The 144179-nt window shown below is 46.8% G+C and overlaps 4 protein-coding genes across 9 annotated transcripts in view; all 4 read right to left on the reverse strand.

Moving 5' to 3' along the window:
* Cpn2 (carboxypeptidase N subunit 2) overlaps positions 1–2878 on the reverse strand; it is a 14062-nt gene extending 11184 nt beyond the window's left edge. The window contains exon 1 of the mRNA XM_003476953.4: positions 1–2878. This exon is cut by the window's left edge and continues 1258 nt beyond it. The gene's annotated coding sequence lies outside the window, so the exon portion shown is untranslated.
* A 117-nt stretch (positions 2879–2995) lies between these two features.
* Lrrc15 (leucine rich repeat containing 15) lies at positions 2996–10924 on the reverse strand. Its single transcript, XM_003477096.4, has 2 exons — positions 10851–10924; positions 2996–5373 (listed from the first exon to the last, which is right to left on the reverse strand). The coding sequence occupies exon 2, from the start codon at positions 5368–5370 to the stop codon at positions 3619–3621; it is 1752 nt and encodes a 583-aa protein (XP_003477144.2). The 5' UTR covers positions 5371–5373; positions 10851–10924; the 3' UTR covers positions 2996–3618.
* A 14641-nt stretch (positions 10925–25565) lies between these two features.
* On the reverse strand, positions 25566–31443 carry Gp5 (glycoprotein V platelet). The gene is made up of 2 exons (XM_063261252.1): positions 31326–31443; positions 25566–30834 (listed from the first exon to the last, which is right to left on the reverse strand). Exon 2 carries the CDS (start codon positions 30734–30736, stop codon positions 29258–29260), a length of 1479 nt encoding a protein of 492 aa, XP_063117322.1. The 5' UTR covers positions 30737–30834; positions 31326–31443; the 3' UTR covers positions 25566–29257.
* A 1683-nt stretch (positions 31444–33126) lies between these two features.
* Atp13a3 (ATPase 13A3) lies at positions 33127–119888 on the reverse strand. 6 transcript variants are annotated; one of them, XM_013160223.3, is made up of 34 exons: positions 119445–119888; positions 118651–118693; positions 94601–94699; positions 92362–92535; positions 91601–91783; positions 91322–91392; positions 89465–89545; positions 87975–88044; positions 86101–86235; positions 85591–85663; positions 79325–79456; positions 78020–78199; positions 77475–77632; positions 75077–75265; positions 73433–73494; positions 69929–70079; positions 66945–67061; positions 66426–66443; positions 66180–66333; positions 65972–66092; positions 63193–63317; positions 61600–61775; positions 60589–60711; positions 60428–60507; positions 59521–59563; positions 59319–59428; positions 58969–59065; positions 58452–58524; positions 56810–56987; positions 55235–55416; positions 49557–49645; positions 44141–44221; positions 42558–42647; positions 33127–36273 (listed from the first exon to the last, which is right to left on the reverse strand). In XM_013160223.3, the coding sequence occupies exons 3-34, from the start codon at positions 94649–94651 to the stop codon at positions 36049–36051; spliced, it is 3792 nt and encodes a 1263-aa protein (XP_013015677.2). In that variant the 5' UTR covers positions 94652–94699; positions 118651–118693; positions 119445–119888; the 3' UTR covers positions 33127–36048. The 6 variants fall into 6 exon arrangements, with proteins under 6 accessions (XP_013015677.2, XP_003477003.2, XP_013015679.2 ...); XM_003476955.5 differs by lacking the exon at positions 118651–118693; XM_013160225.3 differs by lacking the exon at positions 89465–89545.
* Positions 119889–144179: the final 24291 nt, after the last annotated feature.

Here is a 144179-nt window from a genome sequence, read left to right on the forward strand (position 1 = left end):
CAGAGGATGCAGCTGCTGGTTCCCTAGCAGTGAAAATGCGTATCCCACCTTAAGCACCCTCTTCCTCTTTTCTTTTGTTGTTTTCTTTTCTTTGGTTTGGTTTGGTTTGGTTTGGTTTGGTTTTTTGAGACAGGGTCTACATAGTTCAGGCTGGTTTTGAACTCGACTGTGTTAGCCCAGGCTGGTCCCAAACTCATGGAGATCCTCCTGCCTCAGCCTCCTGAGTGCTGGGATCACAGTTGTGTGCCCCTAAGCTGGCTCATGAAAAAGGTTTTTTGTTTTTGTTTTTTAACAGAACTAGGGGCCAAATCCAGGGACAGGTAAGTGCTCTGCCCCAGGGAATACCTCCCATTGTCCCATTCTTAACTCCCTGCCACAGTGTTTCTGCCACACCTCTGTCAGGCTCCACTCACTTTCTGCACCCCACTCAGCCTGGGGCCACTGTCCCCAGGGACCCATCCAGGTCCCAGGCGAGCCACGGATGGGAGCAGAAAACAGGCTCACGGCCCTCAGCACCCACAGGGAGCACAAGCTGCAGTGCAGACCGCGTATTACCAATTCTGGCATCAAGCAGGACATGAGCAGGAGATGAACCCCGTCCTGCCCAGCGGGGCTTCCCCTGGGGAGAAGCGAGTGGGATGGGACAGGACATCACTCAGAAGCAGCAGCACCACCACCACCCCCGCTGTCTGCTTGTTTGTTCCAGACAGGGTCTCACTACCTAGTCCAGGCTGACCGTGAACTCACTAGGTGGCCCAAGGTGGCCTTGTGTCACTGCGATTCTCCTGCCTCAGCCTCCTGAGTGCTGTGGGGAATCACCAGTGTGGCTGTCCAGGAAGTGTTCTAAGAACTCAGTCCTGCTTCTGTGTCCTACGAGGACAAAAGGGACACACACAGCCAGAGATCCCAGGAGAGGGCGCGGTTTCCCCTTCAGTGGACAAGCACGATCCTTCCCTGTGTTTATCAAGCTTGTGGCCCAGTGGACTGAGTGAGACCCCAGTGACTGAGATTGTGGGGGCCCCGGAAGGTAACACCCTCTTTCCAAAGGTCCCCAATGGCCTAGAGTTCTTGTACAGGGGTTGGAGAGAGACATAAACTCAATTCAGATTTCAGAGCGTGCAGAAGAGCAAGCAAGCAGTCTCGGGCTGTATCCAGGGGTAAAGGTGGTTCTCGCATCAGTGCTGTCCGGAGGGTTCAAGTCGGAGCTCATAGAGAGCTCTGAAGGCACTGTGCACAGCGAGTGCTTTTCAAAGCAGAAGTCCTAGGGTGTGATGGTGGACGCCTGGAACCCCAGCATTCAGGAGGCTGAGGTAGGAGGATCATCTGAAGTTCCAGGCCAGCCCTGGCCACACAGCCCTGTCTCAAAAAAGCAAAACAAAACCAAACTCTTGGTGGTCCTAGATGCATTTCACTCCTTTCCTGCAACCTTGATCCCAGCCTCCACACCACACAAGGCCACTGGTGACCAGAAAGAGGGCCTAGAAGCCTTGGGTACAGGAGGAAGGGGCCTGCACACTGTCCACTGCTCTCTCGGGGAGCAGGAAGCACCTCACTCCAGCCCCAAGAGCTGCACACGCTCCCTCCCCGTAGGGAGGGGGATTCCTGGCTTGTGCCCAACCTAACCAGACGACACACCCCACGAGGGCAGACCAGGTGGCACATCTGACACTGACCATTAGGGACCCTGGGCTCAGCTGACATTCTTTCCTGAGTGACACAGAAACCTGAAATTCTCTAACACCACTGTTTTTACTTCTAAACTCCAGTTTTCCCGAGAAAGATATACATTGCATTGTATGTGATGCCGCTTTCCAGAACTAGAGGTTTAATTCAAGGACTCCCATGCGCTCTGAAAGCACACTACCACTGAGCTACATTACCAAACACGGCCTCCTTAAGTGACCCAGGCTGCCCTCAAATTTGGGATCCTCCTGCTCAGCCTCCTGGTCAGCTGAGATTACTAAAGGCATGAGCCACAGCGCCTGGCCAGCATAACACCTTAAACGTGTGTGAACACATGTAGCAGGAAGGCACTATCCATGTGAGCGGAACTCAAGGGAGGAGACGCCCTGGACCGCACAACACATAACCAGACCTTGGGCAGAGGAGCTCCCGTGGGACCTGCCCGTGTGTGCCTCGCTGCTCCCTGGGGCGGCGCTGAGGCATGGCTGCTGGCTGACTCATGCTCATGGGGAACCTCACCGTGGCTCTAGCGGGATTCCTGTTAGATTTGGATGCCTGGTGCAAAGATCTCATCTGCGAGCTATTTCTCTTTCCCCAAATGGAGATGAAAATTACAAACAGATACAGGCACATCATGCCCATAAAAGGCGGGCAGAGGGGCCTCCGAGCAGCTGTGGTTTGCTGGAGGAAGGGGAGGTGGGTGCACAGGCTTCCCAGCCTGCATATGATGTCAGGGCTCTCGGGGTGTCCTGCGATCCCCTGTGCTGGCCAGAGCCTCCGTCCTGTCCATACCCACAGCTTCTCCTCCACGCCTGGCCGCTGGGCTTCCACAAGGACTGGCTGGGGACTTAGGGACAAAACCTAGTCCCTGCTAAGAGCACACTGCGGCCAGAAGGCCAGCACAGTGGTAAAAAGCAAGGGCACAGGGTCGTGTGTGAGTGTGTGTGTGTGTGTGTGTGTGTGTGTGTGTATTGTTTTTGAGACCGTTACACTGTGTAGTTCAGGCTGACCTCAAACACACAAATAGCCTGGGCTGGCCTCCAACTCATGGCAATCCTCCTGCCTCAGCCTCCCGACAGCTGGGATTCCAAGTGTGCACCGCCGTGCCTGGTGACACTCTGTGTCCTGGTCTGCTGGTGTTACACAGTGTCCTCAGCTCGTGGAACCCATAGGCTCTGCCTGACCACAGCCAGCTTTTGGGTGCAAATATTAATTCCAATATGAAATTGAAAGGGTAAACCCTCAGGTGGGTGGGGGATGCGTGGGCCCCTAGGTTCTCCTCACCATCCTCAACCCCTCAGCTGCTTTCACGTTTTTAGATATCAGAAACTCTACATGATTTTATTCCATAAAGGCTAACATTTTCCAAGTTTGAAAATTCTCTACAAGGCAGAACCATCATGCTGGCACCTGCCTCCTCCTCCAGGTGACAGTCACTGGAAAGACGCAGAGACAGTGCTGTCCTGAGGCAGGAGGTTGGGCTTCCTGCTGCGGTGGAGCCGGGGCACTTCCCGGCGGGGAAGAAACCCGCAGCCTGGTTCTCAGCCTCCCCGGGGCAGAGGGCTTGCCCTGGTTTCAGAAGCAGAAATCAAGGGGGAGTTTCTATCAGAGCTGGAGCGAAGCGAGAGCGGGGGCACGGACTTCCAGAGCCCCTGGAGGAGAAGGCTGTCCCCGAAGTGTTCCCGCAGCCAGCGACTGCACCGCATGGGCACAGGCTAAGGCGACAGCGGTTCTTGGAGAGAAGGTGGGGACCAAGCACTCAAGCTGGGGATCCCCCAGATTTCCCAGTGACCCGGCGGATTTCGCTGGGGCACAAGGTCCTGCCTGACCACTTCTCCCCGAAGCCTGGCTGCTGCGTGGCCCAGGGCTGTGGGCTGCAGCATCACACTCCCGGGTCCTGCTGTGTTGCCCCGCCTGAGCCCGCTTCCCCTGCCCCTAACACTCGTTGGGAGCCTTCATCTGCATCATGACCGCCTGGCTCCGCTTCTTGCAGCAACAGCAGAAGATACAGGCGGCAAGCGAGCAGGCCAGGGCCACGATGCCGATGACGATGGCAGCGATGGCCAGCCCGCTCTGGGTCGTGTCATCTGTGTCGCGGGTGTCAGTGCTCCCGATGGTGGTCAGGTCAGTGAAGTTCTCTATGGAACTGGTGGTGATCTCCGTGGTGGTGGAGACGGATGTGACGTCGGGGTAGTTGGGCATATCCGGGTACTGAGGCGTCTCGGGGTAAGTGGGCACCTCGTGGATGGATGGAACCTGGATGCTGGGGACGGCGACATTGACGTTGATTATGATGAGGGACTGGCCTCGGACACTGGCCGGGCTGGAGCACACCGGGAGGGTGTCTGTCCCCAGCCTGGCCCTGTTCAGCAGGAGCCAGTTACGGAGTGGCAGGATGTCCCCGTCGCACCGCCAGGGGTTGTCGTAGAGCCGCAGCTCACACAGGTGGCCCAGGTGGTCAAAGATACCCAGCGGCAGGTTCTCCAGCTGGTTGTTCTGCAGCTGGATGGTCATGAGCCCGTTGACGTGGGCAAAGAGGCTGCCCGGCAGCTGGCGGAGGCGGTTGTTCTGCAGGGAGATGTTCTGCAGATTGGTCAGTGCACGGAACACGCTCCCGTCCAGGTCTCGAAGCGCGTTGGTGTGCAGGGACAGCTCGCGCAGCTCGCCCAGCCCATTGAAGGCGCCGGGGGAGATGAAGGCGATCTGGTTGCGGCTGAGGATCAGCACCTGCAGCTGGTGCAAGTTGCTGAAGACGTTGTCGGGCAGGGAGGCGATGTGGTTGTCATAGAGCCAGAGCTCGCGAAGGTTGTGCATGGGCCCAAAGATGCCCGGGGACAGTTCCTTGAGGGCATTGCCAAAAAGCGTGAGCCGGTTGAGCTGGGGCAGCTGCATGAAGATGCCGGGCGGCAGCTGCGAGATGCGGTTGTTGGACAGGTAGAGACGCTGCAGGTTGCGGTTGTTGTGGAAAAGCCCAGGCGACAGCGCACCGATCTGATTCTGCTGCAGGGCCAGCTCCTGCAGGCTGCCCAGCCCGTCAAAGGTGCCCATGGGGATGTCCGCCAGCCTATTCTCGTACAGCCGCAGCACCTGCAGGTTGCCCAGGTGCTGAAAGATGCGCGGGGAGAGCTGGGTGAGGCTGTTTTTGCCCAGATTGAGCTTGGTGAGCCCGCCCAGATGGTCGAAGACGCCATCGGGGATGTACTCCAGGTGGTTCCCGTGCAGCTGCAGTTCCTTGAGATTGCTAAACTGTGTGAAGTGCGCCGGCTGGATCTGCACCAGCTGGTTGCTGGACAGCAGCAGCGACTCGAGGTTTTCCAGGCCCTGGAAGAGGCCGATGGGCAGGACCTGCAGCTTGTTGTTGGCCAGGCTCAGGTAGCGCAGCGAGCCCAGGTGGCGGAAGGTCCCGGGCAGGATGTTGGACAGCTCGTTCTTCTCAATGCGCAGGGCGACGAGGGCCGAGGTGTTGAGGAACGGGGACTCATTGAGCTCGGTGATGTGCGTGTTCAGGATCTGCAGGCTCATGGCGTTCCAGGGCAGGGGCGTGGGCACCACCACAATGCGCGCGCCCGTGCACTCCACCTGCGAGGCCCGGGAGCACGTGCACTCGCTGGGGCAGCTGTAGTAGGCCGAGGCGGCAGCCCAGGTCTGGCAGCCCAGCAGCAGGAGGAGGCAGTGTTTCAGCGGCATGGCCTGGAAGGACGAGAGCTCAGGTTAGACTCCAGGCTACCAGGGTTTGTTTGGTTTGAGTTGTTCGCTTGTTTGAGACAGAATCTCCAAACAATCGAGGCTGGCCACAGATGCATGGCGACCCTCCTGCCTCAGTCTCCTGAGTGCTGGGATCACAGCAGGTGCCATGCGCCCAGCATCCTGTGGCTACTTTGAAGCTAACATCAACCTTCAGTTTCAACAGGGGCTCAGCTTGGATTCCCGTCACTACACACCCCGCCCAGTGCTCCCTCTGCGCTCTCGCTGCCCTGGCAGCCCGAGGGCTCCTCGCACTCCGAAGCCATGACACCAGCCCTGGGCACAGTCACTGTGCTCCCAGCCCAGCACCTCCTGGAAGCTGGTGGGATCATGTCCACCTCTGCCGTGCCTGCAGCCTTCTGAGGACCCTAGAGCCAAGGTATGCACGCACCTCAGGGAAGCGGCCCTTCACCCTCTGCCTGGCACACACCACTGGGCCCATGGCACCACCCTCCTGTCCCATCCCTTTGTCCACACTTCCGGTGGGCTTCACTGGGTTCAGTCACAAGCACGTGGCTAACGAAAGGCCACTGCACCGTATCCTTCAACTCACTGAGTGAGTGGGCTGGCTTGATCTCTCAGAGATCCTCCTGCCTCAGCCTTACTGAGTGCTGAGATTCTGAGGTGTACAAACTGCCTGGCTAGTGCTATTGTTTAACCTTGAATGAAGCCAAGGCTGCTGCTGAGCTTCCTGGTCGGCTAGGGGAAAACGCTGACCTCTGCCTACACCCGGGCTGTTGTGGGCAGCAAAGGAGAGGAGAGGAGGGAAGGCCAGCAGGTGCCCTGGCAGGCTGGTCCTGGACCCCACCCAGCTTATGCAGGACCAGGATTCCCTGCATAATTCCAGGCCAAGTTCAAAGGGGCCCGGGCCTCCTGCAGGCTAAGGCGTGGCCGTGGTCATCATTTTATGGGGCCACAGGAATCAGGGAAACTGAGGCTCAGATCTCACAGCCAGGTCACCTAGCTCTGGGAAGGCAGAGTCTCTTTGATGAGCAGAACCCTGAGTCAGAAGGTGAAGTCCTGGGCCAATAGGGAGGGCTCGTCCCCCCTCCTCACCCCATTTCATGATCTGGAGCCAGAGCCCGAGCCCTAACTGCAAACAACCCAGGTCTCCCCAGAGAGCCAACCTCAGCCCCAGGCACCACCAGGACCCCAACTTCTCACTCCCTGAAGCTGCGTAGGCCCCACTTGTCATCCTTTCATCCAGGACTTGGCGAAGGATGGGGGGGCATGTAGCACACAGTGTAATCTCAGCACTCAGGAGGCTGAGGCAGGACGACTGCAGGCAGCCTGGGCCAGACAGCACGACTTGTTGAGAGAGAGAGAAAGAACAGGGGCTCAGGGTGCCCCCATCAAGAGGAAGATTTGGGGCCTTGAGTCTGCTTCTGTCTTGTTTCACAGCCACAAAAAAAAGGAGGCTGCCCACAAAAACTCACACGAGCCGACTGAACTGACAGGAGTTATCAGAGCAGAAAAAGGAGCTGGTCGCACGCCTCGCCTGCAGGGCTGCGCTCACTTCCACCTTGAACTTCAAACTGGAGTTTTGTTAAACTGGAGATTGAACCCAGGGCCTTTGCACTGGGCGACTGCCCCAGCTCGTTTTCACTTTAAGACAGGATCTTGCTAGGTGCTTAAGTTGTGCAGGATGAGTTCCAGCCTTCGATCCTCCTGCCTCAGCCTCCCGGGTGCTGGGCTGCAGGCACACATCCAGCTCTAGCTCATTTATCTGTAATGTGTTCTCTTCCGCCCAGCACACTCTCAAGATGAGGTCAGAGCTCAGCACCTGAGAACTCCACTCTATAATGCAAATGAGAGGTCCCCCAAGGGGCCCCCAGCTGGGGAAGACACATGGAGTCAGCCCTGGGAAGGACCCTGCCAAGGGAACCGAGCCATCTCTCCTACAGGGAGCCAGCTGCCCAGGGCGCTGGGATGGACTGCACGGTGACAAGCATCTGAGAATCTGAGGTGCCCTTGGAGCCCTCAAAGTGCCACCAGCAGCGGTAATTCCTGCCTCCTGACACCACCCAGCCAGACACCCTCATGAAGCCTCCTCCATCAGTGCAGGCCCTTGGGGACCAAGAGGACCTGCAGGGCTGTGCCCCCACCCCACAACACACCCATAGAAGCGGCCTAATAACCCACGCCATCGGGGCCGCTTGGCAGCTCAGACCTGGGCAGTTAAAGGACCACGAAGCTGCATAATTACACCCTGCCCCCAGGCCTCGGGCACCTCCTCAGTCATGGCAGGGACTCAGGCCAGCCCTGCCCAGCCCCAGGCAGGGGGAGCACTGGCATCCACTGCTGGCCCGTGAGGTCAGCGAATCGGGCAAACAGACAGAGGACAGACAGCCAGCTCACCTACACAGGACGCGGCCCCACCCCAGGGACAGAAGCCTCTGAAGCAGGGCGAGGTGGCCACCGGTCTCTTAGCAGAGACATCCTGTGACTCATGGGGAACACATAATTAGCCGGAGAGCCCCGGGCAGGCGGGGTGTGAGCCAAGACCTTGCTTGGCTAATGCTCAACATCATCCACATCTGCTGTGAGTTTCCCAGCAGACTGCTTTGGTTTTTGTTTGTTTCTTTGAGATAGAATCTCACTGTGTAATCCAGGCTGGCCTTGAACCCACTATGTAGCACAAGCTGGCCACAAACTCCCAGAGATTCTCCTGCCTCAGCCTCCCATGTGCTGGGATGACAGCTGTACACCACCACATCCAACTATGTACCATCTCTCCAGGTTCACCTTGTTTCAAGTTTCCTGGCAGGCAGCCCCACCAGTACCAGGAATTCATACAGCCAATAGCTATTTCAGAGGACCCGGGACCTCAGACGATCCTGGCCCACCCATGCAGCTGGGGAAACTGAGGCCTGGGAAGCGGAGCTCTCTCCTTGGCCTGTGCCCCCTCTCTGCACAAAGTCTCTGAAGCATAGCCTCATGGGGAGCGAGGCCAGGCTGCAGCCAGGCTGCCCCTCCCAGCCAGGGTCCCCCACGGGCAGCACATTCCCTGATGCTCATGCAAAGGGCCTGAGGTTGCCATCCGAGAAAGCCCATGTGGGGCTCATACTGCAGGGCATCTGGACCTCTCTGCCCTGCTAACCCTTGCCGGTCCACCCACAGCTGCACACAGGAATGGCCAAGAAAGCTTTCTCTCGAGGCCAGACCTCACCGCTTTGCTGCCAGGAGCATTAATGAGTTAGTACATGAGCCTGGCACGGTGGCACTCACTTGTCATCTCAGCACTAGGGAGGCTGAGGCAGGAGGCTGAGGTCAGTCTGGGCTACATACCAAGAAAGACCCTGTCGAAAACAAAACAAAACAAAACCAAAAAAGAAGCCAGAGCCTTTGAGACCTGATCAAACCATCTATCATACTATACACGGGAAAATGGAGGAGGTCACACCCCTGACACCTATCAGGGACCCTGACTGGGGAGCAGTGAACCCCTGAACCTCACCACAAGGCTTCAGGACTTGTCCACTGACTTCTGCCCGTGCCAGAGGGAAATGGGTGGCTTTGTTCCCTCCGTCTTTTTGTTTGTTTGTTGTTTTGGAGACCAGGTCTTGCTCTGTAGCCCAGGCTGACCTTGAACTCATGGCAACGCTCCTGCCTCAGCCTCCCAGGTGCTGGCATTATGGGTACACACCACCACATCCAGTTGTTCCCTCCACTTTAAACTTCCGAGGTCTCATACACAAGCAACCCTCCAGTTGTCCCATGCCTCATGCATCTCCACTTCTGGGGCTATGCAGTTTGGGGTACTTCTCCCCTAAGCTGCTGTGGGGTGTGTGTTGGTCTCACTTCGCCTTAGCAGCCGGAGGAGGTGGGAAGGGACAGTCACTTAAACCAATGGATTCCCCCAGACAAGACTGGCCAGACTCGCACCCTGCCACCTGGCCCCATATCTGACACTCGCAACCCTGCAAGGCCGACATGTTCATTGTTCTAGAAAAGAAAATGAGTGAGGAAAAGCAAATCCTTCCCAGTCCCTCCGTGGGGAACCCTCCCTCCCTGGGTGGGGGAGGCCGAACATGGCTTCCTGTGGGAGCCAGAGAGGGCTGTAATTAGCCTGGCAAGAGTAGCAGCTGGGCAGGGAGGACTCCCCGGGGCTTTCGTGTTAAGGGGAGGGTTGAGACAGGGTCTCCCTGGGCAGCCCAGGCTGGCCTTGAACTCACTGTGTAATCCAGGTTACCTTAAACTCTCAGGGACCCTTCTGCCTCAGCCTCCCCAGTGCTGGGATTACAGCAGGGAACACCTAGCACGCCCCTGAAAGAAGCCAGGATCCGCAAACATGGCCCCTTCTCAGCAGCACCCAGCGGCCAAGCGCCGCTCAGAGCACGCTGGAAGCAGTTTCCCAGGCCTGCACCCCCAGGCTGAGCAAGGCCCTGGTGCCTCCCGGTGGCCAGGACTCAGAGAAGCCAACTGTGCCCCCAGCCTCCCAGCTCCTCCCACCTCTCCTGCTTCTCCACATCGGGATCTACTTCGGCCCACTTCTGACACCCTCATTTCAGGGTCCCCAGCCCCGGGAGAAGCTGCCTGGGCCTCTTCCGGGTCCATACGCAGCCTCCCTGCCCCAGCCCATGGCTCACACAGCCCCATCAGGGTCCCTGCCAAGCCAGCCTGCTGACTCAAGACCACAGGCCATGGAGCCGTCTGGCCCAGCATCTGCCCAGCTGTGCGGACACTGCAGAATGCAGGGGCCGGGTTGTCAAGGGACAGAGGTCTAAGCTATGGGCTGTGGGCACCTGCCATCAGAGGGGTGACCCCAGGTAACCCCAAGTGAGCGTAAGCCAGCACGGGGCAGGTGACATTGGTCCTCGTGAGAAGCAGCTAGTGCCAGCGACTCTCGGACACGGCATCTGGTGGGGAGGCCCTGTCCAGCATTGCGGTCTCCACCCCTCCGAGCGAGTCCACCAGCCCCGGATGCCCAGGCTGGGGGTGTAGCAGGAAGTGTCACCTAAGCCACATGGAGTTAGAACCCCAGCAGTGGGGCCGAAGCCCACAGCACAGCCTGAACCCACCGGGAATCTGAGCTCTGTCCCCGGGTCCCGGGGTCCCAGGGAAGGAAGGACTGGGACAGACCCAGACCAGGGCAGGACCTGAGGCCACCACGGTCCACGCAGGGTAAGCGGACATTGGTTCAAATGGGCTGGGTGTACTGAGAGAGAGCCTGTGTGCAGAGGGGGGTGACACTGGGGCATAGCGGGTGACGCTGGAGGGCTGGGGGGCTGGGGTGACAAGGCAGGCAGCTTCCACCCAGCAGTGCACCCCCAGCTTCCCAGCCCCCGGCCCACATCACCACAGTAAGGCCTTGGGGTGCAGGAAAGGCAGAGTCCTCCAGCGGGCTCCTCCGGCCTGATCCCCAGCCCGTGTCCCCAACCCGGGACCCGGGCTCCCCTCCCCGCCCAGGCGGCGCCACTCACCAGAGCTCGGCGCCCACGCCGCGGTCCGATCACGAGGCAGCCGAGTGGGGCTCACGGCTGCAGCATGAGTGCAGCGGCCCCGGGCACCCCGCTTTTAAGCCGCGGAGTCGGGGCGGGGCCGGGCGGGGCGCGACGCCCCCTGGGGGTGACGGGGAGGGGCGACCCCACCTCCTCTCGGGTGTCCCCGCCCGGCCACGCGGCCCTGGTGGGAGGGGAGGGGAGGGGGCCGCCCCCCAGATCCCGGGACCCCTCGGCCTGCGGGGCCGCAGCGCCCCATCCCTCCCTTGCTCCCTCCCTCACCCCCTCTTCCTTTATTTTAATTTTTTTTTTAAGGACACAGCTTCAGATTTACAGAAACTTTATAAAGATCACACAAGGGTCGCCCAGTCAGCGCGTCACCGCTGGTAAGTTAGGAAGGAAAGCGTTTGTCTCCTCCCGAAGGAGCGCGGCGGCGCCCCAGGGGACCCCGAGCGGACCGCTGAGGGGACTGCATCAGACAGCTGCAACCTCGCCGGGACCCTCCCAGGCGGGGAGCCTGAGCTACAGAAGGACCAAGGAAAAGCGGGTGACGGGAAAGAGGAGGCGGGTCCTCTCAGAAGGGGACGGGGACAGGGATGGGGGGCTGCGGGAGGGGTGTGCCACCTGTGCGCAGCCACCTCCGCGGAGGCCCGGACTAACAGAAATGTTTAAAAATAAATAGTGTGAAGGAAAGGAAGAAAGAGGGGGAGAGAGGGAAAGAGAGAAATCACCCCCCAGAGTCTCTGGGAAATAGCGTTTCCGTTTCTTTTTGGCATCTCATCCCCCGTGGGACTCGTTTTGCCCCCTCTGGGATATGGGCACACACAGGTCTCCATGCTGGGGACAGCAGGTAAAGAGCCTGCCCTAGAGGAAGGGGTTCCCCTGTGTCCTGCTCTACAGCTGCCCCTAACTCTAGAAGGGGACCCAACACAAAACCAGGTGGTTTAAAACCATCATGGGCTACATAGTAAGACCCTGACTCAAAAAACAAACAAAATAAAACAAAAACCCCACTTCTGTTCATGACATCACCAAGAGGGGTCTGGAGAGAGGAGAGGTGCTCAGCTGGAGCTCAGAGCCTCAGCCAGGTGTGGGCTGCGTGGGGCCCGGGCTGCCTCCTGGCCTGGCTCAGTTTCCCCTCGCCACCGAGCGTGGAGAGAGCTGTTGACACACAGCACCTCCCAGAACTCCAGAGCCTTAATTAGTGTTTGCCTGGGCTTTGAGACTGCGATGAAAGGGGACATAAAAGTGTCATTAAGGTCACAGTCACTCGGTGGCTGGGCACGGTCAAGCCCTGCAGCCTGAATCACGCGCATCCCCTGGCAGGTCCCTGAGTCACGGCTGGACACCAGCCTGCAGGTGTGGGACCAGCCCGCCACCCAGCCTTCCCCTCTGCCCTTCCAGTGTCCCTTCCACGAGCTTCCCGCTGCCCGACTGCACCTCCTCCTCCTCCTCCAGACCCAGGCACCCTGCCACCCCGCGCCCTCCCGCTTCCTCCAGGTCCCCACACTCGGAGAGCTGGGGCCCGCACAAGGACACGATGGGCACAGGTGGGGACGGCGTTCAGGCAGTGTCCGTGTGCCAGAAACCCTGGGGTCCCATCTTTATAGCAGCGCCCTCCACCTCACCAGCACAACTGGGGGCAGGTTTTATGTTGCGGTTATTTGTTGTTCTGTTGTTCTGAGAGAAGGTCTCACGGTGTAGCCCGGGCTGGCCTCAAATGCATAGCAATCTTCCTGCCTCAGCCTGTCGAGTGCTTCTTTCATTTGGGTAGCTGGGCTGCATCGCTGTCCTAGACCTCTGGATGCCACTTGCATCTCCCACCCTGAGTCACTGCCTGCTGTCCCCTGTGGAGGTCACAGAGGCACGTGCGCACACATGCGGAGTTGAGAGCTGCTGATCCATTGCAGCACCCAGTGAGTAAACCCTGTTTTACAAACAAGGAAACTGAGGCCCAGGCTGGTTAACTGATTTCCCCGAGGTCCTACACGAAGCAGCAGAGCCAGGAGTCGAGCCCCAGTCTGTAGATGGTGCCCTGTTTGCACGCCCTGCTTGGGTCAGGGCTGCAGAAGGGTAGCCACCTCTGGAGCACGTGGGGCAGGGACTCACGAAGAAGGGATGTGGGCCCCTAACCATCCTGGGTGTGGCTTGGAATGCAATGAGCTTGAAGGGCGGGGTCCAGAGACTCTGGTACAGATGACCCTCAAAGCTGGGCAGCAAGTGAGCGTGCTGAGGCTCCTGGAGGCTGAGGCGGGAGGATCTCCAGCCTAGCTACCTAGTGAGAGCCTGTGTCAAAACAAAGCAAATAAACAAATATACTAGACATAAATGCACACAGAAAAAGGCTAGAAGAACACACACAAAACTGCCATGGTAAAAGAGGGTTCTTTTTTTAATAACTGCTGTGTGTTTTTCATGTGACGTCAAAATAAACTCGCATCCTTTAATTGCGTCTCATAGGTAATTAGGATAATTATTTTAAAATACAAAAATAAAGCACTAAGCCAGGTGTGGTGGCACAAGCTGTCACCCAGCCCCCTGGGAGGCTGAGGCAGGACGATCAAACGTTTGAGCGCAGCCTGAGCAACTTATTTACACCTTGCTTGTCTCAAAAATAAAGGCTCAGAGTGAAGGTCCTGGTCAGCTGTCAGAGGGGAGGAAAGAAAGGACGTTTCATTCTTGAATGCTTGCTGCCTGTTAACTGAAGCCGCCTCCCCGGCGCCTCCCCACAGGGCTTCTGTCCATGAGTACCCAGCATTCACTCAACAAACAGAGCATTTGGTGATGGTAGCCTGGCTGGACACTGGCGCACGGGTGACTTGGTTCCCACTGGACTCGGGCTGGCTCACAGTCCTGACCAACTGCAAGGCCAGCGTGAGACGGTCTAGCCAGGGGCACAGGGGACCCTTGGAACACGAGGCAGGGAAGTGTGAAGTGTGACAGCAGGCACAAGGACCCTGAGTCAGGACTGACCGTCTGGGCATAGGAAAGGGAAGGGGTGGTGGGGAGGAAGGAGCGGGGACCGCAGATAAAACTGATGGCTCAGCAGGCGAGGACGCAGGACCCAAAGAGCCAGGCCTGCGGGTACAGATGACTCAGTCACCAGAAGTGGGGTGCCGGGTGGGCTGTTGGGATGCAGGTTGGGCCCCATCACCAGGTGGGTCAAACATAGCAAGAGCTAAACAACACGGCGGTTCGTTTCCCCGCTGGAGGCGGAATCAGAGCTCGACTGTACTGGGAACAACACTGTCTCTCCCGTCACTCTGGTGTCCCACAGTTGCCCTCTAATGTCCAAAGTGGCTGTGCTGCCTCCTGCCTTCACACCTATATTCCAGCCTAAGAGGGAGCTGGGCTGCCCAGCAGGCCTAAACCTCAGGCCTAAGCAGGAAGGGCCAGCTGCATTGGAGAGCAAAGAAACACAGATGAGGGACACTGGAATGGTGCCAGTGTTGGCCTTCACAGAGCCCGAACCCTGCAGGTCAAGGAGGCAGCAAGGCCTGCAAACTCCCTGGCCCCTGTGCTGAGACACACTGCGGGGCGTGGACATGCGCTTCTGTGCCAGGCAGATTCTCAGGGTGCCTGGTAGGGCGAGGTAAGGGGAAGGTGAGAAGCCGGGTGAGGTGGTGCACAGCAGTGACCCCGGCCCTCAGGAGGCTGAAGCAGGAGGATTGCCACGGGTTCAAGGCCAGCCTGGACTACGAAGTGAGATCCTGCCTCAAAACAAAACAAAACAAAAAGAGGAAGCCCAGATCCCCAGTGTTACTGAGGCTGAGGAAGAGGCTCCAGCAGATGGGTCCGGGTGTCAGCAAGCAGGTGGGCGAGGCCAGGCGGGAGGGCCCGGCTTCCGTCCCACTCTCTCTTCACAGCTCTGCTGTGCCCAGTGGGAGCTGCGGAGGCCCCCAGGCCCGCCTGGTGCAGCCCCCAACTGCAGAGTCCCCTCCCAGCCAGCAACAGTGTCCTCCCTCATCGGGGCCCACTACATCTCCCAAAGGGACCGGCTTTGGCCTTCACACGACAGGGACCCAGCTGAGCACCCAGCTTCTCCTCAGGCCACCCCTTCTCCAGGACCCAGGTCCACATCAGTCGTCGTGTGACCGGTGACAGCGCTGGCCCCTCCTCACTGGGGAGAACGAAGCCAGCAGCACTGGGCAGGGAGAGCGATGACGGGACAAACAAGTGGACAGTCACCAAGTGGACAGTCACCTCCCGAGCATCCGCAGGGACAACTCCCAGCCTCCCGCCCGCACACCCGGTGATTAGTGGTGTTTCTCCGAGGCCGGTTCCCCGAGATCCCGCCTGGTCCCCAGCATGGGCCCTGGTGACAGTGACGCATCACCCCGCGAGCAGTGGGCGGAGGAGAGAGTGCGGCCCTAGACGCTGCCTGCCAGCGAGTGGCCCGGCTGGAAGGGGACAGAGAGCAGGGTGGACAGGCGAGTGGCTGCAGAGCCCGGGCCGCGCCCACATCGCTGTCACCGGGAAACCCCGCTGCAGCCCGCATCCATTCTGCAGCAGAGTTGCTGTCACAAGGAAAGCCCAGCCCAGCCCAGTGGCCCTGTGGCTGCCGCGGGAGCTGAATCAGGAGGACCCAGAGTTTGTGGTGCAGCCTGAACAGCTTAGCAAGACTCGACTCTAAGTGACACTAAACACACAGAAAGCAAGCGTGGGCCCAGGCGGGGGACACGGAGAAGGAAGACAGCTCAGGATGCAGGTGGCCCCAGCACCCACGGGCCGGGGACAGAGGGTGCGGCTACACACGGGGCCTTGTTCTCTTTTTTTTGAGACAGAGTTTCATTATGTAGCTCAGGATGGTCTCACACTCCACGGCATCCTCCTGCCTCAGCCTCCTGGGCCGGGGTTACCATGTCCAGCCCAGTTTTAAAAAGAAAGGAAACGCCTGAAGGCTGAGTGAGATACTCTGACCCTAGAAAGACAGACACTGTGTGATACAATTTCATTTCTTTGAAGTTCTCACAGAAGCACAGTAGGATTGTGGCCACCAGGAGGACTGATCTTCCTGGGTGCGGTTTCTGTTTGTGCCACAAAAACATGAAAATGTTCCTGAAATGGGTGGTGGCGAGATCATTGCACAAAAATATCCTAGGAGGCTGAGGCGGGAGGATTGCGGTGAGTTCAAGACCAGCCTACACAGCAGGGCTCTACCTCAAACAACCAAAACCAGAAGAATGATGGACACAAGGCCACCTGGGAGTGGACAGGAGCCCCCCTTCCTTTGCCACCCGGCCCATCCGGCTCCCCTGCCCCAGGCTGCTGGCCTCAGGTGACAGGAACATGACCAATCTCTCCTGACCCTGTAATTTTGCCTTTTATATTTTTTCACATTTTCCATCGCTGACGGATGGCTTTTATGGTGGAGGAAACATTCCTTGAATTCTCCGTGCTTTAAGGACCCCGTCCTCCACGCGTCCCCCGAAGGGGACCTGGACTCAGCCCCGAGTGACAGTGCTGCGTTGTTCCCCGTGAATCACCACCTGGCTCCGAGGCCAGGCTGCACCCGGGAGAGAAGTCCCGGCCAGCGGGCAGCCCTCAGCCCGGCTCCAGGTAGCCAAGACTGGGATGTGTGCGCACTCGTCCGGCCCCGCCCCAGGGGACTGAGAGGCACACACAGGAACACAAAGCACCCCAAAGCCGAGCCTCCTGGGACCTGATCCAAGGAGGAGGGAGACATTCACCCAGGCCGGTCAGGTCAAAGGAGGCAAGTCAGAGGGAGGCGAGGTGGCATAGAGCTCTGGGTGCTGGGGTTCAGAAAGCCACCGGGTCAGGTAGGAGCTCTAGAAAAGGGGCAAAGGCCCAGGCTGGGCAAGCTGCTCCGACGGGGTGGGCACGTATGCAGGACGGGCTGCACTACTTGACCTTTTCCCGTGGGTGACTAGGAATCAGCCTGCATGGGGAGAGCTCTTCTTGCTTTCATTGGACAGGGGCCTAAGCCCCCCGGGACCCACACCCCTGGGGCTGTCTGAGTGTGACCGGCCCGCGGGCACACGTCCCCTAGGACGTTTCTCAAAGCACCCCTTGGAGCCCATGCAGCTGAGAACGGAAGCCACACAGTTAGCAGGTGGGGGCGGCGGGGGCTGTCGGGGAGGAGGGAAAGTTCTCTTTGGCCTGGAGCAATTTATTCGGGACCATTTAATCGCAGGCTTTAACATGAGGCTGCCAAATTTTACACTGCAGTAAAACGCAGCCGCCTTTGAGCTGGTTACTGAGCGACATCACAGCCCCGCGTCACTGCGCCTAATTAAGGGTCAGGCCCAGCGCTGGCCCTGTGTCCCTTAGTCACTGCGGAAGGGCCTGCTGCCCACCAGAAACTCGGGCGAGGGGCTCTTCCCTGCCCTCGGGTCCCCAGCCGCCTGAAAGGAACAGGAAGGGCTCAGGGGAGAGGGCGGCTGAGCCCCGCTGCCCCCCTGCTCCGGGCCCCTCCTGTCTTCTTCCCCCGGCCTTGAACTCCCTGTGGAGCCCGGGCTGGCCTGGACCCAAGTGATCCTCCTGTCTCAGCCTCCGCACTGCTGGCATGACAGGCCCGTGCCGCTGCCCCCTGCTCCCCCACGCACCCTCCCTGCCCAGCTGTCGCTCCTCGGTTCTGCCTGCCCAGGCGGCATCTAATGCGTGGGAAACGCCAGGCACAGTCCAGCCGCCGAACCGTCACCTGGATCTTAGACCCTCGCACGGATCCTCCAGCACGGCTGCTTCCTTACCAACAGGGATCCAGGGGTCAGGAAGGACGGTCATTTGAGGACAGCCCTCTGCAAAGAGGCACATCCCCAGTGAGCTGAGGCCAAAAACCTAGGGACCCGGGGCTGGGGGTTTAGCTCAGCGGCATAAGCGCCTGCCTTGCAAGCAGGCAGTTGTGAGTTTGATCCCCGGTACCAATAAAAACAAAAAAGACAAAAAAAAAAAAAAAAAACCTAGGGACCCGCCTGGGGACGGCAGTTGTGCAGAGGGGAGCAGGTGCCAGGTGACGGGCCGTGGGGTGCAGACACACTCGGGCCATGCGGACACCAGGAAATGCTGGCCTCTGTCTTCCCAGAGTCACGCCGGCCGGTGTGGCCCACAGGTCCTCACCGAGGGGCCGGGCCAGGTGACACACCACACACAGCCCCAGCGGGGACCCTGCCAGGGGAGCAGACATGGGAGAGCGGGCAGTGGCTGGGACTCCCAGGACGGCACAGGAGAGAAGACAGCCGGACACACACCTGTGAGGCCCCTGTGCAAAGCTGTGGCCCGCAGACAAAGCTAGGAAACAGCCGGCTTTGAAACCTGTAACCAGATGTGGGAGCGCACACCTGTCATCCGGAGCTCGGGAGGCTGAGGCAGGAGGATCCATGAGTTAAGGCTAGCCAGAGCTACCGGCAGGACCCTGTCTCGAACAACGACAAAAGCTGGAACCACTGGTTTACCTGTTGGCTGGAGGACGTGGACAGACATGTTTAGTACCCACACCAGGAAGGAGGAGAGGCCACGTGCCCAGCAGCACACCGCACCCGACCCTGCTCTGCCAGGAGGGGGAAGGCGCCACTGCCAGTCCTGACCTGAGGACTCTCGCTGGGGACGGCAGGGCACAAGGATGGGAGAGGACAGTACCCTGTCACTGCCGAGCAATGACCTGGAGGCCGAAATGGGGCTAAAATCCAGGTCCCTGTACGGCGCACTCCTTCTGGGCTCCAGAGGGGACTCTCCTCGCCTCGGCCTCCTTGGCCACAGCCTCGGCCTCAGACTGTGGCACCACATCCTCAGTTCCTTCAGACTCACACCAGGCACATCTCCTAACACAACTAGCCCAGGCTGACCTGCAGCTGGAAATCCTCCTGCCTCAGCCTCCCGAGTGCCAGGATTACAGTTGTGCACCACTGCGTCCAGCTTGCCTGCCTCCTTCCTGCTGAGGACTCCAGGGAGTGTGCTGGACTTCCCAGACAGTGCGGTTACTCTTCTATCTCAGGGCCTAACGGCTTCTCTGAAGCTTCTCATGCCAGCCAAGGTGACGTCTGCAGTGTGCAGGACCAGCCCGGGGACAGTCAGGAGCCACCATCCTGCAGTCACCATCAGGGCGCAGCTGTCTTCGCTGCAGGGATGAGTCCATTTGCATAGATCCTTCAAGACAGGAGCTCCACAGAATCCTCTGGCGTAGAGAGGACCAGAGCCCTAGAAGGATGGACAAGGGCTTCGCACAAAGTGCGCAGACAGGTGAGCCTGGCTAGTTCTGCCCTTTTGTTCAGTGCTTGCTTTTCTTTTTTGGAAAGGCTTGATTGCTCCTGGTGGTGAGAGGCTCACTACCTTCTAAGAGGCTGCCTTCTCTGTCCATTCCTATTGAAGAATCTTCCTTTGCTAAGCCCTGATGTTCTCATCACTGCTAGAAAACTAACAGCCCTGGAGCCCAGCAGTTAGCACAGAGGGGATGGGCAGGAGGCGGGGTCACAGCGGAGACCTTCTAGGCGCCTCCTAGGAGAGTGTTGTTCCTGGATGTCTCTGGGGGCATCCCCAGGTCAGGACCTGAGGTGAGAAAAGCCGTTCCCAATGCTGGAAGCTGGCAGAACTCCACCGAGACTGACTCTATCCGCATCCTGAAAATAGACAAACGAAGTGAACCAAGAGCAGGACCCATCAGGAGGCTGAGGCAGGAGGGTCACTGCGAGGGCTCTACCAGCGCAGACTACATAGTGACACCATGCTTCAGAGAAGCTCAGCAACAGCAAGACAGAAACACACACCTGTTTGTTTTCCAAGTTCCTGGGTCTTGGAGCCAAGCGGGAGGCTGGGCCTGGGGTTCGGGGAGGTGGGGTCTGGGGAGGGAGGTAGGGACGGGACATCGTGCCTAGGAGGCCCCGAGGGCCTGATTTCCGGAGCTGCTGACACCCTAGGCCCTGAGCCCCCTCGTGCCGGCAGCCCTGGGTTACGCCCTGGGCTGTGGAGGGGGCAGCGCAGACAGGGATGAAATCCAAAATGCCCCTCAGTGTGGGCAGCACTCACCAATAGGTCCATCTACGCGTGGTGTGTGGGTCACTGGGGCACCTCTGGAGGCGGGTCCCTCTCTCTGGCTCCTCCTGCTCTCTCCACCTCCTGATGGCCAGCAGGCAAGCAGCTGTCCCACTTCGCCCTTCTTCGGGGCCATTCCTGCCTTGCAGACAGGCGACCATGGACTGAACGCTCTGAAGCCGCGAGTCCAATAACCGGTTCCTCCTCTAAGCTGCAAGTGTCAGGCGTCTCAGTGATGGGACAGACAGGGACCCTGCCACCACCTCGCCCTCCCTGTGAGCTGGCGACCAGGGCCCCACACCTCAAAGCACCTTTCTACCCCTCACCTTCCCTGGTTCAAAGCACCCTGATGAAGACTGGGGGACTGAATACAGCCGCAGAACTGAGACAACTCTGCCATTCCCACCGCAGGGCCTGCGTGGGGCCTGCCGGGACCCTCAGCCCCCACCTCCTTGCTCTCACTCCCCTCCCTCCTTCCCATCTACCTCTGTTCCCATCCACTTTTCTTTCATACTTCTCTCTTTTGTGTTGTTTTATTTTGTTTCTTGGTGCATATTTGTTTGTTTTGACACAGGATCTTGCTATGTAATGCCGGCTGGTCTTGAACTCCTGACAATTCTCCTGCCTCAGCCTCCCAAGGGCTGTCATCCTCTACCGCACCCAGCTCCCTGTCTCTTACGTCCCTCCTCTTTCTCTTTCTCCATTTCATCAGCAATGGCCCCCACAGACATGCTCAGCTCTGGGGGAGACCCCTCTGTCCTGAATGCCTAGCACCCCAGCTTAGGAGGTTCCGGGGCTTGCATCCCCTGACCAGCAGGTCCTAGCAGGACAGCTGGCCCATGCACCTCGGGACAGCCCAGGAGACCTCGGGCTGTGTGACCACTCTGCCAGCCCCGACCTCAGCCATGCCATCCCAGCATTCTCATCTATAAAGAAGGATAACAATGCTCATCTCCCCGGGGACTTGAAAGGCCAGGGACTCCACTTCCTGAGACACAGGACCCTCCCACCAGGCAGCTTTGGAAATGCCAGTGCCTGTGCTTGACAATAAATCCAGCAGGCGCCAGGAAGCATCGCCCAGTGCCAGGGCCGGGGTGGGTGGGGTGCAGTGGCCCGGGATGGGCCATTCTGTCCGCCGCCCCTGGGCATCCAGCCTCCTGCACACAGACCCAACCACCGGACTCTGCCGTGTCTCTCTTTATGATGTTGACGGAGCATCCTGTGACATTCCAGTGCCTAATGAGGGGGTGCAGGCTGCTGGGCGGGAGCCCTGGCCTCACCCGCTGTGGGCGCACCCAGGAGAGACTGGGGTGTTTGGGGTGACTTCTCCCAAACACTCAGGCGGCTCCAAGGTCGCAGAGCCCGACTGGTGGACGCTTGGAGGGTCAGCCAGTGTCACACACAAGGGAGGTGGTGGGGGGACAGGCTCGTTGGGCCTCGTAGATGTCAGGAAGTGTTTAGAGCTGAGACTTGCAGGAAACAGTGGCTCACCCTACTGCTTCCCAGGGGCCACGTGAGCAGAGGTGGCGGCTGAGTGTCACCTAGGGGCTGGGTCGCCCTGGGCTGGAGGTTTAGTAGCTTCATGGCACAGAAGGGGTGGTGGGTGGGGAGGGGGAAGCCGCCTCCTCATCCCGGGCCCTGGTCCAGGCAGGTGGGAGAGGCGTGGGGACAGCACTGGGAAGCTGCTGGGGAGCAGGTGTCTCTGCCTCCCCTAGGAAAACACACAGACCTGAGAACTGCAGAGAAGTGAGAAGCAGACTTCTGTGAAGCTTAGAGGCGCTCCCCGTCAGCTCGCTACCCCAAACCCCTAAGATGAACCTTCCTGTCCGTAACTCCCAAAGCTCCCAAAGTCAGTTATTTGTGCTGCTTCACATTTAAAATACCCGGGTGCAGTCGTGCACACCTATAATAATCCCAGGATTTGGGAGCTAAGGCAGAATTGCCATGAGCTTGAGGCCAACCTGGGCTACATAGTAAGTTTAAGGTGAGTCTGAACTCCATAGCAAGACCCTGTCTCAAAAAGAAAAAAATTTCAAAAAGAAATAGCATTCATCAAAAAAGAGTCTATTTTTAACTCTAATTAAAATATGGTTTCAGAATATAAAATTTTAACTAAGTGTTGAAGATACAGTTGAAGAGTTTCCCAAAAGGTAAAAAAGAGAGAAGCCGGGCACAGAGGCCCATACCTGTAATTCCAGCACTCAGGAGGCTGAGGCAGGAGGATCGCCACAAGTTCAGGGCCAGCCTGGTCTTACATAGTAACACTGTCTCAAACTCACACACACAGAACCCAATTTTTTTAAAAAGTGAGAAAAGATAAGAAAGAGTAAACAAGAAGACAGAACGTGACCAGAGAATTTCAGAAACTCCAGGACCCTGAGGCTCCAGCGCAGCCTGGATGAGCCTCTGTGTGGATGCAGCAGAGAGCACCAGGATGTTGAGAGCACAACCCAGAGGACAGGGAGAAGGCCCTGCAGACGCCAGGACACCAGATGTCCAGAGGGTGAGGACAGCAGGTTCTCCCAGTGCCTGGCGCACGCAGAGAGGCGACCAGAATCCCACCGCAGCTAAACCCGCAGCTGTGGATCCCGCGGGCGCCTGTGCCGAGCTGGCAGCGAGAAGCTCGTGGCAGTCAGGAGTTGGGAGCACCAGGGAGGCGGCAGCAGCAGCCCAAAGACAGCGCAGGAGGCGCAGGAATTGCTAGAGAAGGAAGGACGTACCCACAAGGACAGGGGTGCTGTGAACCCAGGACGGCGCGGCAAACAGCACTTGCAGAGAAGCACCGGCCCCCGCTCCTTTCAGCCTTTCAACTTTTTCAAAAATCACTGGACTTGCCAAGTGTGTTTGCGCCTATAATCCCCGCACTCGGGAGGCTGAAGCAGGAGGATTATCACAAGTTTGAGGCCAGCCGGGGCTACATACCGAGTTCAAGGTCAATCTGAACTACATAGCGAGACCTTGTCTCAGAAAACCAAAACACAAACAAAAAAGTGGTTAAATCTCAGACGTTTCATATTAGCAGAAATATATAAGATCAGTAAGTTAAATTTAACTAAACTTTTAGCAGTGCTGGGGATAGAATGACCGCAGAAATTTTTAAACCGAGTTTTAAAAGGACGAATCAAAAGTTAAGTAACAAGATGTCGAGGTGATTGGCATGCTCAAAGAGTAAAGAACAACCCACGCCGTGTTTGGAAAGAGACTTCTTGTTTGCCAGCCCACACTGCAAGGGCTGGGGTCCGGCTGTTCCCGTCTGGTGGTGACCTGCGTATGGCACTGGTTCCTGGACTAGGCTTGTTTGCTGGTGTGGGGATGATTTTATAATTGAGTATGCAAGTTTTTAAAAACTCATGACCACTAGAATTTTTGGATATTTTGTTTGTTTGCTTGCTTGTTTGTTTGGTTAGTTTATTTGTGAGTGAGGGGGGTGCTGAGACAGTCATGCAGTGTAACCCAGGCTGGCTTGAACACAAGGCGATCCTCCTGCCTCAGCCTTCTGAGTGCTGGGATTACAGGTGAGTGCCACCATGCCCAGGAGATATGATAAACAAGGGTATAGCAGAGAGAAGCAAAAGCCAATAAAATAAAATAAAAATTACAAAACCGAACAAGAAAAAATAAAGATGACATAAGGATTTCTTGAAGGTACAACTAAAGATCCAGCCAAAGTTTTCAAGCTAAATTTAAAAAAATACTACTAGAAACTTTAACCTAATGAATTTGAAGATGAGACCAAACATGAATTCCTAGACAGTAAATAATATAATGCAAGCAAGGGAACAGAAAACCAAGTAGATCAGTAATCACCGGAAAATGTGGGGTCGATAGGTAAAAACACACGGCCCCCGCACCACCACGGGTGCTGGCTGCAAATGCAGTGAAGCCATGGCTTCCGTGAGCTCGCGTGCAGTGCTAGGTGCTCAGTTCTCCAGGGTGCCTGGTGCTGGGTGCTCAGTACCCGGGGTGTGCATGGTGAGGGGAGGCCTGGGGGCGACGAGGGTTGGTCACAGGGGCACTGCCCTTGGCGGGAGCCCGCCTCCCTCCCGCCCCACCCTTCCTTCCCCCTCAGGACCACTTAGCTGAGCAGCCAGCCTTTGCCGTCCAGCCTTCCGTAGCACAAAGCTTATTATTTCATGATCTCTCTGTCTCTGTCTCTGTCTCTGTCTCTGTCTCTGTCTCTGTCTCTCGCTCTCACTGTATTTTCTTCACATTACTTTTACAGTGAAATCCTCTTATTCCTGTTTTTTTCCCTGAATTTGCATTTTTAAAATTGATATAATTCACACATATAACATCTATCATTTTGAAGTGTACAATTCAAGCTGGTGTGGTGGCACATACTTGTCATCCCAGCACTCCGGAGGCTGAGGCAGGAGGATCGCTGTGAGTTCAAGGACAGCTTTAGGCATCAATGGGAACAATGCACTGAACCCATTAAGATGGAAACTAATATGTTACTTAAAAACTAAAAATAAGCACAAAAATAACAAATACCTTTCTCGAAGAGTGCACCGCTGCTCCTGGGACACCAAGCTGTGGTCGCTGAGGCCACCTCACAGGCCAGGTCCTTTCTGCATGCACCGTCTCTGGTCCCCAGGGGCCATACTACGGGCTGCCTGCACCTCCAGAGCTGTGGGAGAGACTCCCCCTTGATGTGCGGTTACAATGATGCACACAGGCTGGAGACGCAGTCTGGGGCCTCCTGCCCGGAGCCACGGGGCTGCCACTACCACAGACAGGTCACTGCAGCCAGCATTTGACGACATCCTCGTGGAAGACCTGAGCGGGTACCACCCGCAGTACTGACTGTGAAAGACAGGCTGACATTGCTTCTGGCCTTGTTTGAGGGCTCGAAGATCTGGGAAGATTATGCAGCCAGAGGACTGATACACAAGGGAAGGTCAAACAGGCAGTGAGTGAAGGGCTGGGCAGGTAGCTCAGTGGCATAAGCACCTGCCTGGCAAGTGTGAGGTTGTGAGCTCGTCCCCGGTACCAATAAGAAAAAGAAAAAAATGTAGTGACTATTGTACAGTTTTTAAACATTTTATCACAGTGAAAGACACATGGCCTGAGCCCCCTCAGTACCCGCGACTTGACTCTGAAGGCACTCATCCCATCTCCGGGTGCTTTCTGCAGCAGCTCTGGAGTCCTCTTTCGTGGGTGTCTTTACCAGGTGTGATCAAAACCACTGTCAAGGCTGCAGGCGCAGAAACCGTCACAGTGAACCCCCTACCCACGGCCTCCAGACCTGGCACGCCCTGGCTCATTCCCCCAAGTGACCGTGCAAGGTCAATGTTTCAAATCGATGCAGGACATCAAGGCAGCCAGGACAGCACAAGGAACAAAACAAGTCAAGAAAGCTTTCAGAGGCATCCAAGGGAAAGATGGTCCCGCTTTTTATAAACTATTCTAGAAAGGATGCCTCTGCTCAGTTCATGAAGTCATATCACTTGATACCCAGCCAAAGATAGGATTTTTTTTTTATTTTTATTTTTGTCTTTTTCCTTTTTATCGGTACCAGGGATCGAACTCACGACTGCCTGCTTACAAGGCAGGCGCTTATGCCATTGAGCTAAATCCCCAGCCCCCAATGATAGGATTTTAAAAAAAACTTACAAGTACACAAGTAAAGGTTACTAACAAACAGGTCTTTAAAGTTTTAAACAAAACATTTACAAACTGAATCCAGCAGTATATTTGTAGTTTCCTGCAAGAACACAACGATGAATTTACTGTTCAAAACTTGTAATTTTATTTACCTTTTTTTTAACACACTGAAGGAAGAAAAAAATAAGCATTTTAATAGGACCAATCAACACAATTCAACATTTATTCATGATTTTAAAAAACACTTATTCAACTAGGGCTGGAAATCCCACATTTACTGATGAAATATTTGATTTACAGTCAGGACTTTAAGGGTACTCTTTGAGACATTTCTTATCCAAATGAGCATAAAGGACATAGCCAGTGCAGATACAATTTTTTAAAATAGAAAAATAATAAAAATGATAGATGGAAGATTTCAATAAGCAGCAGCCAATTGTTAAAATTATTGCCAGGTATAAGTATGTAAAAATAAATTTCATTCCTGTATACTGGTAAAAACTTTACAAAATATTATCTTTAAAAAATATATCAGGCTGGGGATTCAGCTCGGTGTAAGCGCCTACCTGGCAAATGTGAGGTTGTGAGTTCGATCCCTGGTCCAAAAACAAACATGTAAAAAATATATCATCTGTACTAAAGACGAAAAGTCAAGAAGAGAGAAAATAGGAATAAATCTAACAAAAATCTGTACAAGATTTTTGGGAAAAGCTCTGAAAGATTAGAAAAGACCTGAATATATAAAAAGACCAAAATGTCTACTGGCAAGAACATTAAGTATTGTTTAAAAAAACAAAAGCAAATTCTTCCACAAATCAATTTATAAACTCAGTGCAATTCCTAGCAAAACCCCAGCAGGGTTTCTCCGCAGAGCAGGACTTGTTGACTCTGAAATGTGGGTAAAGGACCGAGGTGGAAGAAGCTGCGGAGAGGGATTTCCACACAAAATGATCACAGCTCCGTAATGGAGCCGGGGGCAACAGGGCACTGAGCAAATGGGCCACGCTCCGGCTGTGGAATCCAGAAACCAGCACGAGCGTCTGAGGAGACCTGGTAAGTCCCCCCACTGGGGGGAAATAAACTGCTTGACAAATGGGGTGATAGGTATGACCTTCAGCTGGTTCCCCACACCACACCCTGTCTGAAAAAATTCCACGTGAACTAAGCAGGTAAATAGTGAAAATAACACGGTGGGAAGAAAACACAGAAGAGTTCCTTTGCGACCTGAAAGGAGAAAGAAATCCCTTTTTTTGTCGGGGGGAGGTGGGTACTGGGGATCAGACTCACAACCTCACGCTTGACAGGCAAGCGCTGTGCTGCTGAGCTATGCCCCCAGCCCCAGGAAGAAGTTTCTTAAACTAGATGTTTTTAAGAGCGCAAACTCTAATGTTATATTGTTTAATATGACTAGATTAAAGGGAAACTCTTTAGTAGTTGCTGCCTCCAGTCTTGAGGTCCTGAGTCTGATATGCAGAACGGGAAAAAAAGAAAGAAAAAAAGAAAATTCCTATTCAGCAAAAGATAATAATAAACAAGGAGCCATAATTAGGATAACCCCAAAGTATATAAACTATAGAAAGTATAAAAATTATAGAAGTGTCTATATATTAAGAACAATCCTATGACTTAATACAGGAAGGTCATTGTAAATTGGTCAGTGTATATGCATAGCTAGTACCTAAAGAAATCTGATTGTTCAAAAAACGCTTTAAAACAATCTCAACCTCACTACTTATCCTTATCAGGGAAATGCGTAAGTGAGGTACCATCCATACCTCTGGACAGACCAAAACCAAAAAGTCAGACACTAACAAGAGCAGAGCAAGGAAATTAAAAGGAAAAACCCCACAGAAATCCATGTCCATCAACAAAGGAACAGGCATCCAGGCATGGTGCTGCATGCTTGTAATCCCAGCACTCACGAGGCTGAGGCAGGAGGACCGTTGCAAATTCAAGACCAGCCTGGGCTCCAAAGAGAGCTGCTCAGGGCCTGCTGGAACTGCATAGAGAGACTCTTTCTCAAAAAAAAAAAAAACTAAGGAACAGGTAAATTGTGATGTGTTCACACAGCTACTAAAATAAACTAGGGCCTAATGCACCATAGAGTTAAATCTGCAAAGTACTTTATTTAGCTCAGAAAAACAGGGAAAGAACACTACGGCAGCAGCACCCTTTATGCCACATTTTAAAATGTGCAGAGCAGGGCTGGGGATTTAGCTCAGCGGCATAAGCGCCTGCATTGCAAGCAGGCAGTCGTGAGTTTGACCTCCCATACCAATAAAAAGGAAAAAGACAAAAAAAAAAAAAAAAAGTGCAGAGCAGAGCCTTGATGAGTTCAGGGTTGTGGGCACACACAGGAAGGGCACAAGAACACCGTCAGGACATGGGACACCATAATTACAAAGCAGGTTGTCTCCAAGGAGAGAAAAAAAGCCTGGAATTGGGGAAGAGCTCTATACAGGAGTCATCTATTTTATCTGTTGTGTTTTATGCTGTTAATAAAAAAAAAAAGCAAGCAGAGCAAAGCAGAGTTTCTACACATCACCTGAGAAAGTCACCCTCATACGTCCCTGAATGTCTGAAGGTGACAGGGATGAGGTCGGAGCTGGAGGGGACAGGGCATCCCCGAGCGCTGTGCACCCGCTTTACCCACGGCTCTGGCAGAGCCCTGCAAGGTGCTGAGATATTGGATTGGGATGGGCGTTTTCCGTCACGGACACAGACTTCATCTGATGCACGTCACCTCGGTTCCCGCACTTCACCCTTGCCACAAGGGGAGGGGCCATTATTATCCCCACTGGGCAGGCCAGGAAACTGAGGCTGAGCAAGCTGGGAGGGTCCACTGAGCGTGAGGGTGGTTGAACTGACTGTGTTCCATCAGAAACATCTGGACTTTAAGCTGCAGGTAGTTTCAAAATTTGGAAACAAGGAAAGGTGAGTCCGCTGGGCATGTGAAGGTTTCAGCAAGGGAAACTTTAGAACCTGGACACACACACACACACACACACACACACACACACCCCAGGACCCAGCTCCTCTGCTCTGGGGTCAATGGATGCTATTGGAGGATCTATTGCTCTGGCCTACCGCCATGGCCACACTGGGCTGACACCACCCACTGGGTGACACTAGACTGATGAGAATGGCACCTCCAGTTTGAGAAAGTTTGCTCTTACTTTTTACACAGAGGGAAACACCAACTCGAAGTTCTTTAGAAATCCTGATGCTTTAATAATAATCACTATAGTAATCACAGCCGTCACCCACTGGGCATTTACTGTATGCAGGGCACTGGGTTAAGCCTTTATGGGCTTGGTGGCCACTGATGCCCACAGCGACTCATGGGGCAGGGACATTTTATCTCTTTTCAGGAATGAGGGAAGCCAGGCATGGAGAATGTGTGTAGGTGCCCTGCCCAGAACCAGCGCAGTTAGTAAGTGGTGGAGCCAGGAGGAACCCGTAGCTGTCATCTCCCCAGCCCGTGACATCCAATTAAAGCAACAAGGGCTTAACTGCTTTCAATTGGAAGAATAAATGAGGACGTGATACAAGCGCCATAAACCAGACACCAAGCTTATCATTACTGTCGTGAACACCGGTCACACGTTCACTGCTCCGAAAACGCTCGTAAAACAAAGTGGCGCTTAGTTCCAGGAAATAAAAACCAAAGGACCAATTTGGCTGCTGTAAATAAGTGGGAACTCACAGGAGGCCACCAGGATAGGCCGGGCAGTCTCCGCGAGCCACACCCAACGTGCTCTGCTCACGGTTCATTGCTGGCGAGGTTCCCCTGGGACTCACACGAGCACCCTCTCCCTGATTAATTTCCGAAAGAGCCCGCCTATCTTGACCATAGCAAACACAATGACCCCGGCTACGATGGCCTGGCCCGCTAGAAGCAGGACGAACAGAGCCCAGTAGAGATCGTGAGCTCCACCCTCCTCGCCAGCGGCCACCGGCTGGACGCGCTCCCAGGGCTCCGAGCTGCCGGGCACCGCGGGGGGGACCCGGGCGCGGTCGAGCGCGCCCCGCGGGCTCGGACACCAGGGGTCGCCCTCGAGCAACTCCCAGAGCTGCAGGCCGGCGCGCGGCTCCGGGCCGGAGCACCGCGGGGGCTCAGCCCGACCCACGACGCCCGGGTGCTGCCGCAGCCACTGGAGGAACGGCCACAGGCCGCAGTCGCACAGCCAGGGATTGTGGCCCAGCAGGACCTCGGTGAGCCGGGGCAGGGCCGCGAACGCGTCGCCGGGCAGCGCCTCCAGCTGGCTGCGGTCCAGCCGCAAGCGCTCCAGGGAGCTGAGGTTGCGCAGCAGCGCGCGGGGCAGGGAGCGCAGCCGGGTGCTATTGAGGCTCAGCGCGCGCAGGCCGGGCATGGGCCCGAAGAGCACCCCGGGGAGCTCGGCCAGCGGGTTCTCGAAGAGCGTGAGCAGCGTCAGCCAGGGCTTGTGCAGGAACAGGCCGGGGGGCAGCAGCTCCAGGCGGTTGCTCGCCAGCGTCAGCGAGCTCAGGTTTCCCAGGCGGTCGAAGGCGCCGGGGGCGATAGAGCGGATGCGATTCCGATCGAGCTCCAGCCGCACCAGGGCGCCCAGGCTGTCCAGCAGCCCCGAGTCCAGCGAGACGAGCTGGTTCGAGTGCAGCAGGAGCTCCTGGAGTTCGGCCTGGGCGCCGAGCAGCCCCTTGGGCAGGTGCGTCAGGTTGTTCCCCGATAGATCCAGCACTTTCAGCCTGCCCAGGTTCGCGAAGAGGTTTGCAGGGAGCGAAGAGAGCCGGTTGTGGCTCAGAACGAGCTCCTGCAGGTTGGCCAGGTTCCGGAACAGGTCAGGCTCGATGGTGCGCAGTGCGTTGCCGTCCAGGAACAGCTGCTCCAAGAGCAGCGTCCTGTCCAGCAGCGCGCGGGGGAGGTGGGGGATGTTGTCGCGGGACAGCCTCAGGGTTTTCAGCTTGATCAGGTCGTCGAAGGTGCCCGGGGCGACGGCAGAGATGGGGCTGTCGGAGAGGATCAGGCGCTGCAGGACGGTCATGCCGCGGAAGCTGGCGTTGGGGAGGGCGCCGGGGCCCATGTGGAAGAGCAGCAGGTGCGTGAGGTTGGCGGGCAGGCCGAGCGCGGGGACGCGCGTCACCGGGCTGCCCCGGCACTGCGCCGCGTCGCGGAACGGGCACCTGCAGGCCTGCGGACAGGACCAGGGCTGCGCGCGCGGGAGCCCCAGCAACGCGCACATCAGCGCGGTCCGCAGCACCGCCGCAGCGCCGCGCGCCGACCCCGGAACCTGGAGCATGCTGCCGGGTCGAGGTCTTTTCCCCGGAGGCTCGCTGCCCGCCTGCGTGCTGTCCACACACAGCTGAGACGCGTCTGTTCCCAGTAGGGCAGGTCTCCCTGAGGGGGCAAAGGCATGGTTCTGCACTACCGCTTCTCATTCTTGGGCTGATTTTTACTCTCAATTTAGAGCACTGAGACAAAAGCGTTTTCAAACTAAGAAAAGCAGACGCCAATCAATACCCGCCGTTTTATGCCAGGAGTGACTCTTGGCACTGACTCTACGTTTTCAGTAGCTTTTCAGTAACTATCATGTGGGCACGATTACCATCCCGAGCTCAAGGACAATGACACAGAAGCACAAAAAAAGCTAGTAACAAAGAGATCCCAGAATCTGAGGCTGGTACTGACAGCCATCAACAAGGTGCCACTATGATGTTTGACCCAAGTAATACTTGGGGTATACAATTATTTGCAAAATACACACGGTAACACTAATCTTCAAAACATCCTCTACCAAGTTAAATTTTAGTGTTTCTAACACCAAATTTGACTTCCTAAGCACGGACACAACCTTTTCAAATCTTTCATTTTAGAGACGTTTGCCTTACCTGAAATGGTCTTCCAAGCCAACAGGACTGAAAGGCTTAGTTAGGGCTGTGCATGTGATCCTGCACTTTCCAGAGGAAGAGGCCTGGCCCTGCATCTTTAGGATAAGGACGTCCCCGGACACAGCCGGCCACCGGCCCTATCTTGGAGGGCCACATGAAGTGTGCAGTGGCCATTATCTGCAAACTGAGAGACCACACACAACTCAGTCTCACTGTGGGAGCTCAGTGGCAGTGGGAGAGCTTTTCCATAAATGACCTGGCCGGGCTTCTGCCACGCTGGAAAAGCACTTCACAGCAGCTGCACCCTGAGTGAGCCATGCTGCCTTTTCAGGCAAGACTGTGCCAGTTCCTCACCCTGTCTTTTGGAGGTAAAGGTAAGAACTGCTTCACATCTCTGCCCGCTGTTTTAAAACAAAATGTTGATCCAGTTGTGGTGGCACACACCTGTAATCCTAGCACTCAGGAGGCTGAGGCAGGAGGATCTGAAGTTTGAAGGCAAACTGGGCTAGAGAGCAAGACCCTGACCTAATGACAACAAGAAAGTCATCATACCTTTCTGTCAAAATGCAATACTGAAATAATCAACATTAGGACATTTAAGCCAGGCATGGTGGTTCACTCGAGGCTGAGGCAGGAGGGTCATTGCAAGTTCGAGACCAGCCTGGGCTACAAAGTGAGCTCAAGACCAGCCTGAACTGCATAGTGAGACCCTGTCTCAAAAAGACAAAAAAACAAACAAACAAACAAACAAACAAACAAAAAAACCCAGTAAGTGTATTCTGGCTGCACTCCACTGCTTTTGGTCCCTGCCTGGTGGAGGTCAGGAGACTGTCCCAGGACCACTCCTTCCCCAGCTGGGCCCAAGCTCGGTCACCGTGACCTACAGCTAGCAAGCCTTCAGCACACACCCGTGATGGGAACACCATGAAGCAATCTAGCCAGCAGCAGCTTTACTTTGTGGCCTTTTCACAGAATAAGCACCACTTGGGCTTCTCCTGGGAAGCGCTCTGGTGTCCTTCGCCCACCCGCTCGCTGCAGGCGCTCTGTTGTGGCCTTACTAACCCTTTGGGTATCCAGGTGTCCAGCTTCTCACCTTGTCTGTGGTGACTTTGGATGCACCCAGGTCCTAATGGAGGTGATGCTGTTTTCCTTCAGCTTGTCCCTTTTATGTCCATGAAGCCCCCACCCCACCCCATCACAAAGGTTTTCCGATATTCCCTCCATTTTCAGTGTTGTTGTTCCTGTCAGCTCTCAGATCCCCCTGGGGCGGACTTGGTGCATGGTGCCAGCTGGACGTCAGAGGGCTGGCCCTCCCTGAGGATAATGCAATGCGCTAACCTCCTGTGCCCTCTGCGTCCTTGGCTCCAGTGAGGCCTTCGCCCAGCCCAGCCAGCTTGCCAGTCTTCCTCCTGGAGAACTCCAGACGCCAGAAACACCTGCCACCCGGGGGCGAAAGCCGGATACAAACTTGGCTTGTCTGCGACACCTACCACCTTAACTTAGTGCCAGTACCACTCCGTCTTTGTGTCTTCCTGCCCTGAACAGACTGTAAAACCTGGGCCCCTCACTACCCCCCCAGGCCCACCCGACACTGTTTCTGCAGTGTGTCTGACAGATGGAAGGAAGGACGGACGGATGGACAGATGCCCTGGGCCAACGGCACACTGTTCTCCTGTCTTCGGAAATCCCAAGTTCACAAAAAGGAAACGATGATGTATTACACAGGAAATAAACCCAGAGGGCAGTATTCAAATAACGTAAGTATCAAAGATATGAAGACACAGGAAAAAAAACATGGAAATACCATTTAGATTTTTATTTAATAGCTTCAATCAAAAAATTTCCTAAGGTTATTTACAATGCTGAATGTACAATTACGCACATAGGCCTTTTGACAACAGGGTACCATTCTTAAGCAGCAATACAATTTTAAAAATATAAAGATGCAGTATCATTTCTGATAAAAAGTTACTAAAAAAATCCAAAGTCTTAGGGATTCACAAATCATAACAGGAAGTAACTATTAATTTCATGTGCACATAATTATCAAATTTTAATACATTAAAAATATGCGTAAATGCCCATGACTGTACAAAAATTAACATCCTACTTTGTTAAAACCGCCCTATCCCCTCCCTCCATAAACATATAAAAACTTGTTTCAGGTATGTCAAAATCACATGCTTAAGTATCAGAACGTCTTGTGGCGTGTGGGCTCTGCCGCCCAGACGTGCTCTGGTCGGGCCTCACACCTTATGAAGAGTTATCCTGCCGGCCTCGGGAGCCCTGCAGCACTGCTGTCGTCTGGGCAAACAGTTCACATTGCAATGGTTCTGTTCAAATGCAAGGCGGTTTGGAGAGCTGCAACTGAAGGGTCATAAACGACTGGGACTGTGAAAGGCTTCACTGTAATGGTGGCTTAGCCCCGGGATGCAGGATCGCCTGCAGCCCAGCCTACAGCAGCCAGTGCTAGGAGCCAGAGAACAGCACTGAGTTTGAAGGAGCGGGAAGAATTTCAACAACCCTGAGGGAGACACACATTAAAAATCCTGCCATTTATTTAAAAAGTTACAAAGTTACATATCATTATTTAACAATTACTTTCCTGGACATTTCTGTCCTTTAGGTGCATAAATAAAATTTAAATTAGCAATATTTAGCAATCTTAATACATCAAACTAATATATGTACAGATAAGATTTTTAAATTTAGTTTTGTTTACACTCAAATAATTTAAGGTAAAATTCAAAACCAAAATGACTATTATGCACAGTGACCCACAGAGGACTCGGTCTATCTATGGCACTGTGAGCACTGACACCTGGCTGCCCAGGTGTCCTTCAAATGACATTCTCAATGGGACGGACCCACCTGCCGAGACTGTGCTTGCATCTACCCCCACTGCATTCCTTTCGGACAGCAGAGACAGAGGAGCCACAAACCCCTGCGACTCTGAGGGGTAAAAGCCTGCACGTGTCAAAAATAGCTCTTTATGATCCTGCTCTTAAAGATGTTAAATACAATCTAATTGTTTGGATTTGTAAGCTGCTCCTTAGCAATCGCTTTAATTATAAGCTTCAATATTTAAACCAAAGAATAAAATTTACAATTCTGAAAATCACTTAAGAACATTTGAGCATATTTAAAATTAATATAGAAACCAGAAAACAGAGACTAACTACAGAAAACAGCGCTAACTCACAGCCTAAGAGGTCTGAGATGCATAGCTTCATAGAATCACTGGTCGAGAAACTTCTGATCATCTACTGTGGATTATTATGTTACGCATTTCGATGGGAAGCCTGGATTGTATCTGGTAGGAATCACCAGTGGCAGCTGCAAGCAGGCAGGCCCTGAGTGCCACGCACGCCGCTGTTAGCCGACGTCCTTCAGGTCTCAGCAGCACAGTGAGATGCGTTTGGAGCCCAAGTCTGGGTAGCGCCTGGGTAAATGGGACATTTGTGTGGGAAAACAATGACCCGCCAGTGTGAAGTGCACATGCACATGAGCAGTTAAGCAAGACCATAGAATAAAAATAAAAAAGTTTTCATACTTCAGGGCCATCTTACAGTAGGAACTGTCCCGTGTTTCTCGTGACTGTGGGCTGTGCCAAACTGCTGGATCCCGTTTATAATGGCATTTTAAAAGTTACCTTAAGTTCCTTTAGAATTTAAAGACTAACCAGGTAAAACAGAGAAGTGAAAACTACTCTCTGTACTTTTTTGCAAATATCTTAACTTTACTTCTTCAGATTTTTTTCCTCCCAGAACTTTGTGCTCCTCTTTAACAAAACAGGCGTGCTTGGAGCTCTGGCACCACCTGGTGGCACAAAACAAACTGCCAAGCGCCAGCTGCTTTGTTCAAATCCAATGCTCTACTGTAAAAATCTCATTATTGATAGGAGACTTACACACCAAAGCTTAAAAAAACATTCAAGGTAAAATTCTGAAACAAAACCCAAAATTCATTCTTAGCCTATGCTTTTAGGTAATCAAAAATGGAAATAATAATAAAAAGACGCTTAAAGTAATACTAAGCCTGGAAAAAAAAAAAAAAAAAAAAAACAGGAGTGAGGAGGTATTAAAAAGGTAGCTCTACACGTCCTGCCCAGAGAAATCTTTCCTTCTGAGTGAAAAGGTCTGACAACACGGAACTGAAGCAAGCCGGGCTCCACGTCCACAAAGAGACCCTCACCTGCTGCCTCATCATGAAGGCTGCAGTGTGACTCTGCTCACAAAACCTGAAGCTGGCAGCTTGGACAGAGAACAGAAGCTGCATGGAAACCCGAGCTCTCTAAGCAATGTGACTCAGCTCACTCCAGACCCCGAAGGGAGCCAGTGCATGTCACAGAGAGAGCTGGGGAGAAGTACTGCATCAAAGGACACGGCCTTTCCAGTTGTTTTCACTGACAGCCAATGGACACCCATTTTTTATCAATCACACAAGCAAGGTCCATAATAGAAATATGAGTTTTTCTAATAAGGGAGTTGTGAAAGTAAGAGAGGGAACCAGTCTCAAAAAGCCCTCGTTTCTCCTGTATCCAATACAAAGAGCATCGCTGAGGGTAACAAGCAGCTCTGGAAACATGTGCAGAACTTAGGCTGGTGACCGAACACAGATAGGCTGAGCGCTACTGTAAGGACGAGGCCCACACTCTCCTGAGCGCTGGCGGGATGGGGTGGCGTGCTCTGGCGCACAGGATTAGAGAGTCCCGGATGCCACCCTAGTACACCGCAGAGACCGGGTCACTCCCTATGGTGATGACCTGACACGCTCCATTCCCTTTGGACGAAGCTTTGGCTTCTGTTGTTGTCTGGGGCTTCGGTGGCCACTCTGGGTCCACCAGCAGCTCCTGGGCCAGGCACATGTACTTCGCCTTTGGAATCTTCTTCCGACAGTGCAGGGCCGCCCAGGAAAAGCAGCATTTCCCCCACCAATCCACGGACTCCTGAGAAAATCAGACAATTAAAAAACAAAACAACAAAAACCCAGCACCCTACCTGACTCAAGGTTGCTTTTAACAGGTTCATCAGTGCATACACTTGCGCAGAAGAACAAGAGGAAATGACTCCTGAGCATGACAAATAAATGAAAAAATCCATGTTAAAAAGCAAGCTTTCAATTCTTTAGGGACAGATCACTTTTTGCTTTGTTCTGTTTTTGTTTGAGACAAGGTCTCACTATGTAGTTCAGGCTGGCTCTGTACTAATACAGTTCAGGTGGTCTTCAACTCACAGCAATCTTTCTGCCTCAGCCTCCCAAGGGCTAGGATTACAGGTGTGCACCAACAGATCATTTTAAGATTAGATTTTTTTGATCATCTGTGTACAGTTACCCTGTAATTTATTTTATTTTATGTATCTATTTTCTGGCATACTGATAAAAATTTGTAAGTTGCATGTCTGGATTCTATAACAACAAATAGAGCAACAAATATCTTGAGAATAACTTTATTTAGAATATTAATGTTTGATGTGGAAATTCTTCTATTCTTGTCCCTCACTACCCTTTGGCACTACTGCTCCTGGGAACTCAGCCACCGTTGGGGAAGAAGGCAATGGGAAAATAAAAGGTACTGCTAATATCCTCTCTCTAAGCACAAAGAAAACACTGTTAGCCCAATTAGGATAATATCATCTTTCGCTCCAAAAGCCTCTTTTAGGGGCTGGGGATTTAGCTCAGTGGCATAGGCACTTGCCTTGAAAGTGTATAGTCGTGAGTTCGATCGATTAAAAAAAAAAAAAAAAAAAGAATCTACCCAAAAGCCTCTTTAAAACCACAGTTTTCACTGCCAGAAAAACAGTACATGCACTTTGCAACGAGGTTCCTGGGGCGCTCACTCTGGAAGGTGGTCCACAGGGAGGGGTGAATCAGCTACTGTTTGTTCTAATTTACAATCTCTGTCACCCGAGATCCTCCTCATCGGTCCTGAGGCTACTAACAAATGTGACCTTCAGAGTCCCTAGTTAACATCTAGAAATACAAACTTAGCAGACGCCAGAGGTGCCTCAGAGCTCCTCTCAGCTGAACCTGGAAATGAATGCGGGAAGCCCAGTGAGCACGCAGAGACCACAGTTGCAGTCACTTCCAAGCTGCTCAGTTCACATCCTGTTGCTGCTTCTCCTGGGTCAAACTCCAAGCCGATTAGCATGACTGGGCCCACCGCTAGCTCCCCTCTCAGCCCCATGGCCTGGAAGACCCCATCCACACCTGGTGCAGGTGCTAACGGGAGTACCCACATGCCATGACCGAGAGGCAAATCTGCATAATGCATACTTAAAACTTGTTGCTAAGGGGCCACGAACAGCTAAAATACCTTTAGAAGGATGGGGGTTGAACCCAAGGTCTCTGCATGGACCTACCTGCCCTCCTCCTTAAATTCTGAGACAGGTCTCACTAAGTTGCCCAGGCTGGGTTCAAACGAGATCATTCTGCCTCACCTTCCAGAGTCCTGGGATTACAAGCCTGTGCCACTGGGACTGACTCAGAAAGTGTTTTAAATGAAGCTCTTAGAATTTTCCCTATATTCACTTGGGAGATTTTTCTCATTTTATGGAGATGGTAACCAGCTACTCTTCTACTGACATCATCCAGAACATGATAGGCAACTGCAAAGATCTCTGGTTGAGCCTGTCACCAAAGCAACCTGTGCCACACGCTACACCAAGGACAGGCTAAGCTGCGGCCACAGGCAGCTGCACTGCGTTCCCAGGGAAGACAAACCAAAGATGATTCCTCTATCATCAGAATGATGACAGTGTTACTGGACTCCATTACGAGCCCCTCAAATCAAGCCCCATGAAGACAGCACCGAGAGAGGCGGACGTACCTGCCCAGGTTTCCTGGGTGACCATGTGGCAGGCAGCCCAGACCCAGGATTTAACCTAGAGGGCAGCTCACTACCCTGTGTTTACTTTTCTCCAAAGTGTTTCAATTCTTGAGTCCAACTACAGACAAGATCACCATTCCTAAATAAATCTGAAAGCAGTCATGTTTTATTTTACAGGAGGCAGCACTGTTTAAAGGATCATGGGAAAAAGGGTTCATGGTGATTGCTGGCTCAAAAACAAAGAGCAGTGGAGCCCAGCCAGCTCCGCCTGTCTGTCCCCCGAGCCTCCAGGTACAAGGGCAGCAACACACACCCTTGTACGTGTTGGAGGTGTGGAGCCGAGGCTGGTGGGATTCAGACACACACAGCCCTGTGTACCGTGAGGCCCAGTGGTAAAATACAACTAATTTAACTGCAAGCAGAATCACAACTGACTAGGGTACTTTTACGTCCAAGAGTGTATTACTTAAAATTCTTCACCTTTTTATTAAAAATAACGTGCACTCATTTTAATTTTTAAAAATTTAAATTATAAGGATTTCCCAACTCCACTTTTAATTAGAAACATTTTTTCCCCTGTATCTTCATCCTCCCAATTGTCATACATGAAATATTACATGCAAGCACAGGTTCATTTACACACACAAGTGTGCTGCACACGTCCTCAGACACACTGAGGTCACGAGCAGAAAACTGCAGGGGTGACGGGAACAGGGGGTGAGACATCTGAGGGCAATGAGGGCAGGCCAGCACTGTGCACTGCAGCCGTGAGCAGAGGGGAGCAGGGTCTGGCACGAGCACAGGGGCTCCCCAGACTCCCGGGACTAGCCCCCAAAGCAGGACAATGCAGCAGGCACAGCTACTGGACCTCAGGGTTTACTTCTGAAAGGAATGGTTAAGACCAAATTTGTCTACTAGAGCCAGGCACAGGGGGACACACCTGTAATCTCAGCACTCCGGAGGCTGAGGCAAGAGGATCGCTGCAAGTGCAAGGGCGGCCTGGCTACACCACGAGTTCAAGGTTACCCTCAACTCCACAGTAATACTGTCTCAAAATAAATATACACATAACAATTTTAATGCTGGGCATGGTGGCACGCACCTGTAATCCTAGCATTTGGGAAGTGTAACCAGGAGGAACTCTCAAGTTTGAGGCCAGCCGGGTCTACGTAGTGAGATTAAGGCCAGCTTGCACTACAAAGTGAGACCTTGTCTCAAAAACAAAACAGAACAACCCCATCACCACCAACTTTTTTTTTGTTTAATTATTCCTTCAGAGATGAGGTTATCATCTCTCAGCAGAGACACCACAAAGAACTTCAAGGATACTGTGGCTCTAATTCTTAATGGTTTACCCCAGGACCAAATGGCCACTTTGGGTTGGCAGATTCTTTTAGGAGCTGTCTTCATGGGTGACATTTACAACATAAAAGTGATGCTTGAATGAAAAAAATTGTCATAATGGTATCACAGTTTTCATAAGTCTTTTCCCAACCAATCCAATCAGAATTAGCATTCCATCTAACTAAGCTCAAGGCATGAAGGCGACAGTTAACACCTAGATTTATCAACAGTAAAAGCAAGCAGCACCAGCAGGATCGAATCACACTGCAGTCCCATGCCGGCACTACACCTGCTACCAAGTGGCTTTCCGTTCCCACATGCCACAGCCACACAACTGCCTCTGAGGAGAGCAGACATCTCCTCACAGGAGCAAGCTAAGGAAACTCCCACCCAGGTCAAGTGTGACTCAAGCATTTCTGATGACTCTCCTGACCTGAAGTCGCTGGTATACTGAGAGTATTTTTTGTTAGAGAATAGCTATTAACATCTAAGGCTGCTAAAGAACATTACCGGACTATATGGCTCCATGATGGCTTAAGCTGTAATTATCTGCCAATGGCTGCCTTAATTCCACTCAACGGCCATTTATCAAGGACCCCGAGCAGTAAGAAGAATCACAATGGGATCAGCTCGCATGCACAAAGCCTGCTGACCTTCAGTACGCATACACACACAAAAGTAAAAACAAAATTCCTGCTATGAACCTGGTGAGCTACCAATGTTCAGGGGATCAGGCAGGATACCACGTCTACAACGCCCAGTAAAAGCATGGGTAGAGGCCTGTGTGACAGAAACATGACCATCTGGATTGAATTCCATGTCTAATTCTATTTCCTCATCTGTGAGAATTGGTAGCAGAGATTAAAGCTACTCTTACCCAGGCCCAACACAAAGCAGCTGGTAATAGCAGCTGCTGCTCCTCCCTGTCCTGTCCTCCTGTCCTGGACCACTGTGTTAGTCTCATCTCTGCATCCCCCAAACGAGGGATGGGAAGCATATGGCACAAAGGAAAGAGTGCCTCTCCCAAAATGTGATATCCTGGCTTCAGTTCAAGCTCCACCATGCGTGAGATGCCTGAAGGTGGGAAGTGGGTCAGTTTGGTTGGTTTCTGCATAAAATGGCATCAGAAATACCCTATGTCTGTGTGGGAGGCCCCTGGAGGTGGGGCACAGTGCCTGGCAAAGATCTCCAAATGAGTGTCTTGGCCTCCCAATGCAACCATCAAGCTGACGCCTAGTTTGGGGTCTCTAGCTTTGCAGCTTCTAACCCTAACCCACAGTCCCCATCAACACTGTAAGAAAGGAAAGGAGGAAAGGGCCCTTCTTCCCTGACACTAACACAGACGCCGGGAGCTGTAGTCTGAAGACTGCGGGACTGTGTCACGGCTAAGGAAGGGTCCGTGAGGGGAGCGTGGGGACAGTCACAGCATCAGTGAAGTCCTGAGCAGCCAGTCACACTCCCTTGCTTTTCTGTCCACCTTAAGGTGAGGCTCGTTGGCCTTGTCGGCCTGGACACCGGGGCTACCCAAGTCCTGGCCAGGAGGTTAGGTTCTGTGCACCGAAGGACCACTCCTTAGCAGCTCTTCCACCTGTCCCGCTCCACCTGCCAACAGCAGCCTCCTTCCTTCACTGCTCCCACAAACCCTGTCCCTTGACACTGTCAAGTGGTCCTCAGGGACACTCACACGTCCCCTTGGAACTCACCTGATTGGCCCTTAAAGGATCACAAACATAGACATGCTGAAGTAGCAGGTGACAGTAGTGTTGCATTCCACGCTAAGTCACTGTAAGAATTGTCATTCTAGAGCCAGTGATCAAAAGGGTTTTCTTAACCACAACCACAGAACTGGAAGGCTAAAATTCTTCTACCACTGGTTCTCAGATTGATGGCTGGATTTCTCTTTGGGGAAGAGGAAAACTCAATTTAAATTTGTTCCTATGCCTATGCCTTGCCACTACAAATTCCTTCACAGGAGGGCTGGAGCTGAGACCTTGACTTAAACCTCTTAAGTAACAGAGTGAAAGGCATCAAAAGGGAAAACACAGAGAAATGTGGTAAAGGCCGTGAGCATCTAGTACAGCTCAGCATGAAAAAGAGCAGCAGCAGACTCCAGACTCAACCCTTCACCTCTGACCCATCCTAACTTTGCACACACCCTCAAAAGCAGAGGGCCTCTGGGAAAGCTTACCCTATGGCAGCAGCCTGGACACCGGGCCTACAACTTAGCCTAAATAAACCTTGGAAGTTGCCACTGAAATTAAAAGGTGGCTACACTGAAGTGAGTGACCCCACTGAGAAAGGTCTGGCATTCCCTTAACTCTGAGCTTCCCTGACTTGGGGTGAAAGACAGGGGTTCACGGCTGAAAGCACCTTGCTCCCTGCAGAGGAGCAGAGGGTCAGGTGGAGGAGGCTTGAGCTCACTGGCAGGCTCTCTCCAGGCAGCAGATGCACGAGGCTCTGACAAAACCAGTCTGTACCCAGCGTCCTGCCAGTAGGCAAGGAGTTTCACTATCACCAGCTGATTTCTCTTTTTACTCAGACAGCTTGTGACACCTTTCAAATAGTGATTAAACTGACCCCAAAAGTCCTAGCCATGCTTGCTTAAAATGAACATACCATTTTCCAAATGTGAGACACAGACACTGGGGGGGGAGCTAAAAATTAAGGCACATCAGAAACACCTCCTTAAAATTTTGACCTTTAGATTCCAATCCAAAGAGAAAACAGTTTGTTTCAAAACTTATTTGTGTGAGTATTGCTTACCTCTAATGAGACCCAAGAAAACCAGAAACAGAACACAGAGCAGATGGTGGAAGAACTCACGCTCACCTTTGTGGCCCACACCCTTCCACACAGAGCGTTAGAGCTGGGATGGAGACTCAGACACGGCAGGAGTCCTGAAAGGCTCTAACAAATACTTGCCACGAGTTTTCTAGGACTCCGCAGAGAAATGAAATAGGGCAGGGAGAGGCTGAGGCAGCGCATGGATAGCCTAGCGTGCAGGGCGCACAACCAGAAGCGATGACGCGTGAGCACGGAGGCAGGCGCTTACTCCCGACCTGTGGCGGTGGTGCGGTGCTGAAGCGACACTCTCCTTGTCTGTCTCGATTGAACACAACTTTCCAAAGGACCATGTCAAGGAAGAAGCTCTGAGAGACAGTCCAGTGAGGTAAGAATTAAACATGACCAAGTCGTTTCGTTCTTTTTTAACATGCACATTTAAACATCACTCCACAGCGGGGGCAGCATTAGTCAAAAACATGGTTTGATTTTCATATACAAACTTCGCTTAATACCGCAAAAGGCTGGGGGACCCAACAGCGGGCCTGCTGTAACAAATGCAACATCGCTGAGTTCTGATAAAAGGGGCTGCTAAGTCTTCTATGAAATACGGCTTTCTAGACAACTTAGTCCTTCCCCAGATTCAACAGTGCTCATTAATCTGAAGCCTTCTTGATGACAAGGAATTATTTTCACTGAATAACATTATGATTCTTTAAAGAGCAAGAACAGTACCATGTGAGAAGATACATTTGTACTGTACAAAAATAACGTTTTTAGAATGATTTCTTAAGCTATGCTTTCTAGCATCTGTCACAGAAAAAAATATATTCCCCCAGTAAACTTCAAAAGGTCTACTCCAAAAAGCCATGCCATCTCTCAAACCTAAATACCAAGTCATCTTTCCATCAAGGCAACTGAAATTATGCAGACTTATTGAGAATTATTTCCAATACTCTGAATTTCCTCCCAAATTGCCTTAAACCCAAAAGCCTAAACTCCTAAGTTAAAAACCAGCATTTATTAATAAGCAGTAAATGAAAGCTTGCTAGCTCCTTTTAGAGAAACTGGTCCAAATAAAGAAAATCCTCACAGGAGAGGAAGTAGGTGACTGGCAATGACAACAAGAGTAGTCGACAACAAGAGTACAGAAGACTCTTGCAGGTCACTCAAAAGGAAACGCCAAGCTCCAGTGACCAATGCTAAAAATCAGACAAGTGCGTAACACCTGGCATTTTACACTTTCAAAAAAGCCCTGCTGTTGATCAGTGGTGGCGAGCCTATGGCACTCCTGCTGGCACACAAAGACCTCTCTGGCCAGCATGCGAGCCAGGCTGCCATAGCAGCTGGGCATCAGATGCTAAGGTTAACTGCAGGGCTGGCAGTCTGTGCTAAGTGGGGCTGGGGTTGCAGTGTGGGCACTGGGCCTCTAAAAGGTTCGCCGTCACTGCTAAGTGTATGCGTGTTGACCGCGGTTTCTGGAGAAAGCCGCTCTTCCTCTGCCTCTGGTGAACAGGCGGTGAACAGGCCAGGCCCTTTTACCCTACATCGCAGACAGGATGGCACAGGCCCAACTCCCCGGCCTCAGGGAATGGAGCGCTACTGGCCTGCTCTGCTTCTGCTGCCCTCGCTCACATGTGCCCAACGCTGCGCACACGAGCACAGCCAAGCCCACACTCTTCTTGTGGTTACCTCGGAGCACAGGAAAGGCCAGAGAAGGCACGGAGATTATGTGCCTTATGTGGGGACACTGAGCCCTGGGGTCTGCCTGGCCCATCACCCATCCTCCTCTCTCACTTTCCATTACACCACCCGGGACCCCAAGCCACGAGGCAGGCGTGTGGCCGCCTGCAGTGCTTACCTCCACCGTGACAGATATAAAGGCATTGAGGAGGACAATGAGGAGCATGGTGATGCGCCACTCATACGGGACACACACGAGCTGCAAGACAAGCAAGGTTCAAGTTGGGTATGCAGAGGTTCCAAATTACTAAACCCTTGTCATTTACCAAATATCTAAATATACCACTACTTACTCCTCTACAACGCCACAAGGCATAGATTATATTCAAGTTTAAACGATGAGAGGTTGGGAAAACAATTAAGCAGCTAACCTTGGTGCCAAACCCCATCCCCAGACTCAATAGATGCAAGGCATGTTTCCATGGTATAAATAAAAACCTGTCTTTCAATCAGAAGGCAGGCACTAACCTAATAATGAAGTACTGATCAAACCTCACATTACTGTAAAGGCAAATTCACAAAACACATACAATTTAAGCAGTACAATTTAAAATTCAAAGAAATATAATTAACCTGAAAGAGGGTTTATGTCTGAAAGTCAAAGATGAGAAAATAATGCTGTATGTGACAGGGAACCAGAAAAAAGTGGGGGCAGCTCGCCCATCAGCTGCAGATTGGATGGAAAGACATAACACTTTTATACAATGGAGAACTACTCAGCTGTAAGGAAGGAAAACCTTGAAGCTCTTGTGGGTAAATGGATACAACTTGAGATCATGCTCAGCGGTAAAAAGATTCAGAATCACTTAGGTGAGTAGGGGGTTGCCTCCCTAACCTAAAAACTAAAGGAGTTAGTGGGATACAAAATGTACAATGCACTGTGAAAGTGAAAGGGGAGGAACTGTTTAAAAAGGGAAGGCAGAGGACACTGGTAATCTTGTATTATGACTTGAAACTCATAGTGTTTTCATCGCTCTTTAGTTTGGTTATATTCTGTACTAGTCTGTCTACTAGATTTAATGGCATGGACAGCTATTCCAAAGATAGCAGGATATACTACGGTAACAATTTTTAATTTCCAATTAACTTAATTTGAAGCCCTGTATTGCTTTCACTGTCTTGTTTTGACTGATTTTATTCTAATTCGAGTATCAAGTCTGAGGGTATAGGCAATAAGATTCACTGTGATACCCTCCCAAAAATAAAGTTCACTGTAAAATCTGATTAACGTCTATGACCTAAAAAATAAAAAAGACCCCATGGGTGTATCACCCAGTAGCCAGGCCACCCTGCTGGATGCCAGGGCCACAGCTGGAAAGCAGGCAGATGCTCTGGCAAAGCGGGAACGGGCCCTGGAGATCCTAAGTGCCCCAGCAATGGCCAGGGGAGCATGATGAGAAGTCTGGCCAGTGAGGGGAGGAGAGGGCCTGGCTGACTGGCTATGGGGAAGGGGACGTGCCAAGCATAGGTGGACAGAGATGGCAGGTAGGGGTGGAGCCGGGACTGCAGGTGAGATCACCTGCCAGTGCAGGGCAGTGCAGCATGGGGGGGGGGGAGAAGAAGGCAGGGAAGGTGGGGAGCGCTGTCATTTAAGAAGCAAGCTGAGCGGATGGAACACAGAGAAGCCCGAGAATGCAGTCCCACAGGAAGGAAAGGCCAGAGGGAGCAAACTACCAGAGAACTGAAGAGAACACACCTCAGCGATGGCGTGGTTCAACGGCCCAGCACTGAGGAAGTCCAGGAACATCAGGGGGAAAGTGTTAAAGGACACGGTGTCATTGGACTTCGGGTCTAACGAAGTGTGTGCCAACATGAAGACTTCATAGACACACTGTTGTGGCTCCCCCACACGCTAAACCCAAGGGCAGGGAGCTAAGCAGCTGCAGAGAGACGGCCCCCAGCACCAGGCTGGGCTGTGAGGAGCCACTCCTCCTTCCCCAGGGGACTCACCCACACGACAAGCCTGCCCTTCCACGTTCCCACCCTCTGTGACAAACTGTTTTCTTCACACGTTACTTCGGTATCCTGGCAATAAACAGCCTAACACGTTTTGACCATGCAATTCCATTTCTCCATTTACTTAACCTGTAATATAAATTTGTACTGAAGTGTGCAAAAATCTGCAAGGTAGTATTTACAATAGCAAATGTCAGAAACAACCTACGTATCTATCAAAATTGGACTGCTCACACAAACTGGGTAAATCCGCACCACAGGATACTTATTCCACGTGTAAGCTCATGGGACTTTCAGTGGGAGTGAGAGGATACAGCTTCAGAAGGCTGTAAGTGCTGACCAAGTAGGATACAGGGGCCTGGCTCCATCCCCACCTCACATAACTTCACTCCCAAACCGTCAGGAACACACAAGGAAGGAAGACTAAGCCTGACCTTACTGTGCAGCAGGGGCAAAGCCCAAAACGAAACCACAGCATCTCAAATCCAAAAGGCTTAAAGAGTGCATCATGATCTAACGAAGTTTAATCCAGGACTCCAACATTAACAACTGAGTATCAGTTGAATATCATTCACTACACTGTGCTGGGAGAAAACTGTGTGGCTATTATGGTTAAACAGAAATGTCTGCCAAAGACTGGAGAGCCTGACCCTCACTCACTCAATAAGCAGTGCTGTGAGACGGAGCCCCAAGCGGGGACTGTCATGAAGACCTAGCATCATTACGGCCGCTGAACCACCGAAGTGCATGTGCTGGAGGGGTAACAGCATAGCTTGTCCCCATTCCTTCCCTCTTCTGGTCCTCTCCCTCTACTTCCTGGCTCCCAGGAGGTGAGTACCTGTCCTCTGCCTGGCCCGTCTACCACACTGCTCCCACCTGGGAACTGGCTGACCATAGACTGCAACCTCCAAAACCACGGCCACAATAAATCTTTCCTCCTCAAAGCTGTTCCATCACAATGAGGGGAAGCTAGCACAGTAGTCACAGCCGCAGTGCATTGTCTTCCCGGCTATGTTGGGTGCAAGCGCGAGAGCTGAGAATTCAAGGCCAGCCTGGACGACAGAGATCTCATGTCTGTGTTTAAAAAAAATTCTCAACTTAACAGTACTGGAGAAGAAAGTCTACTTAACCTGACAGGCTACATACCCTGGGCCCTGAAACACACAGGGCAGGGAAAATTACGGAACAAGACAAGACAGTACTTATTCCAACTAACACACTAAAGTGAAAACTACTGAGAGGTGGAAGGACTGGGAATGTCCAGAATGAGTTTAAAGTCTTTATAAACAGCAAACCCTGGGGAATCTAAAATGTGTCAGGATGAAGTGTGACAATGCTTCTGCATTCAAGTGAACATCAAGAGAAACTGTACACAACACACCAGCAGCGAAGACTCAGACAATGTCCTTTTATGTAGATAGCATTGAGCAGGGGAACAAAACTGTAATTCTCCAGGAGTGAATCTAACCAAGAAAGTGCAAAAATCTTCTGAGAGAAAAATCAACAGATTTACTGAAAGATATGCAAGATCTGAAGAAACAGACACACGTTCATGGAAAGGGAAACTAATCAAACCTCCCACAAACTTACTGATAAACTCAGTGGAATTCCAACTCCCAGCGTGCTCTTCCTGGTATCTGACAAGTTAAACTCACACTTAAGAGGATGGATGGAGAAGAGCCAAAAGGCCTGGCTGAATGGCAGTGTGGGCTGGGGCAAGGGTTCTGCGTGGCCTGTGTTACGAAAGCCATACTGATATGGGCAGTGAGAAACAAAGATACAACACAGAGCCCCAGGAGACTAACGGTCTGCAGAGTCCATGGAAAACTGACACAGAAGAGAGAAACTGCTGAGCAGGTAACAGCAAATGGGTATGGGGGGGGGGGCGCAGATATGATCCCATCTCAAAATACTACAAATTGAATTTAAATGAGTATAATTAGAAAATTAAAACCATCACACTAAAACATTTTATGCCCACTAGACAAGACCAAGTGTTGGCAACAACGCAGAACAAATCTCATACAGCAACAGAAACATGAACTGGGCCAGAGATTTAGCAAACGCAAGGTTGTGAGTTCAGTTCCTGGTACCACAGGGGGGGAAAAAAAAAAAAGAAAGAAAGAAAAGAAACAAATATGAACTGATGCCATCACTGTGAATAACCACCTGCCACATGGCAGAACTGGAAAGTGTGAGCTGAATCGAACCAGGGCTAAACCACCAGAGGCCACCTCTGTCCCAGTGCTACAGTGAAGCAGGGTGGGGAGTAACCAGAAAGGGACTTTAGCACTGTGATTTGAAATAATCAGCACCCAAGGTGGTATTTAAAAGCTGATGGGCTTTTGGTGGGCTTTATTACTTCCTTGTTCTTCTTTTGTGTGCACTGGGGATGGAATGCAGGGCCTTTGCACTGAGCTACAGTCCCAGTACAACAGCAGACTTACCTGCCTGCCTGCTTGCTATTTATTTGGGACAAGGTCTCATAAATCCCCAGGTTGCCCAGGTTGAGCTCAAGCATGTGATTCTCCCGCCTCAGCCTCCCAGTGTACTGGGCTCACAGGTGTGCACTACCATTCCTGGCTGGTTGTTTGTTTCTGGGGTGAACCACTTCCACCTTTACCTGTACATTAAGATGTATCCTCCACACACCAAGAGATATGTAAAACAATGTTCATGGCAGAATTATAGTACAGGAAAAACCACAACAACCCAAGTACAGTATTTGCCAACGAAGAAATGAATTCTACTATACTCCTACATTACTTGGCAGTGAATACGAAATTCGTATATATGTGAACACAGACAATCTTAGAAACAATGTCTATGGCCAAAAGTCAAGGAAAAAACTAGTAAAATGTTATTTTTTATAAAGCTAAATGCAAGTAAAACCGTCTCTTATGATCTCATGCATACACGTTAGTCTCTCAGGAAAAACAGCTCAGAGTGCATGGAGAAAGGTGTGCAGAGGACTGACTGACCATGCTACCTAATCTCAGGACAGCAGGACGGGCTCCTTGTGGTACTTTGCTACTCACTGTGTTGTTCTCACCACGGAAACACATGTGCGCTTCCTTTTGTACAGAGAAGTGTTACATCCTTTGTGAAGATTTTGAGTGACAAAAATGAGGAATTAAATGATAGGCAAAGACAGTGCATTTGTAGAGCACCTTAGAAGCAGGATAAAGTTCTGAGTATACAGACCAAGCCCTTTTTGTCTTAAACCCCAAGGAAGGGGCTTTAGCTCCTCTGCACAGGGAACTGGAAGCAGAGGCGTAAACTACAGAGATGTAAATGTGCTCTTCATCTGTTTTAGAGACTCCTTCAATCACTTCACCATACCTTAGAAAAAGGGGAAAGAGATCCAAGAAAAGAGAAACAGAGACAGCTTGCCTCTCTCCTCAGTGACAGAAGGGCACACTAGAGGCACAGTGTGACGCGTTATCAAAGGCCCAGGGCCTCATGAAGCTGCTTACAATTCACATACCAGTGTCCCCTTCTGTCACTGTCACACTGCTGCCACCCAGTGACTATCACCCTGGAGACAAGAAGTAATAAATGATGTGTATCAGCCTTACCTCAAGAACCTCGTCAACAAAGGCAATTGGATGCAACATGATGAATAATACGAAAAAGGACAAAATAATCACAGATACAACAAAAAAATCTGGAAAAGAAAATAAAACAATTAAATTAGAAGTTCTTGTAAAGAAATGCGGTCCAATAACAAGTGGGCTGCTATCATTTCTGAACTGTGTCTTAAATACTCCTGTTCCCCCCAGGCATGTGCAGCTATTCCCTGCAGTTAGGAACTGGTGCCGGCTCCCAGAGATCTGTGTACAAGATAGGAGGATACAGATACTTAAATTTTATTAACTTCAAAGTATTTCAGAAAATAATTAGCACTTTACAGATAAAATCTAGACCTTTCACAGACATTTACCTCTATGTATAACTAAGCCACTATGTAATTTACAAATGAGAGACTAGACAAGTGTAGCAAAGCGAGATCACCATTTAAAACCCATGTGCAATTAAAATTACTGTCAGAAATGCTGTGCAACACTGATTTTTACTATTAGGTAGGTCAAAATCCTAAGCAAAGGCATTCTAAATTATTAAATTTATGTATATTTCTGATAAGTGAATCCCATTTTTTAATTAACCTATTTCATGAAAATATTTCCACAGAAAATAGCATAGAAGCTGATCTGTTCTTAAATGTAGATTACCCTTGCTACAAAAGGTAAAAGAGAAAACATACCCAGCAGTAACATCATTCAAAAATAAAATTCTATTCATAGGCCATTCTGCTAAGCAAACACATATCCCACACATGATATGCAAACACACACACATATCTTTGCACAATAATCCATTAAAAAGGATGACCAGTTTCCCAAGTATGCTGATGGTCCCCAACACTTCCTCTTTTTTTTTCAGTCTGCTTTTACCAGTTGCTACATGAAGTCAGCCTCAAATAGAAACTTATTAAGATCATAAATAATGAAACCCTTACTATTGTCTTTTAAAAAGGTGAAGAAGTGAGTGGCCTTCATACTAACTATAACTGAAGTCTCCCTGCTCTTATGATGTTGAGTCTCAATGCTTTTTGAGATGCAGTATTTGTCATCCAGAGAGACTCTACTCTCTGTACATATATACCAGTGCTTACACAGCTCTAGCGCTGCAGGCTATACTAAACGAACCTAACACACAACAGTCCTAGCACTGCGGTTTACACTACCACTCATGCCAAAAGTGAGAAAACTATTTTACTGTGAGCTACTGACCAGCAAGAGGAAAAAACGAGGCACCTATGTTGGGCAATATACGGTTTTGTCCTGTTTTGTTTTGAAGATTTTAAAAATTCTACGACTAGAGGCTGGGGATTTAGCTCAGCGGCATAAGCACCTGCCTTGCAAGCAGGCAGTCCTGAGTTTGATCCCCGGTACCGATAAAAAGGAAAAAGACAAAAGAAAAGGAAAAAAAAAATTTCTACAACTACGAACACAGAATGTAATATCCTGTTCCATAAATGTAAAAGTAACACATAAGTTAGTCACCTAAAAGTTATGGTCAACTAAAGAAAAAGTGTTTAGGATGTGCAGCACATAAGGGGGGGAAAAGCAAGGAAGAACTAGAAAAAATGTTAAAAGAAACTCTAGAGACATAGAGAAAGAAAAGTTTCATTTCATTAAAAACAAAAACAAAATCCTACTGAATAGTTTCCAAATCTTACTGCATTTGTACCATTGTAGCAAAAGTAAATTTGTGAAATGGCTCCTGATAAACATACATTACCAGAAGGCAACTCGGCTCTACCTGAAAAGCATCTCTCAAATGTTCCTATCTTGCTTCCTGAGCCAGGAAATAAATAACTGAATCTCTGTTTAGCCTGGAGAGAAAGACACACTATTCACAGAGGCACTTCATGACAGGAGAGGTGGATAGCTAACAGGTTTATACAGCCACATAAAATTTTTTAAAGGCAGTGAGGACTTCAGCCAAGAAAGAAAATCCCACACACTTCCATGTAGAGGCATGTGCATGTCCTGCTCTCAACGCCTCACTTCCGGCACTGCTGCCACTAAAAAGTCTTCTCCTAAACACCGTCATTAAATCAAACTGTGTGTTGGCAGTGACCAAGGGTCAGGGAGGGAGTGTGGCCCTTGCTAAAGACATAGACTGCACTTTAGAACGACATTTACAAAGATAAGTGAACCGAACAAGTTACTCAGAGTCTATTTTGTCTATAAAATGGGGATATGATGAAGACTATATAGCAAAGAGCTTTGTAAGTACCCCCAAATGGAAAGTAATATGCAAATTCCAACTTATTAAGTATCCCTCATCTGATGGCAATGGGAATTTATTGTTACAGAAGCGAGATACTTTCACTGGAATGTGACACCAAAATAAGGCATCATGGGGGCTGGGGACTGCGAGCAGCAGCACAGTGTCTGCCTACCAAGTGCAAGGTCCTAAGTTCGACTCCCAGTGCCAAAAAAAAAAAAAAAAAAAAAAAAAGGCATCATGAACGATTTCCTGCATATTTCCCTTCATGATTCAGATACAACTTTGCATAAAGTAAATACATATATGCTATCTGTCCCTGATCTATGGATTCTTCCTATCCCTTCCTGGGGCTGAGACCACAGATGTCAAGATGGTTCCCTTACTCAGTTCCTGGTCTTTAAAAGGCCACTTCACTCTTCAAGGCATTTAGAGCTCTGAACTGTTCCCACCATAGGCCCAGGAGACACTGCCAGTGCAGTAACGATGCCTCCACAGGCAGAGAAAGAGGTTGGATTTAACAAGTAATAAACAGTAGGAATCAAGCAAGATGCTGTAATAAAAGTTGAAGCTAAAACCTAAGAAATCACAGGTAGTTCAAAGAAAATGTAAGAATTTACTAAGCGTGTATCATCATGATCCTTTACATGAAGCATGACCAAATCTAATAGAAAATGTAACATAGGTAAAGTTGAAAATGAAGAGTGACAGACATTCCTAAAACGGGATTACAGTACCCGACTTCAAACATTCACGCTGTGAACAGACCTTGCCTCATGAAGATTTGTAGATGCAAACAAATCTCAGAAGCAGCTCTCGAGCCTGCCGGACACTGTCACAGCCGTGTGTATGAGCTCACTGTGCAGTGCGACAGCATAAGCAGCACAGCGCTCAGTCAGAGCCCAGATGTCCGGAGCAAGAGGAAAAGCAGGGTGCTGTGCGGGGGACGCTGGGAAGCACAGAGCGCTCGTGCCTGTGTGTCACAGGTGTGTGAGACTCGCTCTGTCAGACTTAAAAACAAATACAACTTAGGAACATTCTCCTGGAACAGAACTCATTTGTAAGCCAGGCTCTTAATGTACTGGGTTTTTTTGTTGTTTGTTTTTTTTTTGTTTTATTTTGTTTTTCTTTTTTGTCTTTTTCCTTTTTATCGGTACTGGGGATCGAACACACAACTGCCTGCTTGCAAGGCAGGCGCTTATGCCGCTAAGCTAAACCTCCAGCCCCCTAATGTACTGTTTTTAAAAATCATAATCACAAAATAAATTTAATCTGCCACACTTGCTTAAGTATAGAAAAAACTGTACTAGGTTCTAGGCAAGAAACTGTTCCAATGAACTCCCGTGAGAATGCACATCCATGACAGACCAAGCGACACCAACGAAACCCACACATGCGCGTGACACTGTGCTGCTGCCTCGTCCCGAGCCTTCAGAGCAGGTTTGGGGACAGGACGTATCTCTGCCCATCCCCTGCAGAAAGGTGCATGCTGCCACAGGAAGGGCGGTCAACTTCTCATCACAGGTCTGCCACGGTATACTTTTTAGTAACTTAAAAATAACTTCAGTAACTTAAAACTCCCCACCACTGGGCTGGGGAGTTAGCTCAGTGGCATAAGTACCTACGTTAGCTCAGTGGCATAAGTACCTACCTGGCAAGTATAAGGTTGTGAGTTCAATCCCCAGTACCAAAACAAATAAATAAAGTCCATCATTTATTCAAGTCAAGTAGAAATTAATGCCAGTATGACATTTCTTAAGCATTTAATATTTTGAAATTTTCCAAATCACATAAAGATGTACTTTAAAAACTAACACTCTCCTTTTAGGACAGATTTGCTTAGAATTCTACAGTTAGCTTTTCTGATGGAGTTACTTTGTTTATAAAGCAGTGTGTGCACCAATTTTCTCATTTTAAAAAAAGCATTTTTCTTTCATTGACATATTTAGCTCTTGGACATTTCTAGTATTTCTCTGAAATTTAAAAATACTGGACTAGAGTGTGGTGACACATGCCTGTCATCCCAGCAGTCAGAAGGCTGAGCCAGAAGGACCACTGCAAGTTTGAGGTCAGCCTGGACTGCATAGAAGTTCAAGGCCAGCCTGAACTACATAACGAGACCCCCCGTCAAGAAAATACAAATTAAAAAATTTTTAAATTAAAAATATTGGACTAAAAGTGTATATCAACTTTAGTTATTAAGATCAATTTTACAAAGTTATCTTCAGTAAAAAACGCTCTTACAGGGCTAGGGATTTAGCTCAGCGGCATAAGCACCTGCCTTGCAAGCTGGCAGTCGTGAGTTCGATCCCTGGTACCGATAAAAATGAAAAAGACAAAACCAAACAAACAAACAAAAACACCGCTCTTACAAGTACAGTGATAGTAGTTCAAGAAAAAGCTTTTTGTCCCACAACACAGTTGAAATAGTGTTCTTGGGAACAGTTATGACTCCAGTCACATATAACTAACACATGTAATAGTTATTTGTTAAGTAAGTATGCACTCCAAAAGAAAAAAAAAAAGAGAGAGAGAAAAACTACCAGTAAGACAAATCTCAATCCTACTTGTCCAAAATACAATAGAATGTGCCCCCTCAACCCACCTGAGGTAAAAGTAGAAAAAAAAAAAAATTCATGTGGTAACGTGCCATCAGTTCCAACACAAGAGGGACTGTAATTTTATTCTGCCTAAGCCATATGAAATACTGTCCTGGGAACTTGCTAGCCAGAACACTGCCCTCTCCTCACAACTACAGAAGAGAAATCTGCTATTCCCTTCCAAGACACTGCAACTCTACAGATGCTCTATATATTCATTAGTACGATTCTCATTTCCTTTTTTTTTTTTTCTTTTTCCTTTTTGATACCAGGATCAAACTCACAACCTCATGCTTGCCAAGCAGGCACCTATGCCACTGAGCTAGATCCCCGGCCATGCTTCGGATTTCTAAAAACTGTCTATTCATATACACTAATGGACAGCTCTGGATTTCGGTCATTTAAAATGCTACAGCCTGTTGTCACGGGCAAACAAGTCCACACTGGCACAAGTCTCCAGGTGGATGCTAGCCCTGCTGGTGTAAGAGAAGAAAATGGGAAGGGAGGAAGAAGAGGGGGAGACGGTAGCTGGCGCTGCACAGACACCCAGAAGAAATGGATGATCCCCACTTCTCCCTCAAGAACCTTGGTTCCTGCTTCCAATCCTAATGCAGTGTGATGCAGAGAGAAGCTGCAGCCAAAGTAACCAGCTGTGAAGACCAGCAATGCTTAACATTAGGGGGCTTTAACCTTAAATTTTGGGACACAAGTCTCATGAGAGCAAAACATGACAATACATCTAAACCACTAGCTCATTCCAGCTGTGAAGACCTGTTTCTTTGAGAAGACAGTTAAAACTCTTCTCCATCACTTTTAAAGGGGAAAGGCAGGGTATAAATCACAATAGATGTCAAACTTACAATTCTTATAGCAAGGTTGCCTGAAGGGTTTTCCTTTTGAAAAGACAACTGCCACTGTGAGGTACTGGAAGCTGGAGATAAAAAACACTGTGGTGTTTTCGTAATTTTTAATTTTATCTGGTTCAGTTTCATTGCATGAGTGTGAAGAATTCCAATGCAGGCTTCCCGTTGTATTACAAGCGCTAGAGCACACAAAAAAATTTTGCATTAGGAAACAATGTCCATTTCCCAAAAGAAATCAAGAGCAAAAGGTCCAACAGTATTAATACTGAATAAACAAAAAAGATGCAAGAATAATAAGGGATTTCTCTTAGCCAGACATTATAATCAGATAAAAAAAATTAGAAACATTTAATAAATCTCTCTCATTTTTAAATACTGGGTTAACAAACCAGAGTCTGACGTTAGCTCTACAACTCTCAGGGCTAACCCGGGAAGGATTATTGCATCTCTTCCATCTTTTTCCTCGCCTGTGAGACCATCCGTTCCTCACAGGCTTCCATGGGGCTCTACATCAGGGACACACCAGCAGGGCACAGCACAGGCTGGCCCTCCATGTTCTAGCCTACCTGGCCCTCCTTTCCAAATCCAGGTGGGCAGCACTGGTGGATTACACAGAAACAAATACGTCAAGTCCACGCCCTTACTCAAACAGCCACTGCAGCAAGCACAGGTAAGTGATGAAAAAATGGTACACTGCTAGCACTGAACTTTAAGAGTCTCAAGAGGATTCTACCTGCCCCATCCCTGCAAGGCCTCCACATGCCAGGCTAGTGCTCTAACCACCAAGCACACCTTCAGCTCTATCTGTTCCTGTCGATGGGTTAGAAAATAGTGACTTTTACAATTTTTAAAAACAATGCCTCAACAGGTAAACTAAAAATACATACAAAAATTTAATTCAACAAAATTATTCACATTTATATAAAATAATGAAAACTGCAGAGTACAGATAAGCAAACAGATGCACTTAATGTCATGTATTTACATTTTCTAAAATGCCATTTCCTGAACTGGTGTAGACAAGTTAGAAGTACAAAGACTTTGGGACTAGATGACTCCAACTTTCTTATTTCACAGAGATGAAATGCAAGTCAGACCCCTCCAAACTTCATGCTGAAACCACACCCCCACTGTGAGACACAAAGAGGAAGGACCGAAGGACAGGGCTCCGCTCTTGCAGATGCATAAATCCACTCAAGCAATTCATCAGCTCACAAGTTATTCCGAGAGGGCTCTATTATGAAAGCTAACCTGGCCAGGTCTCTTGTCCTGCACATCTTCATCCTACCCAGGAACACTGCCAGCAAGGAGATCATTCCCCTATGTAGCCCTGCGATCTTAGACCAGACTGGTGAGTCAAATCTGCCTCTTCATACCTTAGCCTGTGGTTTGTGTTATCAGCAACAGAGAACAAACAAAACCCCTCCTACAGGTAGGAGCTACCAGGACAAAAAGGGAAACATAAGCCAAATTGTGTGCATGCAAGTTTTTACATACATTTGCATACCATTTTATGTGCATATTTACACATATTCTACACAGATGTTTTGCACAGGTTCACCTACTACTTACTCTAGATATGGAGGGCACACTTTATACCAAAGCTGCTGCTTGACCCAGAAAAACCCCAGAGACTGAAATCCAATGGAGATGATCATCTGAGACAGAACGGAGAAGAGCAAGGCCCCAGATATGAGACCTGAAGGTGGCCTCTGTGCCACAAGTTCCTTCCAGGCAGGATTTAAACTCACTGCATCAAAAAGAAAAGGGACACAGAACAAAATTCATTTGGAAACTTGAAAAAATGGTTTTGACTAACAATTCTTTAAACATGGAAAGTTCCCCCAAGTCAAGACAGATTTATACATATTTAACCAATCTGTAAAAATAAACAATTTAGGCTTTTCTTTAAAAAAAGCCTCCAGAGTATTATTTATATTCCTATTGAAATGCAGAGGAAACATCAATACAAATAAAAACATTAAATGTAAGTTAAAAAAAACTATAAAATTACATTTAACAAAGTCCATTATTTTCTGAGTCTTTAATTGCAAAAGTAGGTAAAATACACTTTTCCTTTAAAGACACTAAAAACTGTCTAAAGCAATGTAAGCATATCAGTAACAAAATTTTAAAAAACCTCATCAACCATTAAGGTGATGCCCCCTGGGCTTTGCATCTACTGAACAGTTTCTGTTTCTCTTTTTGTAATAACCTGTGAGGAGCTACACTGACACACTAGTGTCAAGCACTAGTCTTCAGACATCTTGTTCACTAGATTCACTATCTACTCAAGACCGTCTCGCTCACTCTCCACAATCAGGGTGATTCTGCAGCCCAGGGGTACACAGTAATGTTCGGAGATGCTACCAGTTGTTGCCCTTGGAGAACACTGCTACAGTCCAGTGAGGAAGAGCCAGAGACACCGCTGACACCCTACAAGGCCCAGGATGCCGCCCCACAGAGAATTAATCTGCCTAAGATGTGAGTGATCAATGTCCTATCAGTCTCAGCCCAACAATCCTCTTGTTAGCACTTTATCTCACAAATACTTACTTCTATATGGACAGACTGGGACCTTGGATTCAATGGGCCATCCCTACTAGCATCATTATTTTGATTCAGTCTCCCCAACACTATATTCTGGTATGACTCATCTACAGGACACAGTGTCACTTTTGTGCTATCCCTCCAAAATGCCTGAGTCCAAGGAGACTAAATCAGAACAACCACACTCAAACATCAGCATCAGGATGCTCCAAAAGGCTGGGGGTCTGTGCTAAATGAGAGACTGAAGTGATGCCACTGTAACGAGAGCAAGTGTGGGGCTGCACTCCAGGCTGGTTCTAATCCAGCGGATGAGGAAGAAAACAAGCACAAAGGACATTATTGGGGCAAGTGACAAAATGCAATAGAGGGCTTTGGACCAGATAATATTATCTCCATGTGCAGTTTCTTGATTCTAACTGCACTTACTTTTAGGTAATACCACTAAAAAATTCAGTGACAAAGGGGTATGACCAGACTCACTCTCAAATATTTCGCTAAGAGGAAAAAAGAAACAGTGAGGCTGAACATAAATGAGATAAAAGAGCACATTTATAGGGAATCGGGAGACAAAAGCTATGTTACCACTGCTGATCTAATTCACCAAAGCTCAGTACATCACGTCAGAACTTCTCACGTCAAATCAGTAACAAAGCAAAACACTCACTTGTAAATACCAGTACCAAAATGATTGCCATGTCAATGAAGAGAAACTGGAAGTCTCCTAGGTTACTTAAGATCTACAAAAATAATTTTAAAACATAGTTACAAAAATTATTTTTACTGCACTGCTCCCAGGTTATAGTTTATTTTTTCACCAATAATAACAATTCCAAAAATACACAAAGTTCTACAAAAGAACTCGCATAAAAATGGAAGGGTCTGCCTGCACCTTTAAAATTAATCAACTATATATACATAAACATTTGATTTAATGTGTTAGCACAAAAGGCATCCCCTTAAGATTCATCGAATTAAAAACCTCTTAAAAACCAGGTGTGGTGACATACCCATATAATTCCATCTCTCAGGAGGCTGAAGTAGGCAGATCACCAAGCATTTGAGGCTGGATTACACAATGAGTTCAACATTGCAAGACAATACCCCATCCTACCCCCAAATCAAGCATGTACGTGTCTCAGTGTAAGAGCCCCACTCCACCCTGGGCACAAGGCTGCACTCACGGAATACAGCAGAGTAACACTGGCATACTGAATGATACTGTACAATGCCATAAACTTAAACACACAGAAGGAAGTCATCAAAGCAGCACGGCCTTCCCTAGGGAGAGAAAGACTGAGTGTGAAGGAAAGCATTTCAAAGTCTGTTCAGATCACAGTTATATCTGGATAGATGCATGTAAACATTCAATAGCTATCAATCTACAGGTCTACTTAAAGAGCTAAGAAAAACAGAGCAATCTGTTAATAATAATTATAGTTCAAACGGGCTATCAGTCATTAAAATTTATCTTCATACGGAGAAATAACACAAGATACAAAGAAATAATGAACACAATTTCAATTTGCAGTACCTGATGAGGTTTGGCACACAGGAAATACTGGGGGTTTTAGAGGTGAAGGGCGACGCCACTGAAGCCTCAAGTTCTGACAAGGAAATGCCTCCATGTGCCCTTTTCAAAGCCTGAAGGTTGTGAGGAAAAGGCTGGGTAAGTTTGTGAACATCGTTTAGGCTAGAGTAAGAAGTGCAGCAGTAAATGGTAGGACTATACTTACACCGCAATCATTTGCTCCATCTCCGCACATCCCAACAAAATAACTAAGGACCAAAATAATTGGAAAGCATTAATTTCTTGAATGACACAACATCTAAGTTAATAAGACTTCTCCAGTACACATCATGGAGACCTGAGAGATCAAGAGGCTCTGGATGGAACAGTGGGCCCTCCCATTACGATGGTCACAGGCATGGTGTGCTGTTAACAGCACTGGCCAGAGTGAACTGGTTGTGTTACGGCTGCATTTATGTCACAGCAAGGGCAAATCGTCCTGGCATCTCAATTTCCTCACCTGTAAAGGCTTGTGACAAGATGGTCTTTAGTACATTTACTTTTTATTTATTGGTAAATTTCTCCCTTAAAAACATCAAACACAACTGTGACTAAACCTATGAAGTCACTTCCCTCAGGAATAGAGACCTGACTGTACTCTACCCTGAAGAATCCCCTGGAGAAGAAATAGAGGGTGCTTTTCCTTAGCTATTAACAAGCACACAAGCTTATTTTCAAAAGGCACTTCAAGTTCTCACTTACCTTATAAATGACTTTATACACGCACTCTGTGTGTGTGTGTGTGTGTGTGTGTGTGTGTGTGTGTGTGTGTGTGTGTTGAAATGTCAAACATTTGATACAAGAAGTATTTCAGGCTTCAAGTTTTTTAGATTCTGGAATACCTGCATAGACTTCAACAACTAAGCATTCCTCACTCAAAAACTTCCAATGTGAACTCCTCCAAATTCTGTGGCAATACTCCAAGAATTTCTGATTTTGGGGCATTTCAGATTTTGCGTATTAGGATTAAGGATGTTTGGCATATATCTAAGAAATATTAGCTACGATTCAGGTTGAAGATGGAACTGTTAATTCAAACAATACCCCAAAATACAAAGTCCACCAATACCTACTCTACATTTTGCAGTGCTTCTACCAACTGTGTCTTCTGATCAGGTGCCATACGAGCAAACACCGTTCCGTGCAACATCAACTGGAAAAGAACATTAATTTTTTAAAAATACTCTCCACAATACACTCATGTGAACACATCCACAAACTCACTCTCACTTACCTTAGGAACCAAATCTTGAAAATGCTCTAGAATCACGGAAAATGATTTTCCATTCATGGCAAAATGGTAACGGGTGGACTGCAGGTCCTCTAAGCTATCATGAGCCAACTTCACTGGAATCACCTGTGGACAAACATTGGGCACTGCAGTTAGGCTACCACACCACGTCACATGATCTACATTAAATCCACTTGCTCTAAAACTCAACTGTTTCTTTAGCTATTTTAATCAAGATGCTAAAGATTAAACATTTCTTCAAAATGAAAATCTTTTCTTTTCTTTCTTTCTTTTTTTTTTTTTTTTTTTTTTTTGAGACAGGAACTCACTATGTCATTCAAACTCACTGCAGTCCTCCCTCCTCAGTCTCTAAGTGCAAATCTGTTTTTAAAAGTACCTACAATGGGGCCAGACACAGCGCCTGTCTGGCAAGCACAAGATCCCGAGTCAATTCTCAGTACAAAAAAAAAGTACCTATAACATTCATTTTTTAAAAATATGCAAAAAAAGGGGGGGGCAGTAGCATAAGCACCTTGGTAAATGCGAGGCTGTGAATTTGATCCCCGGTACCAAAAAAAAATTTAAATAAACTTGTTTTTAAAAAATGCAAAAATAGAAAGAAAACAGAAAAAGAAAAAACAAGATTAAATGCCATTTTTAATTTGAAGATATAAAGATTAAAGTAAGTACAAGGGTGCCTTCATTCATGAGCTCCTTTCAAAAGATTCTTGTTACAAACCGAAGTGGGTAAGAATCAAATCAAATTCCCCCCTAAGGTCAACACTGAATTTGATTCAGTTCTCATCCAACTTGGCTTGCAACCAGAATCATGGGAGGAATCAAGCTCATGAACTGAGGCACCACATGTGTAGAAGCTTAAGAACCACGTGCATCATTTGTTACTAACTACTTAAAAATAGGGCACTGACTGTGCTTTAACACACCACTTTTAATACTTGCAGAGTAAATTCAAACAAGCAAGCTTTAAAACAGAAAGTTAAATCTTGGCCTCACCTCTGAGCTGATTGCTGATGAATTGCCACCCTGGGGTAGGGAGTCTGCATAGTGCCAATTTATCTTGGCAACTTTTCCATCCTTTGGAGGCAATGCTTCAGCAATAATAATTTTATCCTGAGGTAGAATCATTCCACAGTCTCTGGCCACAGAAACCGCAGTCAACATATTGTCACCTAGTTTTCAAAATAATTGTATTAAAATTTAAACAGAAATGTAATTGTATCAAACAGGCATTTACTGAGTATCTACGGCAGTCCCTGACTGAGCTGGGCAGATTAAGAATGATGTGTGCTCTTGATCCTGGCCAGTTTTAAACCACATCCTCAGGGCGCACTGATTTTAAAAAGCCTCCTATGGAACAAGTACCTATGTGTAAACAAGTACCCAGAACATGCTTGTGGTGCTAGAGATGGAATGCAGGGCCTTGAGCACAGGAGGCAGGCACCACACCCCAGCCGTGGCCCACAACTCATCAATACACATATGGTCTTCATTCATGTACTGTTTGCCCCGCAACAAACGGCATGGCATGGCACACAGAGCAGATGCTAAGTCAACCTTTGTGGAGGTAACCCAGGAGGCAAGGACACTCTGTGTAGAAGTACTAGAGCAGTATGTAACAGAAAAGGACAATTACAGAACATTACACAACACAGGCGGTTAGGAGAGGTGATCAGAATGGATGCAAGGAGAAGTGAGACAGACAACCCCTCCGTCATGAGAAGGACCCGCTGAAGTGACACAGACGGGCAGTCAGCCCGCAGGGAGAGGGACCCTCCCACTACTGTAACTGAAGGGCGATTCCCACACACCGTTCCACGGGTGCCTTCCTTCAGCCCCTGGGACACAGTCACATTCTGTCATAGCAGAGGAGAACAGCAGCGAGGAGACATGGATGGGAAGTGCCTGAAGGAGGCAACAATGCTGGGATGCCGCACGATTTAGTGACCCTCAACTATACGGTAAAAAGTGTATTAGACGAATTTCTCAATCTAACTCCTAATATATACGCAGGCTTTTTTCATGCGAGTCTTACTGAACACACAAAAGCCATAAAGTAAGTAACTTCTGGTATCGAGAAAGAGTTGCCACAATGTCATACAGCTAAGGAAGTTATCTAAAATTACCAACTAAGAATGCAAGAATCATTTGGGGTGGCAGAAAAACAACAAAACAGGCTCCAAATAGGCTATTTTCACCACTACATACATACAAAGATCTAGCTATAACAAGTATCTATTATTTCCCGTATGTGGTGGTGTGTGAAACAGCCCAAAATGTTTAACCCTAATCCTCAAATGACTGTATATTCTAGTATAAAAAATAAAACTTTGAGATTAGACAGATAACACACAAGAACAGAATTTAAATTTTTATCGTGTTCTCTTCACTGTTTTTCCATACTTCTTATGAACAGAATTAGCTACGTCTCAGAAAGACTACTGCATGGTTACCTTGGACCTCGGGAAAGCAGTCAGAGCTGAGAAAGGGCAGTATGAGGTAGAGCCACATGTAAAACCTTTTAAAACTGACACCACCCCTTCAGTCACACACGCTCATTCTTTTCCTGCGTCTTTCACAATATCTAACCTGTGACCATGACAGTGCGAATGTTGGCTTTATGCAAATCTTCAAGTACTGCAGGGGTTTCTTGCTTTAACTTGTTCTGCATTATAATTAATCCCATAAAATCCATGTTGTTTTCAATGGCATCTCTGCAGAAAAAGAAATTTTAACACAATGATTTAGTCAAGAGAACAGTGCTATTCTCCTGATGTGGACAATTTAAAGTATCTACATATTATGAAGCAGAACATTTTATATGCTGAATAAACTATGTGTGTATTTACAACCTGAACACCTCAAAAATTTTTAATTTCAAAAAACAATTTCCAAAAGATACTTCTGATATACTCTTTTTTTTTGTCTTTTTCCTTTTTATCGGTACCGGGGATCAAACTCACGACTCCCTGCTTGCAAGGCAGGCGCTTATGCCACTGAGCTAAATCCCCAGCCCCTACTTTGATATACTGGAATAAATCTTTTTTGTTTGTTTGTACTGGGAACCAAATTCATGACCTCGCACTTTCCAGGCAGGTGTTTACACCACTGAGCTAAATCCCCAGCCCCTTAGAATAAAATTTTATCCTTTGAAACATGAAATACCAGGATCATTTGAAAATGTTTATCTTGTAAAATACTAAATTTGGCCAGAGATTTAGCTCAGTGGCGTAAGCGCCTGTCTGGCAAGCGCAAGGTCGTGAGCTCCATCCCTAGTACCAAAAAAAAAAAAAAAAATACTAAATTCTACTGATCTTATAATTCAACCCCAAAATGTGTAAGTATTATGAAGGACTATATACTGTTCTTCAAAAAAAAAAAAAAAATACCCTAAGAGAAAGGGGAAAAATCTGAGCCACAAGCACAGCTAGTAAAATTATAGCAGACTCATTATTAAGTTCTCACCAACTTGATAAACAATTCTGTTAATTTTTTCAGTGCTTGCTAAATAGCCCAGGTTGGCCTTGAACTCGCTCTGATTCTCCAGCCTCAGCCTCCCAATTGCTGGAATTATAACCATGTGCCACTACACCCATTTATATAAACAATGCTTGATCCCAGATATACGACACAGGGACTAATACTACAGTAGTGTATACAGTTAGAACTACTCAGGCCCTGAGAAGTGTCTAAAATACTGATAATGCAGTTACCCAGGTGGTATTCTTCAAATAGTTGAGTCTACTACGCATTAGCACTGTGCTACTTACTAGAAGGTCAAAAATGAAAAGACAAGTCACTCTCCTTTCAAAGAACTTCTGCAGAGAAGTAGGGTGCAGCCAGAGACACTATATACGCAAAAATAACACATACTTTAACATGTAACGGAGATGAATTCTGATCCACACAGTCACGTTCTTATCAACTTTCCAACTACCAAAATTATACTATAGAAACTTGGAGTTTCTTTGCAATGGAGAAAAAGGAGTTGACATTAGCAACTAGAATTTCTTATTTACAAGAACCAAACGATTACACAAGAATCAGTAATAAAGATGCCTGAAATCTAAATATCTTTGAAATATGTAATTTGTAACAACGGGTAGGTAGGTAGATAGGAAAGATATTAAAGAATAATTAGGGAATTTAAAAATGATTGTTAATGCTGGTGTTAACAAGAAAAAAAAGTACTCAGAACACCGCGCTGTATGCCAAACTAGAGTCAAAAGCACTAGATATTGTCCTGTGAGATAGTAGATTCTAGGTTCAGCTGGTTTTCTGAATCTCTTACAAATAACACAGGTCATGGAAATCTTGCCCTTCAACTTAACAAAGAGAACAATATTTAAGATACAAAGATTTAAGCTCTACTACCAAAGCAGAACAGCAGCATAGAGGTCTCGGTGGATGACGGAGGAAAATGGAATTAGAAAAAGACTGGCAAGAACACGGTGTTTCTAGCAGAACAAAGGGCCTCGCCCAAGAGACAGGAGTCTACCAGGCTCAAGAACCACAGGCAAGCCAGCCCTCTTTAAGGGAAAATGCCAAAAGGCCAAGCTACGAAGAGAGAAGAGTGCACCATGCCCTTTGGAGGAACTGTGATACACTGTAGTCTGCAGCGCCCGCCCTACAAAAGCCACAGATCACAGGGAAACGTTCTGCATGTGGTTTTCTATAACACTCAAGTATAGACTGTGTCCCTGAAATAGTCAAAATTAGCAGAAAACTAACGGATAATCCTCTCTGCTTACAAAATGCACACTTCACAGGTTCACCTCCAAAGGACAGAATGAATCCGTTACAACAAAAGCAACAATCCTTGAGATTGAAATCTACACTAACGGAAGGAAATGTGATGCCAGCAATGCCACGTGAGCAGAGAGCAAGCAAAATGGGGTGGGAGGAAGACCGCTGAGTGGTGACCACAACCTGACCAAATTAGTGTTTAGGTCCAAGCACTGGGCTGAAGCAAGATAATGTGAGGACAATACACTTCTGTAGAACTGTTTACCATTCCTCCAACATGCATGACACGTAAGCAGTTGAGAAATATTTAACAAGTAAGTTGAAAGTAGTTCCAAAAAGTTGGAAGGGAATACAGAATTTTTCAATAAGCAAGCATAAGCAAAAACTCAATACAAAATGAAAAGAAACTGCATAATGGAGGGAAATGCACATAATTTTGGCTCAATCACCTAACATGATATTGCATTATATATATAGATATAGATACAGATATATAGATAGATATGAATAGATTTAATAACTATTTAATAAATAACTAAACCTCAGGCAAATTCTTGTGTATGACTTACACATTCACAAACAGTATGCTACTGGAGAAGCCATAGGAGCGGGACGACCCTACCTGCTGATGTTCTGTACTTTATGCCACGTTAGTTTTGACTCCAATTTTCTGTGTGCAAGAGCAATCACACGGAAACCCTGCTTAGTATAATCTTCTAGAACTCTCTCAAAATCAGCAGGAACTAAAAGGGAAAAAGGCCAGTTCACTGTTAGAACTCAACACCAGCAAACACAAGTATCAGCCTCCTCCCAGCCCAACTCCTCCTCACCTGTCTCAGGTCTACAGAGGCTGGCGATGACTTCAGGGGCCCCTTTCATGTAGGCGTCCATCTTCTTCTCTCCCAGCACCTTGGCGACCACGCTCATGCGTTGCAAAGCTGAAGCAAATGGGAACTGGCGGACAATTCCTATCTCATAAACAGCCTACACAATTTCCAAAGATGTACAAAGAATGTGTTATTCTTCAAGAATACAAATGAAGGTACTCAGGTTACAAGAAAACATTCTTCACTTACTGGAAGTTCAAACAGCTCCTATAAACAAAAGCAAGCACAATTCAGTTCATTAGTACACTCAAGTTGAAAATAACTTAAGCATCCACAAACATTACTTGAAAATAGCAAAGAACTTTATTATTTCATGGTTTTCCTTCTCTACTACGTCTCAAAAAATAAAGTAGCAGGACCTTATTTTCAAAATTCATCTAAAACACAAAGCTTTTCTTTTGAAAAGCTTCTTTTATTTATTATTTTTATGCAACTTTAGGAATATGCAATTTAATTAAAAGATCTGACCATCATATATTTAAGACATCAGGCACGAAAGCTGCTTAGTAAATAGGAAAGCACAAATCTGAACCTTTAACAAAATTCCCTGTCCCACACCAGCGGTACAGCTTCAGATAAACAGAGCTGACAGAGCCCTTTTTGCATAAGGTTAAAATAAAAGACATTTGACGCCTTCCAGCAGCACTTCCACAGGAGAGCTCCTGTAGCTGGCACCAACAGCCCTGACCAGCCTTTCCTAGCACGTACCATGTCTTCACTTCCTGCCGGAGTGGGCTCAGGAAGCAGCTGCTGGGGAGGACGAACCACAGTGGGCATGATCCGATTATGAAGCGCTGTTTCTTCCTCAGTTGCTTCCTCCAAAACCTGGAAGGAAACCATCAATACCCACTTCATAAAATCCAGTTACTGGTTCCAGTGACCGTGAGGTCCATTTTCAGTAGATTTGTTAAAAACTGCTGTTCAGTGCACACGTATGTACTGCTAGATGCCTAAGGTAAACACAGGTTGCTAGGTAATTACCTAAGCAATCTGTGGGAAAGGGGAGACAGTCAAGAAGTAGAATAAAAATGCAGAACATCTGTCCTTCTGCTCTTACAACTTACTGGGTGCACAGACTAATTTTGTGAAAAATAAAAGGTTCTTGGGGCTGGAGATTTAGCTCAGCGGCATAAGCGCCTGCCTTGCAAGCAGGCAGTCGTGAGTTCGATCCCCGGTACCGATAAAAATGAAAAAGACAAAAAAAAAAAAAAGAAAAGAAAAAGAAAAAGAAAAGGTTCTTGCAGCCCCAAGAACTCTGTCTATCGTTCAGGAACACCTCTCTGCCGACAGAGATTCTACCCCGGTACAACCACTAAGTTAAGAGTGGGTTGAGGCCGGGCGTGGTGGCTCATGCCTGTAATCCCAGCGCTCGGGAGGCTGAGGCAGGAGGATCCTTGCAAGTTCGAGACCAGCCTGGGCTACAAAGTGAGCTCAAGGCCAGCCTGAACTGCATAGTGAGATCCTGTCTCAAAAAAGACAAAAAAAAAAAAAAAAAAACAAAGAGTAGGTTGAGGGTCGGGCTTGGCGAAGCACACCTATAATCGCACCCGTGAAGGCTGAGGCAGGAGAACCCCAAGTTCAAGTTCCACATGGAAAACTCAGTAAGATCTTGTCTCAAAAAATAAATGCAAAACAAAATATCTAACTAAAAAGGACTGGAATTACAGCTCGACGTGAAGGCCATGAATTGAATTCCTAATACTGAACCAGACTAAACAGGCTGAAGTACAAGGCTGAGTTTACAACTTCATCCTGAACCCTTCTAATAAAGCTACTACTTACTACATTTTAGTCTCTTGGAATGTACTTTAATAACATTGGGAAGGGTGAAAAAAATTCCAAAAGGCAGGAGTATAAAGCTCAATGGTAAGAGTACATGGCTAGGGGCCAGGGATTTAGCTCAGCAGCATAAGCGTCTGCCTAGCAAGCATGAAGTCATGAGTGTGATCCCTGGTACCAAAAAAAAAAAAAAAGTACATGGCTAGTATGAGATCCTGGGTTCAATCCACAGCACAAAAGTTATTTAAAAAAAATTTTTTTTTCAAATAAAACTCCTATAATAAACACCCACAGATGAGGAATAATGAATTAATCTTACTATAACTGGAGAGTTCAACCAAAGAAAAAAAGAAGAAAACTGAGCCCAATTAGTCAATTTTGTAAATACTGTATGACACAGTTTAACATCTCTGAAGCTGATCACACCACTGATCACATCAAGCAGCCGTGGTGCCTGGCTCTTCGAACCCACTCTACTTAAAAAGACAGACCCAATGCATCACGCCAAAACACCTCATAGCAGTAGAATACAAACTGCCTTACATAACCAATTGTCTTTCTAAAGACCAGACACTGAACACTGTTACCTACAATGTTATCTATGAGAATCTGTTTCACTGAATAACATTTAGGAGCTTCAGAGAAATCAGCCCTATTTTGCTTCTCTTTCTATAAAAGTGGGGCATCCTTTCAGGAATCAAACTTCAGTACCATGAACTATGAACCTTCTGAAGATGGCAGAGTTTAGTTAGTCACCCACTGCTCTCTTTCTAAAAGCCTAACAACAACAACAAAAACAGAAAGCCAAGGAGGGACAGGGTAAGTTTCAAACACAGAAGCACAGGGCGCCCTGGACAGTGCTGACAGCCTGCCCAAGAAGCTATAAGTGGCCTGAACACACACAAGGAGAGTCCAGAAGAGGTGACATCTTATTGGCAGCACCACTGGCTGGGCTGGGCTGGGCTGAGCTGGGCTGAGCTGAGCTGAGCTGAGCTGGGCTGAGCTGGGCTGAGCTGGGCTGAGCTGAGCACAGCAGGAGCTCAGGGAGCTCCTCTAGAAAGGACAACCCAGGAGGAGCAAGGGCTGCCCGAGCAAGAGCTCCTGGTGAGCAAGCCCCTGGAGAACTGCACCACTACCACTCACAACTACCCAGTCACATTTTGTACTCGAGTGAAAAAGTCCTGTCCACATATGCAATGAAAACCAATAGCATAAAGGAGACCAAGAATCAAACAACTGTGTTGCCAGAAAAACTAAAAACAATTATCACATCTATATAAGAAACTAGCCACATATTACCACACCTGCCTCCGCTGTCAGAATTTCAGAGGGTAAGACAGGAGGCTAACAAATTTGAGGCCAGCCTGGACTATACAACGCAACCAAGTCCCAAAAAAAACAAGAGAGCTGGGAATATAGCTCAGTGGCATGAATGCTTGCCTGGCAAGTGCGAGGTCATGAATTCAATCCTCAGTATCAAAAAAAAAAAAAAAAAAAAAAGAAAGAAAGAAAAAACACAACACATGACAACAAAGGAAGGAAAAATGAAGGCCATAGGACAATAACAACCAAAGAACTAAGCACTTACAAATTAAAATTACTAGTAGCAGAAAGAGTGCAAATCAACACGCACACACACCCATATGGAAACAAAAGATAGGACTGAGGAACACTGAGGATGCAATGCTGCTGGATACTTTTATTCTGTGCCAACAGATTCAGTTTGTAGGAAGCACAGTGACACTCACTTCTAGTCTACCACACATTCCTGCACCCCTTCCAGGTCGCATCTGTACAAACTGCATAATCCGTTCTTTCAAAGTCACAGGGCTGACGGTTGGCCTTTCTGTGAGGTCATTTAATTTTCACTGTACTTTCCTGAAGACCACTTGCCCGTGAGATGCTGAGCTTACCCATCCAATGGCTTCAAACATCTTCAAGTCCAGGGGATCGCCAGAAAGCACTCCTTCAATCTTTGTGAGGGAATGACAAGTAGCCATGCATGCGACAAACTGAGATCTCACCAACGTCTCATTGCAAACATTTTCTTCCGGCAACAGAAATCTGAACAGAAACACACTCAGTTAGGTTCATAAATCCCCAAGAGGCCTTTTTTAGACTTTGTAGCTTAAAAGAATAAATGTAAATTCAAAATCAAGCTAAGGGAAATTTCCATGTAGGAAACAAAATAGATGGAAACAAACCCAGAGGTGGTGTGAGCTGAGCCGACACTGTAGCCACGGGGGAGGAGGAAGAGTGGAGACCACCAGAGCACCCCATAGACTGGGGTGCTACCTCACACAGAACAGGAAACAAAGTTCTGGGCACCTGTGAAATGGGGGCTCACGCTGACAGAACCCCTCTCATCCAAGGATGCCAGTGCTCCTAAAGAACTATGCACCATGGGGAAAGAGCCCACAAGTTTACCCAACCAACTCCAAAGCCCCACCAAGATTAGGCTTGTCACTTCCACCACCCGAAGTTCAAGAAAACAGTTAACATGGCACTGTAATACAATCTCAGCACTTTGGGAGGCTGAGGCAGGAGGCTCAAGCCCAGTCTGGGTAACCTGGTGAGACTGTGCCTTAAAGAAGTGGCTGGAGCCAGCCTGAACTGCATAGCAAGACCCTGTCTCCAAAAGATTAAAAAAAAAAAAATGGCTAGAGACATAGCTCTGTACCAAGGCCCTGGGCTCAATTCCGTCCCACACAGCCAGTGGGGCACTAGGATCTCTGCAGCATGTCCCAAGCACCAGGCACTGTTCTAAGACCTTCACATGCAATACTTGTCCCTGTCTCACACCACAGCAAGGATCACCCCCACCACGGACACGGGCATCAAACAGAGCAGCGCAGTCCTTTGTCCAGGGCTGCAATGCCTGTCAGTAGCTGAGCAAAGGCCTAGAACAAAGCCCTCCTCTGACCCACTACCCTCTACAGTGGGGGTGGGAATGCACAGTGCTGCCTGGCCCTAAGATCCCCAAACTATGGGAACAACAGGGACGCTGGTCTGGTCCAACCTACCACAGGGCCCTTGGGCAAGCAAAAAGAAATCTGTTCTGCCAGGGGACCCACCACGCAGCCATGAAAGGGCCAGCTCAGGATCAGCCTACTGTTTAAGGCACGCCAGGAAAATCTGGCCAGAGTCAGAGACACAACAAAGAATCCCAATGCCATAAATCTGAGACCGTAAAATGGCAGTCAAAAAAATGCCAGAAAGTGTTTTTAAGTAAGAAAAAGCTGTGGGCAGACTGACAATGAACCAAGTGAAGCCGTTTATCCATCATAGAGTGAGGATGCTGAGATGGAAAAGAAGACAAAGAATGGAGAAAAGCTGTAAAGGAAAAAGCAGAGGCTGAAAGCTCTCCACAATTTATGAAAAACATGAACTGCTGGAATTTAGAAGCAAAATGTATAAAATAATACAAGAGCATGGCGAAACTGCAGAAATCAATTATAAAGGAACAAGAGAGACAGCAAATTCCTAGAGACCAAGGACTTTGCTAGCAGTAACCAAAGATGTCAGGAGAAATGGGCGGACCCCTCCCAAGTGCAGAGGAAACACAACTAATCAACCTAGAACTGTAGCTACTCTATCCCTAAAGAGTCACAACACAAGTAGGCACAGTGGTGCCCAGCTATATAGTCCCAGCATTCTGGGAGGCAGAGGCAGAAGGGTCCCAAGCTCAAGCCCATACTTGGCAACTTAGTGACTTAGAAAGACCTTGTCTCAAAATAAAATAAAAGTATTAAAGTTAAAACGACATGGGGTAACACTCAGTGCAAACGAACTCCCTGGGTTCAATGCCTCATACCACCAAAAAAAAAAAAAGCAAAGTAAAATAAACCTAATGAATGCAATGGTTACAGAAGATAATTCAATCCACAGGAATGGAACACAAGAAACTATGATTAAGGTGTTTATAAACCTAATAAATCCAAGCACAAAGAATGTATAAAACAGGGGGCTGGGGATTTAGCTCAGCAGCATAAGCGCCTGCCTTGCAAGCAGGCAGTTGTGAGTTTGATCCCCGGTACCGATAAAAAAGACCAAAAAAAAAAGAATGTATAAAACAAAAATCATAATCATAAAACACTATACAACAAATATGCACAATGGAGGGAAATAATCAGGGTAAAATTTACCTAGTCTGGGGATTCAGGAGGCAGTATAGACATCTAAAACTTAAGCCCCTAACTATGAATATTAATTTAAAAACAGGGAGTAAAAAATTAGGGTGCATAATTTCTAAGAAAATGAGAGAAAGAATTCAAATTAAACAGAATTTAGGGCAAGGTGTTGCTGGAATAAGTAAGATCACAACATGAGTAGAAGATAAAACTCCTGAAATTACACAACCAAAAAACAGCCTCTCAACTACCTAAACGAAAATCTGGCAGCTTTTTGAGGGGAAAAAAATAACATAAACACAACAAAAGAAGTAAAATTTCTGGCATCAAAGACAAAAACAAAGTAAGAAGATGAGCCTGAAACTGGCAGCATAAATCTCCAATACACAGTATCAAGAGGTTACAACCCAGCGAACACACGGGACTTCTAGCCAATGAAGATGGCAGATAAAGAGGAACCACGTAAAAGAAAAAAGATACAAACAGCACGGAGAATGCTAAGTGATGCTACTTCAAAAATGTGAAAAGATGCTCAACTTTGTAAGTAATGCAGAGAATACAAATAAAAGATGCACACAGGCATTTCCTACTCATCCAAAAATGCTTGGCAATATTTTAGCTTGTCAAGGACACAGGACAAGAGGCACTCTGCTCAGTCACCAAGCACTAGGCAAGGCTAGAGGCAAAGCACAAGCTGGGCGCCAGTGGGCTTAGTGTGCACTCAGGCCGGCATGCGCACACCCAGCCTCACACTCACGGCTGGCACTATTTGTGAACACATAGGGAAAAAAGAGAAAACATGAAACTGTTCCTTGTAGAAAAGACACTATGGTTTCATTACATAATGAAATATAGAGCACTTAAAATTACTAAGTTAAGATCCTTGAAAGCAATTTAATTTTTTTTGGTACCGGGGATCGAACTCACGACCTCATGCTTGCCAGGCAGACACTAAGTCCCCAGCCCTTTTGAAAGCAATTTAAAAGAGGGAATAATAGCAAAACATGTAACATTATCACCTATGCACATTTATAGATTGAACATGTTTTGAAAATAAAAATACTTATGCAAAAATAAAAATAATTTCAAAATTATAGAAACAAAAAAAGGGACTTTGAGTATTTCAATCCTTTAAAAGAAACCTGAAGTACATACGGCAAAACATCAACTGCTTAGTCTCAGTGGCAGTACATAGCTGCCTGTTAAGAGCATTTGTTATGTGTGAATATTGCACGTGCTAAAATATTAAAATCAACTCATCAAGCATTGAATCTAGCCAATATTTACCGCGTATGGTCCACTCGTTGAATCCCCCACAGATCTAAACCATCTTCAGTAAGAGTTCCAGTCTAAAATAAAAAAGTACGCAAGCACCGAGTAAGCACAGTGTGTCAAAGAAGAAAACTCCAAGCGCACCTATTAGTGAAAACTGCTACATACACACAGTGGAGTACTGCAATCTGAAAAAAAAAGGCAAGGCACGATCTCCACGGAGGGAGGAGGACTTCCAGGAGCATACACAAAGCATGACGGAAAAGCACAATGGAAGCATGGCAGTTCAAATTTTAAAAATTACAGCAAAAGACACTGCCAAGAAAGCTTATTATACTCTTATCTTTTCTCAATGCTTGTGTCTACTTAAATGTTTCAATATAAGAAAATTCTAGGGAGCCAGGTGCTGTGTTGCCTATCTGTAATCCCAGCACTCAAGGAGGCTGAAGCAGGAGAATCTCAAGTTCCAGTACACCCTGGACAACACAGCAAGACCCCGCCCCAAAACAAAATGTACAAAAAGCTGCAGTACTTCAGTTCAATCTCCCATGACTGCAAAATAAGGGGGAAAAAAAGAGAGAGATTTTAGAGGCTGTGGTTCAGTGGCAGAACATGTGACTACCATATATGCAAGGCTCTGGATCAATACCCAGCACTCAAAAAAGAAAAACAACTGCCTGGCAAGCACTAGGTCATGAGTTCGATCCCTAGTACAAAAAAAAACAAGCTCCCAAAAAATATATGCATAAACGTATTTTCTAAGTACATGAAACAGTGATGCATGTATTTTGTTTTTTCAGACTTTGTACTTCTCATATTTTCTTTAATAATCAAATTCTTCCAAGAGTCTACCTTTACTATTTCAAAACATATACATTCAAATATGTAAGTATCTTCAATAAAAGAGTTGACTAAGATTTCTCAAAATCAAACATTCAAAAAACCTAATTTTACCCCAGTAATGTTAAGAGGCAAAAAATGTGTATTTCACATAGGTATACAATTCTTTTCATATAAAATCACTGATATTTATATTTGTAAAACATACTGTTTTAGTCTAAATCATGCAAAAACACTAAAAGCACATATTTTTGAGCAAAAACAAAAAATCACATTAAATACACATACATGGAGCCAATTCTGTTAAACTTGCATTATCTAAAAGTAATGATAAAAATTTTTACCATTACAACATATATTTCTATATAAAAGCAATTAGTCAACTACAGACAAAAGCCAAGTAACCAATATCGAAAAACTTAAAAAACTGAGAAAGCAAGGAATATTTTTTAAGTGATGGATAAACTAAATAAGCTGAGGAAGAAGAAAATTAAAGGGACATTAAAGAACAACGGCAAGGGCCGGGAATATAGCTCAGCGGTACAGAACCTGCCTGGCAAGCACAAGGTCGAGTTCAACTCTCATTACCAAAAAAATAAAAACACCAGGGGCTGGGGATTTAGCCCAGCGGCATAAGCGCCTGCCTTGCAAGCAAGCAGTCGTGAGTTCGATCCCTGGTACCGATAAAAATGAAAAAGACAAAAAAAATAAATACATAAAAACACCAAAGGCAAGTCAGTTATGAAAGAAAATGAAAACCAAAATTTGAAAGCTATACACAGCAGTAACCACTGAAAAAGATTATGAAACCACACCAACCTTGTCAAAACAAACCAGATTCAGCTGTCCACATATATTTATCCTTTGGGGACTGATACAGAAAATACCAACTGTTTTCAGTCTTCGCTGGGCATACACAATACCAGCAGTCATTGCGGCAGGAAGTGCAGGGGGCACAGTAATTGTAATGATGTCAAGAGACTCAACAATTATCGTCCCAACTTCCACCTGCAATTGGCACAAGAAATAAACGTAAAACCCCATTATTATCTACTAATTTAAAGCCAGGTGTGGTAGCGCATGCCTATAATCCTAGCACTTAAAAGGCCAAGATAGGAGGATCATTATGAGTTCAAGGCCGGACTGGGCTACACAGTGAGTTCAAACCTAGCCTCAACTACACAAGACCCTCTCTCATAAAGCCAAAAATAAAGGAACATTTACTAGTTTAGTGTGGGTATTTCTTTAGTGAAAAATTATAAATAGTTTAAATCTCATATATCACCATACACACATATATACACATCTATTAATGGTTTATAATTTTTTCTCCTTCAGAGAGTCTACAAAATAGCTAAGTGAATTATTAAGCGGATCATAGAAAGACAAGAGGACACTTCTGCCAAGAAGGCAACACCTCCCATTCTTCACACATGTCATGCTTTACACCAAGATACTGACTCATCCTATAAATACCATACTGTACTGTCTCCACAGGGAACGGAAGAGAAATTGGCTAGGAAGAGTGGTACATGCTTGTAATCTCAGCTACTCAGGAAGCTGAGGCAGAAAGATCTCAAGTTCAAGGGCAGCATAGACAACTTTACAGACTGTCTCAACTAAAATGAAAAAGTTCAGTGGTAGAGCACTTACTTAGTATGCATGAGACCCTGGGCTCGATCCCCAGTATCGCAAAAAGAAGGAGGAAGGGAAAGAGAAAGGGACCTGACAATATACCTTTTAGTGGCCCTTTGTTCAAAAATAATTGTTGCTGTATATTTTATCCCAAAGAAAAGAAATTTTTGGTGTGCGTGCATTTTTTTTTTTAAGTCTCAAAAAGGTAAATGTAGAAGACCTACATGCATCCAAAACACCATATGCACTAAGAAGCAAGCCTCCCTGCGAGCTAGTGCCACGCATGAACCACCGCCACCATGGGGGGGGGGGGGGCTGGGGGCAGACCCTGACTTTTTCTGGTGAGTCAGTGCCATTCGCAGACTGCAGGGGAAGAGAATAAGAAATCACCAAGAAGCAAGCCCTCCTTGCAAACTAGCACCATGAGTGGACCACCACCATAGGGGTACAGCCAGACCCAGCCCTTTCTAGCATGTGGGCTGAGAAGCAAGAGCCAACCCCCCGCCCACACACACACACACACCCCCCTCTGTAAAAGCAGCTCATCTGGAGAAACACAGGCTACAATGACGGGGATTGATGTGAAATGCAAAGTTCGTCGTGTTTAGTGTTTCACTAGCTTTGCAGGTCTAGGGCCAGTGGTCTGATCATCTATTTAGAAGGTAATCGCAGGGGCTGGGGGTTTAGCTCAGCAGCATAAGCACCTGCCTTGCAAGCAGGCAGTCGGGAGTTTGATCCCCAGTTCCGATAAAAACGAAAAAGACCAAAAGGAAAAAAAAAAAAAAAAAAAGAAGATAGAAGGTAATGGCACACAATGTGGCACCTATGGGGATCTCCTCTGAGGATGGTGGCCATTGTTGATTCCCTATCACCTTGTTTTGAAGTCCTGTATCATTTTCATAGTTTTACTGAGTTGGGTTTTATTGCTTTGTTTTGTTTGATTTTACTATAGTCAACGGCACGGGCAGCTATTTCAAAGATAACAAGATATATTATGGGAGCCATTTTGGATTTACTATTATCTTGTTTTGAAATCCTCTCCTGTGTTGTTTTGTTTTTATTGGTTTGCTCTGTTTTGTTACATTTTTTACTATGTCTGAAAGTATGCACAGCTCTATTGAAGACAACAAGAGGCATTAGGATACCAACTGTTGATTTCATATTGTTTTGAAGTCCTGTGACACACTGTTTTGAATGGCTTTGTTCTATTTTGCTTGGCTTTACTGTCTTCAAAATAAAGTAAAAAATAAAATAAAAAATAAAAGCACCGTATGCAAAGATGGAAATGATCTGTATCTGTGTTTCATGACTCAACAGCTGCCAGTTTCACATGGCATTCTTGGAGCAATCAGAATTAGCCTAAAACCTGGTTTCTGTTTCACTCCTCACACTGCAAGGTCCTCAATAGCCACACATGAGAATTAAGGCTCAACCCATACTGACTTCTCCCGTACATGCCTCATTTATAGGGCTGGGGGTTTAGCTCAGTGGCAAAAACGCCTGACTTGCAAATGCACAGTTGTGAGTTCGATCCCCAGTACCAATAAAAAACCAAAACAAAATAAACTCCGGACGTACATACCTCATTTAAAATGTTATTGATAATTGTATAGATGAACCCAATGGCAGCCACACCCACAAGACACAGCAGAAACAAGTAGGCATCTCTGTAGAGTTTAAAATCAGTTGGTTTGGGATACAATATGGAACGGACAAGCTGTCCTTTGGAAGTACTAAATCCTTTTAAAAAATTAAAGAGAAAAATTACTTATATTTTTATAAGGAAACAAGAATTAGGTCTCAAAACATTGTTTTAAACATTGAGAAGATATCAAATCTATGCTTACAAAATGTGCGATTAACTAACTAACTTGAGACCATAATGCTAAGTGAACTAACTCAGACACAGAAGGCTAAATATGGCATTATTTCTCTTACATAGAAACCCAAAGCACAAATAATTTAAAAAGAAATTAAGGAAGCAGGGAGCCTGACCATGTGGTGACGGGCAGGGGACCAGGGTGGAGAAGACCCGAGGGGAGGAGGGACAGGAACAAGGACTGTGACGGGATGCGTGCGTGTGTGCCAACCTCCCCCAGGAACACACACAACCTCAACATTCTGTACCTGTCCGAACCACAACAGCCTTCACCAGCTCTCCAGTGTAGAAGCGAGTCTGGATCACAGTTGTCCCACAGAACAGAGTGTGCCGCTTGTGTGTTTCCGGACTGTAGAATTCCTCTCCTGTGCCTTTCACATCCATGGAAGGATTCGGCAAATTAGTCTTTGTCACTGGAACACTTTCTCCTATTAAAAAATAAAATAAAATAAAATTATTACCGGAAAATACAGAAATTAGTAAAACAAACAAACAAAAAAAAAGTCTGTGTTAAGGAACACCTAACTTAACTGTTACAGTGCTATTTATCCTCATTATTAAGAGTTCTTCACAGACAGTCAGGCATGGTGGTGCATGCCTAGAATCCCACAGTAAGACTCTGTCTGAAGAAATCCAAAAAAACAGGGAGTGCTCTACATGTACACAAGATAGATTAATCAGCTTTTTATCTACCTTTTGGTTCACTCAAAAATGCCAAATTTTGCCTCCACAATAATTACAGAAAGTGATTTGTAATTTCAAGATAACCCCCGTCAGCAGGCATCACGGTGCACACCTGTAATCCCAGCTACTCAGAAGCCTGGAGGAGGCAGCACACAAGTTCCAGTCATTTAAGACTCCAGCTCGAAATTGAGGGAAGAAAAAAGGAAATGGGAAGAAAGAGAACAGGAGAGGAGGGAGGGGAGAAAGGGGAGGGAGGTGGAAGGGAAAGGGAAAAAGACAAAGGTCTCAGGTATCGCCCTTGGATCCCTGGGTTCGATCAGCAAGCCTCTCCTTGCCTCCTAAAAAACTTGACAGTGAATTTGCAAAGGGAAGTCATTTGGAAGTCTACTTCTCTCCAGTTTAATACAAATATAAAATCCTTATTTACAGCCAGGAATGGTGGCGCACTGCTGTAATCCCAGCACTCACTCGGGGGGCTGAGGCAGGAGGATCAGTGCAAGTTGGAGACCAGCCTGGGCTATAAAGTGAAGTGAAGGAACTGCATAGCGAGACCTTGTCTCAAAGACCAAAAAAAAAAAAATCCTTATTTATTTCCACCACAAATAGGGAAACAAATATTTTGCGTTCTCTGTGACAAAGAACCTTCTCCTTCTTCCCTTACTATGGCACCATCTCCTCACACCAAGAGTAGCTGTGGCAGACAGGGACTGGCAACCAGAACCAAGCCCCCAGGACGGCGCATGGCTCTGATGGAGGGCAAAGCAATTCATCAGTGAAGACATGGAGGCCGACAGATTCTGACAGAATTAATTCTCCAACTACTTAACACCATCAACAGCAGGCACACCGCCTGTTCTTGTTTCCCTCACCTGTCAGCATGCTCTCATTCACAATGCAGGTGCCGCTGATAAGAACTGCATCACACGGCATGACGGTCCCATTCAGAGGAATGACCATGACATCTCCCGGCACAAGGTCAGTAGAAAAGATTTCTTCTATTTCTGAACAGAAATAAAGAAAATATGAGAAAAATATTCACCAGGTTGAGAACAAATCATTTATCCAAAGGACTCCTCATCTCTCTGTAATAGTAACAGAGTCAGGCTGGGGCCAGGGATTTAACTCAGTGGCTTAAGTACCTGCCTAGCAAACATGAGGTCATGAATTCGATCCCTGGTACCAAAAAAAAACAGAGTAGGGCTGGATGGAGAATTCTGACCAGCAGGGTAAGCTGGTGCCAGGGTTCCGGCCACATCCGGGTTTCTAACAAGCAATGCACAGTGCCACAGCCCTCCACACACACTGCTCAGGGCAGCTGCCAACTGAGTTATCATCCAGCTCAGAAAATAAACACTAGATCTGCTCAAACAGGTGAAGCAAAATCAGGTTTCTGTAATGCCAGGAAAACAGAAGGAAACTTAGAAAAACTTTACTGCATTTTTTTCAGCAGTACGTTTACAATATTATTTTCCTAACTGCCACTATCTATAGACCTAACATTTCACTGCTTTGTCAATACTCCTTACAGGTTCTTTTCAGATATTCTTTTCAGGGCTGGGGATTTAACTCAGTGGCATAAGTGCCCGCCTGGCAAGCGTGCTCAGTAATAGAGCACTGTCCTAGCCTGCTGCGGCACCATACAATCCATATATGTATTAAATAAATTAAACTCTATAATAGCTCTCTGGAAACTTAACTAAAACCTTAACCACCATCTCAGAGATAAAAAGTTTTCTTGGCCAGGCATGGCGTGGCACACCTGTAATCCCAACACTCGGGAGGCTAAGGCAGGAGCTTTGCTGTGTGTTGGAGGCCAGCGTGGGACACACAGTGAGACGCTGGCTCACAAAGACCAAAAATAAAGGCTTTTCTGTGGGGTCACCTTCCATTTAGGCATTCTCTCCCTTCCTCAGATTCTTCTTCCCCTCAAGTTTAACTAATGCTGCTCTCCAGTGCTACGTTAGTTTGTAAATACCATGTGTGAGGAAAAAAAACTATTGTTTCACCCTGCTGGTCTGAAGGACAAATACTTTCAATAAAGGAGCCTACTGAATATTGATGAAATCTCTTCTAACAAACAACATTTAATATATAGGTGTACTAATGTTAAATTAAAACCTTTATTTTAAAATACGTGGAATGACTTTTCCTAAAGCTTCGGCAGTGCTTCAAATACCCATGCTTTTCAGGAGACCAGAAAGCGAATCTGCAGGAGACTGAAAACTACACACAGAGGGGAAAGAGGAGGCAGGGAAGAGCACACACCCTGGCCACCCAGGAATCTGGCCATCCAGGCATCGAAGAGCAGAAAGAGGCAGCCTACAACCCTGAGACTGCAGCAGGGGTGCTGACGGCCCCAGCCAGAGGAGGAGGAGGAAGCAGCGGGAAGAGGACGGCATGCACAGGGAAGACTGGCTTCAGTGGAGAAATGACGTAGCTCCTGCCTCCAAGGCTCAGGCTGCTGAGGTGCCTCCCCTGGCATCTCTTGGATGCTCGCCCAACTTAAGTGTCAGAAACGTCACCCTTCCTGGAATCCTGCTTCTCTTCCACCACTCTCTTCGTAACTGGGCAGCACCAACATCCACCCTGGCCCAACCCTCTTCAGGATTCACGCTCATGATTGCCAGGCACTGCTCGTGCCCATGGCTCTCTTCTTTCCCTCGCCCCTCCTTCCTATACCTCCCTCCCCTCCCTCCCTCCCTCTCTCCATCTCATTCTCTTGGTCTCCATAACCCCCATCTCAGCCGAGCTCAGGCCTTCAGCATGGCCCCATGAAACTCATCGAAACACAGAAGCCATGCTTCTCTATGCAAGGCCAAGTTCTGATCATGCAGTCCCGCGCTTCACAAGCTTCAGGGACTTTCCACTGCTTCTTGGACTGAGAGTGAATTCCTTACCAAGCCTCATCCATTACCCATACAGTTGCACCATGTGCCATGCAGAATTTCTTTGTTTTTATAACAAAAGTGAGGAGGAGCTAAAGATGGTGGATAGAGAGGCAGCAGAATACAGAGGCTCCCTGAGACAGACAACTCAAAATACCAGAATAAAACATCGTGCGAAGGTCCAGACAGAGGGAGATGGATCCTATTCACCCAGTAAGAAACTAAAGGGAAAAGAACTGGTCAAACATGCAGTCCCAGGGCTACCATTGGAGCAGCTAAGATAAGCGACCATGTTGCTCTCGTCATAGTGCCCGACCTCGCACGGCCACGACTCGTCAGAGCCACCCAAATTCCTGTTGCTTTGACCAAGCTGATTGCTGTACTCCCACCGCTGTGACCCGCTGGAACTATGTTCATCCTGAAGTCCAAGGTGGTCAAGCCCAATGGAGAACAGAGCTGGCAAGGGACCTGCATAACCAGCGGGTTGAGTACTGGGAATAAGACCCTCCCAGGGGAAAGGGGCAGCCAACTGGACAACATGTTGGAATCGGGCAGGACAGGCAGGAACAAGGAACAGCAGTGACTTCAGTCAGTGGTTCCCTTCCCAGACCAGATTGGTGGGATATGTTTGGCCTGAGTCACGCCCCTGGCCAGGCCCCAATAAGTCACCCCAAACCAAGTGGTTATGCACAATGCACACTAACACAGTGAAGGCCCTCACAGGTTGACTGACCAGGTGGGGAGGGACAGCCCCTGTTTACACCTCAATGACCAATAGCAAACTGGGAAAGCAGAAATTTCTAGTCAGCATGCTTCAGAAGAACCATAACCAACAAGGAAAGGGGCTGAGACCTCCTCTATACACCTGTTTGGAAGAAACCAAAAACACGACAAGAGAAAGAAACAAGAAAAAGTCCCCAGTCCACAGCCCTGAGAACATTGATCCAAGAGAGGTAAATACAAAAGAGACTGAGGGCAGCAAACATGTAATATCAGACACGGCATCAGTGGACATAAAGAGATATCTTCAGGACCTCACAGACAAGCTCAAAAGCAAAATATTTAATCAAGTAAAGCAAGATCTAAGTAGATTAATCAGGAAATAAAAAACTCCATTGAAAGCTGGCCAACCTCTTGAAAGAAACTAAGGATAGACTATCAAAACTTGAAGACAGGTTTGCAATGTGTGATCATGAAAAGAAAAATTTCTTAAAAATAACAAGGAAATAGGCAGTAACAATACAAAGGCTAGAAAACGACAAGAGGGTCTATAACTTAAGAATAAAGAATGTGAATGAAGAAGCAGAAGTAAAAACAAAGGAACTACAAAGGCTATTCACAGAAATAATTAAGGAAAACTTCCCAAGCATAGGAAATGATTCAACTGTATGAGGCATACAGAACTCCAGCCACCTACAACCAAAACAGAGCTACACCCAGACATATAATAATAAAGATTCCAGAAAATTAATATAAGAACAGAATATTAAAAGCTGTCAGAGAAAAGAAACAGATCACCTATAAAGGAAAATCTATCAAAATTACAGCAGACTTCTCAACACAGACCATCAAATCAAGAAGAGCTTGGAGCAGAAGTATTCCATGCCCTGAAAGAAAATAACCACCAGTCCAGATTGATGTACCCTGCAAAACTGTCTCTAGAAGTTAATGGAGAAACAAGATGCTTCCAAGAAAAAGAGGAACTGGGGGAATTTGAGACCACCAATCCAACCCTACAGAAATACTGAAAGACATTCTAGAGAGAAAAAAAGTACCAGGATTTCAGGAACAGTGGCAGAGAGGCCTCAATGAATGGAGCAGAAAGTGGAATGAAAGAGAAATGCAGACAACTAATGAATAAAAACAGCATAACAGAAATGAGGCAGAGGAGGAGGTAGGGTCCCCCGAGATGCTCTATATAGGAAATATAATTTACCTGAAAAGGGGTTTACAGACCGAAAATCAAATATGAGCAAGCAACGCTCTATGTGACAGGGAACCAGAGAGTAATAGGTGCAACTCGACCAGCACCTGCAGATAGGTTTGAAAGACAGATAGGTTGGAAAGGAATACAACTTGAGATCAAGTCCAGAAGTGAGAAGGTTCAGAACCAATTAGGTAAGTAGCAGGTGCCCCCCGCCCAATCTAAAAACTGAGGGAGTTGGACCAAAAAATGCACAGTGCACCTTGTAGGAGCAAAAGGGAGGAATAGTCTAAAAAAAGAAGGTAGAGGATACTGGTAATAGTGTATCAGGATTTAAAACCCACATTACTCACACCACTCTGTTTAGATAGATTATATTCTGTCCCAGTTTGTCTGTTTGTACTAGATCTGAGGGCACAGACAGCTATCCCCAAAATAGCAAGATATAGTACGGTAATCATCCTTAATTTCCTATTAACTTAATCTAAGGCCCTGTATAACTTACACTGTTTTACTATGATTGATTTTAGTTGAACCTGGTTTGTTAGATTGCTGTTTGGTATTGACAGATTTTATTTAAAAATGTTATGATTAAGCTGAGGTGGAAGGATCGTTGCAAGTTCAAGACCAGCCTGGACTACCAAGTGAGCTCAAAGCCAGCCTGAACTGCATAGCGAGACCCTGTCTCAAAAAAACACCAAAAAAAAACCTGTTATGATTGATAGTATCAAGTCTGAGAGTACAGGCAACTACACTGAAGATGACAAGATTCACTATGATACTCATTCTGATTTATTACCTGTTTTTGAAGTTTTACACTACCTACAATGTTTTGTTTTTATTAATATTGTTATGTACAGCTATATTCAATTATACTATGCCTGGTGATACAGACAATTCTATTGAAGAAAACAAGAGACAACACAATAACCATTGTAGAACACCTTGTACTTGGTTTTATATGACTTTTTTGTTTCATGTGTTTATCGGAATGTTTTGTTTTGCCATGCTTTTTGTTTCTCCCTCTAACATAGAAAGGATAGAAATAAATACACGTAGAGACTCATGCATGCGTAGAACCTATAAACAGTTTATGAAAACTGATCTTATAATACATGATAAAGTGAACAACTATTTTGAAGAAAAAGAGACACTACAGTACCCAGTGCTGATCCCGTAGTGTCATGATGTGAAATCCAGCAATACTATTATTCTTTGTTCAGAGTGATTTAGCCTGCTTTGGTTTGTTTAATCTTAACATACATGAAGGTATGGGTAACTGCATGCATGTTTAAGTGTGTAGGATGGATAATCATGTTACTAAGTTTTTGTTAGATATGAACAGAACTGTTTGCAGTCTCGCTGTTTGAATGTCTACTTTGTATGTGTCACTTTTGTAACTTGAACAACTATTTGTGAGAGGACAGTATGTAATTATCAACTAGTGATTTCTTACTGTTTATTTTTTCTTTGAAATTATGTATTATTTCTATTCTTTTTCTGTTTTGTTCATTCTTTAAATTAAAAAAAAAGTGCCACCTCTAATTTCAGGTCTCTGGACACTTAGAACTCTCGTCTTGTACTCTAGCTGTACCAACTGTTCATCTACCTCTCATGTGACTACTTCAATAGTAGCCATGTAAAATCAAATCATTAAAACAGCCATCCCTAGCCTCATTTGAGGCCTGCAGTCAATTTTCTTTGACTGTGTGCTTTCAATTCTGCCTAAATCTCTTTGTGCCTCTTTTTTAAAAAAATCCATCCCTGATAACACAGTAGACAAGCTTTCCTCTATAATGTAAGTTGTCTCAGCTCTCCCTAACATCACATTTACTGCACTTTATTGGTACTGTTTATTGTCTCTCCTAGCAAGATCATTAAAAAAAAAAAAAAAAAAAAGGTGGGTATGGCAGTGCAAACCTATAATCACAGGCTCTGTGATTATAGCCTGACGGGAAGATCCCAAGTTCAAGCCCAGATGAAATGATGAAGTGAGACCCTTTCTCAAAATAAAAACTGGCTAGAGATAGAGCTTGATGCAAATGCCCTTGTTTCACTCTCCAGTAATGCACAAGTTAAATAAAAAGACAGACAGACAGACAAGAAAGAGAGAGAAAGTAATTTTATATAAATGAATGATTCTGATAAAATTTGGGAATCCAAACTTGCACTTTCAGTTCTTACATTAGTAGTACAAGAACATGCAAGCATTTGTGTGTGTCTATGTATACATAAATAAACAAACACACTGGGCTTACTTCACACCACAGCACTCAATGGCTTGGGGCTCTGGATTCACTCTTTGGACACTCACCCAGGTACTTACCTTCATTGACTCTGCACACTGAAACTCTGACGGTACTATGAGTTGCCACCATGTCATGCAACATAACATATTGCTAAAAAAAGGAAGGAAAAACAAAAACGAGCCTCATGAACCACTCCTCAAAACCCTGAGATACAGGGTGCTAGAAAATAAAGCACACTAATTTAACAGGTGCCTACCGCTCTGTCTTTATACAGTATCAAGTCAAAAGAATCAACTCAGAACAGAACGAGAAGCAGCTTGAGAAGGCCTGGAAACTGGAGGCAGCCTCTCAGTGCTACAGCTTGAGACTAGCAAGTCCAGGTCCTTCAGCTTCAAAGTGGGCAGCTAGTGAGTGAGCTGCCCCTAAAAGGGGCATAGTCTGGCCCAACTATAACAGCAGCGTCTATACTCAGGCAGGTAAACAGCAGTGGTCCTGAATGCTTCCTCTATGCCAATCACCGCTCCACACACCTCACTCACTGTTACAGAATGTGAACACTGTGTGAAGCCAGCAATAAATCTACTTACTTTTCTTATGGAATACAGTGAGGCCACAATGGATACCAGGGACATAATCACAATGGCTAAAGCATAGTAGTAGTATTCATCAGTGCTCCACAATATAACACTGAACAGCTGGAAAATGTAAAATGGGTTCAGAACCTAAAAAATATAAGATTTAAGTCAAACTGAGATAATTATAACCATATAGATTCTACATTTTCACTTGAAAAGTAACTACCAGTTATGCACAGAATAAGCTCCATAGTAACCTAGGACCACATGCACCGTAAAGAGCAGGACAGGGTGTTAGGAGTCTTATTTTCCAGTGAGCTACCAGAATTTGGCAAACTCAGATTTAAAATTTCTGTATCCATTTAGATTCATAACAAATCTAACACAGACTCAGCCAGAATAAGCTGACGTGTGTGAACTTAGCTGTCCTGCATCCTGCTTTAGGAATGAAGTGCATGTATTTGCAGTAATTACTATGCTCTAGGTCAATACAAGATACCCAACTTTTAACCAAATAGAACAAATGTTTACTTATGAACTCCAAACAGAAATGTTGACAGTTCTCTGGGTTGCAAAGGAAAGACAAATAAGAAATAATGGGGTGAACTGTTTTGCTTTCTCAATGGAAAGTAGTGATCCTGAGTGAAAGTAAGATAACGGAGCCCTGACAAAAAAACTTCATTCCCCCAAGTTCCATTGTGATTTATCGACTTTATTAATAAACTCTCAATGTCTTTTTTAAATAATGGGCTTATCTGGAGGAGGGAGAGGCAGGAAGTGAGATTAAGCCCAGGGCCTCAACACATTAACCACATCTCCATTGCCCTCCCCCCAAAGTCTTAAAATTGAAGCTTCCACACTTTTCCAAAGCATTTTGATGTAGTACCATTTTACCTCAAAACTAAATGAAATACTTAGGGGGGAAAAAAAGCCTTTTCTAATTATATAAGTAAAAGAGCAAGAGAAAGGTGCTTGGGCAGGGGAGGGGATACTGGTTATGAAACCCAGGGCCTTCACACTGACCTACACCCCCAGCCTTTTATTTTTTTTGAGACAAGGTCTCACTAAGTCAGTTAGTTGTCCAAGTTGGCCTTGAATTTGTGAGCCTCCACCCCTAGAATGCTGGAAATTACTAGCATATGACACCAAACCCAGCCAGAGGAAGGTTTTCCACAGCTCAAAACTGACTACTAGGATGGCAAAGTGTGTGAGAGTTTGGGGCTGAACACTTATGCACTGCATGTTCAAGGTCCTGGGTTCAATCCCCAGCTCTGGGGGTGGAGGGCGGGGACTACAGCGGTTACTGATGGGACCATATTACAAATCAGGCTTTCCCAGGCCTCATCATTACACCAGGCCATGTAATGTATGCATTATACACATGAAAGAAGCCTTATTTCTACTAAAAGTATTTATCCATTGCAGTTACACTTCACCCCAGAATGACAGCTGAAAAACAGCACAAAGACTGGCCAGCTTTTGTCATTAGGCAAAGTCACTTGCTCTCTTCCTTTCCCTGCCTACAATCCTTCGTTACCTCTCTGGCACTTAACAACTGAACTCTCGCTGTGCCATTTCCCCAAGTCACCCCATCAGGCTTCACACTTCCGCACGCTAATGCTCACTGTCCAGTAAGGCACCACAGAATACCATGGGAAGGAAACATGGTCCAAGGGGGCAATTAATAAAAACAAAATTAGACAAAATAAGATTCATACCCAAAATTCCCTTGCAGAGCAAATTTTTTCTCTACTTTTACTCTCCAAGAAAAACAGCAAGCAAAGGGAAATTAGAAAACAGAAAACTAAGACTATCTCATTAACCACGACTCTCCAAATTGACAAATCTATTAATCCCAAACGCTGAGCTCTATACAGCAGTCTTACCTCTTTAATTAGAAGTTTAAAAACTGAAGGCACTTTCACAGTAATTTCATTTATTCCATAAAGCAATTTTCTATAACAGGAAAATACAATAGTAGTATTTCAGTGTATAATGTACATACAGCATAATTTAGGAAAGGCATTGCATTAGATAAGTTCAAACCACAGGATGCTCTTAAATTCATGCGTTGTACTCTTAAAACTCTTCTCTGCCTACAGTATTTAAAAAGAAGAGGTCAACAATGGATAACTGGACTGCTTGCATTTTATTGGATACTGTCTCACACCTTTAGTGAGTGACAGGTACCTCTCCCATTATTAATAAAAACCATGCAAGCAAAAGGCTGTCTGCTCCATCCAAGCTGGTCAAGTATGAATGTCAACTTTGAGGAAGAAATAAAATGTGAGGAACTCCTCCCTGCTTTTCTAAGAACACTATACTGAGGATGTTTAGTTCAGAAGACTGCACATCTGACTTTTAGGAAAACTATGCTTTTAAACCGTGGCTTAGTAGAGCTCAGTGATGCCTGTCAGCCTGACACTGCTGGAGGCTGACTCAGGTGGAGCTCAAGTTCAAGCCCAGTCTGCTCACCAGAAAAAAATAAAACATATGCTGGGGAGTGGTCTCCCTGCAAACACCCTGGGTCCAATCCTCAGTATGCCAAGAAGAAAAAGAAAGGTCATTCCTCATCATTGTGCCTTCTATTGTACCACTGTGACAGAATAATACTACCTTTTACAGGATCTAAGTCTGAAGGGGATCCTTTTGTTGCACCTTTGAAAGAACATGCTATAGAAACCAACAAGAAAATTCTAATTTAATCCAAAACTGGCATCTATCTTTAAAATATCTAATACACTGGCATACTTTTATGCTTTACCAAAAGAAAAAAAAAAAAAAAAGAGAGAGAGAGAGAGAGAGAAATGACTGCCAATTTATAAATTTTCATTGTGGTAAATTCATGTCTACAGTCTTTTTTTTAAAAAATGGACTGGAGAGCGCCCACGGGTCTCAAACCACCAGACCAATCGGCCCGGGCGGTTGGGAAGCCAGACTCGAAGGAACCGCTGGGCTAAAGCCAGCCCTTCATGTCTACAGTCTTAATACATCTGAAAAAATGTAAGATGCTATCAGTTTACAAGACACAGCACTATTGTATGTATGATAAAAAAAATAAAAAACTGTCGAGCACAGTTAATGACACTCCACCAACTATACACCACATCTCAACTTCAGAGATATTAAATTATGAGATTGTGCACCTTTTGAAATGATGAAACTGTGGAATTTCAGAGATGCAAACTTCAATAATTAGCTTTAACATTTTCATGATTAAACTGGAGACAGTTTTATTTGAATAAAATACCAGTTTTCAACTCATCTGTAGCATTTAAAACCTGTTAACAGGTACTATATGGTAAAGGGATGACTACATATAGTCTGAATTTAGGAACTTAGAGAACAGAGCTAACTTTAGTTGGATAAAAGTTACCTGTAAGCATGCATCCCCTTTGTCAGTCCTGCACTATGCTTTTCATAAATTGACGTACAAGAAACACCTTCATCCAGTCCCCTAAATAAATCCAAAGTTTTTACTTTAAACAAAGTTTAAAATATCCAAATATCTTAATGCCTCATTTCTCTATATCCCTGACTTTAGAAATGAAACTTCTTAGAAACATTTAATGAAAATTTAGGAAGAATGAGAATTTTAAAATCTCAAATTCTTAAGATAAACATTATTAAATGGTCTAAGACTCAAACATGACAACTAAGTTACCCAATGCATGGTAAAATGGCTCCACATACTCAAGTTTAGGTAACATCATTATCTGTTAAGGCTACACCAGAGTTGTAAAGAGTCAATAATAATTAAACTAAACAATTTACAGCAACGTGCAATTAACCTGACAACTCGAAACTAAAACAATTTTACTTCTCATCTATATAGTTTCTCCTTTACAATTTTAGTTTCTCACTAAAAAGTCCTATTCAATGGTATCTGTCTCCACAAAACAGCAGTCCTAGTCCTTCCCTGAGCCTTAGCAGACCTGGTGAGCAAATAGAACTTTTTTGAGTCACACCAACCTCTAACCAGCCCAACTGGGACCCAACTAACATCTGCTTTTCTCCAAATGTCTTTAGCATGCTTATTTTAATAACACCAGTCACAGAACTGTAAAACAGAGAAGCTTATACATGCTTCATTTCAATACCTCTCTACTTTTTTTAGATAGGAAAGCTAGGCTACATGCTTCACCGCTATAAATTTCTGTGGCTTATGGAGACCACAGCAAATGTTTGATCTTTCCCCCACTCAAGCAGATGAATTGTTCAGGAGGGGCAAGGACCAGGATCACAGTTTTTAATAAAACGGCAGTCCACTGGCAATTTTTTTTAAAACAATGGCTCCCACTTAATCAGAAAGGTTCTTTAGAACTAAACACCTAAAAATGCTTAGATCCATTACAGAATATTCCCATTCTTCAGTGTATTTGAGGGAAAATAAAGACATTGCTATCTTTAACGATTCACAAACCTTTAATTGCTAGAAGAACTCCTGTGGCACTCTAAAGGTGATATTTAATGAGTGATTATAATCATTTCAGCAGCAGCAATAAAAATAGAATTCTCGGAAAGCTAAGACAGAAAGATCACATGAAGCCCAAGAGTTAAGGGTCAGCCTGGGTAACATAGCAAGACCCCATTTCTTTAAAAAAAGAAAAAGTTTAATCCTAATTTGGTAACACTGCTTGAACTCTGTGAAAAATTGTAACAGATTACTCCAATTTTCCTGTCCAAAGGCTTTCAACCTGCGGTAAGTGTCTCATTCATTATTCACATAGTAAATTAAGTTTGTCTATCACTCGATTGTTTCATACACCGGTACAACTGGATGTGACTGTCAACAAATTAGGAGGCAGTATACTTAAAGTTAAACCGTAAAGTCTGGAGTGCAGTGCAGTAGTAAAGTACCTGCTTAGCATAGTAGGGGCCCTTCAATTGATCCCCAACACCATACACACAAAACCTAAGTTAAACACAGGCTATGTTCTCATGTCAAGGTAAAAAAGAACTCAAAATCAGAAAAACTGTTGCATCACACAGCTTGTAACTTCAGGGAATTTTGCCAGGGTACAACTTATAGGGGGTATTTATTTTTAAACAGTCATATTAGTCTTCAAAGAACGGTGGAGAGTGTTTGATGAACAAATGAATACAAGTTGTACAATAAAAACCTCTTTCATTTTATATAACACTAGAATGCTTTTTGGTTTTTTTTAGAATAGATTTTTTTTCTACCTACAATGTTTTCAAGATACAATCCAAGAAAAAGAAAGATACTTACTTTAAGAAATCAAAATTGTGAATGGTATCATCCCAGAAATACTTTACACTATGGTGGGTGAAATAACGAATCTGTAGAACATAAAAAGATTACACAAAAGCACACAATTGTGGGTTAGCACACAATCTGCTTATTCTACTAACGACCAAATTTGTGTCTGGTAATATACATACAAATTTATTTCAAGCAATAACTGCAGCAAAATTATTAATTTATATCCTAGTACAAAATGTTAACAATTCTTGTTTTTTAAAGACACTTTAACACTTGATCCAATACCTGCTGTGAATGAGTCTGTAAATATTTAGTCGGCTCATGCCTGTTCTCTCCAGCTGGGTTCTCAGTTAAATGAACTCCATGGCCGTTGCAAATCTTATTAAGTATGGATTTGGGATTCGAAAATGAGTCATTCTCCAAAGTAAGCAAGCGAATTTTTGCACAAAACCACATTCTGAATTCATCCTTAAGACAGAAAGAAAAATGGTAGTCGGTTATGTATACTATATAACTGGCTACATTTTTACTTAATTTCTACTCCTTATACATTCATCTCTAATTGAGAAAGCAACATTTCCTACATATTAAGCGTTAAACAAGAACAAACTCAAGAAGTACTTCCCACTTCACAACGTATTTCACCTGTACAAACAACAATATATTCCATAAAAGATCAGGAAGCCGGGGCATAGTAGCACACGCCTGTAATCCCAGCACTGGAGGCTGAGGCAGGCAGACCATCAGAAATTCAAGGCCAGGCTGAGCTGTATAGAAAGTTCAAGGCCAGCCTGAACTACGACATTGTAAGACCCTACTTCAAAAAACAAAATTAAAAAAAAAAAAAATCATGAGTATTCATTCGCTCACAACAGGTATATCAAGCCTCTTATAAAACGCTTGCATTTAGGCTTCAAAACAAAATCTTAAAAGAATAAAGATGTGATGTGCACATATGCCAGTGAGCGTATTTATTATCTATTGCTAGCAAATACGACAGTGTTTTAGTCTGGGACTTATCAGTTCCAAGACCCAAGTGGACGTACAGTTGTCCTCAGCAGCACCACGTCACAGTCCCTGACCGCAGCTCTGACGCAGGTCGCTTTCACACGCCACTCTGGCATCCAGTAGAGGAGGAGGAGGAGAAACCCACCGGTGCAGATCACGCCCAGAGACACGACAGCAAGCTTCCAGCGACACAAGTTATAGCCATAAACCTCCTGCCCGGGCACAGTGACCACAGGGTTAGTTATTGCAGGACACTCAAGAGAATTAAGTGCAGAGGAGTTTCCAAGATGGCCATTACTGTCTTGTCACATAACTGTAAGTGTTTTTCTCAATCTGTAATTTACTTTTATATTTTGTTTCTGACAAGATTGTGGTCAAAATTATACTTTTAAGTACTTAAATTCATGATTTCATAATTGATATCTTTAATATTAAAAGTTCTTTGCTGACACAGTATGCTCATATTTACATTTTTCCCCATATGCTGGGGACCACAAATTCACAATGACTGGTTTTGCGTATTTCCCTGTGGGATAAACCCAAGGACTGGGATTGCTGGTACCACCCATCTGGGATTTCCCATTGACCCTTCCAAGCATGGCATCTCCTAGCCTTGAAGCATCACAGGATTATACTCCAGGTCAAGATACTTCTGCACCTAAGATTGTCTACATGCCTTTGAAGGGCGTCTTCTGATGAACTGTGATCTTTTGCTAGCCTACCTGTCACTGTGTACAGCTAATGAACAGTGGCTGCTTTGGGAGTGAGGTCCAATCCAGAGACACTGACTTTCAGCAACTGAAGAATTACTTGTCTCTGCTTTTTATTTTTCTTGCAGCATTCTAAAGACAATCAGGACTCTTGGCCAGATTCCCAATACTGACTATCAGGCCTCTTGGCCAGGTTCTTGATACCTAAAGACACAGTATTTTCATAGTTTATCAGCTTACAATAGTTCTAGCTTCATTCTTATACACTGTACCTTTTCAGAATTAACAGTTATGAAGCAGATTTTTGTTAAGTAACCTCTTTACTTTATTCAGATTTATAGAAAAAAATTAAGAGTTCCTGTATACCTTTTCTTCTATTTCTTTATCGTGAGCCTCTTGATACATTTGTTAAAATCAAAAAGTCGGGGCTGGAGATTTAGCTCAGCGGCATAAGCGCCTGTCTTGCAAGCAGGCAGTCATGAGTTTGATCCCCAGTACCGACAAAAAGGAAAAAGACCCCCCCCCAAAAAAAAAAATCAAAAGGTCAAGACTGCTGCATTGCTATCAGTTAAACTCAGTTCCAGGATTTCACCAGTTTTTTCACTAATATTGTACTTCTATTGTAAGGTGTAATCCATAATTTAACACTGCACTTAGATAGGATGGTATTAAATTTATTTTTGTGCAAGTAATTTACTAACTGGCCAATACCACTCTAACTGATCACTTCGCCCATAAGAGCCCATGAAATGCTTCCATCACCTCACCCAAACGCTGTAGGTGCACAAGTCAAATGCCCCGTTAAATTCAAATCTGCCCAATGCAACTTCTGGGAGACACTGATAAAAAAATATATTCCTTACTTATCTGAAATTGATGTTTAACGGGACAGCTTGTATTTTCCCTGACATATCTCCCATTCCCCAACAAAAGGTTGCCAAGCTATATTTTAAATTAAAGCTAATTTAAAACATTTCAATCCAAATTCAGAGCCCTTCATTTAGGATTATATTTAAGTATTAGCAAACATCTTAAACCAACAAATGCAAAACAATATTTCTTGTCTGAGTTTTATTGATCTGTTCTCAGTACCAGGGATGGATCTTACCCAGCTCTTTCTATGCTTTGATAGTTTGACTAAATTGCCCAGGCTGATCTTCAATCTGTAATCTTGCCTCAGTCTCCAGAGTAGCTGAGATTACAGGCATGGAGGACTACAACCTCTAATTCTAACAGTTGACAAGCAAAAAAGGAATTCTAGTGAAAAAAGAACTATATATTAAAACATTTATGTAACATATAAACAGAGGTATTACCTAATACCAATGCAAAAACACAGAATAATAAAGCCTGTAATACCAGCACTTGGGAAGCTGAGGCAGGAGGATCGTCATGAGTTCAAAGCCAGTCTAGACTACACAGTGAGTTAAAGATCAGCCTTAACTACATACCAAGGCTCTGTCTCAAAAAATACAAAAGCACCCACAAGATGAAGAAACTCTACTCCCCAAATAAACTGCAGTGACAATTCTTCATGCTCCCTAGCTAAACTCTGCAAGTTGGTTACCATTTCATCTTCTTGACTCTGGTTGATAATCTTCCTTTCCTCCTTGTCCATATCTACAGTGGTTTGGGAGGTCTTGCCTTTCACAACAGCTGAAGATAACTGAAAGAGAAACAGGTATCTGTGAATCATCTTAAGTCTTCGGTCACTCACCTATTACACACAGCGCCCTGAAGTGTTCTCAGTAAATTTGATTTCCTCCAAAGCAATGAACACCTGTTGATGGGACAGCTCTCACGGTTCATATATCAAAGTTCAACTGGTATTTTAAACAGTCATCCAAGTGCTAAGGGCAGTCTCAATGGCACGACAATTCTTGAACTTCTTTACTTCCAGGAAACTCAGAATATGACATCAATTTCTACCAGCAGCAGCCTTGAACAGTTAAAATTATAAGAGCTAGTATATAATCATCCTTTTTCATTCCCAGCTTAATTCAACCACCTTGAGCTACCATGCATCACACAACTCTTCTTGAACTACAGTAAAGAGTAATGCACCAGAAGAGAAACTGGCCCAAAATTCTCAGAGATTATTTATTTATTTATTTATTTATCATTCAACAAACACCCACTGAGCACTGTTCCACAAATGGTAATCTTTAGCCACGTCTTGGTGATTAGGCAGGTATGCTCCTGCTGGAGAGTGCCCCACTGACCCCAATGACCTCCAGGCCCACAAAGCACCTTTCCAACTCTGACTACACAGAAAGGACTTGTCAAAGGAGAAAACTCACTAAGCCCACTGACACAGTTTTTCCTTTATTCTGTGTGTCAACTACGAGGCACTTAACTACATAACAAATAGACCTACAAAATGTAAAATGACACTGTTTACTAATTGTTTTATTTTGAGATAGAGTATCACTACGTAGCCCAGGTTAACCTTGAACTTGTGGCAATCCTCCTGCCTCAGCCTCCTCAGTGCTGGGATTACAAGCATGCACCACCATGCCTGACTACTATTTATTTTTATACAATAGTTATTTCCAGAAAAATGTCCCTTCACATGTAGTAAGTTCAACAGTATGTTTGACTGACTTAATAATCTCTTGTTTTCAGAGAAAAAGGCGAAGCGCTCAGAACTTGCCCTGCAATGATACTGGAAAATTCAGCCTGCAAAGTGCGGGGCTGCTAGGGTAACAGTCTCCAAGGGATCAATCTCCTCTACCATCAGAGGTGGCTAAAAACAAATACTCTGGATGTTAGCAAGTTTCTCACAACAGCAAGAAACCCTCAGCCAATACACATTTCCACGTAGCCCACCAGCAATCCTTATCCTTAGCCAGCTTTGCACAAAATGCTACTATTTTTGTAGTCAATGATTGGTAGGTAAACCATGCTAATCACAGTCTACATTCAGTGTCCACTAGTTCAACCAACTATGAGCCAAAATATAAGGAAAAAAGTAATGAATATGTAGAGACATTTTTCATTATTATTCCTTTAATAACACAGTATAACAACTATCTCCACAGCATTTGTGTTGCACTGGGTGTTAGAGTGATCCAGAAGTCTTTGAAAGCATATGGGAAGAGGAGTACCGTGGGTTAAGTGCAAACAGGACACCATTTTAAACAAGGGACTAAATACCTTTTGATTGTGCTTACCTGACAAGCAGTCTTCCAGATACCAAGGGCCAACCATGCTTAAAACAGCAGCACTAACCAATAACATGGCATCAGTACAGCTAAAACCCGCGCGAGCAAATGCACATCCACAGTAGATCTAAAGAGCATTAAAGGTCTGAATCGGAAAAGTTTTAGAGTCACTGCGTTGGACAATGTATCTGAGTCCCCCCGCCCAAAGCCTCAGTGCACACGGGTGGGGAGTTTGGAGTGAATGGGTCATGGGTGTGTAATACTGGGTTAATCCACTGATTGGTTCAGCATAGTTCTTGATGTTGGTGATGGATTTACTGAAGAGGGAAGAACCTAAGTTTTGGGTGTGGGTGACACCAACCAGGTTTGCACCCTGGATGAAATGAAAAGGGTAAGGAGGGAGGCTCACTGTTTCCTGCCTGCCACACCCTGAACTGTTTCTCCCTTGCCATGCCATCCTTCCTTAGAATCTGGGAGCCAAAATAAACCTTTCCTCCTTTACCTTGTGGAAGTGGGGTATTTTGTGCCAGGACTGTAAAGTAAGACCTCCACAGAACAGCAGAGACTCCCTTTCTCACGTTAGATCCCATACTCCTACTCATCTACCCAGTATACAGCAGTATGACATGAGAGGCACTCAAAAAACCTGCTTAATACATGATCTAATGGTGGTGCATGCCTGTAATCCCAGCACTCGGGAGGCTGAGGCAGGAGGATTGTTTCATGTTCAAGACCAACCTGGTCTATAACGTCAGCTCAATGCCAGCCTGAACTGCATGACGAAGCCCTGTGTCACAATAAAGATTTTTAAAAAATGATCTGCCATACACACTAATGTGGTACTTTTATGGATAAATGCAGAGCTAAAAGCCAAATGCAGGATTTTAAACTAATCTGATACATAACTATTGAAATCCCTTGATGTTTTATCATTAACCACACAACCACTGAAAATAACGGACTCAGTGCCACTGTGGAACAGTAGTCTTAAAGAACTTGGTCCATCTTCTCCAAAACAAGCACATTACCACTGGCAATGCATTAACAATGTTTCTCAATCTAGGGCAGCATTTGGGCCTGAAAGTGTAGGTGTAACAACCCAGCCCTGCCAGTGCCTACCCAAAGGCTGAGGCAGCAGCCTTAAACCTCCAACACCTCCCCAGAAAGAACTCAGCAAGGCCAGTGCCCATGCCCTTTAGTTAGTGAGTCTTCCTTGGGCTCAAATGAACCCCAGGATCATGACTCAAGGTTCACTGGAGTTATCCAAATGTTATCTTCCCTTCCCATCACACTACGCATGTTTCCTAAGAAGAAAATTACTTCACAATTGTGTATGACGAGATTTCTGCTCCCAACCATCATGAAGTATCATGAATCAGATCTGCCTAATTCCTCAAACCACCCCCGAACAGGCAAAATTAATCACAGCTTCCAAAGAACACGATACTGAGCAATGAAGGAAAGCAGTAACAGAGCTACACAAAAGTTCCACAGTTTTTCCAGTTTTGCGCCTAAAAGGCATTTGCCTGCAAGGGATGGGGGCTTGGGGAAGCCCACTGCCCTGGATGCTCCCCCTGAACAAGACATTTTGTCTCCATTTTGGCTAACCCTTGCCCTACTTCTGCTATTGGTAAATGCAGAGCTGACTGGGTATTTGCTCACCCCTTCAACTGGCCTTACGCAATGCCAACGGGGCCAGCGAGGGCGCTGATTCCTTGCCCCACAGGCAATGCCGACAGGTCTGTGATGCCCCACCCACAGCTCCCTACACCTAGTGAGAGTTAGGCAAAAACACAGATACTTCCAAAGTGTGTTATGCAGGGTCCTCCAGACTCAGAGGCTGCCTGGTACCTCTCTCTCTCATACTGCAGAGGTGCTCTGAGCCTACTACCTAGTTCTGCTCACAGCATCCATTCTCAGTCACTCAATCCCTGCCTCGCTCTTCTTCACTGATTAATAAAACTCAGGTTCAGTCCCGGGTCATGGCCTTTGTTCTAGTTAGCCACTGTTCCAACTGGACTTAGGAACCCTAACTTCCCCTCAGCTGCAGATATCTCTGTGTCTCCTACTCCAGTCATGGGGGGTTGCACTGGAAATGGCAGACTGGAATGTACTAAACTAGAATTCCAATAACCTTTCCCACAAATTACAAACATAAACTCCTCCAGATGAGGACGAGGCCAGGATGGCTCTCTATAGGGTCAGGGACTCAGGGGAAGCCAGGGTTTTCCCAAAGTAGAGACGAAGCTGGAAGTGCAGGGAGGCATCAAAGCAACCTGTGTAAGATGAGGTCACCAGGAAATGTACACAAAGACTGACACCCACATCCGGGGGTGGGCTGAGTCTGCAGCTAAGTCCTGACTAGCACCAGGAAAAGACAGGACCACAGGCCAGGAAAACCACTGCCCCAAATGATTAGGAGGAAACACACACAACTCACACAGGGTGGGGCAGTGCCAGTCCCATCAACCGCAGCCCTGTCTGTGGCAAGCAATCAGAGACTATCCCTGGAGTCAGAAGAGGAATAAAACTAGCCCCAAACAAAAACTACTCTAGTCCTCCCAAATAAAGCTAAAAGCAAGACCTGAAGCTGGGATTTAGCTTAGGGGCATCCGCACCTGCCTGGCAAGCACAAGGTCATGACTCCAATCACTAGTACAAAAAAAAAAAAAAATTGAGACCTGAAACCAAATTTTTAAAAAGAAAAACCTGAAAATCATTTTCAACTCACAGAAAAAAGTTTGGGACATGTACTACAATGAAAAGTATCCAATAGCCAATAATTGACAGTGTCTAACATCTAATTAAAAGATGGAAAATACACAGATGAGATTAACAGCAGACCAGGTATCGCAGAATAAAACCGACGACCTTAAAGACACAATAATAAAAATTATCCAAAAAGAGAGTAAGCTAGGGATGTAGCTCAGGGGTAGAGCACTCCAGCTTCAATCCCCAGTACCGTACTCCAAACCAATGGTGCTAAAAACTTGAAAACAGGGCCGGGGTATAGCTCAGTGGCACAAGCGTCTGCTTGACAAGCACAAGGTTCTGAGACTGATTTCCAGTACCAAAAAAAAAAAAAAAAATTTTTTTTAAATACAAAATAAAAACTTGAAAGTAGCTGGGCATGGCAGCACACACCTGTAATCCCACACCCAGTAGGAGGAGGCTGGAGGCTGGCAGTGAATTCAAGTCCTGCATGAACTACAGAGTGAGTTCAAGGCCAGCCTGAACCACAAAGCAAGACCCTGTCTCAAAAAAACAACAAAACAAACAAACAAACAAAAAAACCTCTTGAAAATAAATTTTAAAGAAGTAGAGATGTGCTCGGTACTACAGCACTTGCCTGGACTACATGAGGACCTAGGTTTGATCTCCAGTATAGTAGTAAAGGAGAAGGGAAACAAAACAGTAGCAAGGAATGTCATCAAACTTTTCCTAAAAAGTCATTTTAAAAATCTTAAATTCAGCCAGAGATTTAGCTCAGCAAACTAAACGCCTGCCTGCCAAGCACAAAGTCATGAGTTCAATCCCTGGTACAAAAAAAAAAAACTTAGATTCAACTAGAAACAAAAACAAAAAAAAATCTTAAATTCAACTAGAAACAAAAACAAAAAAAAATCTTAAATTCAACTAGAAACAAAAACAAAACTAATAAAATAGGAAGGTAACAGTGGCAAAGTTCTTGCCAAAGGAATGCAGAAGAAAGGATGCAAGACCAACATTTTCCAAGAGTCAAGAGAAAGAAACTACTCGGTAAACTCCACACCCAGCAAAAATACCTCCTAACATTGAGGATGAGAATAAAGATTTTCTAAACTCAAAAACTGGAAGGGGTGGGGCTCACCAGTACCAGACCTACAGTACACTACAAAACAGAACTTAAAGGAAATCTTTCAGGAAGAAAAAACATTGTGGGCTCCACAAAGCAATGAAGAACCTCAGAAATGACAGCTATGCGGGTACACACCTGCAATTCTAGCGCTCAGGAAGTTGAGGCAGGAGGATCACCACAAATTTGAGGCCATCCTGGACTATATAGCAAGATCCTGTCTCAAAAATTAGGGAGAAACTAGTATTCTGTTGTAAAACCCTTACAGAACAACTGAAGGGGGTTCCTACTACTTGAAACTAGAATGCTAAGTTAAAAGATGCACATTTTACACTTTAAACTGGGCAATAAAATCAGACTCACAGCTACAAAACTAATACAGGAGAATTAAATGGAACCATAAAAAATTCTCAACCTGGTGTAGTGGCACAGGCCTGTAATTCCAACAATCAGGAAGCTGAGGCCAGAGGATCTCCTCAAATTCAAGGTAAGCCTGGGCCTGTCTTAAGAGGAAAAAAAAAAGAAAGAAAAACTCAACTGACTAAAACAAAGGAAAAAAAAGTGACGAGACAAAGAAGAAAAAAGTAACAAGATGACAGCTGAAACCTAATAGTATCAGCTGCCACCTTGGATATAAATGAAATAAGCACACACAGCAAGGAAGCTGGGTATGGTGATATATTCTCATGATATTAGCACCCTGGGGACAGAGAGAGGGGACATTTCAAGGCCAGCCCGAGTGACAGAGAGTGATCAATAATAAAACAAAACAGAAAACCTTCAAGAGCTGAGATTATGATTGTATTTCAAAACAGCATGCTACCTGCGAAAGTCCATTTTACTCAATGTAGGAATAATCCAGGACTTTTACACTGAGCTAGGTCCCCAGCATTTTTTCATTTTTGTTTGTTTAATTTTGAGACAGTGTTCCTAAACCCCTAAACTCGCCAGGCTGAGCTTGAATTTGAGATCCTCCTGCCTCGACCTCCCAGAGTGTTGGGATTTACAGGCATGGATTATAGAGGCTCTAGAAATTCACTTTAAATATTAATACACAAGGTCATAAAATTCAAAAATATATATATCATTCAAACACTTCAAAATAAAGCTGGAGAAAACATCATCTCACAATGACAAGGGGGCCAATTCATGAAGGTAAAATAACAACCCCCAATACGTATGCATTTAAGAACTTCGATATCTACATAAAGCAAATAACACACAACAAAAACATGAAAATAAAGAAGCAATGCTCAACTATCAGAAATTTCTGTTCACTAACCCTCTCAAAAGATAGACAAGAGGACTACAAAAACCTAAAACCTGAACAGAGAACACTCCAATACACCCAGAGGAGATGTTCTTTTAACACTGGCATGTAATACCACCACTCAGAAGGCTGAGGCAGGAAGATCACAGATTCCAAGGCAGCGGAGGCTACACAGTGACTTCAAAACCAGCCTGGGCTACACAGTGAGATGCTATCTCAAAAAAAAAGCAACCAAAATTACCCTATAAAACTGACTAAAGTCATAAAAACAAAGTATTTAACATGATGGAATTAAATTAATATTGTAACAGAAACAGGAGGAGAAAACTGATAAATATTTGGAAACAAAATATACTTCTAAAACCTATGAGTCCAAGGAATTAGAAAATACAAAGTATACAGTGAACTGAACAAGAACAGCCCCACCTGGACAGTGGCAAGTTACACCCACAGTAAACATGGCAAACAGAACTACTAAAGGGAAAGAGGATCTCAAGAAGAAATTGATGGAACAGAAAACAGAAAAAAGCCAATAAATCCAAAACTGAGTTGGGTGTGGTGGCCATGCTTCTAGCACTCAGGAGGATGAAGCAGGAGGATCATTATGAGTTTGAGACCACCTATGGTAGCTTTGGCTGCAAAGTGAGCTCAAGGCCAGCCTGAACTGCAAAGTGAGACCCTCTGTCTCAAAAAGACAAAAAAAAAAAAAAAAGAAAAGAAAGAAACAGCTGGTTCTTTGAGAGCCAATAACCTCTAGCTAGACACATGGCAAATTACTAACAGGAGTGGAGGGGAAACACAGCAGGCATCAGGAGGGTAACAAAGGGAACTTAATGAATACCACCACACATGAACTTTTCTGCAAATCTGAAGTTCCTCCCACATAAAAAGTTTTTAATTTGGGGGCTGGGGATTTAGCTCAGCGGCCTAAGCACCTGCCTTGCAAGCAGGCGGTCGTGAGTTCGATCCCTGGTACCGATAAAAAGGAAAAAGACAAAAAAAAAACCTGCTCAGAGGGCTAGGGATTTAGTGCAGCGGCATAAGGGCCTGCCTTGCAAGTGCGTGGTCATGAGTTCAATCCCCAGTACCAGTTAAAAAAAAAAAAAAAAAGAAATACTCCAGTTATCTCTAAGTGAGCTATCAAAGTCTACTGCCCACCACGTATTTTTGTGCTTTTCAAAGCACAAAAAGCTAAATTGCTGACCATACTATACTAATCTTTTTAAAAATATTCATTCTCAATTTAGTTGCTTTTTAATGTCTTACAAAATTTTAAAGTAAAACTGCTATAAACTTAAATAATTTAAATAAAAAGTTGCTCTAAAAACCACCAATTATTATTCACTTTAAACATACACATCTCATAGGGAATTATCTAGAATTTGCCCTTTATTAACTTACAGAAAACTCCAACAAGCCAGGCATGGTAGCGCACTTCTGTAATCCCAGTAGAAGAAGACTGAGGTTAGAAGATTTGAGTTCAAGACCAGCCTGGACTACAAAGTGAGCTCAAGGCCAGCCTGAATTGAATAGCAAGACCCTGTCTCAAAAAGACCAAAACAAAAAAAAACAAAAGAAAACCCTCCAACAAAATAAATAAAACAGTCTTACATTTAAAATATACATATTGCAAAGGTAATACTTAAATTTTGAAAGCATAAACAGAAAGCCTTTAGCATCATTTCAACAATTCCATAAGAACTATATAAAAATATCTTAAATGCAATGCCTAACAAAGACGCATGTTTAAGTATCATTCCACCATGTATCAAATTAAGACAACCCAAGCATTCACAGCAAACTTCTAAAATATACTTGACAAAGAATACAGTAACTCTGGTGGTCTGCACTTTAAATCAGTTTCTTTTTTTTTTGGTACCAGGAATCCAACTTACAACCTCATGTCTGCCAGGAAGCACTCTGCCACTGAGCTATATCCCCAGCCATTTTAAATCAATTTCTGCATCACAGAAAATAAACAAAATTTCCTACCCACAGCAATTATATTGTTCCTTTCAACTGCTATTAACAAAAGTTTTTGAAAATTGGCTCTTAATTAAAATAAAAATAAGTACAAAAATCCATTCCAAGATGACAATTTTATGTCCAACAGTTCTGGTTTGACTGCATTCAAATGACTAAGACACAAAGTCAGGATTCTAAGATGCACGTACTTTCAGTGTGTGCAGAGGTCCACGCTGCCACTCACGAAGGTCCTCGTGTGTGAATGACTTGCATCCTGCTGGCTCACCAAGTTCCAGCTCCACAGCACAGGCCAAGCCTTGATGTTATCTAGGAGGCGAAGAGCTCACAGGCCATTGTGCCTAGCCAAACCCTTCCTTGAATTACAATGACCCTGTGGTGGCTGTGTGCGGCTGTGCCAATGGAAACGCAGTGCAGGACAATGCGAAGCTACCAGGAACAGGTCCCACTGAACACAGGCAGTGCTTGATTTTGGAAGTTTATAGCTCCTTTCAAGTCACGTAGACTGAGAAAGATTTCAAATGCCGTCTCCAGCCCAGGCTAAGGAGCCCATCAGATCTGTTCCCTAAACGAGGGAGCTGCCACAGGCACCGCCAATCCTCAATGCACAGCCTCTGCCTCCCTTCTCGTGCTCTTAACAGTGCATAGTCCTGGTTTTTTTTTTTTTTTTTTTTTTTTTAATAAAACTCTATATACTGCCTAATTCCTAAGCAGGTAATTTCACAAGGCAATTTTAAAAAATGGTCGTAACTCACATAAAACTTCAAACAAAGCAGTACTGAGTAACACGGTTCTATTCAATGCTTTACCTCAGTCTATTTGCCATCTCTAGCCAGCCTGAAGTAAAGGAACAACTTAATTCACTAAAGAAATTAAAGCAATTGAGCTTTCCAACGGAGCTTTTATTCTTAAAACACTCACATTTTTGCAATTTTAAAGCTTAAAATTGCTGAGGCTTTTGGGACACCTTGTATTGTTCAATGATACAAGTAATCATTCCAGTTTTTTTTATAGTTCTAGATAGCATTTGCTGTGAATTAACCATACCTACTAATGTTAAGTAAAAATCTGATAAACAGGGGCTGGGGGTTTAGCTCAGCGGCATAAGCACCTGCCTTGCAAGCAGGCGGTCGTGAGTTCAATCCCCGGTACCGATAAAAATGAAAAAGACAAAAAAAAAAAAAAAAAAAAAAAAAAATCTGATAAACATTTTTGGAAGCCACACAAAGAAGCAGATTTGGATGGCACATACCCGTAATCCCAGTACTCTGGGAGGCTGAGGGAAGAGGATCACAAATTCAAGTATAGTTTGGGCAGTTAAGAGAGAGGAGACCCTAGCCTCAAAATTAAAAACTTTAAAATAAAGGGGGAAAAAAGGCTAGGGCTACTGCTCAGTGCAAAAGCCCTAGGCTGAATTACCAGTACAAAAAAAGGGACCACCAAAGGTTATTCAAAGATTCTGAATCATCAACAGCAATCTCAACAATTTACTATTTTCAAACTTGTAGCATACAAAATAACTAAGATGACGACTTTGTGTAATGCACATATTCCCTACATATACAATCCTACTCACTTAACAATCTCAACTTCTGTGTGTATTCAAATATTTATACCCAAAAAGTGGAAAGAAAACCTGCATCTTCGAGCTACCTAAACACTGACATGTGACAACTCTACAAAAGCAACTTAAAACTTCAAGTCAGCTCCTAACAATAAGAATGACATAATCTAATTTAATGAATACATGGAAATTTTACAAGGATACCAGTGAAATTTTAACAAAGCTCTACTCAATACTCATTTTATCACTTCCCATCTTGGGCTTTCTCTTATAATACATGCTTTTGTCTTTGTGTTTAGGCTTAAGGAGGACTATTGTATCCAATACACACCAAACCAAGACTATTTATATTGATGAAGTGAAGTCTTTGTATAATTATACTTTTATATGTTCCAAAACAATGTGATAGCTAAGATAATTACATATATTGAGATCTACATGAAGAGTTTGGCCTGCACTATCTTTCTTGCATACCTCTTTATCACTTTCATTTAAAAAAGAAAGTAACCTTTTAACATTCAGACACATTTTCCACCCCACACGGTAAAACTCATCTCCTAAGACAAAACAGTTTTTGATTTAATTATATCATACCATACTTGGCTAAAAGGGAAAAGTTAGCTGCACACTGACACATGATACCCTCATCGTTTCTCTTTTTTGAGGCAAGGTCTACGTAGCTCAGGTTGGCCTTGAACTCGAAGCCATCCTCCTGCCTGCCTGCCTCAGCCTCCGAAGTGCTGGGATTACAGGCTTATAGCACCACTCATTCTACTCTTTAAAAATCACCGACACAGATCCTAGTATCAGTGTAAACTTACACTTTAATGCAAAAGTTTCACTTTTTTTGAAACCATGTCTCACTATGTATTTGAGGCTGGCTTTGAATTCACTATGTAGCCTTAGTCCAGCCTCAAACTCACAGAAAGCCTGTGTTGGCCACCTGAGTGCTGGCTTTACAGGCACCCGCACCACCACACCCAGCATATACTTACATTTTAATTGTCTGAGCTACTTTGGTTCTAAAATGTTCACAGCACCCCTTAAACGTTTATGTATGGGACTTTTGGAAACTGCACCTCCCAGTTTGAATCTCGCCACATGCTGTGAAAAGTGTGGCAGCAGGCAACGAAACAGACTTGTCTGACAGAGGCAGCAGGTAAAACCACCAGAACCAAAGTGGCCCAGAAAGAAAACTGCTGCCTCCTGCTAAGGTCACAGCAAGCTAGATGGATCAGCAAGCTGCTGCCCATGGCCACCTCTGAGTTGGGGTAGGAGGTGGGGAGACTCTTACGTGCTTTGTGGCTGCACCTACTGGAAGGCAGCCTGGGCCCAGGCGACTGACTGCGTGTGTGCCCGAACTTCTATCCACAGTGCAGGGACAGTGCAGCTCCACCAGCCTGTTCTCTGCGCCCGAGGCTCTGCTCAATCAGTGTATGTCAGGGAGAAACTAGAGCTAGAGTCACCCCTTAGCTAGCACAATTCTAAGCTACTGTTGATCAGATTTGTTTAAGTTCTCTACACTTACCCCAGCTGAGGAAGTGTTAGCTCACAACAGAGTAAACAGCAGCAAATCTTTTTTATAGAACTAACTTATCTCTAAGGATTAGGTGAGCACATATACCAGGTACACTACCAGATTAGAAATAAAAGCATATACAATCTCCCCCTCACTCCAAAACAAAAATAGCTCATACATCAGTTTTAATTCGTTCAAAATTACAAGGAAGCCAGCATGAACTATTATGCAAGATCTTTCACTTTTTTTTTTTTTTTTTGGTCTTTTTGAGACAGGGTCTCACTGTGCAGTTCAGGCTGGCCTTGAGCTCACTGTGTAGCCCAGGCTCGTCTGGAACTCACAACGATCCTCCTGCCTCAGCCTCCCGAGTGGGATTACAGGCGTGATTTCAACTTCATACCATGAGGCAGGTGAACAATGCCCTCTGGAGATTTCAACCATGCAAGCTTGGCTCACACAGCCTTGTCTCGGGTCTGTGGTCGGCTGCCGCATTTCCATTCTTTCACAGCTAGGGGGCGAGCCAGCACTGGTAAGGAAAAGACTGACAGCTGTAACATCATCTACTGACCTGGTGCTATGTTCCAAAGTCTGATTCTCTTTCCCTCCCTACTCTCTCCCCCTTTCCCTACTCCAAAAACTCTTACTGTTATCTTCCTGTTTGGTTTACTTATAATTCGGTTTAATACAGCAACTGTGGTTAAAGTGATCAAGAGTGAATAAAGAGGGCTGGGGATTTAGCTCAGCGGCATAAGCACCTGCCTTGCAAGCAGGTGGTCCTGAGTTCGATCCCCGGTACCGATAAAAAGGAAAAAGACAAAAAAAAAAAGAAAGAAAGAAAGAAAACAGAAACGTGAGTCTGCTACCTTTTGAAAAAGCCAAGTATCAGCATATTTAAACTTAAAATCTGGCAAGCACAAGGTCCTGAGTTTGATTCCCAGTACAAAAAAAAAAAAAAAAAAACATACTTTATTTGTTGGTACCAGGAACTGAACTCAAGCCCTCGTGCTTGCCAGGCAGACCCTGTGCCTGAGATACATTCCCGCCCCAGTCATACACGCTTTAATCTAACAACTCTAATTTTAAAACAGGATAGGGGCTGGGGATTTAGCTCAGCTGCATAAACACCTGCCTTGCAAGCAGGCGGTCGTGAGTTTGGTCCCCGTGAATTTGGTCCCCAATAAAAAGTTTAAAAAAAAAACAGGATATTTTCTTCTCACATCATTCCAAATGCACGGAACACATATTTTGCCTTAAGTGTTCATAGCAGTGAGAAAAAAGGTAAAAACTATACCTGTTCTGAAGCAAAGGATTTTTGTTGAGTAACATGTAAACGTTTCTTCCATTTTAATGCAAATTGGTGACTATTTAAAATAGTAATGTTAATTAAAATCCCTAATAGCTTTATATTTCAATGGACATTTCAGTGTTTAGAAACTTAACACTCACAGTTAATTCTCAAACTCAGATTTTCTCAACCTTTGCCTATAAGCTAGAATTGGGGTACAGCTCTAAGACCCTTCCTGTTCCAATCAGATGAGGTGCTGGGATCACTGCACACACTTTGCACACACTTTGCTCTGAGCTGGTCTCACTGATCAGCCACAGAGGTAAGTCAGGACACACTGGAGGAATACAATGCTGAGTCTAAACTGTCAAATACAGGCTGGGGATATAGCTCAGTGGCACAAGCTCCTGACTAGCAAAGTGCGAGCTCATGAGTTTGATTCCCAGTACCAGAAAAACAAATAAACTGTCAAATACGCTGTGAAACATTAGATTCCATCTGTACTTTGGAACAGAAGGGACAGTGCACAGAAGAGTGCCACAGTGAGCAGAGCAAAGAGGACAGCTAGGATGGGACAGGACCTGAGCGCCAAGCACAGGGATGAGAAGGAAACACAGGAGCACTCCTGCCAGGGAGTTAGGATGCGCTCCCAAGTCTCCAGGGCTGAGGAGACACACAAACCTTAAGGTGCTCATTTCTCTTGCTCACAGAAAGTCTAAACTGTTTTCCTTAACTCAGCCAGCACGCCTCACTTCAGGATTATTACCCTGCTTGCAGGTAAGCAGATCTGGCTCTATGTACAATCTGTACTATCTCTGGCTGGCATTTCTTCCAGACTGAATTTGAAGGTGCAGCCACAAGGAAACACAAAACCACCAAAAAATGATTCCGTCAAAAGTACAACCCTCCAAACTGACAAGCGTAATTACAACCTGGGATTCCCTGCTCTGCTCCATTTCCTGCCCTGAAATCTGCTCATATGGGCTGGGTACAGAGGCAGAGCAAAGCTCTCAACGTCACACTCAACAGCACCTCCAAGGCATGGCAGCGTCAGCAGTCCAGAACAGGATCGGCCTGTTAGGCACAAGCAGCATAGAAACAGGAAGTTTCCAACTTCGCATGGTCATCCAGGATTTGAGGGCCAGAAGATGTATTTGGGTCCTACACCCCCACAATAACAGCAACTGTATAGGGATATTTACTTACCTTCACAGGCTCACTAGTTTTCAAACAATACTTTTTATAGAAACAAAAAAATAAATCACTCCATTGAACCAAGATCAGCATTTCTCATTTCTCTAGATCAATGACAGCAAACATTTCAGAGGTTGAGTGCCCAAACTGCAACCAAAACCCACTTATTTATTACAAAGGCCAACACTGCAATTAACCTGAATACCCAGCTCTAGGCTTAGGCCAGGTCGAGCCCATCGAACAGAGGGCTCCGCGTGCTTCCTGCAGCCCGCCCGCATGCCCGCACACCGGCACGCACACCCACCCGCCACAGGTCCCCACCACTGCTCTCCACAGCCAAGGAGGGGCAACTAAGCCAAAAAGTCTTAGCAACAGACTAAGGAACATGTAGGCTGCATCATCTTTCAAAGGGTTATTTTCCAAAAGTTTATTCAAAAGCCACTTGTACCAAATGCAGTGAACATACTTTTCATATGAAAAATAGTAACTAGGCCCCCAAGATGCACCACAAATCTTCGCTGGCAACACCTCCCACACTCTGCCGAACTGCAGGTCATACCAAGCTGCCCTGGACCATGGGACAAGCACTGAGGTTATCACCACTGGCTGCTCTGGTTCCTCTCTGCCACAATATGGTCCTGGGAAAAGGACAGCACTTGGGGCATCTTTGGTGGCTACCATCAACCAGTATCTTGAGCAATGACCTCTCACGAACTCCAGATCCAGATTCAACTAACAACTATCCATGTTTGCAAGAAGTTCAAAACATCCCCTACGTTCAACCAGACTGTGTCCCCTTCACTCTGGCATCTGAGGCAAGAGGACTGTGATTTCAAGTTCAGCCTGGGCATCTTAGTAGAACTTGGGGAGACTTTGTCTCCGTATTAAAAAAGAAACAAAGGGCTGGACTGCAGCTCTGCATGAAGGCCCTGGGTTCCATCCCCAATACAAGAAACTAAGTAAATAAATGAACTGTTTTCATTTAATAGCTTCCCACTGCTGGTAAGAATACCTCCAAAATAAATCTCCAAAGGCTATCCTGTTGTTGCATAAACAGAAAGCATGCGAAGATAACCAAGTTAGTAAGTCTTCCTCCGTCAATACTTTGAAGTCTTTGAAGGGAGGCCATGGCTTCCCTTTCCACCGTGGTGGCCTCCAAAGACAGTAATGGTGCACCATGAAACAACCCTCAGAAGCCGCCCCTGCAACAGGCACCTTCACCCCCCTACAACGCTGGTGTCCCATCCCAAAGGACACAGCTTGCAGGCCTTCAGAGGGCCCCACCACTCCAGTCCCCTCCCCTTCTGTAAGATCACCTCCCTCCTTCACCTCAGTCTGCTGACAAGCTCCAGCTCACCCTTTCAGACCAAGCCACTGAGATGGCTCTCACCGTCCCTTTCAGGTCTGCACATGGCACAGCCCTCATCCGTGACACTGAAAGCACAGACGGACAGCCTCAGGGCTGGAAACCGGCCTGCACCTTGAAGTACAGCTCACCAATGACACGGCATGAGACCAAGGAGGAGAGGAAGGAGATCCTGGCAGCAAGGTAGAGTCTGTCCTGGGCACCCTCCTCGGCTCATCCACCCGCACTCTCCACCCTCTGCTCAGACCCCTCCTGACCTCCTGGACATTTACACAGGTCCCACCTCAGCACTTCCTCCTCAGTGAGGGTCCATTTACTCAGAAGTTAACACACACATGAGGCACAGCTGCTCCAAGCCTTACTTGGTGGCCCTACGCTGAATCCCTACGGGCTCAGGCATGAGAATCACTGCTGAGTTCAAGGCCAGTTAAAGTACACACAGTTAGACTCTGTTTAAACACACAAACAAGCTGGTGGACCTGCGCTGACTCCCCACGACACACAAAGGACAAGGCAAGGGTGGCGAGTGGGCTCTGCAGCCAGCTGGGTCTCTCAGCCCTGCAACTTCTACCTCTGAGCAGCAGCTGGCTCAGTGGCTATGGCGACCCACAGAGCACCTGTTCCTGGGTCACACAGCAGTGTCTTACTTAGAAACCAGAGGGTTCACCTTTCACCTTTCCAGACAGGGGCTCACCAACATGTTCAGTAGCGAGCTTAAAACACTGCCTTTACTACAGCCAAGCAGCTCCTTACCATCTATCCTCAAAATGCTGCTTAGTTAGAAAAAGACACTCAGTGAAAACACAAAGATGCTGTTCAAATGTGCTAGTATTTCAAAATCAATCTACAAATAATGAATCAGCATCCAAGCAAAAGATGACTGATTTATTACTACTGATTTCACAATAATGTATTTGAAAGGATTTTATGGCTTAGCAAGCACCAATTACTAGACTAAAAGTTAGTGATTACAGTTTCTTTTCTTTCTTTTTTTTTGAGACAAGGTCTAGCTATGCAGTTCAGGCTAGACTCGGACTCACTATGTAGCTCAATTTGGCCTTCAACCCATGGTGATCCTCCCGCCTCAGGCTTCTCAGTGCCAGGATTACAGGTAAGTGTTACCACACCTGGCTCAAAAATTTAATTTCTAATCTCAAGGAGCTAAATCTAGTACTAGGGTAGACAAAGAAGTAAACAAACACACACCAAACAAATGGTACTGGGGCGAAAACATGGCCCAAAGAAAACTTACACCCAAGTGGCGGGAATGTAAATTAGTATACCATTACTAACAACCACACAGAGACTGCTTAAAAATAAATAAATAAAACTACCATAAAATCAGCAATGCCACCGCTGGCATGTACCCAGAGGAAACGAAATCAGTATGGCAGACATCTGCATGGTTTGTGGCAAAATTACTCACAATAGCCAAAAATGGAAACAACCTATGTGTCCACCAACTGACAGACAAAAACTGTAACTGAAACATGTAACAGAACACTATTCAGCCATAAAAGAAACCAATCATGTCACCTATGTCAACACAGATGGAACTGCAGGTCATTATGTTAATCAAATAAGCAAGGCACTGAAAGACAAATACCGTATGATCCCACTCACACATGGAATGAATATCAAGTCAATTGCAGCTGTCTATGGTAGTACACACTTGTAATCCCAGCACTCTGGGAGGCTGAGGCAGGAGGATCACAAGTCTGAGCCCAGCCTGAGCAACTTAGCAACTTAGTGAGACCTGATCAAAAAACTTTAAAAAGGGCTGGGAATGTAGCCCTAAGTCCAGTCTCTACTAGGACCAAAACAATAAGATCAGTCTCCAGAGATTGATAATACTGTTTTCCAAGGTCTGTGGGCAGCAGGGGCCAGGACAGCTCAAAGGACTGTTAGAGGAGACATGCGAGCTCTAATGTCCACTGCACAGTAGTCAAAGGCCATGGCAGTACACACCAAAAGAGCTATACAGGAGGACACTGAGATGTGCTCATATAGAAATAAACATGAGAAAATGTTCACTGAAGAAATATGTGCGCAAATATGTATACTATAAATTAATTCCACTTGTCAAATAAAAATACATTTTTAGCTGGGCGTGGTGGCTCACGTCTGTAATCCCAGCACTTGGGAGGCTGAGGCAGGAGGAATGAGACCAGTCTGGGCTACAAAGTGAGTTCAAAGCTAGCCTGAACTGCATAGAGACCCTGTCTCAAAAAGACAAAAAAATTTAAAAATCCAAATAGGAGGCTGGGGATATTATATCTCAGTGGTGCAGCACCTGCCTGGCAAACGTGAGGTCCAAAGTTCAATTCTCAGTACCTACCAAAAAAAATCCAAATAGGGGCTGGGGATGTGGCTCAGTGGTAGAGCCCTGGGCTACACAAGCAAGTTCAAGGCCAGCCTAGAGTACACAGTGAGACTGTCTCAAAAAAACTAGGGGGAAAAAAAAAAAGATGGAAACATTTCCATAATCAGTACATTTGCACCACGTTGGGCACAAAACCCAGAGCCACTCAAGTGTGCCTGGGTTCTACCACAGAGAAATATCCTAAGCCACGAATCACTACTTTAACATAAATATAAGGCATATAAGATTCTTAGCAGCCAGGCAGTGTGGCGCATACCTATAATCCCAGCACTCAGAAGGCTGAAGCAGGAATACTGGCACAAATTCAAGGCCAGCTGGGGCTACGTAGTGAGTTCAAGAACTCCAGACAGATCTTAACTCAAAAAAGTAAAAAAGAAGGAAACGTAGAGCTGCAGGTCTAGCGTGAACACAGGGAACAGCTCCAAGCAGAGCTGTGCTGGGAACTCTGGGAGGACAGTGTGGATTTGCCTGCGCTGGGAACTCTGGGAGGACAGTGTGGCTTTCTTACCAATGAGAATGCACTGTCAGCAAAGCTCCAGCCCTCCACAGGCTCGGTGAAGATCCGCAGCCATAATCACCAGCCAGAATGGGCTCAGAGACAACTGCTCTCCAGTGTCCACACCCTGATGACCACAAAGCCCTTCGAGGAGACACCTACCCTAGGGAGCCCAGAAAAACAAGCCCTGCTAACTACCTCTCACAGCCATAGAGAAGAGATCAGGGAATGAAATGTGGGATACAGGCTCCCCTGTGTTCCGGCTTATCAGTGCAGCCTGGAACAATCATCTCACCTCTGTGAACTCAGAAGTACAAAAAGCAATGCTACTTAAGAGATAAAATATGTCTGTAATCTCAGCTACTGAGGAGGCTGAGGCAGGAGGATGGCAAGTTTGAGGTCACTTGGGCAACTCAGCAAGACCCTGTTTCAAAATAAAATAAAATGAAATGAGGTGCTAGAGATGTTGCTATATAAGTGGCAGAGGACTGTTGCCTGGCATGTCCAGGTGCTCAGGTTCAATCCTCAGCAAAAATGCTGGTTCTCAGTAGAAAAGCACACTGAGTTTTGAGATGCATCACTACTAACATACGAAATAAAGGCAACAGTAAAAGGAGCACCCAGCACCCAGCTCTAACCATAGGCCCTGCACTCACAGGCTGCCATGAAGACTCTACATTTATTACCGTTCAGCTATTTTCTCACATCTCCTTATTTCAATGCCAAACTCCCTTAGGGAAAAAATAGTAACTAAAGTAAGGGGTCAATTAACCTAGCTTGACATACCCAAGGCAGATTGTCTTCCACCTTACCTAACCCAACATTACATTTATTTAAAATTGTTGAAAAAACAATTCTCTAGATATCACCAAATCCCAGACTATCTAATGAGAAAGTTCTACTCTACAGAGTTAACTCACTTTCCCTGGAAATCTAACTGCTTTCTTAACCAAACTCTGCTCGCCACTTGATCATCATAAAGCAAGATCCAGAGTAAGCACAGGAGCCAACAGCAGAGACCATTCTCACCGCCAGTCCAGTCTTCCGGTCCACTGGGTTAATGTTTACCACAGACCAGGATCCTGGGCCGGGCACTGTGCCAGACAGCCAGTACTGAGGTGGCCTGTATGCACAACTGTCCTGTGCACGCCTCAGCAACCTGCTCGTTCCAAACACCTCCTTCAGTCTCAGACAGCTGATGATTTGGACTCCTCCACTCTGCTTTTCTGCTTTCTTACTCCCATAAAATCATTTTTTAAATATCCTAAGAGATGACATTTTTCCACTTATCAATTATTCATTTGTGACATTTCACATTACTTCTAAATGGTTTGAGACAGGTCCTGGCCTCAGCAATCATCTGTTTTTTGGTACTAGGAATGGAACTAAGAACCCCAGCTCTTCAAGCAGTGCTTCACCACTGAGCTAAAAAATCCCTGGCCCCTCTAGCAATCGTTTCGCCTCAGGTCTCTTGATTGATGGGTACACCCCAGGGCCTACCTGCATTACCTCTACCTCTAACCTTACCAATGCAAGTGTTTCAAACTCATACTTATTCTACCTAGGTATGTGACAGGTTACTGGTACTGAACAGGTTTTGTTAACTTTGTTAATGCTTTTCTCAAGAATTAAATAAGAGGGGCTGGGGACTTAGCTCAGCGGCATAAGTGCCCGCCTTGCAAGCAGGCAGTTGTGAGTTCGATCCCTGGTACCGATAAAAAGGAAAAAGACAAAAAAAAAAAAAAAAAAAAAGAATTAAATAAGATCAAAACCTTTCATTTTTCAAAATCTACATCTTAATTAAAATATGTCCCAGTTTTTTATATTTCTCTCTCAAAAAGTCAAGTGAGAAACCTAAGAATTATTTTCTGGCTGCCTGCACACTATCCAGTAGATGGGTTCGTCTACAGCATGATTCTGAACATCACAGAGTTCCTCTTTCTAACATAGGCCAGAAAGTCTTAAGTTCAAGTTCCAAAACCAAAAGCTAAGTCCTATCAGGTGCCCCATGCGTCCAGGTTTAACCAAGCAAGATACCCATAGACTAATCTCCTTAACCAGGAAGGATACAGCCCAAGGCCGGCCCCCAAGGAGTACCCCAAACCACAGGTAATACCATCCCCTATTTTATACTGTTTTTCCTATACATGCATACTTATGACAAAATTCAGTTTATAAGTTGGGCAAAAGAAGAGATTAATAGCAGTGAAAACAGATCAAGTTAACAATACACTGTACAGATGGGCCAAGGATATACCTCAGTGGCACAGTGCCTGCCTGACAAGCTAGAGGTCCTGAGTTCAATTCCTGATTCAAAAAAAAAAAAAAAACACTGTAATGAAAGTTCTGCAATCTTGGGGCTGGGGGTTTAGCTCAGCGGCATAAGCACCTGCCTTGCAAGCAGGCGGTCGTGAGTTCGATCCCCGGTACCGATAAAAATGAAAAAGACTAAAAAAAAAAAAAGAAAGTTCTGCAATCTCTGGGCTGGGGATTTAGCTCAGTTGCATAAGCACCTGCCTTACAAGCAGCCGGTCATGAGTTTGATCCCCAGTACCGTTAAAAAAAAAAAAAGAAAGAAAGTTCTACAATCTCACTCAAGGTCTTACCATATTTTCACCTTTTCAAAGGGAGCACTTGCACAATTCTGTGGTTCCCACATCACTGCAGGTATACTCGGGGACCACCAAGAAACAGTAATCTGAATAGGAATGCAAAACAGCAAAGGACACAGCTGGGGGGGGGGGGTGCCACACACAGGGCTGATACAGGGGACTCTCATTCTCATCCCAGGCTGCAGAGGAGGACACTATGCGAGATTTTATACCATTACTCAGAACAGCACCACACTTAATACTTAATTACTTCCAAAATTTTCCATTTAATATTTCTGAACCACAGTGGCAACTAAAACTGCAGATAGTGAAGCAAAGGTCAGGGAGACCACTGTACTCAGAACATAGCTCATCACCCAAATTCTTCTGCTGACAACCAGAACCCTCGCCGCCTTCACTGATGTCAACACTAAGTGACCTTCTTTTCTACACCCAGGAACTGTGCTTAAGAGTCTGAAGGGATTCTTTAATTAAGTGATAAGCTCTACATACATGGTCTCACAATTAGTCCTCAAAATCAGATAATGCTACTCGCATAAACAAAATTCATTTTAAGTAAAACACACTATCAAGATTGTCTTAAGTCTCACTCTGTCTTCCAAGATTTTAGAAATTTACAAGCACTGTTGTAGTTTCCCAGAATAAAGTTCTGATTGCATCATCACCTGGAGAGTAATACAGACTGCGACCCTGCTCACACACAGGGGCCCAAGGATCAGCACTCACTCCGAGCGAGCCTAGTCACAGAGGAAACTGCACCCACAGCAATGCCATCCTGGGCAGATCTCTAAACATTAGCACTTATTTCAAATAAAGCTTCTACTCTTATTTTAAAATCCCACATTCGCACTGGTCACAAAACTACCAGGCTATCCAAGCAGCTCAATTCAGTACATGGAATGGAAAAGCAAGAGGGCTGCTATGCGTAGGCCAAGTGCTCCCTTCCCTTTTGTGAGGTGCTAAAGACAGAACCCAGGGCCTTGCCCACTCAGAAGGAAGCACTTGGGCAGCGGGCCACATCCCAGCCCTAAAAGGGCGCCTCCTTCATGTATGACCTCAGCTAATCCGCAAACTCCTCAAAGTGTTAGCATTCTTTATTAATCAGCAAAGAAAAAATAATTCAGGACACTTAAGCAACTTACAGATAAGACTCTGAAGACAGCCAGAACCCAAGTTGATAAATGTCTATGACATGCAAATTTCTACCTCTTAGGCTTATGGAATCTGAGTTCCCATCTGCAAAGTGAGTTTTAACTGAGATAATTCCTAACAAGTGTATGCTTCAGAACCCGGGATGCAGTAACCTCATGCAACAACTATTAACACTGGACGAAGTTAAGTGCTGCCAGGTGTAGTGTGGCACATCCCCACCTTAGCACTCTGGGAGGCTGAGGCTAGAGTCACAAGTTTGAACCTAGCCTGGGCAGCCTAGCAAAAATCTTAAGGGCTGGGACTGTGGCTCAGTACAAAATCTTTGGGTTCAATTCTCAGTACCTCAAAAAAAAAAAGTTAAGAAGATCAAATTGCAGTCAAATCTGATTCCCAAGTCCAGCTTTTTCCACTACAATCTGCTATAGCTGTTAACACACCCCACTTTAACACATTAAGAATACCTAACATATGACGTGGATGGGAAACTCATGTTGCCTCAATCAGATAACTAAGCACTGACTAAACAGCTGAACTATTAGCTGGGGCATCTGAGAAGCAGAGCAAACAACTCACCAGCGGATACTGCCAGGAACACAGACATCTGTTCCAATCGCTACATTACTGCTTTTGTACCTGTTTCCTTCTATCTTTTTTATTTCAAGCCAGCTGTAAATGAAAACTTTCACTACAACTTGCCTAAACAATATTTGCTGGTTGACCTGGATGAAGAAAATTGTTCCTCCCATATAGGATGTAATACAGCATCCTTTTAAACTTTATCGACTTTCTTCTCAAAATAAACTGCTGCTTAGTATTTTTATTTAATTAGGACTTGAGTCAAGCCATGATTTTCTTACATAGTCTTTTGGCTAAAAATCGACACTGTCATTCTACTGATGTTTAGAATCTCAAGTGGGCCACCCTCAGCCTGACCTAATGGTGGAAAATTGCCCCCTAAAAAGGACAGTAGCAAATGTTATCTTGTATAACAATCTTTTTTTTTTTTAAATCAGTACCAAGGCTTGCAAGGCAGGAGCTTATGCCACTGAGCTAAGTCCCTAGCCCCTACCACAATCATTAATAAGCTCACTATTTCAAACAACTTCCAGGAACTGAAGGGCCTTAAAAAGGGGGTTGTTGAACCAAGAAGGAATGCCCACACACATCTATTTCGGTAACAGTCGCCTATTCAGGAGGACAACAATCCTTTCTAGAGAAAAGAATGTTGCGTATGATTTGGTCCCATGAAACAAAATCAGTCCAGTGAAACCAAATCAGTGCATGCACCTTGATTCAGAGGCTGAGTTCTAGCCAAAGGGTGAGTACTTTGAATTATATACCACTGGCCCTTCAGAGGAACAGCTTCACTTTAGCAACAAACCCTTTGTTTATTTCTTTGTTTTATGGTTTTTTTGAGATAGAGTTTCAGTAGGTAGTGCAGGCTGGCCTTGAACTCACTTATGATCCTTCTAACTCAAGACTCCTAGCACTGGGATTATAGGAACACGCCACCATGCCTGGCAGCAAAATACCCTTTAGAATACAATAGTTATCTTGAAAGGCCTTTCATTCCTAAAATTTTTTGAAGGCTAACTTTTCTGCCTCACAGATCTAAAATAACCATTACCTACTCAAGTATGTTCTACCTGTTTAATTCAGAATTTTGTGGCCCACACCAGTTCCTGCCTCCAGGTTTACAACTCCATACCCGTTCACCTTGCACTAATATAACCACTAAACATAGCTCCAAGGCAGTGATGATCATTAGCTGTTAATTATATGAGTGATTCATACCTCCTATGTCCAACACCAAGATCCTAGGATGTTTCTGTCAGATCTAAGGGAAGAGAACACAACGAACACCTGTCACAAAAGCTTTCCAAATCCAGGAGCCCCAAACTGGGTTACTGACAATTCCCAATCCCCTTGCCTCCCTTGCAACACTATCTCTAGCCCCACATCCAAGTTGTGTAAAACCCAGGTATCACATTTCCATCAGAATCTTGACTGGTGGACAGAAGGAGGAGAAAGACAAGACATACATAGTGGCACATGCTTGCAATCTCAACACTGGGAAGGCTGAGGCAGGAAGACTGCTGTTGAGTTGCAAGGCTGGGCCGGGCCACGTTGTTCAAAGTCACCCTGAACTACACAGCAAAGACACAGTTGCCAAAAAAAAAGTACAGCGTGGCCAGAAAAATAACTAGTGTCTAGGGTTAAGGGCTATTCTTTCGTCTAGCCCTCACTGCCAGAGTCCCTAACAGAATCGAAAAAAGTCGCCTTTCCTCTCTTGGCCTCACTTAGTCTCTCCGTAAAATGAGGCGATTGGCAAAGCGCTCTACGACCAACGTGGGGGCCTAACTGAATTCTCAGCACCGCACAAACCCGTCGCGGGCCCAGGCGGCCCCACTGCAATCGCCCATCACGCGGTCTTCCCGGGCCAGCTGGACCAGCACCCGAGCCCTCCGGGGCCTCCACGCCCCCCACGTGGGCCCTGATGCCGCCCAGCCCATGCCGACACTCGGGGTCTCCCCGCCTTGGGCTCCCAGGTCCCCGCAGCCCTATCCGCCCTCCGGCCTCCCGCATACCCCACTCGCCAGCCGCAAGTCTCCTCCTCCGCGGTCCCGGCGGGGCAGCCGCGGGCCACAGGGGCTGGACAGCCGCTGTCCTTGCGTCAGCCCAGCCCCATCCCGGGCGGGCGGGCCGGTGGCCGCGGGTCGCTCGGGTCGGAGGCTCCGCCGCCAACGCCGCGCGCCGCGGCCGGGCTGAGGGGAGGGAGGCGGCGGGCCGGGCCGAGCCTGGCCGTGCCGGGGGCGTCCGCGCCGCGCGTGGTGAGGGCCGGGGCGGACGGCAGGGCAGCGGGGAGGGGGACGGGCTTCGCTCTGCAACGGCCTCCGCTGCGGGCGACCAGGCGAACCCCCTCCCCTCGGCCGAGGCTCCCGTCACGCTGCGGGGAAAACGGGCGGACAGGCAGGCGAGCGGGCAGGCAGCGCGCGTGGCGAGCTCGGGACTCCCGCGCCGGAAGTGAGGTCACGTGACGGCCACAGCCGGCGCTGAGGCCGGAGGGCGCGGGAGACGTCAGGGGCGGGGCGGGGCGGGGCGGGGCGGGGCGACGTTCGGTCCCGCCCACGCACGCCAGAGCGCCCGGGAGCTGGCCGGGGGAGAGATCTCTAGGCGAAGGCGCTCCAGGCGTGGGTTTGGGGCGCGTTGCTAATTGCGTTTTGATATGGGGAGGTGCAATTTATGGTTCTTGCGGCGCAAAGCGTGAAAGCTCCTCGAGATACCCATTTTGTCCCGCGTAGTAGCACCTGCCTATAATCCAGCACTCAGGAGGCTGAAGCAGGAAAGTTGCTGCAAATTGGATATCAGCCTGGGATTACTTAGTGAGTTCGAGGTCAGCCTGAATTACATAGCAAGACCCGTCTCAAAAAAATGAATAAATAAAGGAAAAAATAAAATCCAAATCCCAATTGTGAACGGATAAGCTGAGGCCGAGTGTCAATCCAGGCTTATCCGGCAGGCAATGTCAGGGGAGGAATCTTGGCACTAGAAAGGTGGACACCAGGCATGAGTTCTCAGTCCAGGACTCTATCCCTTCAGTCCCATCCTCCAGACACATACACAAGGCTGGCTCTCGCACAAGACTGGGTAGGACAGGGAGGCCACAACCAGTGCAGGAGAGGGACCCAGCAAGTCTGGCTTGCAACATGGCCTGACAGTGTGGGTGGGGACCAGGGACACCTGCAGACCCCACGTGGGTCTCCCCTGTCAACTGCTGTCCCGCCTAGCCACCAGCAGAGCTCTGAGCTGTGTGATTCTTGGTTCCTTCGGCCTGGCTGAAAGAATTCAGTCTAGATGGACAGGCAGTGGAGCAGAAATCTAAGAATTTATTGGAGAATTTATCGGAGAGCAGAGACCAAGAGGAGATGGTAAGAAGGTGGGCAGGCCCAGAAAGACATCTGCTGCAAGGGTGAGTCTACAAACATCTCAAGAATTATTCCTGGAGTCCAGCAAGCTGGGACCATTAGGATGCTCAGCAAAGTTTTGAAAGTTACTTGGAATTGCAAAATGTCTTCCTCGAGATGACCAGAGTGTCCCAAGAGGCTTTGTGTAAGAAATTTACAAAAGATAAAATCTGGTGGCCCACGCACACCTGTAACCCCAGCATTCAGGAGGCTGAGGTAGGAGGATCACCAAGAATTCCAGGCCAGCCTGGGGCTACAAGTGAGACCCTGTCTCCAAAACAAAGGATAAGTACTTAAAGCAGATCCTAGCCCACACACAGCAAGAGGACCATTAAAGAACATTTCTTGATATCACTGGGCTGCAGGCCATGGGGGCAGGGTAGGGAAGGCGCAACGCGACAGGACAGGGTGACACCTTGTACTGGAGTTGGCCAACCAGGTGGCCAGGCACCGGAAGGAAGGTGCACAGTGTGCAACCTGCAGGTGTCTTCACACTGTGCTACACTGTAACTCACCCGCCTTGCCCAGCACTGAGAGGAAAAGCATAACCTACCCTACACAAAGAACATCTGTAGGTCTGCTGATTTCTATCACAGAATTTTCAGCACGCGTCAGTAAGAGGAGCAGGAGGGTTAATAGGCAGAGACACAAAGATGCACTATTAAATGGAGTACAGGAGAGAGAGAGAGACAGAGAAGGTCTTGTGAGCCAGAGCTGGGTGCATTTATGTGGCCTTAGGATGCCTCGCAGACAGTTGGTCTGGGACAGTGTGGCCCTGTGTCAGGTCACCCACCTGCCAGCACACAAGCCATGTGCAGGTGTTGGAAGTGGAGATCTGCTTCCCACTGATGCTGCTGCTTCCTTGAGGGTGGAGGAAGTGCAATTCACAGGTGAAAGGGCAGGTCTGCAGCTTTACTGACAGGCTTCCGGTGTCTCCACAGTCTCTAGGAGTTTCTTTGAGTATGTTTGCTGCACAAGGAAAAGACTTGAGTCCTTTCTGTCTCCTGGAGCAGCAGTTGCTTTTAAAAGTACAGTTTTAAAAATTGAAATTTCGAACCTGTAACTTCAGTGCTCCAGACTGAGACAGGAGGATGGCCAAGAATTCTAGTCCAGTCTGGGATACCTAGTGAAACCCTGTCTCAAAAAATAAAATCTCAATTTTCTCATCTCATTTTTGTCTTTTTTTTTTCTTCTACCCTGCTTCAGGATGGCTTGAGTTGGGTTGATTTGGTTTGGCTTGGTTTGGTTTTTTTGAGATAGAGTCTCACATATTTCAGGCTGGCTTTGAACTCAACTGTGTGGTCCAGGCTGGCCTTGAGCTCCCAGTGATCCTCCTGCCTCAGCCTACCAGAACACACGCCTGGGATCCCAGCATCTTCGAGGCTGAGGCAGAAAAATCAATGGGCATTTGAGGCAAGCCTGGGCTAGATAGCAAGACCCTGTCTCAAAAAAAGAAAACAAAACAGACAAAGAATTTCTTTGGCCTACCAGTCCCTCACTGTGCTCTCCCTGCAGCCCCTCATGCCGCCTTATTCCAGCCCCGTGAGGGCATTTGTAACCCCCACTGTTTGCTTTCTTTTTTTTCCTGCCCTTTTCTCTCTTTGGAACCCCACCATCACCACCACCAAACTCTAGTCTTGAAAAGTTCACTTATTTCATAGCCTATAGATTATAGTTTAGATGCCTAGTTAGCAGTTAGACTTCAAACTGCGAGTAAACTTTGGTCAAATCCCCAAAAGTCCTCCTCCACTCCCTTATTTGGCCTTAAAAAACTACAGAAAGGGGACACAAACAGATTTATCTCAAAGTGACCAAACTGCCTGGCCTCCACATTCTGTGTGTCAGTTAACCAGATGTACAAGAAGGTCTTGTAACATTCAGAAGCAATGACGATGCTGCAGAAAGGTGGTATCCATGGTAACCGCCTAACCTCATGAACTCATACAGCAGTATACAACACAAGGGAACAAAGGCCTCGGTGCCAGCCTGTCAGCAGCCAGGAGTTTCAATGGCCCAAGATGAGTGACCGCTGCAGTGTGAAATAAACCTCACTTGTTTCTGAAATCTCAGCATCGGGTGAGGAACTTTCTTGAGCACGCCAAACAGCTCCAGGCCACTTCATCTCAGTTCCCCAAGCTCACAGGTTCTTTCTGCTCTGGAGTCTGCACAGCACCTCATTCTGTCCTTCCCTCTTCCCCTTTCTCCTCTTTGACTGTGCCGCCCAGCTCACACCCCACAGGCACTGCAAATCTTGAGACATGCTCCTGTTCTTCTGATCTCTTCCTCTTCCTCCTCCTCCTGCGCCTCTTCCTTTTCTTCTTCTCCTTCTCCCTCCTGCTTTGCAGCACAGGGGACTGACTCCAGGCACTTTACCCCTGAGCTACACCCCCAGCTCCCTTTGGTTATTTTCATTTTTTGACCGGGGTTGCTGAATTGCCCTGGGAGGACTGGACTTTGAGATCTTCTTGCCTCAGCTTTCCCGGAAGTGGGGTTACAGGCTTGCTCCACCATGCCTGGAAATTTTGGGGGCGGAGAGTTGGCAAGTAAGGTCTTGTCAGTAGTCCAGGCTGGCCGTGAACTTGCTAAGTAGCATGCTTTGGCCCCAAACTTGAGGCCTCCTCCCTCAACGGCTGAGGTTACAGGCGTGGCCACCACACCCACTAAGTACATACTTACTCTAAACTTGTCTCCCTCCAGACCATAAGCCCCAGGAATGCAGGGCCAGTGCAGCTCCAGCATTCTTCAAGAAGGGCTTACACGTGGTAGAAATTTTGGAAGGGAAAATGGAGATTTGTTGTAAAGCTATGTTTGCGCGGCACATGATGCAGGACAGCAACCTGCCTCAGCCTCCTAAGTTCTGGGTTTACAGGCTGGGCTGCACCACCACACTGGGAGAGGAATCCCTCTTTTGAGCATACAAAATGTGATTTTAAAAAATACCATGACTATCTACATTTTTAAAAATTTATTACAGTAAAAGACACACTGCCATGACTCCCTCACAACAAAAGCACCCATGCCATTGTCTGGCCACTTTCTGCAGCAGATCTGAAGTCCTTTACCCGAGTGGCTTTAGTGACGCTGTCATGGCCGCTCAGTGTCCTGAATTAGCTCAGAACATTTCCCTTTCACGGTGACCGTGCCTTGGGGGAAGAGCTGGAAGTCACGTGGTAGCGGATCCAGTGCGTAAGGTGGGTGAGGACCCCGCATCGTGTTCTGACATGCTGCCTCTCCCTGAAGACACTTGGCAGCAGTGTTTGCTATATTTTTTATCACACCTCATAGAGACACTGGAGGAAGGGGCCAGGACTTCCAGAGCTGCTCCAGAAACTGGCCAGAATGTGAGGCAGGTGTGCTCAAAGTGAAGGGGAGGGTCTTATGGGGCCCAAGGACAGTGTGTCTTCTGTGCAATCATTTATTTAAACCTCACTATAGACTGCAGTCACACCTCGTATCTTATCTCTGTATTTCAATCTGGAATATAATTAGGGTGTGTCTTCCATTAGACCCACATTACGAGTGTTCTGTTTCGTTTGCAGTGGTGTGATTTTGCCCAGCGAGTACTGGCCTATGTCCTCAGGCCTTTTCATTTTGAGACAGGATCTCATGAAGTTGCCCAGGCTGGTCTCAAACTCGAGATCCTCCTGCTTCAGCCTCCCAAATGCTGAGATTACATACTTCATTTACTCTTCACAGCAATCAAGCAAGTAGATACTGTTATCTCTGCTTAGGGTGAAACTGAAAACAGCCTAAAACCCTACTTTACAGAGTAGGGAAGGGTGTTAAGTAGGTCACACAGCGTCCCAGAGGGAGCAAACAGTACCACCAGATTCCAGCTCAAGCAGTCTGGCTCTAGAGCCAAACTCTTGGCCCCTGTGACCAAAGGAAGCCACACGTGCTGTCTTCTGGCACACAAGTCCTCTTTGTCGTAGACAAGGGTCTCTCTCACTGTCCCAAGTCCTCAGGTCCCAGGAGGGCTCAATCCAGACAGCACTCAACAGTATCTTGCAGGTAAGTGTGTAATAAAGTGAATAACAGATCACAGTTGGTTTTCATGGCACTACAGCTGACTGGTGAGGGGCTGAGAGACATTCTCCAGGCTATGTTTTTATTTCCATGAGTCCGAGTATGCATCCCTCAGGGGGAGCTGGTGCCTGCACCAGATGCTGCTCAGCTGTGTTTCTCACCCCCTTCCCTCCCACTCTCCCTCCTTCTCCTCCCCTTCCTCTTTGAGAAAGGTCTCCCGGGTTCCTGTGATCGATTTTTTAATTTTGCCTTTAATCTCTGTACGCCTTGGCTTTCTCTTGTAAGGGAGCTGTGCACTGTGTAAACTCACGCGTGCCTGGTCGTGTCACTTTGTGCAGGGAGGAAACTGAGGTTCGCAGGAGGGTTCGCAGAAGCGATTTGTCAAACAGCCCTTTGGAGTTCTGCTTGCTTTTCTATTTCTTCTGCTGCTTCCACAGAAAGTTAGAAGACACACACCTCTGTGTGTGCGTGCATGTGCAGGTGCACGCGCGTGTGTTACACCCAGGGCCTTCACACCTAGCCTCAGCCCCAGCCCCAGCCCCATCTTATCATTTTGTGACAGTGTCTTGCTGTGTAATCCCAGCTGGCTTCGAACTCCTGACCTCCTGCCTCAGCCTCCCGGGTGCTGGGATTATAGGGTGCGTCTTCATCTCCACAAGACACAGGTTTGATTCAGAAGGTGTCACCCTAAGAAGCAGGAAAATACACACTCACTCACTCCTTTTCCCTCCGTCCCTGCAAGCTGCTGTTGACACCCACCTGCCGCACCCTGGGCAGTGTGGGCTGGCTATGATCCAAGGATGGGGGGCACTTAGATCATGATATAAGGGGGCTGGGGATTTCGCAGCATAAGCACCTTCATGGCAAGTGCAAGGTCATGAGTTCAATCCCTGGTACCATAAAAAAAAAAAAATGACAATGCAAGCTCGCATCCCTGTTTAGCTTGAACCCCCAGCCCCAGGCCAGCCTGAGCACTATGTGAGTGTACATGTGTGTGCACCCCCTCGGGAACCAGCCTGGGGAGCAGACTGCACACCGAGGTCCCAACATCACAGCCCAGACCACCTCAGAAGCATCTGCTGTAAACACTGCTGGAATGGCTTCGTCCCTGCTGTGAAGTAGAACCCTGGGCCAGGCCTTTCAGAGGCCATGGTGCCCCAGGACACGGTGAGTCACGCACCACTGAGGGCAGTGTATGAGCTCTCTTCAGCAGGATTCAGGCCCTGCAGGAGGGACAGGAGCTCGGTGCTGGCACCCGGCCCGGTGTCCTGGAAAACAGCCCTGCTGTGTGGCACCTGTCAGTTGCATGATGTAACCACCCCGGCCGCCAACGCCATCCTCTAGCTCCCCACGGTGTGACAAGTGGCTCACAAAATTCTCCAGCCTGTATGAGCCTGGTGTTGGAGTGTTCCATTGTCATCACAGCACTCTAGGAGGCTGAGGCAGGAGGGTCGAAAGCTTGAGCCCAGCCTGGGCAACTTGGGGACTTAATGAAACCCTATCTCAAAATCAAGCCTAGAGAGGGCTGGGAATGGAGCTCAATGCAAAGCCCTGTGTTCAATCTCTGATGATACAAAAAAAAAAAAAAAAAAAATCATGAGCATTTACAATTTATTTAAAAATTCCTGAAATTCTCTGGTGAGCTGCTACCAGCCTGCTCTAGCTCTCCGGGGCTCAGAATAGCTCCTGTGTGGGGCTGGGGGGAATCAAGGGGTCCTTGAAATGACAGGGTCAGGGCTGTGATAGGGGCTATGTTTGGGTCTCAGAGAGAACCCTTGTGTTAAAGATGAGGAAACTGAGTTCAGGTTTTAGCCCCTTTTTTTTAGTGGTGGGAATCAAACTCACAACCCCATGGTTGCCACACAGGTACTTATACTGCTGAGCTATGTCCCTGGTCCTTAGCCTTCTTCTTATGGGAAGGTCCTTTGCATCTTGGTCTCAATGGGATGATGTCACCCACCTCACAGAGCATTCAGTTATCTAGTAAACACCTCCAGCATTTAGCATCTGTTAGCCACTAAGCGCTCTGACAAACGAACTCTCATTTCCTGTTTTATTTTTGACACTACAGGTCTGGCTGAGTAATCCAGGCTGGCCTTGACTTTGCAGTAACCCTCCTGCCTCAGCCTCCTAAGTGCTGGGATTACAGACATGTGCCACCACACCCAGCTTTATTTAATGTTTATAACACCGCTGTAGGAAGACGGGTGTGGTGGCACACTCCTGGAGGCTGAAGGGGGCTGATCTTTGCAAATTCAAGAGCAGCCCGGGCAGCCTGAACCAAATAGCCTGTCTCCAAAAAATTAAATTAAAGACATCATTGTGGGGAAAAGCACTACTATCAATTTAGAGGCCCAAAGAGAGAAAGTAACTGTCACTTAGCTAACAAGTCTGGATTCCAAGCTGGCCTAAACCTGTGTTTTTCTTGTTTTGTTTTGTTTTTGACGCAGGGTTTCCCCAGGTAGTCTAGGCTGCCTTTTGAACTCACTGTGTAGCCCCGGCTGGCCTCAGACACGTGGCAGTCCTGCCTCGCCTCCCGAGTGCTGGGATCATAGGCACACACAGCCACACGCGGCCTCCAGCCTGTGTTTTTATCCTCTGGGCTCAAACTGAAGCCAGCTGCCCACTTTTCCTTCCTTCCCTCTTTCCTATTCTTCTTTCTCTTCTTTTTTTCTCTGCTTTTCACTTGGCGATGCTGTAGCTGCCACCCGTGGTCCACTGCGTGCTGGGCGCACTCTGCCTCTGAGTTCTCCCGGTGGTGAGCTTGTCTCCAACGAGTTCTGTGGGATCCCGGCCCCAGTCCCCAGTCACTTCTGTGCTGCAGCGGCAGAGGCTCGGTGCTGTGACACAGAGCACCACAAGGCCAAAAGTGTACCTTCTAGGCCTGCAGTGTTTACTGCCGAGGTTCAAAAACAGTGCTGCTGGCCCGTGAGGCAAGAGCAATTAATGGCAAGATCCTAACTTAATTCCAGCACTCTGGGAGGCTGAGGCAGGAGGGTCACAAGTCCCAGGTCTGCATGTGCCCCCTAGCAAGACCCTTTTTTAAAAGTAGAAAGGGTGTGGAGTATAGCTCAGTCTATAGGGCTCTGGGTTCAGTTCTCAGTACAGAAAAGAAAAACTGGAGCTGAGCTCTAACATTTGCACTCTCACAGTGGGCCACTGAGAGAGGGTGCTCACGGCGGAAGGATGCAAAAAGCTCCGTATTGATACAGTGTGTCAGATGGCACAGGGGCCCATGCTTCTGGCTGAGAGGTGGTTCAGAGGCTGTTCCACAGAGCCTGGACGCCCGCCCCTCCTGGGCACACAGCTTTGAATTTCTTTCTTTCTTTCTTTTTTTTTTTTTTTTTTTTTTTTTTTGTCTTTTTCCTTTTTATTGGTACCAGGGATTGAACTCACAACTGCCTGCTTGCAAGGCAGGCACTTATGCCATTGAGCTAAATCCCCAGCCCCGCAGCTTTGAGTTTCTAAAGTCAACACCCTCACCCGAACACCTGCCATCCTGGCACTTCTACCGGCTGAGGCAGGAGGATCACAAATTCCGGCTCAGCCTGGACAACTGTGTCAGCATCTTAGCAAGATCGGTTGTCAAAATAAAAAGTTTTACTTCTTATTTCCAATAAAAACACTCCTGATTTAAAAATAAACATTTTTAAAATGAGGATGTAACTCAGAGTCAGAAGGTCCCAGTTCAATCCCCAGAACCACTGAAAAGTTTGTGCTGAAAATCCCTGGGACCTTCCCTTCTGTCCTGCTCTGCGGAACCGGCCGTGCAGGGTGCAGGCTACAGCACACATGGGCAGCTCTGGCTTGTGGCTGGGGTACCAGGCTCGCAGCCCCGCACCTGTCCTGGCTCCCGGCAGCTTCCCTGGGTGCCTGTTTCAAACGACATGCAGGAAACCATTGCAACACCTGCCCTTCACCAGCATCCTGAGGCTCATTAAACACTTTCCCTGACCTTTGCAGGAACTTCCTGCCAGCTCTTGGGGACAGTCCTTTGTGACCTATCTTGAGAGGGGGCAGCTCTAGCTTTTGGAGGGAACTCAGGACAAACCCAGCTGACAGGTGGGCTTTTTTTATTTTTTATTTTTTGAGCCAGGGTCTCACTATGTTCCCCCAGCTAGCCTGGAACTCAGGGAGATCCTCCTGCATCAACCTCCCAAGTGCTGGAATGACAGGTGTCAGCAATGTTCATGAAACTCTTGGCATGGGCAAGGAATTGCTCAGCAGCAGCAGGCTGGCCGGTTGGGCAAGCTGGTGATTGCCACACTGAGGGAGGAGCGGCCACCGGCAGTGTCTCCGATCGCCAGGGGCTGTAATCTTCTATTTCCTGAAGACGGTTCCTTCCTTGAGGGGAAAGAAATTCCTCTTCTTGTTTTTCCTTCTTTTCAAAGAGTAGACACCCACTAGAATCCTCATGCGGAGGCAACACTGGCTTCCCAGCCGCAGCGTGGACATTCCCAGCCCAAAACTATCAGGAGCCTCTCAAAAAACTAAATGGATGCAACTGATGGTGGTGCACCCCTGTTTTCCCAGCACCCAGAGGCTGAGGCAGGATTGCTATGAGTTCCAGGCCAGCCTGGACTGCATAGCAAGAACAAGAACAAAAGGACTGGGGATTTAGCTCAGTGGCATGGGGGGGGGGGGTAAGTGCAAGGTCATGAGTTCAATCTCTGGTACTAAAAAAATGAAAAACAGATGAATCAATCCAAACCCCGCCTGTATGGCCAAGCATCGCTTGAATCATCCAGCCGGGAAGCGGAGTCCAAACAGCTTGGGATTCAAATGCTCAGTGGCTGATGCCACAGAACCAAAGCAAGCAGGGCTCAGGGGCACAGGCAAACAGAAAGGACACATGCTCCACATGCTCTCACACCCCACCTCCACACAGGGACACAGCTCCCGTGTCCTGCCAAGACAGCCTGGGTGACACCCCTGAGGGCTTCATGGAAATTCATTCATCCTTCCTTCATTCATTATTTACTGACAGCAGCCTTTTGCTGTGTAGCCCAGGCAGGGCCCAAACTCACAGCAATCCTCTCGCCTCAAACTCTTGAACAGAAAATTCCTTTTACAATTTAAGCCAATGTGATTTCTTTAGGGTCCTCTGAAATAAAATTATCATCTTAATTTTTCACTTTTGAAACACAGATGCTTCTGGACTCCTGATGCGGTTCTGTCCTGGTAAGCCATCAGAAACCGAAAATATCCTGAGTTAAAAATGTGTTTCTTGTGCTTAACGCCCTGACTACAAGGCTTAGCCAGTGGGGAGTCCAGCTAGTTGCCACACCCAGAGCTTTCTGCCACACATTATAGATTACAAATTCGAAGAATGGTTCTGGGGCCAGTGTTGTGGTACACATCTGCACTCAGAAGGCTGAGGCAGGAGGATCACCATGAGGTCAAGGCCAGCCTGGACTACATAGTAAAATCCTGTCTCAAAATAAGGACAAAAAATCACAGCTCAAACTATCTCAAGTCAAGACTGTCAGTAAGTACATGTTTTAAAAAGACTCAGGACCCTAAAAATCTCCAATGTCCCTTCAAGGGGTATCTAGCTTTGGGGTTTTCTGAAGTACTTGACTTATTTCTTTGGAATTCTGTGCTCCCACAAATATAAACCACGTGTGCTGCTCTCTTCCTCTCCAGCAGTTTAAACATTCAGGCTGATTACAGGACCAAGAGAGAAAGTGGTGTCCAATCACCTTATCCCAAGAGAGAACGAAGTGAAGCAAGTTATTCCAGCTATTTGGGAGGCTGAGGCGGGAAGATTTCAAGCTAGTTAGAGGCTATCCTGGGCAAGTTAGTGAGTCTTTGTTTCAAAGTATAAAAATAAAAAGGGGGGAAGATAGTTCAGCACTCCCTAAATTCATTCTTCAATATTATGTCCAAAAATGTGAAGAGACAGTCCAGTGAATGGGGGATAATATTTGCAAATGATATATAAGGTGCTTGGGCCCAGAAAATATGGACAACTTTTACATTCAGCGATGAAAAGGAAATCACAAAATTGGATAGGGCTGGAGAGGTAGCTCAGGTAGGCATTTGCTTTACATTTGGGAGGATCTGGGTTCTGTTCCCAGGACTGCAAGAAGAAAATGGCAAGGTGGGTGTGGTGGCACACACCGGTAACCCCAGCACCTGGCAGGCTGAGCCAGGAGAACCCCTGTGAATTTGAGACCATCCTGGACTGCACAGGAAGCCCCTGTCTCAAAAGAGAGAGAGAGAGAGAGAGAGAGAGAGAGAGAGAGAGAGAGAGAGAGAGAGAGACAGAGACAGAGACTGGGGGTTTAGCTCAGAGGAGTAAGTGCCTGCTTGGCAAATGTGAGGTCGTGAGTTCAAACCCTGGCACCAAAAAAAAAAAAAAAAAAAAGAGTTGGTCGGAGCCCAGAGGTGGCTACCACTTTCCCCTCTGTCTTCTTAGAATGTGAGGACCCCACTCTCTCTTTGGAGGGGAGATTTGAACTCTTGTGGTGACCCTGAAGCAAGGGCAGGGGACACCTGGGCAAGAGGCCTGCTGGGAACCGCAGGGCAGCACCACCTAGTGCTGAGAAGTTGATCCCCATCCTGGGTGAGGCCCAGCGGGGTAGCGAAAGTCTGGAACCCCAGCCCTCTGGAAGGCTGAGGCAGGAGGATTTCAAGCTAGAATCAGCCTGGGCAATTTAGCAAGGTCCTGTCTTGGAGTAAAGGCCCTGGGTTCAATCCTCAGTGCTGTGTAAAACTAAACTGGGTAGCGGTTTTGATGTGCGCCTCTCAGAAACTTGGGACCCTGAGCTCGGGAATCGCAGAGCACTGTCTGTCCATGTGTCTGTCTGTCTGCCCGTTCCCCTGAGGCCCTGCTACTGACTTCCCAGCTCTGAGGGCTCTCTCCTAGTCTAACTGGAACTACCAGGGCTATGAGTTTCAAGTTAAAAAGGAAGATGTCTTCCTCCTACATGGAGTCCACACTTCTAGACTCAAAGATACAGCTCCAGAGCCCAGTGCGGTGATGTACACCTGCGGCCCAGCACTTGGGAGGCTGAGGCAGGAGGATCACCACAAGTTCAAGACCAGCTCGGGCTACAGAGTGAGGCCCTGTCTATAAATAAATAAATACCTCAAATTAAAAATAAATGAAACACCATTGCGTCCTTGTCTGGGAAGCAGATTGCACAAACCAGGGAAACGAACAGGCTGTTTCTGTGGCTCGGGGCTTTGAAGGCCGTGGTCGAGGGCTGTCCTCTGTGGGGTTCCCCTCTAGTGCCACCTGTCATGGAAGCAGAAGAGCTGGAGCTTTCACACACGTGCTCCTGGGTGTGTGTGTGTGTGTGTGTGTGTGTGTGTGTGTGTGTGTGTTTGTATGCAGCCTGTATCTTTTGGTTTTCTGAGACAAAGTCTCACATACATAATATAGCCCAGGCTGGCCTCCAACTCACTACAGTCCTCCTGCCTCAGCCTCCCAGATGCTACAATGATGGAGTGAATGTGTCTCCCAGCCCTGCCTCATTCCCTCCCACTGGTCCTGACTACCCCATGCTGGTTGCCAGCTCCCTAGGGTCCATCATGCTCCTCTCTGCACCAGGATCCTGCCCAAGTGCTGCCCGCCCCAGGGCCTTAGCACCTCCCTCCACTCTGTAGAGATCCTGCTTCCATGGCCCAGGTTCTCTGAGCTGCCCTCTCCACATGTTCCCTCTCCTTCCAGGCTGTCTGTGGATCCCACTGCCATGTATCTGTCCCCTACACTGTCTCCAGAGGCCACCAATGGCCCTGCCCCTGTCACCTCCCCTTATACCTTTCTAGGTTTTGCCTCTGCTCTCCAAGTGCTGTGGAGACTGGAGCAGCACACAGCAGCTTGCTCTGTCTCCAGCAGTGGCACGGGCCTGTGGACCCAGCACTCGGGGAGCTGAGGCAAGAGGATCGCCCTGAGTTGGAGACCAGCCTGGACTTTGTGGAACCTGTTCCCCTCTGGGCCGACTGCCACGCATTCCTGCCAGGCTGCACAAGAAGCTCATGCTCAGCTGCGCTTGTCCAAGAGGGCTGGCTGCCCCCGTAGGGCCCTCGGCACAGGGGCTCCCAGCCCAGCTCTAGCGTGCAACACCCATGTGACACCCCGCGCCCCAAGTGCTCTTCCAGTAAACACGACCTCTGCTGCTGCAGGCTACACCCAGGGCTGTGGTTTCGCTGTGCCTGTGAACATTCAAAACAACCGTCCTTTCTCCTCAAGTCTGGCAGAAAAACAAAACTGGAGTCAGGGTGTGATGAGGGAAGGAGGACACAGGAGGCCAAGAACCGTGCCGGCCTTTCTCTCAGCACCAAGGGCTCCACACAGGGAGTGTCAGGCTCGGTCCATGGCAGGCCCCAGGACCCCATCTGTGTGAGCCAGAAGGGAGAGCAGCTTCTCTGCTCCCTCCATCACCTGTGCCTAGACCCCAGAAAGAGTCCTAAGACACCAGGCACAATGACACACGCTGATAGTCCCAGCTACTTGAGAGACTGAGGCAGGAGCATCTCTTGAGCCCAAGAGGTCAGGGGTGGTTAGCCATCACCACTGTCAGTATGTACAAGTTTCAGAGAGACTCAAGACCCTAAGACTCTCAAATGTCCCTTCAGGGGGTGCCTAGCTTGGGGGGTTTCTGAAATGCTTGACTTATTTCTGTTAGGAATTCTGCACTCCCGCAAGCATGAATCACAGCCAGTGCTGCCTCCTCCCCAGCAGCTCACACATCAGACTACAGTGCCCAGACAGAAGGCGCAGTCAAGTCAGCTTCTTACCCCACCAGAGGACAAATGTGGAGTAATCCTAGCTATTCAGGAGGCTGAGGCAGGAGGATTCCAAGCAAACTCTAGGCTCCTCTCAGCAAATTAGTGAGTTTCTGTTTCAAAATATAAAAACAAAAAGGGTGGGGATGTAGCTCAGCACTCCCTAAATTTATTGTTCAATATCATATCAAAAAATGGGAAAAGAAGCAGGATGCAGTGACACATGCCTGTAATCCCAGCACTCGGGAGGCTGAGGCAGGAGAGTAGCTGTGAATTTGAGGCCAAAGTGAGTTCAAGGCCAGCCTGAACCAGATAGTGAAACCCTGCCTTAAAAAGACCAAAACCCCCCAACCAAACAAAAACAATAAAAAGGAAATCCTCCAACTTAAAACTGAGTATACAACCAGGTGCAGTGGGACTGCTGTAATGCCGGCACTCAGGAGGCTGAGGCAGGGGGATCGCCATGAGTTCTGGCCACCTTGGGGTCAAGGCCAGGCTCAACTACACAGCTAGACTCTGTCTCAAAAAACAAAATGAAGAAAAAGAAACAATGAAAGCCGCGGCAAGGAGTCCTGCTCAATCCCAGTTTCACTGTGCCGGGTGCTTCCCCTTCTCCAAACACCCTGTGTATGAAGTGTGGCAACCGCTATTCAACAAAGTTATGAAACCTTCAAAGCTGTTCTGCCACGTGGAGATCAAACACCCTGCAGTCAAAGACAAGTCTTCAGAAAAAAAAGAAAAAAGAAAGTGAACATGAACAGCAGAAGAGATTACTGAAGGCCACACTTCACCCAATGTGTCGGCACAGAGAGCTCATTCTCAGCTGCAGACCACATCACCAAAGCTAAGAAGGCTTGTACTATTCAAAGAGTGGATCCTGCCTGCTGCTAAGGACATTTGTCACGAACGTTTGGAAGCTACAGCTCAAAAGGTGGCACGCATTGCTCTTTAGACCAGCACCGTAACTGGATGCATTAATGAAAACGGGAGGATCCTCAGAGAGAACCGTTAGTGAGGGTTAGTGGGTCACTGCGCTCCGCATCCAGGCTGCCAGTGTGCCGGGCGGACCCAGGACCCTAGGCACATGCCCCCGGGGGCGCCCTCCCCCACAAAGGGGAAGAACCCTGTTCCGGAGAAGAGGTGAAAAGCAGTGAGAGGAGCCAGGTGTCTTCTCTTTCTTTCTGCCTCTTCCTCTCTTTTTTTAAAGACAGAGTCTCTCTATGCAGTCCAGGCTGGCCTTGAGCTCACCTTGTAGCCCAGGTCAGTCTCAAACTTGCCATGATCCTCCTGCCTCAGCCTCCTGAGTGCTAGGATTACAGGCATGCACCACCACGTCTGGCTTATTATTATTATTATTATCATTAATTTTGAGCCAGGAATTGAATTCAGGACCTCACACTTGCCAGGCAGGCACCACACTGCCAACCAATACCCCTGAGACCAGGTATTTTCTAAGAACTCTTAAAAGACTACACATCTAAGGGTGTGGTGATGTGTTCTTGTAATCGTGGCACTCGGGAAGCTGAGGCAGGAGGACTGCTGCACATTCAAGGCAGCAGTGGTACATACTGAAACACTGTCTCAAAAAGACAAACAAAACAAAAACCACTGCTTTCAGTCACTTCAAGAATGCTTTAATTACAAACATTTTGGGGGGAAAGAGGAAACCCAGCAGAGGGGAAATGCACATAAAGGGAAGTAGTGGGTGCTCCCGGGGACACTGCTGAAAGACGCTCTCCTCTGACAGTGGCTCTGTTTCCAGAACTTACGTGAAAGATTCTCCAGGAACGGAAAGCACAGCACCTGCCCGCCGTGCCCCAGGCCCCGAGTTCTGTCCCTAGTGACACAGCACCTACCGAGGCCCTGAGGCAAACGGCGTGAAGGACCAAGGAAGAAAAGCCAAGGCCTGCATCCTGGTCAGGAGGAAACAAGCTTCCTGCCCGTGGGCTGGATCTCGGGCACACTAGCCCTGTCCTCTGCGGCTTATTTCTTTTTTCACCTCCACCCTCTGGTTTCTAGCAACTCTGCTCTGCCTTTTAAGATTTTTGACCTTTTAAAAGAATTTTATGGAAATGAGATTTTGTGTGTGTGTGTGTGTGTGTGTGTGTGTGATGTACCTGGGATTGAACTCACAACCTTGTGCATGCAAGGCAGGCACTTAGGCCTCTGAGCTATATCCCCAGCCATGGAAATGAAATCCTACAATTTGCATGGTCTTCATTAAGCCTGAATCCTTTCACTTGCTAAGCTTCAGGGATGCAGTCACGTTTTAGCCTGTAAGGGGCTCATTCCTCTTCATTGCTGAATACTATTCCATTCCAACATCTCACTGCACGTATTTATTCACTTGCCAGTAGATGGGCGTTTGGGTTAGTTCCAGTTTCTGATCATGAACACAGTCACTAAGAACATTTATGTGCAACTTTAAATACATTTTGAAAATTTCTTTTTTTTTTAATCTTTTTATCGGTACCGGGGATTGAACTCACGACTGCCTGCTTGCAAGGCAGGAGCTTATGCCGCTGAGCTAAACCCCCAGCCCCACATTTTGAAAATTTCAAGCCCAATTTAAATTTATAGATGCATGTGCAGTTGTAAGAAATAATACACAGTGACCTCTGTATCCCTTTCCCCCATGGTGACATCCTGTGAGAAGGTAGTATAATACAGTGATGGCTTAGATCCAGAGTATCCCCGAACATCTCCTGTTCCTGGGAGTGGGGGCTGGGAAGGTGGCTGGAGTGTAGGGTGCTGCACTCAGGAGTGTATCGGTCCCTGGATGAGTTCCTGGCTGAATGTGCTGTTGGAGGTGGTCGCTGGACACACTCCTTCCCTGGTGTCTGTCTCTGTCTCTGTCTCTCTCAGTCTCTCCCTGTTTTTCTCTTTCCTGGTCTCCACGATGTGAGCCCCTTTCTTCCACCTGGCCTTTCCGCCATGCTGTTTCTGCCGGAGCAGCTGGCCCTGGACTGAACCTGCTGAGATTGTGAGCCAGAACCTCTTCTCCTCCTTTCTGCTAGAGTATTGGATACTTTGTGTATTGTCAGCAAGGGCAAAGCTAATATGGAAAATTGGTACCAGGAGTGGGGCAGTGACTGTGACTGTACCTGGTCATGTGATTCAGGTACTTCTGGAAGTGATTTGCAGGAAGAATTTTAAATGTTTTGGAAATTCTGACAGAGGTCTTAGAATGCTATAAGCAGAGACTGAGGAGAGATTCTGCTCAGAGCTCAGTAGGCCAGTAATTGTAATTGTAATCCCAGCACATGAGAGGCTGAGTTTGAGGGTGACCTTCGCCACAAGTGAGAGCTTGCCTCAAAACCAACTAAATGAGCAAATTTAAAAACCTAGTTATGTGTCAATATATGGTTTGCAAAGATTCCCCCCCATATTCTGTCTTTTTATTCTTTTAACAGGGTTTGTGTGGAACTTTGTATGTGTGTGTGTGCGTGTGTGTGTGTGTGTGTGTGCACTGAACCCCAGCCTTTTCACGTGCTGGACAAGCACTCTGCCACTCACCTATATCCTCAACTTCCTTCCATTTTAATTTAAGACAGGGTCTTTTTAAGTTGTCCAGGCTGGGCTCAGATTTGCATCCTCCCTAGTGGCTGGCCTACATCACCTTACTCAGCTGCTTTTCTCTTTGAGTATTTATTAAATTTTCCTTTATATATTAAATACAAGATTCTTTTCGGGGTTTAAAAAAGTTGTTGTTAAAGCTGGGCATGGTGGTGCACATCTGTAATCAGAGCACTTAGAAGGATGAGGCAGGAGGATTGCTGCAAGTTCGAGGCCATCCTGGGATACATAATGAGTTCAAGGCCAGCCTGCACTGCAAAGAGAGACCCTGTCTCAAAAAAGCCAGAAGACAAGCAATCAACACATACAAAACAAAGCAAAAAAGAATAAAGTTATGTTTTGGTTTGGTTTGGTTTTTTGAGACAAGGTCCGCCTATGACAGAAGTTAAAAATCAACAGCCTGATGTTGTCAGGACAAGATGTGCTCACCCAGCCCACCAGAGTCCGTGTGAGACCCAGCCTTGCCTGGCCCTGTCAGCTGCGGCGCAGAGATAGGCCAACCTGCCCAGTGGGACCACATCAATCCAAACTGCCTGTACTGTCTGAGGTATAAACACACTCTATTGTCAAGGACTGTCCAAGCCAGATAAAGCAGTAGTCAAGGGCATGCTTAATTTTATCCACCCTCAGCCCCAGCTCCCTCCATATTTTCTCCCACCTTATGATAAACAACCCCTCTGACTAACCCGCCCGGAACAAACCTGCCTGACCACAGAGCACTGGACTCATGGAACCAGTCATATGGTCACCTGCTACTGATAAGGGGGATGAAACTGCCAACCTACTGTATGCGGTACAAGTCATGTTCTCTAAAATCTAAGAATGAATTTTAGGAAAATGGAGGTTAGAGCAGAAAATGTTTATTGAGAGAAAGAAAGCTTCTGTCTGAGAGAGACAGAAGGGGTCTCAAGCGGGTTGCCAAGAACTCTGTCTTTTCCAGGGACTCTTACAGAGAAAAATCATGGGGCGAGACGGGTTCGAGGTGGGGAAAGCTGGGAACTCATAAGGCAGACGGGCCTGAGGTGGGACCCAACTATAGGAGTCACGTAGAAACCGGGCATTCTTATGGGGCAGTGATTCTCTCCTAGGGGGTTGGGATGGTGGCTCCAGGCTTCCTCAGCGTGCTGGGGAAATAATTAATTAATCAGAATATCAGTCTTTAGGAGGTGGATGCATTTGTTGATCCTTTGTCTGAGGCCTGGCCCACAGCAGGAGGTGTCTGTCTCCCCCAAAGTTGTTCATGGAGGACTCAGCCCTGTCTGACTGCCTATAATATTTCTAACTCACCTGCCTGCATCACTATCAGCTTTTATATTGAAGAGACCAAGAAAGCTCGTTCCATCTGCTGCTTCCCCTCCCCTTCTCCCTTCAAATCCAACTAGGTTAAGTTTTAACTTCCTAAAGGCCATAAAACAAAGGCCTGAGGTACTAGCTCCTGACATCCTGGGTCTTCTCTATCTGGTAGCCCCGTCACAAATTGTGTTAATTGCATCAGATTGTATTAGATTGTACATTCTTCACAGAAATAGCTTCGTTTATATCATAGTAATACCTGTAACTGTAAATGTGTGTCTTCCTTTTCCCCTGGGTAAAAGATTGATATGTTAATCAATGCTCTCATCTGTAAAGAATTGTAAAATCTTACCCAATTGATATGCTAACCATTGTTGCCCTCTACAAATAGAAAGGTTGTGGTGCTAAAGTAAGGTAATTATGTCAGGAAACTCAGAGATAAAGTCTGCTGACTATGCTAATCAAGATTGGGAAGTATGTCAGAACCAAGCCACACAGGAGCTAGGTGACCTAAAAATAAGCTGTGCAAAACAAGACAGTTAATCAACTCTGACCCACTGGTCGCCCCTCATGATCTGACCAATCACAAATGGACAAATCACCAACTGTTCTACTCTAACTGCTATGATTGGCTTCTATAACAACGCTTGCTTTGCGGTTTTCATCCTTAAAAACACCAGCCTTGCCCCAACTCAGGGTTCTCCGTTTCCACCTGTTTGGAGGACCCCGTGTACACGGAATAATAAAAACCCCTTTGTTTTTACATGAGAGCGAGGCCCTTGGAGTCTTCCTGGCGACACCGGTCTAACAATATGTCCTGCTTACAAAATATCTAAGTTTGTGCTACAGTCTCCTCGGGGCTGGTGATGCGGACTTGGTCCCACCAAGCCACTAGCATAATAGACCGCTGCCTTCCAACTCCTCCTTGCAAAGCGTCTTCCACCTGACTCCGTGTCAGATTTCTGCGACAAGCCTGAGTAGTGCATAGTCTAGAACTCACTGTGCAGCCTGGAGTGACCTTGAACTGCTGCAGATTTTACTGCCTCGGCCTCTCCAGTGCTGGGATTGCAGGTGTGTGTCACCAAGCCCAGCTAAAGGATGATTTCTTAATATATCCAAATTCCCAGTGCCCAGCCCAGGGCTGTGGGCAACAGGAATGCGGGATTTTGGGGGTCTGACCGCTCAGAACCGGGAGCACACCCTCGCCCAGGCCAACTGCCCTGAAGCTTAGTTGAGGTCACACCCACCCATCACAGGGTGCCTCAGCCAGGGCTCGACCCAAGCGGGAGCAGAGCAGAGCGCCATTCCCTGGCCTCGCGTCGCCTCGCCTGGCCTTGCCGCCCCCACCTGGTCTCCCAGCTCCTGGCCACACCTCCCGAGGCCCGGAGGCTGCTCTGGGAGCCGAGTGGCAGGTGTGGCCGGAGCTCAGGGGTGGGGGGGAGGGCGGGGCCAGGAGAAAGAAAGGGAAGGAGAAAGAACGGAAGGAGAGAAAGGAGAGGAGGAGAGACCGCAGAGGCCCGCTTGGCTGTGGCAGGCACAGAGAAAGCCGAGGTCCCCAAGCCTCTGCCCTTGCCAGTGTCCCCACCTTTGAGGACAGCAGGCAGGGCGCCAGACACAGGACCACACAGCGAGGCCCCAGCCCTGCTGGACCACAGGGCCATCCCTGGTGTCCCCCGTGGGTCCCTGATGGTGCCGACTTCCCCCGGAACAGCAGGCGGTCATGGTGCCTGCAAGGACACCAGAGGCCTGGGCCACCGCCAGCCAGAGATCCCATGAGCCCATCTCCATGGAGACAACCCAAGGGGAAGGGCCAGGAAGGTCACCGCAGGGCTTGTGGAGACCACAGAGCCCTGGGCCACCAATGCTCAGTGTCCTCTCTGTCACCCCGTTCACTCTGTACTGTGTGTCACACACATGGCAGGGAGTCAAGGGCCTGCTCCCCGCCACAGCAAGGCTGAGTCCTCTGGCGGCATTCAGATGGGGCTTGAATAACTAACCACATACAGAAAAGAAACCCGATGAGCTCTAGCTGGAGCTGTGGCACCAGCCTGTGATCCTAAGACTCATTAGGCTGAGGCAGGAAGATTACTGTAAGTTCAAGGCCAGCCTGAGCTACGGAGTTCAGGGTCAGCCTGGAATAAAGACCCTGTCTCAAAAAACCAAAGAAATAGAGACCTGGGCTATAGCTCAGTGGCACCATGCCTGGCTTGCAAGTGTGAGGTTGTGAGGTTGGTTCCCAGCACCAAAAAAGAAAAACAAACCAAGTGAATGAATGAATGAATATGTTTGTACTTGAAGGAGACCTCTGCCCTCCCACTGGGCTGAAAGGATACTGCATTTTCTCTCTCTCTCTCTTTTTTTATTTTTTGAGACAGGGTCTCTCTATGTAGTTCAGGACTGTGTAGCCCAGGCTGGTCTCGAACTGACAACGGTCCTCCTGCTTCAGCATCCCAAGTGCTGGGATTACAGGCGTGAGCCACCTTGCCCAGTTTTGATACCGCATTTCTTAAGACCATGGTGGGGGGATTCTTTATTTTTCTATTAGTACATGTTTGTGGGGCTGGCGAAGGTGCAGGCCGCATCTGAATTTTCTGTTTCTGTCCCCTCCCCTTCCTCCATGCTTACTCCAGCTCTTTTTCCACTCTTTATTCAATTCTTTCACACTTTATTTTTTGTTTTTGTACCTTTTAGATATACCTGATTATCTATCACATCCATCGCAGAGCATTTGTACCTACACAGGATCTACCGAGCTTCATCCTCCATCCCCCTTTCCCCCCCATTTACAGAGGCTTGTTTCCACTTTTGTCCGGTTCTCTTTTGTCTTGTCCGTTCCTTCCTTCCTTTCCCCCCCCCCTCCCTGGTTCCCCTTCTCATTTGAACATTTTCTTCCCGTTTCCCAATATCTATTACACATTTTGGTCCTTGTTTATAGTTTCGGTTTCTCACACCATAGAAAGTTTGGTTTTCTGTTTGTTTTGGGGACAGTGCAATATTTAAACTCATCGATTTCATTTAAACAGTGTGGTTTCAAGGTGCATCCATTTACCTGGAAATGTGGTAGGTTTATCCTTCTCTGTGGTTGAACCGTACTTCTTTATCCATTCCTAGGTTGATGGGCACTTGGACTGTTTCCAAGGTGTAAATCGTGCTGCTATAAACATGGGTGCACACATGTCGTTGAGGTGTGATGTTTTTAATTCTTTTGTGAAGATACCAAGAAGGAGAATAGCTGGGTCAAGTGGAACCTCTAGGTTAGTTTTTGAGGAATCGCCACACTGATTTCCACAGTGGCGGCAGTCGTCTGCACTCCCATCAGCAGTGGAAAAGGGTTCCTTCCCCCATCCCAGCCCTGCCAGCATTTGTTTTTGTTGATTTCTTGATGAAAGCCATTCTTTCTAGGGTGAGGTGGAATCTCAGCACTGCTTTTTGTTTTGAATTTTTAAGATAAGTTTTCACTCTGTAGTTCAGGCTGACTTTGAACTCACAATGTAGCCTCGACTGGCTTTGGACTCACACTGACCCTCCTGCCTCAGCCTCCTGAGTGCTGGGATTCCAGGTGTGTGCCAGCACACCCGGGCTGCAGATGCACTGCTTGGGAGTGCGTGAGAGACTGAAGGTGAACGGCAGCTTAGGCCCGCCCCTGGGTGCTGATTGCTGGCTCCTTTTGTGGCTGTGCCTGATAAGCAACCTGCCACTGTCCCCTCTAATCTCACAGTGGGCTCCACCACCTTCAGCAAGGCTGGTGCAGTATGCCAACTGTGACGTGGACCGCGGTGCATGAGTGGCAGCAGCAGCCAAGGGATGTCAAGAGGTGCCACACGTGTGCTAAGTGTGGCAGGTTGAACCCTCTATAAAGGAACAGTTTTTTTTTTTTTTTTTTTTTTGGTACCGGGGATTGAACTCACGACCTTATGCTTGCCAGGCAGGCGTTTATGCCACTGAGCTAAATCGCTGGCCCAAGGAACAGTTTTGATAAGCCAAATATTTTGGGGCATAGCAGTGTACTGCTGACATTCCAGCCCTAGGGAGGCTGAGGCAGGAGGGTTGCCAAGTCCAAGGCCACCCTGGGTACATAGTGAGACCCTGTCTCAAAAAAAAGTCCCCCAAAATAAAAACAGACCCTCAGACCATACATATCAGCAGCAAGCTCACTTGCTCTCCCTCTGAAATGTGTTTGGGTTCCTGCAGAACACCCGAGGCCGAGTGAGCAAGGTAGGAAAGACGCTCATGTAGCTCATGGCTCCAGGGTTACAAGTTTGAGACCAGGAGCTGCGTCTGGTGAGGAAATGCATGGAAAACAGAAGGGCAAACAGGTGCACGGGCCGGCAGGGAAGGGAGCTGGGCTGATTATTACCATCTGCTCCCTCAAGGAAGACCCAACCCCGAAGAGAAAGGAAAGGCATCAACTGACGGGCAAATTGTATGAATGTGTGTATGTGCGAGAGTGTGTGTGTGTGTGTGGGGTGGAGGGGCTGAACCCAGGGCCTTTGCACTGAGCTCTACCCCCAGCGATTCACTCTTTCATTCTTTCATTTATTCATGAGGTGGAGTCTCAGAACGTTGCTAGTTTTCCCAGGCTGGACTCAAACTTGGGCCTCTCCTGCCTCAGCCTCTGAGTGCTGGAACAGTAGGCATGTGTGGTAACCATGGGCGGTCCACGTTCTTCTGGATCACTGCACAAGTGTCACCTCCAGCTGTCTCCTCTGCTCACGGGGCATCAAACGCCCTGTAGGGTTCATTCAGTGCAAACGCGTCCCTTTCTCGGTAAGGACAGTCATCCAGAGGAGGAGACAGAGGTGCGCAGAGTGCGTGCTGGCACCTGACACAGGCTGGCTGGCCACACCACACCAGAGGCAGGAGGGGAACCGCCACGCTCAGCCGTGTGTGTATGTGTGTGTGTGTGTGTGTGTGTGTGTGTGTGTGTAGGCATGCACACAAGTGCTGTAGACCATAGCACTTAACTTTCCTGTGTGCTGTACACACTGTGACATTTGATTCTATGCTATTTTATTGAAAAATGCTGACTGCACACTGGTAATTTCATGAGCTATTAATGGATTATGACTCAGTTCGAAAATAGCATACTATGCAATAGGGCAAAAAGTCAATCTTCTCCTATCCATTTATTTTCTTGTGCATCCCCAGCCCCTTTCAATTTTGAGAGCGGGTCTTGCTAAGTCACTTTGTTCCCTGGGTGGAAGTCAAATTTATGGTCCTCCTGCTTCAGCCTCCCAACTGCTGACAGATGCTGCCACCACGTCAGGCTCTTTTTCCTGTTTCCATTGTACGAAAAAGCATGACTGATCCCTAAATATATTTGTTGAAAGATTTGTAAAACTGTCTGAGCGAAACTATCCACGGACGGTAATTCTGTAACTAGCTCAGTGTGCAGAGAAGTGAAAACCAGTGATTGCGTCTGCCTTCTGAGCCCGTGTACCCTTAGTTTCTTGTTTCTTTGTTTGTTTTGCTTTGTTTTTTTGAGACTGATTATTGGAGACCTGATCAGGATCCCCACAACCGTCTGAATGAGGGGTACAGTGAAAGGATGAAATAAGAAACAGACAGACTTAGCAATGCATGAAGGGGAGCTGGGGGTCAGCGCCTCAGGATGAGAGACAAAGATGCTGGGAGCCACCAAGTGCTGGCTGTGCACCCAACCAGAGAGGCTCGCTGAAGACTTGGGTTGGCCTGACTCAGCCGAAGCTGATAATCCGGGATGACTCA

The sequence above is a fragment of the Cavia porcellus genome, unplaced genomic scaffold (genome assembly GCF_034190915.1).
Source record: "Cavia porcellus strain 051 isolate PalLab524CR breed Dunkin Hartley unplaced genomic scaffold, mCavPor4.1 scaffold_14, whole genome shotgun sequence".
Classification (NCBI taxonomy): Eukaryota; Metazoa; Chordata; class Mammalia; order Rodentia; family Caviidae; genus Cavia; species Cavia porcellus.

Excerpts from the sequence above, each read along its gene's own strand:
- Lrrc15 (XM_003477096.4), bottom strand. The coding sequence starts at position 5,370 with ATGCCGCTGAAACACTGCCTCCTCCTGCTGCTGGGCTGCCAGACCTGG.
- Gp5 (XM_063261252.1), bottom strand. The coding sequence starts at position 30,736 with ATGCTCCAGGTTCCGGGGTCGGCGCGCGGCGCTGCGGCGGTGCTGCGG.
- Atp13a3 (XM_003476955.5), bottom strand. The coding sequence starts at position 94,651 with ATGGACAAGGAGGAAAGGAAGATTATCAACCAGAGTCAAGAAGATGAA. Across the intron at positions 92,536-94,600 it reads AGAGTCAAGAAGATGAAATG|GAGGTTTATGGCTATAACTT; the intron begins GTAACCAACTTG and ends GTGCCCGGGCAG. Across the intron at positions 56,988-58,451 it reads TTTGGTACTGGTATTTACAA|TGAGTTTAAATCCTGCCTGG; the intron begins GTGAGTGTTTTG and ends TTTTTGATGCAG.